Here is a 125,181-nt window from a genome sequence, read left to right on the forward strand (position 1 = left end):
TGAGAACCGCTAGGTTACGACATTATCTCCTGAGTCATATTTAAGGCAATGGCATATTTAAGACACTGCACACAATCCGAGCCATTAGCTTTGCATCATCTTCCAGTTTAGACAAGAACCAAGAGAATAGGCTATGGCACAGATACAGTCGGGAAGGTTAAGTGAAACTTGGAGTCTGGAAATTCAGTCAGAGGACAGAGCTGCACAGTGAAGGAAGGTGTGAAAGCCAATGAGCAGCTGCCACTAAAGTGGGCACTTGGGGGACAGGGGAAGAACCTGGGGACAGCAGCAGGTGGAGGAAGTGGGTTGCAAGCAGACATGGGGGAAAGGGAGCTGGTATCTTTGCAGGGCCAATGGACAGGGCACTGCGCTAAACCTGTCGATGAGCTCACTCGATTCTCACAACCACCCTCTAAAACAGGAGCTATTTTCCCACGTGGAAAACGAGGAAATTGAGACAGCCATTAAGTAACTTTCTACCAACACAGTAGGTGAGGTGGGTTTGAATCCACACTCGTGCCTCTACGCACAGATTATCCAGTGTGGTGCTAGGGATCCTACCTTCTACGGACCTCTGGGGCGCAGGAAAGTAGTTGTCGCAAGTTCTCAGTGTGAGACGTATGCCCCCAAATGTTTGAGACCCGGTGTCCTAGACACCAGCCTCTCTCAAACTGTAAGGAGTCTATGTGTTTCCTGGGGAGCAGTACAACTGCAGATTCTGATTCAGTGGGTCTAGGGTGAGGACTGAGACTCTGCACGTGCAACAAGCTTCCAGATGATGCCAGGGCTGCTGCTCCCCAGACCACTGCTTGAGTAACGAGCTCCCATGCCAGGCTGCCCAGACCCTCACCCACTCTGCGGCCAACGCCTGAGCCCCCGTCAGGCTTCTGCGAGCAGCTTGGCTAGCCTGGACACTCAAAGTCATGTCTGCTAATGGCTGCTCCGCTGGCTTCCCACCAGGCGAGCGGGCTCAGCTTGCTCATCTGTCAGAAGGAGAAGCCAAAGCCATTGGCCCACACCTGCTCTGAGCCCTCAGGAAGGCAACGCTGAATTTAGCCCCGCAGCAGCCGAGCTGTGGAGAGACAGGATTTACAGACAATTGCTTGCAACCCCAGCCCGGCACAGGCCCCAGCACCCGGCCTGTAAACAATGCTGTTTATGCCAAGTGGCCGGGCCTGGGAAACTGCAAGGAAAACAGCTCACCACCAGCAGGTGGGGGCTGGGATCTTTTTATTATTTTTTATTTTTTAATCAGTACATCATTGGGGATCTATTACCGTGACACTTAGATTTTTCCCGGTGTGTGGGCTTCATGGGAGTATTTCAGAAATACTTGGAAATTTAATTCTGTTATCTTCTCTCCTTGATCACAGAAACAAAAGCACTGACCGGTAACTTGTTACTCCATGAGGGAAAGAAATGGTGTTTCTCCCTTATCTTAAAAAGAGGCTTGGCTCAGTCTAAAAAAATTAATCACCTGCCTTTTACACATTTAAGTTCCCTGGCATTGCACGGAAATTATCTGTTCCACACTTGAATCAGGCATAAGCAAGTCCATACGCCTGGTCCTTAATCTCTCTTCGTTTTCTTCTAATTAGATGCAATCTTTTTCCAATACTCTAATTAATACTTGCACGTTAAATATTAGGCCTTGTAAGAGAAAAATCATCTGTAATATAGTCGCATCAAGCCAAACAGGATTTTCAAGCCCTTGCCCTTAATCTTTCTTTCAATTTTCTGCTATTTAGAAACAATTTTTCCCCCCCAAACACTCTAATGAATGCAAATGATATTCGTGATTAGTTAGTATTATGCTAATCTGAGCCTGGAATTTACCTAAATCTGCATGGTGTTGTCTGAGCACCAGATTGCTTTGGGTTTCTGAGGAAAATTACATTAGCCTGCCAGATGTACAAAACATGATAGAGTAGAAATCTGAGCAAATAATCAAGATTACATTAGTTTTGTTTCTTAATGAACAACTGTTGGCATCAGGGATTACAGACAAATTATGGTTTTCCTCTCTGAGCTCAAGCAGCTAGGCAGCTGTTGTGAAGGTCCCCTTTTCCTGACTACCCCTAAATAGATTGCGAGCCACTAGGGCAGGGGAAAAGCAGCTAAAATTTCACATAATTTAATTTGTTCCATTACGAAGTAATCATCACTCCGAGGCCCCACAGCTAACCTCCAAGTTCCCCCACCCCACCCACCCACCCACCCACCTCTCTCTGGAATGCGGGAGCGACTCAAGTGAGTGTCTGGAGCAGAAACTCAATGTGTTTTTCTTCTCTCCAGGCTTGGAGGGCTGTGGGTTGCATGCCTCCAAGGCGGACCTGTGTTCTGTACCCTTCGGGCCACTTGCCAAAAGGGTGCCTGCCTAATTCCTGCTACTTGGGTGACACAGATGGAATGCTGCTGATAAGGATTATGTAGGTAACACAGTACATCTGGCTGCAGTCTAACAGGCTGGGTAAACCAGAAACTTGCAGAACAGCAGCCATCTGAGCTTAGACCCTTGTCCTCTGTTATCTGATCTCCGTCTGTGAAGTTTTACTATAATGAAATCCTTGTCCTGCTGTGGATATGCGGAGTGTGGCATGGCGATGGTGGTGGTGGAGGCGTTGGTGGTGTGTAGGTTGGGATGTTCTAATAGCCCAGGGCCCTGTCCCTGGACATTTTTCCTTTACATCCACCAGCGAAATAGCAGGGCTTTAGTGTGGATTTTTCTGCTCAATGTAAGTGGCCTCACTTACAGCATGACGCCTGTTTCTATGCTCTCTCTGGCTGCTGGGTCTTTGGACAGGCTGATCTCCCTGCACAAATGAATCTTCTCTCCTCTTACTTGCATCTGGAGAAAACTAAATCACCTCCAAGATAAATTTGGTACCTTTTTTATATAGTTTCACAACAGCCAATAACTCACCAACTAAGGACTTGTCATACTGCATTCTCCACTAGATGTAATCCCCATGAGGAAGGAAATGAAGTTTGCCTTGTTCATACACAGCATTTTTTTTTTTGTAAATGCTCTATAAAAATGTGTTGACAGAATGAGTAGATATATGCATTTGCAAATGCAGTGTTAATAGGAAGGAAAAGGTTTGGGTCTATATACATTGTAAAGATGGATGATCTAAATAAGGCATTAGCAACCATGTCCTCAGCAAAGATATCTATGCTTCGTATAAAGATTAAGGGCCTGTCTACCCGTGGCCTTATGTTTTGGGGTAAGATAAGTGATAAAGGACAGTGCTCTTGTTTATGGACACACAGCTCTTGACTTGCTCTAGCTGGCTGAGCAGAGCTGTCTTGAAAATGGAACTTTTCTCCTTGCCTCCTGTACCCACCTTTACGGGCACTGAGAGGCCCATTGCTGGTAAGAATCTTAGTGATCAACACCATCCATAATTCAGTCTATGGTCTAGATTCCTCAGCTCTCCTCATGTTCTAGTACATAGTGGTGGGATCAGGGATGAACTGGTGGGATAGAAGGAACAAACTAGAATGAGAAAGGGGAAAAGGACAAAGGTGCCTGTTAGTCCACCTTCAACCCTAACCCTCAACCTCCATTATTCTGTCCTGAAGATTTTGGGCTTGATAGAGTGATGAGAAGAAATGAGAGAGAGAGAGAGAGAGAGAGAGAGAGAGAGAGAGAGAGAGAGAGAGAGAGAGAGAGAGAGAGAGATGGAGAGAAGGGGAAACCAGGTCACAGACAAAGGAAAGCTGCAGGACTACTCCGCCTCTTCCTTGCCAATGCTAGGAAAATGAAAGAGAAAGGAGACGGGGACAAGGGGTGAGTAAATGTTACCTACAGGCCCTCTTCGACCCTGGCTGCACTCTCCAGAGGCTTCAGGTCTTATTGCCAATTCTCAATTCCCCTTCCTGGACTAGAGCAGGGGAGCTAATGAAGTCCCTTGGAGCTAAAGAAGTCCTTGTCCATACCGAGAAAGTGGCTGTTGGAAGGAGGAAGGACCCTTCCCCTGGAGTGGAAAGGTACCAGGCTCCTGTCCCTGGTTGCCTGGAGCCATCATCGCACCTTTTGGAGCACAACTCATTTGTAAGTTGAGTGTGTGTTTGGGATACATCTTTAAAAAGCAGGCCTGACTTCACTTAAATATATATATATATATATATATATTATTCAATATATTACTGCAACATATTTATATAATTTATAAATTGTGAGTGCAAAGCATGAATGATGGACTAAGAAACTAGAACTTAAGGCAAGCTCAACTCATTCAGCAAGTCTTACAGGATGACCCCGAACAAGGGTATGGGGGGGAGAGGGGGAGAGGTCGAGATAGAAAATGGAAGGTGAAGATCTCATCTGTACTCAAAATTTGCCACTGACGCCCTGACCAGTTTGGCTCAGTGGATAGAGCGTCGGCCTGCGGACCGAAGGGTCCCGGGTTCGATTCCGGTCAAGGGCATGTACCTTGGTTGCGGGCATATCCCCAGTGAGGGATATGCAGGAGGCAGCTGATCGATGTTCCTCTCTCATCGATGTTTCTAACTCTCTATCCCTCTCCCTTCCTCACTGTAAAAAATCAATAAAATATATTTAAAAAATAAAATAAAGTAAAATAAAATTTGCCACTGAGTTCAGGGGGAAAATAAAATAATTGACAAGAGTAGTACAGAGAAAAAATGGACAGGAGCTCAGAATCTAGGAGATAGCACTGTGTCAGAACAAAGGATAAGTGAAGTCTCTCTAGAACTGGGTTGGTTGAGATGGCCCTAAAGTCACAGGCGTGACTGCCAAGAATCACTTCCCTAACATGTAGCTTCTGTCTTTTGGGGGGAGGGAGGGAGGAGGAGTTGTTTAACTTCTTTTTCTTCACCTTATTTGTAGACTTACTTATTGTAAAGCATTTTATGGTAAAGCATTATAATTACATTTCATTTGCAATTAATAGTTCATTAACTTGCTCTATACTGGGCAGGGTGCGTTTTATGTACATTAACTCATTTAATCCTCATAAAGCAGATCCTGCTACTATCCCCATATATAAAAGTTGAGGAAACTGAGGCACAGAGAAGTTAGGTTGTTTGTCTAAGTTATCCAGCTGGTCAATAGCATATGGATGATATGAACCCAGGGTGTCTGGCCTTCAAAGCCAAGACTGTTAACCATGATGCAATTCTGACTCTTAATATAATCTAAAGCAACCTCCAGAAGCTATTTTTATATCCTGTGCTCTCTTCTATTTTAATTTGTGCTGCCCTTTAGTTCTCTAGTTTATAAACATTATAAAATACAGATTAGTGAGAATATGTTTTCATATTCTAAAAAAATTATAAATCTTAACTTTCCTCCATTCCACATGAAGATATACAATATGTAATTAGATGTAACTTTACATACTACCTAAGATTTTCTTCTAAAAATTTCAGGGGGTGGGGGACTCTTTAGGAAAATACCTCTTCTACTCATCTTATTTGATTTGCACTAAAAAGACATTTCTTTATGTGTCCAGTGGGCAATTAAATACAAAAGGCTCTGCATATTATTTTTTCCCCTCAAATTTTTCAGTGTCCTTTCTTCACCTTAGTTACAAAATGAAGGTCTGTCTTAATAGGTGCTGCTTATCTGACGTAGACATACGCACCCCTATGTTCATAGCAGCACAATTGACCATAGCTAAGATTATGGAAACAGCCTAAGTGCCCATCAGCAGATGAGTGGATTAAAAAACTGTGGCACATCTACATAATGGAATACTGCGCTGCTATAAAAAAGAAGGAACTTTTACCATTTGCAACAGCATGGATGGACCTGGAGAGCATTATGCTAAGCAAAATAAACCAGTCGGAGAAAGATAAATATCACATGATCTCACTCATATGTGGGATGTAATGATCAACATAAACTGATGAACAAAAATAGATCCAGAGACTAAGAAACACTGATCAGACCATCAAACTTCAGAGAAAAGGCGGGTGGGGTGGGGGGTCAGTAAGAGATCAATCAAAGGACTTGTATGCATGCATATTAGCATAACCAATGGACAGGGATACTGGGGCAGTGGGGGCTGGTCCTGGGGGTGGGAATGGCGGTGTGGGGGGTCAATTGGGGGAAAAGGAGACATATGTAATACTTTAAACAATAAAAGAAAAGGAAAAAGAATTCAACATATGTTATAAAGATGGACCCAGCCTAGTAACCATTACATACTTTGCTCTCTTCCTGATCTTGGTCCAAAGGCTGATTGAATGGATTCTTTCATCCTTAGAGTAGCTCAGAGGAGAAATACCTCAATGCAAGCTATACAATGGGGCCACAGTCCCCCAAATAATCACTCTCTTCCAATGAGTATGAAATTCCTTTCAAAGGAAGGGCTCAAGACCCCCTAAACACAAGAATCTGAAGGACTTTTATGCAGATACTGAATTCAACCTCAAAGAGAACTTTCTCATTCACTGAGTATTTTTCAAACTATGTATCACAACCCACTAGTGGGTCAATATACCCACTTAGTTAGACAACACCTTCATTTAAAATGAATAGAATATAAAACTATTAAAAGTGTATTGTAGGTGTTAGAAGTAAAGAGTGTTTTATGATTATGTGATTTTTCTGCCATGTTTTTGTGTATGTGTGTGCTAGGTTATGATGAGAGGCCTCAAAAAGTTGGAAACCAAAGCATTTCCTTTGCTTCTGAGGTGGTTCAGAGTGGGCAGGATCAGAGGTTGAACAGTTTGCTTATGCTTCCAGACCAGTTTAGAGGGGTAGATTGAAGAAAAGTACCCAAGAACTTCCAGTCATAAGAAAGCAAGTTCTGGCAATCTAATGCCTGGCTTGGGGACCACAGTTAACAACACTGTGTTACATTTGCTTAGAGAGTAGACCTGAAGTGTTACACACACACGCACACGGTAACTTTGTGAGGTGATGGAGTGTTAATTCCATGTGGTAGCATGGGTTGTAATGTGCTGCTCAGAAGTTCCCTGCTGGGTTGCTTAGTCGTGGTGCAATGGGAATACAAATAGCTTGGCTCTCATCCTTAGAGTAGCTCGAGAAATACCTCAATGCAAGTTATAACACCGGCACTGCCCGGTGTTAGCTTTGTAAACGTGAACAAACTCCTGGAACCCTCGGAGCCTGTTTCTTCTGCTATAGAATGGGAGTTGGGTCTACTTTTCACTACTGTTGCAAGAATTAGATGAGATGATACATGCAAAGTCCCCAGCAGAGAACCTGGCACATAGGAGTGCTTATCAAATGGTTGTGTCTGAAAAAGTGCAGTCACTCACAGTTCACTAAATACAACTTGTTCAGTGAATGAAACCTTTCAAAATACAGCATGGGGGTGGAAACATAACCAAGGAAGTACACTTTTTGAAAAATGTTGGGAATTGTTACACTAGCAAGCCCTAAATGCAGCCTATTCGCTGAGAGATTGGGAAGCTATTTGTCTACTCCTTGCCTGGGGTGGGGAGATGGCCTTGGCCAAAAACTTTTAAATGCTCAATAATTACTTGCTTTACCCATTGACAGTCCCATGGCCAAGAGTTAAGAGGATATTCATCACTTTATCAGCAACATCTCCTTACACCCATGCCGTTGTTTGGAATACCCTAATGGAGCTTAGGAAAAGCCCGTCTACACAAGCAAATGTTTTCAAGGCGTCTGATAAGAAAAGCACTTGCTAGGGAGCTAAAGTGAAGGGAAACATCCCAAACCAACCAATGTGGCTGGGCCGCCTGGGCTGCCGGGTCTGAACTGATTGATTGGCTTGTTAATTAATCTATGATGGCACAACAATAACTACAAGCTACTGTTTGTCAGCCAAATCACTTGTGATGAAGTCAAAGGTTCACATCTGTGTGCGTGTCCCAAGGATCAATGCATCAGATGAGCTCTGCTGGCTTTTTTCCCACTAAAAGCTAACATGTGTCATCAATATTCCAGCATTTGTGTGCGTAAACTAATTGATTGAACATTCATGCTACATTAACATGTGGTTTGTATTAGATGGGGTACCATTTATAAACATCTCTGAGGCCAGAAAAATGAATAGACTCACCTAAGATAATGAATATCTTATTGGAAAAATAAAATGGCAATTTAGTGTTATTCCTTCTACTTACGGATAAAAAAGCATTGCTGTCTCCTGACATAAGTCTTGGCCATTATTGTATTGCATAGCACATACAGTGAGTCCTCACTTAACATCCTCCACAGATTCTTAGAAACTGCAATGTAAGCGAAATGAGGAATAAGGACCCCAATGTTACCACAGGCTCATTGAGATAAATAAGAGGAGTTAAGTTCCTATGGTAGATTTCATCAGCCAACTTCTGAATAAGATCCAACACAGTTCTAACATTCAACATTGAAGTGCATGTGAGCTATACATACATTTAAGAAAGATGAATAAAAACAAGTAAGGTGATTTTCCCAACCCCAGTAGGCCAGTTCACGGTCACAGGTGGCCAAAGCCAGTCCGGGCAGCTCAGGGCACCAGGCGAGAACCCGCCCCGGACAGGACGCCCCTGCATCGCAGGGCACGTTCACGCTCACACTCCCTCAGGCTGGGACAATTAGGCACGCCAGGCCCCGCGCACACACATCTCTGGGAGGAAGCCAGGGCACCCGGAGGAAGCCCATGCAGACACGGTGGGAACGTGCCAACTCCACACAGACAGGGGCCGGGCAGGAACCAATTTTTTTCCTCATCAACATTATAATGAAACAACAGTGAACAAAACGACATTATTCAAGGACCTGCTGTGTCCTACAAATCCACCCGAGAGCCGATCCGAGGAGATTTTTAGAGAAGGTGAAAGAAGTTTGTGTGAGATTGTTCAGGGCTGTCAGTGACGGCGAGCTACCTGTGAGCCGAGAAAGGCAGTGTTTGTTGTCTTCTGCAGGGGATGCTATTTTAGTCTCATATCCTCCCACCTGGATCTGCCCGATGTCCAAGTTTGAGAAACGTAACTCTGCTTCCCTTGGCATGACACCCACCAGGTGAGCTGTCCTCAGCAGCATTCAACCTTGACACTTGGTCGGAAGAGCCGGAGACACCTCCGAGGCACAGCTCCCGCACTGCCCCTTCCCCAGGGCCTCTGCCTGGCAGGGAGAATCATCCCGGTCGCAGCATAGTGGTCCGCAGCCCTTTTGTCTCGTGACTCTCTACTCTCATTTCATAGTAAAATAGCCGAAAAGAAGCATGGGCCGGGGGAGGTAAACAAAGCAGTGGCTACGGCGCTAGTTCTGCCAGATGTGAAAATACATGAGAGACGGGGTAGTTGTACCGAGCTGAGAGGGCCTAATATTTGGCAGTGGGCTTGAGAAAACGCTCCCAAATTCACTTTACGTCAGCAGCAGGCAAAGGGGACACAGGAGTAGGGCTGGGTGAGCTTCCCGGCTCTAAGACTGGGCTGCAGGGTTTATGACAGCAGAGCGCCCTTCGAGCAGGCGCTGGGCAGGGCAGCGATGCTCTTGGTTTTCATCCTGACGCCGACTTAGACTGGCTGAAATGGGGCCTCGTCCAAGCAGATGATTTTTTTTAAAACTTGCTGTCCTTCTCAAAATCATGTAGAAGCAGACACTTCCTAACAAGTCCTTTCATGCCTTCTTTCTCACTTTCCCAAAGACCCATGTTTCTCCACATTCTACCCAGTTCATTTTAGGTTTGGGGTATTTTGAGCATGTTCCCCTGAGCCCTCGCCCAAACACTGAAGGTTGGAATGCCAGTCCACAACCGAGGTCGTTTCCAACATTGCAATAAAGATAACAGACATGGGGAATAATTGAAATCTCAGAGTGGAAAATAACCTCTTAAGTGAAACTTATTTCATCCCAAATAAGAAATTAGCCCTGGCCGGGTAGCTTAGTTGTTAGAGCATCGTCCTGATATGCCAAGGTTGCAGGGTCAATCCCCGGTCAGGGCACATACAAGAATCAACCAATGAATGGAAAAATAAGTAGAATAACAAAACCATCTCTCTCTCTCTTTCCTTTCCTTCCTCTATCAATACACAAATTAAAAATAAAATAAGAAATTAAACAAAAAAAAAAAATCATTCATTTCAAAGTCACCTTGCTCTGGTCATTTATCCCCCAAAATACATTAGCCTTCTGCAAATTCTCTAACTTGCCAGACCCCTGGAAGGTCTCGGGCACTGTGATGAAGGTAGACTTAAAGTCGGAGAGGACTGTTGCTGATGAAGACGGTTTATTCGTCTGCTGCCTTACCTCTTGGTAATGACCATGAGCCTGCCTGCTTGCAGGGAAATACCAATTTGCTGCTTTTTCTGCTGGGTCTTCCCACTCTCAACCTCAGCTTTAAAATGTTGCTGTTCATTTCACCGTAACTCCCACATGCTTCTAACTCATTTAGGTTTTAGCTTGAAGAAGGGCAGTGTGGCAATTCATAACTTTGGCCCCAGAGCAGGAACCTGTCATTGATCAACTCAGGACTTGGGCACCCACTGAAATCACTACCTCATTTAGTAAAAAGGGGTAGCGACCGTCTTGATGCAATCTAACCGTTATTCATCCAGGGCCTTTTTGTGCAAAATCCTGTCTAGAATTGGTGAATAAGACCTGGTCCCTATCCTCTTGAGGCTTATAATTTTAGTTACACACCTGAGCAACTAAATAACAAAAGACAAATCTTATATCCACACATACCAACTGTCATATAATAATAGTAGGTTCATTTGTATTGGGACATTTACACAGCCTGTATTCTACATAAAAACACAACAAATATGCTAGGGTGGCTCAGTTCAAACAGTTGCTAATGATCGTGGTGCCTCTAACGATCCTGAAAATAAGAGAAAAAAATCCTACTTAGCCTAATGTGCTGTCCATCATATTCTAAATAGTCCCCATTTTAATACATGCTAAGTGTAAGTTAAAATAATAACTTCAGCAAAGAATTATTATGAGTCTTTTGAAGGACAAGTAAAAATGCAAACTTGTATCAGTAAAAAACCAAAGAGATGAACTGCAAGATGGTACAGGTAGCATTTTGGAAATTTTCTTTCTTTCATGCCTTCCCATTAAATGTACAAAGGGTGGTGGTGGGTATTGCTGTCACTGCTGTAGCATGGGCTGTTGGTGAACTAGTAGTGCGTTGTCATCTGAAGGATCAAGTCCTCCAAGTTTAGCAGTAGAATTTGCAAAGGGCATCATGTAACATTTGAGACAGCCAGCATGTTCTCTGTGCCTGGTGGAAATTTACCATTATCTCACGCTCCAAAACACTGGCAAAACTCGGGGATGCTCTCCTTCCCCCACCCATGTTTAGCACCACCAGATCCTAATATGTGTTCCTTCAATTCGTTTTGCATTTTACAGTTTCACATCATTTATTATGGACTATCTCACTGCAGCCCCACCGGGGCCCCATGAGATAAACAGATAGCATCAAACCTGAAAATGGAAATGCTCTGCTTGCCAATCGCTTTCCAAAAAATTTCCCCCAGATGGCTTATGACTATAGCGAGTCTAATTGTCTGGAGGAAAAATGAATGGGATCACATTTCCAAAGAATCCAGCCACCTCCAATCCCAGAGCTGCACTGTTCTCAGTTGCAGCTCGAGGCTGAGCAAAGCGGCCCATTGGACACCCAGGGAGAGCCGGGCCTTGGAAGGTCGTCAGGCTGGAAGCCGGAGGGGAAGGCAGGTGCAGAGCAGGCGGCGGCAAGCACTGACCCTGGTCACACGTCATTCATAGCCCAGGTCACTGGATGACGTGGTCTAGCATTGGGTTCTAGGGGAGGAGCAGATGACCTTCGGAATTTGCAGATTTCGGTATTCTTGTGTCTCCTTCCCCTCCCAGGAGGGGAGCTCACTGATCGGGTTGCTTTACCTGAGTCCAGCGTCCCCCCCCGCTGCAAAGTGGGGCTGATCATACCCATTTCACTGACATAAATTGCCTACCGAAGTACCTGGCAAACACCTGGCAAATAGGAGGGCCATTTGATCATTGATTTCTTTTACTCTTAAAATCATCACATGTAATGTTTAAAATTCAGCTAGTGGCCCTAGCTGGTTTGGCTCAGTGGATAGAGTGTCGGCCTGCGGACTGAAGGGCCCCAGGTTCGATTCCGGTCAAGGGCACATGCCTGGGTTGGTGGCTAGATCCCCATTAGGGGGCGTGCAGGAGGCAGCTGAACGATGGTTCTCTCTCATCATTGATGTTTCTATCTCTCTCTCCCTTTCCCTTCCTCTCTGAAATCAATAAAAAATATATATTAAAAAATGAAATAAAATTCAGCTAATGTGTAATTTTAGCTATGAATTTCACTAACACAAGGAAATACTTCAGCAGGCTGCTCTTTTAAAAAAAATCTGCTACAATTTGAAATGGGAAAGACTGGATTTTTAGGACTCGCTTGATGTATGCAGTTCCCACAAAAAAGTATATCAGTTAATAAAGTCAACGTGGCTATGAAAGCCCCATAGAAACTGCTACAGTTACAGTCACGTAACCCACCCTGTGTATTTTTTTGAGCACCTACTAAGCGCTCAGACCCCAGCCTGTGTAAATAGTCACCGCTTGTTTCAGCCCCTGGGGATGGGTCCTGGACGTGGTATTTACACTGCATTCACCAGGTGCCTCACTGGCTCCAGCTCATTCATTCTCACGACAGGTTCGAGAGAGAAGTAATGAGTATGATTATCTGCACCTTACAGCTGGCTCCGGCAGCCGTGAGGGGGGCACATGCATTTGCCAGGGGTCACCCAATCTACATTTCCCAGGATTCAGCCCTGTGCTCATAAACATATCCATTATGTTCTAACCTCAGAAAATGAACAGAGTGGTGAGAAGTTAAAATATAATTGCTTTATGAATAAAGTCATTTTTAAGAGAGGTGCTGGGTTAAAATATGTGTTAAGAAAGTGAGAAATAAAAATTGTTATTAAAGCTGTCCATTACATGGTATGCTAAAGCTGCTCCCATTATAAAGCATGCTAAGTCTAAGCTGAAATAATAATTATCATAACTCACATTTGTATCACTCACATTTTCAAGTCCTTTTTGGACTCCTGGCTCTTTGCTAGGCACATAAGATGCAATAACATTTAAAACGCTTAAAGTTAGTGAAAGATATAGTACAGATGCATATATTCCTTTACAGAGCCTCTTCTGAAAAGAATTTTTGCACTGAAGGCGCATTCCCCTATTTTTACACATTGAAATGTAACTAAGGAACGGGATTCTCTTTCACTAGCCTGGTATACTTTCACTGGTATATTTTCCTATACCCAAGTTCATATTCTCAACCCCTCAGAATACACATTACAAATCATAGTATGAAAAATGTCACAAAAGAATCTCAGGGAGTTTTAAAATACCTAAGGGTAGTGACTGACATCATTCAGCTCTGCTCCAGAAATGTGCTGTAGTTTCAACGGCGTGGTGAGCCTCGGATATCTCCCTTTGTTGACTAGTCTCTACCCTGGGAAATCAACACCAGCTTCCCCATAGATGGAAGAGATAAGGCGCCTTGAGAACATGACCCCTTGCATCCAAAAAAGAACTGGAAAAGAGGATAGACAGGCACTTGTGTTTCCTTGCTCTCTGATTACATTAACAACCATCTAATCACGACTAAGGCATAATTCAAAGGATAGTTCCTTTTCCAACGTGTATGTGTTGCATTTCTTATACAAGCATGTACGTGAAACTAAGTCATGGAAAGTGAAATAAAAATCATTCACAGACCAGAAAGTGTACTGTGAGAACATTAAAGTACTTAACCACATCTTCCATACAGTTTACTTTTATTTAAATATGCTAAGATGGTATTACAAATGAAAATGCGGCCCTAAAGAACATAGGTATGGAAGATGTGTAATTTTTAAAAGTGCAATCTGTCTGGGACAAAATTTGAACTGGCAGAAAAGTGTTAACATTATTTACAAATGTTGAAATCATTTTTTTTTTTCACTCAGACACATCATCATCCCTACTGTTGTTGTTATATTATCACTTCTGCTGATATTTGATAAATTTTTAGTTTTATCCACGCCATTAATTGTATAGGAGATGGCTTAAGTAATTGGCAATGTTAACATTCATCTATGAGACTAAGAGTATTGAAAAGGTGCATTAACTACTTTAGACAATGAGTAGCAAATCTACAGATATTGACTGACATTACAGAGAAACCAGAAACCACTCAGAAGCCTTTGTTAGCATGAGTATCCCTGCCTCTAACCCTGGGACCTGGGTTTGATTCCAGAATGGAGAGCGAACCTTGGTAGTCCCAGCACCTAGAACACTGCATGGCATATAGCAAGTTCTTGACAATTTGTTGAATGAAATGAATTTTATAGCTTCTAATTCTGGAAATAGATGCGATGTGTAGACATAATAGCTCAGGAGACTAGTTGATGTGGTTATTATCTGCATCAGTTTCAATTACACTTCTAAAGGAAATAAAATTTGAAATTAAATAAATACATAATTTTGATTTCCAAGTATATCTTTGCATGGCTGGCTGATTACCATAAAAGTCTAAACCTGTTCATTCATCTAGGTAAGAGTTTTCTCATATGGATCTTTAGCATAGTAATTAGACTGTTTAGGAACTCTTTTGCTTACAGTAATGTAAAATATAGTAACATATTTTAGTTCCAGCATTTGTAATAAAATATATTAATTTTAGGATTTTCAGTTAAAAATAGCTAATAGCAAACATAAGTTCCTCAACTTCTTGAAGACTTTAGAGAAATATTTGCTGTGAAAACAGTCTCTTCAATGTTGTCAAACCTATACTGGAATTTGTCAAATTATTTAATTAAAATTTGTATTAAATATTTGATTTTTTAAACCAGTAAAAAAGGGGATGAATTTGTCACCTTATTAATATTGCCTTGACTCAAATGATAAAATCATGTAAAGGTACCTGTTCAATATTTTAAAACATAACTTCTCAAAAAGTAAATTATTTTATTTACAGAAAAATAAAAAGTACATTAACATTGAGTAAATTGGTGCTCAATCAAGAATCAACTTTGTGCCTTAGATAACATGAGATCTAGTTCAATTTTTAGGCTTATATGCCCATTTGCTTTGATTGATATTTACAAGACTATGAGAATTTCAAGTCTCAGAGACTGGCAACTTGTTTTTCAAATTAATTTTATGGCTTAACATTTAAATAATTACCCGTCATGATTAAGGTAAATTTACAAATGGTCCGGCCTGGTTCTGATGGGATCAAAGGATTAGACTTATGAAATTTAGAGAAAACTGTTTGGTGCATTACCCTGGTTACCCCGATGTACCAAGTAGCTAACAAAGAAGTTGTAATGAGTCTCACAGGGAGCTTGAAAAAGCAGGACAAAATAGAATGGAGGGTCCCAAATTAATTTTATTTCCCAGTGGTTCAAAAGGAACCTATAGCATCATCAATAACCATTAATGCAATCGTGCTATTTATCGGAGACATCTTTAATACTTACAAGTGCTATTTTAAATAAGGTGAGAGAACATCAACAGAAATCTAAATATAGCCAACCAACTGTAGCTTAAACGGCTCACATGATTTTCTCCTGAAAGAAGTTACATGCAAAAGAATCTAAAGAAGCAAAACATATGCATCATTTTAAAAAACTGCATGTATGTAGATGATATTTAACATACACACGCATACACACACAAGAGTTTACTCTTCTTGTACTTGTTTATTTTTAGCTGTCTCAATAAAATGGTTTTCCTCCCTCTGTTTGACTAAAACATGCCTATCTAGGAAGGAAAACAGATGTAGAATTGGACAACTACGTCTTGTTTGGGTTTTTTCCCTGTCAAGTAGAATTTATGATCATTGTCACACAATAAGAGAATCTAAGTGAAACAGACAATAAGTCAGGAAGCAATTGAGGGATACTTTAACACTGCAGCTTCGGAATTCAGGATTTGGTTACTAAAATTTCATTTGATTAAGCCAAATAAGGATACGATATCCTTTCTTACACAAAAACCTCAGAGTAATTGTAAAAATAAAAGATGCACTGTCGCAGTGAGAGAAAAATAAACTGGTTTGTAAGAACCTTAAAACACCTTTTAAAAATATTCCTTAAATCCAACACAGGGGAATGCTGGTAGAACAGCGCCACACACTCTCCTCTCTTCCAATATATTACTAGTGATGAGCAATAATGTAGTTTGATTAATTACGTTTCCCACAAAGCATCTGCTATTCCAAGTTTTCAATGACACATTAAATATCAATCCCTCGGACATTTCCCCAAACTCACAAAGTTTATTAAAATGGAATTGGCCTTCATAAGAAGCATGTCCTTCATGTGACCTAATAAAGACTCAATGAAAAAATAACTTATGCAAAAATTTTGTACTGCACATTTTACCTCTGAACCCGTCCCTGTACAGATTCTATTACCTCTCAGGTAATAAAAGAACGTGACTTTAAAAAATAAATCATCAGTGTACGCAAATCTTTAACAACAGTATTCACACCACACTTCTCTTAGGAAGCTATGTCTCTCTGTGCACAAGGAGAATGATGAAATTTAACAGTGAAATATTCACAGTATCTCACTATACCCATAAGAATCCCAATTTTTAAGGGGGGGTGGGGAGTAAAACCTATGCCTTTTCCAGCTAGTAAAAATACTGATTTTTAAAGCTCACTTCTGTCAACAGCCTAAAATAATAGTCAAGATGAGCAGTAACAATTAAAACATCACTTCCAGGTTCTTGGTCCAGCCGCATCGAGCAAATCTCTCATGTGCACATTTTGCAAGATCTTTCTCCAAATATCGGTCAGTTATTTTAAGAGTTTACCGCACCCATATCCGCACGCAGTGCTCAAGTCCGACGGGAGAATCGACCGGCAATGCGCATCTGCCACGCGAGGGTTTCTATCACTTATAAAAAGTTCTGCAATTGGAATGAAACGATGACGAGAAAGAAAAAGAAAGGGGGGGAGGCAGGCTTCCGTCTCTCCGTGAGGAACTGGCCTTTCTCTCTGAGACAGAGGACTCAGAACAGCAACAAGTAGCAGCCGCAGCTCCCACCTCGCACAGGAGTGAGACAGCGCACCAGTACACAGTGCCTGACGCCTCTCTGCACCCCGGGCTCAGGGAGATCCCAGAAGCAACAGCAAACCTCCACCTTTTGGGAAACTCAGACACATCAGTAAGAAGCCCTCTTGCCCAGCCGGCAGTGCCAGAAGCCAGAAGCCAGGACTACTCGGAAGGCTCTCCCTTCTGTCGGGGCACCGGGGGTGGCTGACCACAGGGCTAGCCATACCCCTCCCCGCCTAGAATAAAGTGCCCATTGTCTCACACTGTACTAATTGTGAGGAAACAGCCCTTGCAATAAGCATAATAATTACCAAAGCAAGCAAGCAAGCAAAAGGAGTCAAGACACAAATGAACAGGGCACAAGGAAAGAAAGAGAAGAAAAAGAAGACAGAAAGAAAGTAAATGTGCAGATGCTTTAACCTAAGAATGAATTCAATATTCATACTGGAATGGTTGCCTGCAGATTTCCCCATTCATGTCACGACTATTGTGTACAACAGACCATTGTCCACACACCACAAATCAGTAGATTGAAATTTTTCATGTAGCACTTTTTGGATGTGAAAGGTTTTCTTTCCCCAAACTACAGCCTCGAATCCCAGCATCCTGATTAAAGGAAGTTATGACTTCTCTCCTCCCAATATTATTTTAAAAGTTGAATCACAGAATTCATCAATGTCCTGAATTTTTATGCTTTTTTTTCCGTCTCCCCCAAATTTGCAGCTGAACAAATATGGGGATAAAACAAAACAAAACAAAACAAAAAAAACCAGCAACAAACCCACACACATTTGCCCGAGCAAAGAAAAATAATGAACTGAATATGCATATCCTCATTAACTAAATTTAATTACGCTGAGTGGCATAGTAATCAGTGGTTGCTCCAGTTACAGTATTCATTGAAAGGGAGGTGGATTCCAAATTAAGGCGAAGCGTGGGGGACAGTCGCATACTGATGAGGGAACCGCACACAACATGATACAATACACTATCAAAATCATTATTCAGAGGAGCCGAAGAAAGAAGTACATTACTCTGTTTTAAGACTAATGCAAGAACAATTAGCCAAGTCGGCTCCCCTCGCCCTCTCGCTGCCCCACCTCCACACATCTCACACCAGCCAGCCTGGGGCCGTACTGTTCCATTTACATTTTTCTTTCTTTTTTAAAGTGAACAAAAACTCACACTGCCTTAAAAAAAAAGAAGAAGAAGAAGAAGAAGGCCTATGTCCCTAGCCACAATAGCAGAGAAATCCTATCTAGCACACTGGTGCACAGAGGCACCCCAGGCTCCCACAACTTGAGCTTGAACTTTCCGCAGGCAGCGAACTTTGTAACACGTGCATGGAACAATAAAGGAGGAGCTCAAAAGAAAGGAGGGGGGGGAGTTTTGGGGGTGGGTGAGAAACAATGTTATCACAGCACACTTACCATCCACCAGGTCCTGGCTGACATGTCATAGCATAGCTGCCATTTTATTGAGCTGTCCGATGTTTTCCCAGCCATTATGCTGTCAGCAATCTTCATCAGATGCGGCTCAATGGAAGATAAGACACCTAATCAAGGAGACATCGGCGGTTGCTTTCTGGACTACATGTAGGCCAATCCTTATCACACTGCATCATGGGAAAAGCTCCTTTATTAGCAGGAGGAACTGCAACCTCACAGATAGAAAGACAAGGATCAGTTCTTTTGCCTTTTTTTTTTTTTTTTTTTTTTTTTTTTTTTTTTTGGTCTAAAGGGATTGGTGAAAGTAGCTAGCGTTCTTTGTGTATCATGTGTACAAGAGTTAAGTATCTTGCAAGTGGGCGGCTAACTGCTTTGCTGGGCTATGCAGACTAAAGTTTATTTGCATTCTTCTCTGTTGTATATTGTTTGACATGGTCCATGGTCCTTGCTGAGCAGATGAAGTGAGGGGAGGGGGGCTGGAGGGAGTGAGGGCAGAGGGAGCTGTAATTGCTCAGAATTAATATCTCCCCCAACAAAGACATAACAGTTTCGTTGACACGGTCGGAACATGGTTCAGATATCACTGCACACACGGGCGTGTGGGGGGTGTGTGTGTGTGTGCGCGCGCACACACACTCATACACACTCACACACAGAGTGGAACACACAGGTAGCAGCTGCAGCTGGATTCAGCCGAGGTTGCCAAAGGCTACAAACTCCATTCTCATGCTGGACATATGGAAGCAGTTTAACTCTTTGAAATCACTGTTCAAGAAGAGCCCTGCAGTCTGCAAGGGCAAATCAGCCTGGGGACAGCTTCCCAGCCAGGAGACGGCGGCCTGGTGCCATGCCCTTCTGAGGATGGCCTAGAAATGCTATTTCCTTCTGCTAGCCAGGACTCGGTGCAAGGAGAGCGGGCGGTCCGGGCTGCCCATCATCCCCACTCCAGACTCAATTCCTCAGGGAGTCCTGCTCAGTCCTGTGGGGAGGGGGTTCCTTTTCTCCTCACACTGACCATTTCCCCTTCCTCCTGGACTTGGAACCGGCTCTTCCCACCGGCACACACAGAGGGCAGGAACTAACATTTCTAGGAAAGCAACTTGCTCTCAGTAGTCTTCCTTCTTTTCTAAAGAGTAAAAATCTTCAGCAAGAGTCACGCCACTGTCTTCGGAAAGCCGGGCAGGACACGCAGACGGGTTCCTGGCCTTTCTTCTGCTAGCATGCAAACAGGCGAGACCATCTCCAGGAGGGGTGGCCCTGACTCTCAGGGCTCTGCAGCACACCCCCAGACCAAGCCACCTCTCCTCTGGTACTCTGTCTTTTTTCCTGCAGTGCAGGACTGCCCCTGGTCTCTGAATAACTTTTAGGGCCAGAATTTACATTTGCTGCAGACAATTGAAAAGGACAAAGGCCTATTTGCTTTGGTCAAGTGAAGGGGGGGAATTGCTGTTACCGGCGCTTCCTCTTCTCTGCGTGCGGTGTGCGCCAGGCTGCAAAGGCAACTTGTTTCGCCCGTAACTCCAACTTCAGAAGCAACCGCTGTGGAGAGCTGCGTCCTTCGGGCATTTCTGTATTCGCTTGGGAGACGTCAGCCAGCCTCACACAGGCAGGGGCTTATGCAGCCTGACTCAGTGCTGGCAGCAGAGCAACTGCCCTTCTCAGGAACGCGATCCTCTCCTGACCGGGTCCTGCTTCCCCCCCTCACGTGTGTTGTGTGTATTCCCTGGCGGGTGGGCGGCGGGGAGGGACTGGGGCTGGACCGAATGCCCCACCCAGGCCTCTGCCTTTGAAGTACCCCTGAGCTCAGTGCCGCCTTTTCTCCCTCTCCCTCTCCCTCTCTTTCTCCACCCCATTCTTCAATCCTTGTTTTTTTTCTCCTTTCAGCAATGACTGCCTAATATGCCCATTAGTGGTAATCACCATCTCCTGTTTTCATTTTCCCAGATAACCGTGTGCTCCTGAAGGCCTACTATGTGCCGGGGATCCCACTGTAGACATGGGGCTACAGAGATCAAAGTGAGACAGTCTCTGCCTCATTCATCTCACAGCCGGCTTCACCCAGAGTCCTGACAGGCAGGAGGGAGTCCAGCTGCTGGGAGGGGCCAGCGCAAGGGATGGGCCAGACAGGTAATCCTCAGGCTGCTCAGGACCCCACTTCACCTGCAGGTCCAGAGCACTCTCTTGGGACAGCCCTAGGGCCCACGTGGCTTACCCGTTCCTGCCTCTTCCCTGCAGTCAGTCCCTGCCTCTCCCGGGTGCTCTATGTGGAAAGACCCCTCTCCCCCATTTAACTTTCTCTGCTGCAAAGGGCTCTTTCTGGGCAAAGCCTGACTTTGGGGCGCTGCCTTGAGAACTCCATTCCACCCACCAACCCTTTGCCGCCTGCCTCAGAATCCCGTAATAATCCTGGCGCGTTGCAGGGCTGGTACACAGGTGCGCCTGCTGACACGTCCGTCATCGTTCACTGTGGGGACACCGCCTTTGAATGGTTGACAACACAAGTGGGAAATGTTGACAGATGACAAGGGAAGCAAGGGGAAGAGGAAGCCATGGCAGAGAGGCTGCATTTATGGGCAAATATGTGAACCGGGGGGGACAAAGAAACAGGGACAGAAGTGCCAAACCTGTGCCCTTCACTGACACGGCCAAGGAATGCCGGCGACCCGATGACTGGGGACCCCTGGCAGAGCTAGAGAGGAAACACATTCAGAACTGGGGTGGTATTCACAAGGCACAGGCCCCGGGCCGGCCACTCACCGTTTGGCGCCCGGGGGTGCCTTTCAGGAGAGCGAAACTTCTGAACGTGCCAGTAGGCAGCCATGCTGCGTGCAGTTCCGGGCCACGGCGGCCTCAGCAAAGCCAGCTGCAGGCTTTTCGCTGGTGGAGGGTCTTGCATTCAATTTGGAAAACACACACACCTGTGAGGCGCAATCAACCAAGGTATGCTTGTGGCCTAGACACGGCACAGACGGGCAAACTGGGCTCACAGGTGGAAGCCAGTGACTGGATGCCTTAGCACCCACCTCACCTGACCCCGATGTTAAAAAAACAAAAACAAAACCAATTCAAAACTCTCAAAGCACTAATGACAAGTGAGGACGCTTTGTGGGGAAATTAATAAAGTATTACTAATGCCCCTGGCTTACATTTCTAAAATACCCCAAATATCAGTTTTCCCCCAATTTTTTTCCATCTGCCTCTGCCCAGTGCTCTCTCCCTGACTCCCATCCCCTCACCCCTCCAGGGTTTCAGCCAGGCACCTCCAGTGCCTCCCCAATTTCCACACCTCACTCAGGACAAATGCTTGAAAAAAGCCATATCCTTAGCCCAGAGCAACCATCACTGTTGCTTAGTTATGCCCTGGGAGTACTTGGATTTTTCTCTCACTGGCAAATAAAGCAGGGGTCCTCCCAGAGCTGAGGCAGAGGACACCAGCACTCGCAGACAGGCCACTATGGGCCCCACACCACCTGAGACGGTTCATCGGTGTCCCCTCTTGGAGAGGAAGCAGGGGTGTGTCAAAGGCTCTGACTCGGAAGCCATGTGGCCAGGATTCACGTCGCAGTGCTTTTTCCTACAGTCTGTGCCCTGAGGCAGGTCGCTTAAGCTCTGTGCCTCAGTTTTGCCTGGAAAACCGCACTGGTAGTAACGAAGCGCCTTATCATTGACAAGAGGTTGACAGCAGTTAGTCTAAGTAAAGTGCTTAATCTGGAGTCTGGTGGGTAACAGCTCTGTATGTGGTTGTTACCATCACACTCTATTTAGAGGCAAGGAAATAGAGGCCCACAATTTGATCCAAGTCATACACTAGTACTTAAGGGGGAATGAGAGCAGGGAAGGAAGAAACAACTCCCTCCCCTAAAAAGAGAGATTTAAAAAACATAAAAGAGAGAGAGATAAAGACAATCGGAGGAAAAAAGAGGAACAAAGAGACAGAGATATGGAAAGAAAAAAAAAGAGAGAGGAAAGGGCAGAAACTAATAAAGCAAAACGGAGCCCTTCAGGTATCCCTGCGGCCGCTGGCGGGGCCCCCCAGCCCACTGTGCTGGCGCTGACCCTGCCAGGCTCTTGCTGGCTTCTTGTCCATCCTCTGTCCGTGCAGCCCCTAGGCTGTGGGGTTGGCCTCCCTCCCACGGGCTCAGTGGATGGGAGTGGTCACTAGCCAGGGCTCTTGACCCATGGAAGCCTCCACATTTAGATACTATTTGGAGAATCAGTTTATTAAACTATTACGACTTAGGTTATTTTTAGCTTTTTGGCCCTGATGTTCAATTCCCATCTAATCTAATGCTGGCTGAGTGTGAGGGCCCTGTGCTCACGAGTGTACTAAGAGGTTACAGTGCAGCATGTAGACAACAGTTCCCCTTGGGGGGTCCGTCCTGGGCTCTGGTCTCCCACTTGCTCGCTGTATAATCTGGAACTAGTAACTTCAACTCTGGGAGCCTCCGTTTCTTTAGCTGTTAAAGGAGACTGGCCATGGCATCCTTCCTGCAGCCGTTAGGAGGATTAGCTAAGACCATGTAAAGCCCCATCCGTTTCTGCTCCAACTCCATTTCCCAGGTTAGGGAACAAGACTTCCCAAAAGTCCCACAGATGCTCAGAGGAGGAGCTCAACTTCACCTTTTCTCTCTCGCCTCTTCATCTAGTGCTGCTTTTCTCCTGCCATGGCAGTAAGAGTCAGTTCAGGGCTTTGTTTGCTTGTTTTTTTAATGTGCTGGAGACTCCACGGGGAATGAACTAGTTACAAAAGTTGAGAGAATAGAGTAGTAACTCAGTGAATAGACAGGAAAAACCGGTAAAGGCTAATTTCCTAAACAATATGTTTGAGGCAGGCAGGGATGACAAGGGCTGTGCTTGCTCCCCATCCCTGTCCAGAGGCTGACCCACAAACACTCAGAACCTTGTCAAAGGAAAGACTGAACCCAGACAGTGGTGCGGGGGCGAGTGATTAAGGAGCGCAGAGGAGCAGGCCTTGGGTGTGCAGGCTGATGGGGAGGGAGTCAGCCACAGCTTCTGGGTTCCAAGCATGGGGGTGCAGTAGATCCAATATGGAAAAATAATGGGAGAAAGTCAAATCCAGTGAGTGGTAGGAAGTGCTCTTTTCCAATAGTCAGACACGTCATCCGGGCATTTACCCAGACCTGGCAGAGAAAGACTGGCTCGGTTCAGGAACGTTTGGTGAGCTTTCCACTGGGACCGGGGTCAGCGCGAGGGTAGCCAAGAAGGGAATGTGTGGCATGTAAGGCGGGATAGGGCAAAGGAGTATTAAATCCTCCCGGGGAAGCAGCCCCAGCTCTCCCGCCTCTCTGAGGAGTCAGGGCGGGGCCTGTGGCATTTATGAGCAATGTCCCCTCACCCCCTGGTGTGTCACATACTGAGATCCCCTCCAGTCAGAGCCCTCCTGACGGAGCTCAGAGGAGACTGGAGGGATCCAAAGTGTGGACCTAGAGGGGTTTCAGTCCCTGGGGCCCCACTCCAGTATCCGAGCCCATCAGAACAGTCAGCTACAATCTGCAATGCAGCACCTTCGACGTCTCCTCTCCATGATGCTGTCCGAAGGGGGTCTGTGATCTTGTGGCATCTCCTTTGGGAGGAAATCCGGCCTGAGCAGATCCCGGGCACAGGTGGTGCTCGCCCACTAGGGAGCACCGTGCTCCCCACCTGCTGCAGTGGCTTCCGGTCGCCCTCCCACTGCCGCCCCTCTCCCCCCCCGCCCCCCGACCTGATTTAACTGATTTTGCCCATCCCTAATGGCTCCCAAAGGGACGCCCTGCGCCACATCCAGCATGCTGGACAAAAGGCCATTTTTGAAACAAGCAGCAGACTGCTTACCTTCCCAAACAAGGAGACTGCACAGTTAAAAGAATGGAAACGTTGGTCGTTAAGGTTGGAGACACACTAGTTCGACCCACCTGCCACTCATCCAGAAGCAGGAGTTTCTTGCAGGGAAGGAGAATTTCACTGCAACCAGTACCAGAGTCTGAGCTCCCCTTAGAACACGGCCTTTTGTTTGTTTGTTTTAGGAGAAGTCTAGATTTAAAGCATGTTCATTCTGAAATTATACTAACCTTTTTAAAGTAAATTTACAAAATTGCCACGTTTTCTGAACATTAATGTTTTAAATGTTTTCTTTTATGTAGCTGTTTACAAGAATGTGTGGCACCTACGGCCTCGGGCATGGGAAGGTTTCCTGACGTAGATCCTGGGTAAAGCAGAATTCCATTTGCTGGAGAGCGTGATCCCATCTACATATCCTATCTAATAAAAGAGAAACATGGTAATTATCCATACCTCCGCTACCTTTCCCATTGGCTAATCAGGGTGATATGCAAATTAACTGCCAGCCAAGATGGCGGCTGGCAGCCAGGCAGCTTGAAGCGAAATTGAGGCTTGCTTGCTTCAGTGACGGAGGACTCCAACATTCCTCCCCTGCTGCTGCCGGCCTCTGAGCTTGCAGTTTGAAACATTGTTACAAATATAGAAGCTAAACAAAACCCCAGAAACCTGCTTTCAGCCAGCCGGGATCTCAGAGCTGGAGTTGAAACAGTGTTTCGATTATAGAACCCAAACAAACCAGATACCTGCTTTCAGCAGCCGAGGCCTAAGAGCTGGAGCCTCAGAGCTAAAGCTGGCCCAGAATAAAAAAAAAAGAAAGAAAAGAAGGAGCGGTTGGGAGCTTCGGTCACCCGCCAGCCTGAAAACAGCCCTCAGCCCCTCACCCAGACTGGCCAGGCACCCCAGTGGGGACCCCCACCCTGAAGGGTGTGTGACCAGCTGCAAACAGCCATCATCCCCTCATCCAGGCTGGCCAGGCACCCCAGTGGAGGCCCCCACCCTGATCCAGGACACCCTTCAGGGCAAACCAGCCAGCCCCCACCCATGCACCAGGCCTCTATCCTATATAGTAAAAGGGTAATATGCCTCCCAGCACCGGGATCAGCAGAGCCGCGAGGCCTCCCAGCACCGGGATCAGCATGACAGGGGGCAGCGCCCAAACCCCCTGATTGCCCTGCGGCTCTGTGTGTGACAGGGGGCGGGGCCACAACCTCCCTATCCGCCCTGCTCTGTTCCTGTCAGGGGAAGGCGCCCCAATCCCCTGATCAGCCCTGCTCTGTGCCTGATAGGGGGGAGCTCCCCAACCCCCTGATCGGCCCTGCTCTGTGTGTGACAGGGTGTGGTGCCCCAACCCCCTGATTGCCCTGCGGCTCTGTGTGTGACAGGGTGCGGCGCCCCAACTCCCCTCCCCCATGGGCCCTGCTCTGTGTGTGACGGGGTAGAGCCATAACCTCCCCATTGGCCCTGCCCTGAGTGTGACTGGGGCGGTGCCCCAACTCCCCTATCAGCCCTGCTCTGTGCATGACAGGGGGGAGCTCCTCAACCCCCTGATTGGCCCTGCTCTGTGCGTGACAGGGTATGGAGCCCCAACCCTCCTGATGGGCCCGGCTCTGTGAGTGACGGGGGCAGCGCCCCAACCCCGATTGGCCCTGCTCTGTGCGTTACAGGGGGTGGCGCTGCAACCTCCCCATCGACCCTGCCTTGAGTGTGACAGGGGGCAGTGCCCAACCCCCCAATCGGCCCTGCTCTGAGCCCAACCAGGGGCTGCACCTAGGGATTGGGCCTGCCCTCTGCCACCAGGAGCAGGCCTAAGCCAGCAGGTCGTTATCTCCCGAAGGGTCCCAGACTTCAAGAGGGCACAGGCCGGGCTGAGGGACCCCCTCTCCCCACCGAGTGCACACATTTTTGTGTACTGGGCCTCTAGTATATATATAAAAGCCAATATATATAAAAGCCAAGCGACCGGAACTCCAGAACGACTGGAACGATCAGTACAATTGGTCATTATGACCTGCACTGAAGTAGCCAACCGGCCTGATTGGGGCCCTGATCGGCCCCCTCTAACCTCCTGAAGCCCCTCCCCTGGCCGGCCCCTGCTCTGATTGGCCCCTACCACCCCGATCGGGGGCGGGGCTGGCCGGCCAACCTCCCATGTCCCCTCCCCTCACTGGCCCAGCCCCAAAAGGCCCCCATCAGGGTGGGCTGGCCTGACCCCACCTGTTCACAAATTTGTGCACCGGGCCTCTAGTTTCTGATAAACATCTCCACCTCCATGTATTCACTCCTCCAGAGAATAAATATTAGGAAAATATTCACCTGTTAGTAAGGAGGAGCTTGCACTCTGTATGCTTTTGCACTCTTTGACATGTCACAATGCTCATGCATTACATTTATACATAAAAATAAAAAGGTGAAGGGTGCATAGGACTTCCCTGTACAATTTTTTGCAACTACTTATGAATGAACCTTCATTTCAGAATAAGAAATTGGGGGGGAAAGCAAGTAAATACATCTCCATCTAAATGTTTGAACTTCTGAAGACTAAAACCAGGGCCAGATACTCTTCAGAGGAGCCTGCTGCCATGAGCATGCCCAGTCCATGGGATCTTAACAGCTCTCTCTCTCTTCGTGCTTTCCGCATACAGAGAATAAGATAAAAAAGCCGCAGTGAAGGCAGAGTAACAATATATTGCCATGTTGCCCCTTCCTAACAAGGCAAATCTTGCCAAAAGATAGGCGGGTTTCACAACTCAGGCTCCTAAGAACACTTGGGGAGGTGGTGCAAGTTCAACATATGAGCAACACAGATAAACATGAAACCCTCAGATAAACGTGAAACCCCCTGGCCCTGATGGAAGGCAACGATAGGCAGCCCTGAGTGGCCTCCAGTGTAACAGTTCCTGGGAGGAATAAAGCCAGTTGCAGCCTCTTAATCACTGTGTCAGGGTCTCCTTTCTGGGCTCAAAGGGCAGGGTTATCTCTCCGAGGCTGCCATTAAGAGACAAATCTCTCCCTGTGCCCCAAACACCTGCCCCCTCCATTCCCCTTCTCTCTCTTTTTTTTTTTTTTTTTTTTTTTTTTTTTTTTTTTTTTTTTTTTTTTTTGCCACACACATTGTAAGACAAGTAAAAGGAGATACTAACAAACCAAGAAATGACAAAAGGGAAAAGAAGGTCCCCAAAGGCCGGCTGGGGCCTGGGGGGCAGGGAGTGGTGCACGTTTGGAACTAGAGAGCTTCTCTTGCCTTAGCCAGTCATCGTTTCTCAGGGAAATATTTATCGCTTACCTGCCATGTGCCAGGCACAGTACTAGGTGCTGGTGGGCAAAAACACACAGGCTCCTTTCCCTAGAGCTACATATAGTCTGTGGGGGTAGGGAGGGTGGGGAGGAATGACATTAACCACATATTCACACAAGTACAGACAAAATTGCATCTGTGATGGGTGCTCTGAGGGAAAAGGACCATAGTCTAAACCTGTGGGACTGGGAAGGCAAGAGTAGGGGAATTGGGCAAGATTTCACAGAAGTGGACAAAGGAGAAACCTTGTGACATTAAAGGCAAGGATAATTCTCTCATTTTACAAACTTAGAAGTCAAGACTCAGGATAAAGTAAGTCTTTTGCCCCAGAGTCAGTGTTGGAGCTTGGATCCAAAAGCAGGTCTGTCCAACTCCACACCAGCCATTGTTCCTGTGGGTCACACGGTTCTTATCTCAGAAGCTGGTGTCATGTCTCAGACTCTGCTCTTCCTTGGAACCAGCAGACAGGTGATCACGTTCTGGGACTGGGTGTGGTGGGATGAAAGCACCTTCCATTCCCCACATTCTATGGAGAGTTCTTTCTTACAGGGAGGGAGGGAGGGAAGAAGGGAGAGAGTGAGTGAGAGAGAGAGAGAGAGAGAGAGAGAGAGAGAGAGAGAGAGAGAGAGAGACCATCACAAGAGAAAGAGAGCCTTGTAATAATATCTTGAGGATGTAGGTGTTGTTCATGACCCCAAATATCAGTTTACAATATAGTTCAGTGGGTTTAAGGGGAAAATACTACCATTCCCTTTCCCAAATGGAAACTCAAGTATGCTCCTGTCCCACTTAGCAGTATTGTTAGATAGCAGTAAAATGTCTAAAAGGGTAAAATGGGAATGAAGTGTAAAAATTACTCTCCCTGATTCCAGGTATCTTCTCATTTCTGGGCAGAAGGAAGACTACACTTCCAAGACTTCCTACAGTTAGGCAAGGCCACATATCTCGTCTGGCCAATGGAACATAAGCAGAAGTTGCCTGCATCACTTCAAACTAAAAGGAATGAATGGTTCATGGGCAGCCTTTCAACACCTTCTTTCCCTGACGTGGTAACAAATACCATACCAGGTAATGGATCCCGAATGGCTAGGTGAATGCCCTCAGCCAAGCCCACCCACATTAGATATACAGTAAGAAGTAAACTTTATTTTGTTAAACCACTGTGATTTCAGAGTAAAATTGTTGCTGCAACATAAACTAGCTCCTTGCCATTCAAAGTGTCATCCCTGGACCGGCAGCATCAGAATCACCTGGAAGATATGAGAAGTGTAGACGCCGACTCTACCCCAGACCTACTGAATCAGAATGTGCATTTTAAGGAGAACACAGGTCGTTCATGCATTAGTTGCTAGGACTGCCATCACAAAATATAACAGAGTAAGTAGCTTAAATCACAGAAAGTTATTTCCCCCCAGCTCTGAAGTCTGGAAGCCCAACATCAAGATATAGGCATAAATGATTTCTCCTGAGGCCTCGCTCCTTGGCTTGTATGTGGCTGCCTTCTTGTTGTGTCCTCACGTGGCATGAATTCCTGATGTCACTTGTTTATCCTAACAGTGGTTCTCAACCTTGGCTGCACATTAGAACCACCTGGGAATCTTTTAAAATCCTGATTTCTGGGCCTCATTCCTAATCTCCTCCTCTTATAAGGGCACTAGTCAGATTAAAGTAGAGCTTGCTCTAAGGGCCTCATTTTAACTTAATTACTTCCTTAAAGGTGCTATTTCCAAATACAGACACATTCTGAGGTGTTGGGGTTTAGGGCTTCAACATATGGCTCTTGAGGTGACACAATTCAGTCCATAACAATTCATACGCAGAGTAAAGTTTAAGGAACACTGACCTAACCTAAGCCAAAATGCATAGCAAGTCCTCCTGAGACGATTGTGGTCTGCTGTGTACTTAACATTGAAATAATGAGGCTCCTCCTGACGTTGGATCTCTTATTACCATTTGGACTCACCTTCTACCATTTTTTGGAAGAAGTAATCGTCAGGTTGCCATCATATTCTGCTTGCAAGGGTTGATAACAAACCAATGACACATCTTCTGAAATGCAGGTCTCATTTGGGTAGTATGGTCTTGACATCACAACACCAAGTCAAAGGCTAAAGAATCCTTACTGGATGTTCCTAAAATAAGCCAAGAAGGCATGTTACCTTCTTTTTCAGAAATCCAAACTCTACCCTAGGGCAGGCATCGACACAAGGTAGCCTATTGCCTGGACAGCTAGAGTAGACAGACATCTTCACTCTGGTGCCAAAATCTACATACTGAAGACCACATTTAGATATGGTGATCTAAATCTAAACTTTGAAGGCGATCCTACAAAGTTTAAAAACAAACTTTGCCATTGCTAATTTAAAGACTCTTGGGGATGTAAGCATGTAGACCAGTGAAGTCCCAGTGCACAGGCTGGCTTTACAACATGCCCAGCAGTGGCTAAGTGCAAGAATAGTTTTAAAGCTATGAACCCACTGCGTTCCAAGCCAGCTTCCTCTCTCTTCCCGTAGAGCTGACTTCATCCATTGCTATCCTTGTGGTCATCACCTTGTCCCCAGTCCTTCCCCTTTGGTCATACAGAATTTAGTCCTTTCTCAGAGAATTGACTTTCAGATAGTTTAACTTTGCTATTATACTAGTAATATCTCCCAGTTTTCTGTTTTTCAGGTTAACCACATCTATGCAGCCTTGGAAGAAAAATAAAAAACAGGAAGTCAAATACTTTTTAAAAACTTAAAACTATACTTCATAAAAATGTGAACAAAACAAGCGGTCCCTCCTAAAACCACCATTCTATGACTCTGAGCATCGATTCTGCATTTCCAATTGGCAGGGAATTTGACCTTATTGTAAAATTTCACAAATTGCAAGCCCAGAGAACTCAGAGAACTGGCACAAGGGGCGGAGCTCCATGGCCTAGAGCTGCGCTGTCCCATAGGGTAGCCACTAGCCACACAGCTGACTACAGCCAGGCAGTCCTTGGCTTCAACTCAAAGTATGGCCCTTGGAAAGGCTACCTAACCGCCTCTGTAAAATAGGAATAATAATAAAATTCACCTTATATTACCCGTTCGTGTGATGAACTCCTATGATAACGTACAGTGTTGAATGCAGGGAATACATATTCCTTATCAGAAGAAGAGAGATCAAGTAATAGGTAATGTAAAACATAAGGTTAGGGGCAGACCATTCAAGACCTATGCAGTTTTGTAACTAGAGCAGCAACAAAAGCAATAATCACTGATACCTGGGGAGATAACTTGGACTTCCCAGTAGGCACCTCAGCATGGCTAGAAGCTGGCATCCAAGATATTAAAAATGTACATAAATAACAGAGTAGCAATGGTGGAAAACAGAGCACAATGAGAAGAGATGAAACAATGCAATTACAAGGGGAGTTGCAAGCCAGTGAAGATGGGCCTGGGATGAGCACAAGGCTGCCATGAGTGGGCGGCCAAGCAGGCATGAGGTGGAAGTCCAGGGGTCAGTCCATATTTTGAATATTTAAAATACAGCTGATAGGGCTCCTGCTGCCAGTGCAACAGCAAGCGAGGGTTTCTCTCACTCCCACTGAAGATAGGACTTCTACTCTCACTCCTCCAGGTGCCTCTGCTAAGGATACATTGTGTGTGAACCAACACAATCTTCTCACTATGCTAATATCATTTCCCTTTGCCCAACTGTACCTGAGCTACTCCATGTTTATAGAAGTACCATTATACCGAGCAGACCTCTGGGGCAAAGGACCCAGGCGTGGAATCAAAAGAACCTAAAGTCAAGTCCTGGCCTTGCCGCAAACCAGCTTTGTCAGGGACATATATCATTCAACCTCTCTGAACTGCAAGGCCCTCACCTGGAGAATGGTCCCAGCCCACACCTGCTAGTTGCATAGTTGCATGGAGTGTGAGGCCGCCAATAAGGAAGCTGTGGCGTGCTGCACGAGTCAAAATGTTCTGGGAGGATGGGATTTGAATGAGGTCCATTGGGCTCGCCCCTGACAGGGTTCATGGGTGTGTGCAGCTGTGGTTCAGGGGGTGGCCTTCCAACATGATTTAGGAGGCACCGGGTACCCTCTGCTTCCTTCTCCTGGCATCCCCAAGAAACTCAATCCCCATCACCTCCCATTCTTGCTGCCTCCCAGGGGACTCTGAACCTGGGAGAGGTGCAAGGATCTCTTATCAAAGAATTCCACAGATGTTTGGGCCAACAGAGGCCCATTTTGTTTTTGATTTATGCATTTTACTATAATCTGACAAATAAAGCAACACTTGGAAAAAATCTCCTTCCCTCCCTGTCTTCATTGTCCTATCCCTCCCGCCCTCCTCACCCCCTTTCCAGGGCCAATCCATTCATCCATTCATTCAGCTGACCTGGGCCCCTGACTCTGGGCATAACTGTCCCCTCCCCCCATTGATTGTGAAGGCCAGCGTTTCAGAAGGGACCCGGTTCCTCTTCCTTGTCTCATCCCAATGCAAAGACATGGCGGAGGAGAAACATGGCTCAATACTAAAGTGCTTGGGAGACAAGAGCCAATTTTGCACTGGCTTCTAATGCCCATGGCTTGAGCGAGCCATTTCTCTGGTTCCACTGCCCTTTGGCATTCCATCCTTCTTCCTCCTCCATCTAATTTCCCCATGTCACTCATCTCGGACCAAATGCACAGAGAAAGAATAGCAACCTCCTGCCCTACCAGGGAAATGTCATTCATTTCCCCAGGTACAAAGGCAATGTGGCCATTTGTTTGTTGTGACACAGAAGGGCGCAGCCTGGACAAAGCCTGAAAAATGCCAGGAGGCTGGCTTCTCAGCTCCCCGGCGTCATTGTGTGATGGGAGAAACCTGGCCAAGCGTCTGCAAACCCTGTGCTGCTCCTACATCTTCTCATCGATAAAGCTGAGGTGGCGAATAAAAGTAATGATGGTAACTATCATTTAATGAGAATTATAAAGTACCAGGGGTTGTGCTAGGCTTTTTACACATATTTCCTCACTAGTATTATTTATCACTTTTCCATTGAGAATGAAACAAAAGCTGAGTGCACATGAGCAAGCCCGCCCAAGGTCATGGAGCGAGTTTCTTTGCAGAAGTTCAATTTGCATCCAGGTCTGTCTGCTCCAACACCTGTGCTGGAACCCTCTGTGTCTACAATCATCATTTCTTCTCCGAGCAAAGACTTCTTTGGCCCTTTGCAACCAAACTGGACCAAATAATTGTAATGCATCCTTTCCTCTGGCGTTTTCATGTATCACACTGTAAAGCACTGTACAGTTTGGGGGCCTGTGTCTCCAATGACACTTCAGCGGCATCTTCCTGAGGACAGAGTCTCACTCAGCAAGAGGCATCCAGAGAAACTAGCACAGTTCCTGGTACATGACAGGTGATATAGATTTGATGAATAAGCAAATGGTTTCTGCACATCATATCTGAGAGCACTGGTTAGACTTAGCAAACTGGCGCACCATCCTTTCTTTGAGTTTAAGTACTAACATCCACTATCCCCCTATGGTGGTAACTCAGCCTCCAACCTTCACCCCCGGGGAGGGGTGGGCAGCAAGTGGAGCTCAGCAGAGCTACGAGACCATTTCTATGTGATTAAAAAGAGAATGTTTAGTTCAAACCACATTATTTTAGTATCACTGCTATCCACTTCTTCAATATATTTGGACTTAAAGGTGATAAGTTATAAAGAAAAAACATCCAGAAAAAAATGCATAAATAAGATATGGATTTCCCAATAAAATACAGAGAGTAAGACACAGACCTTAGAGAGCACATTTGAGAAAAATGTGCTTTCGTCTGACTTGACATAGCTGGAGGAATTTGTTTCCATATTACTGCATGGCATTAAAGTACCCCAGATAGATAAACCTTTGGTTAAGCCAAGAAAGCGGTTCAGTGGTAATTACAGATGAACACACACCCACAGTTAACAGTGGCAGCAGTTCAGCATCTGTGCAACCATTTATGCTGATAGTGTATGAAACTCTCCCCCCGCCCCCGCCCCTCGGCACAGCGAATGACTACCAGGGCAGGATTACCTTCCACTAAGCAGATTTCAGCGCTCCAAGCCTCAAATCATGTGTAACCATTAGGGAAAGCACGGGGCTGAACCAATTTAAAAAATAAAAACTATCCTCAAGCTCACAAAACCACAGAATTACACTGCAACACTTAGCATTTTATTTGGAAAAACCCAATACAAAGGCTCAAACACTGCCCCCAAAGGCCTGGTAAACACCGTGCCTTTATCTATGTAAGCTCACTTTTTAAAAATGTATTCTCATGATATCTACATAGGGAAAGACGGATACAGAGACAGAGATCAGTAGAAAGGACGTGACAAATACTATTGTTTTCTCCATCTGAACCCATTAATTGTTACGTTTGCATTCATTCACTTTAAAGCTTTGAATGGCATATTGTTGTTTTTCTTGTGGAAATACCCAACAGCGTTGCCACACTATTCCTTTCAGAGCGTCTACTTGTGGAAGCTTCCGGTACATAAACCACTGGTATAATCAGAGGACCAAGGTCATGGACAGACCTCTGCCCTACGACATATCATCTAGTCATCTTGGTGCTCACTATTTCCACCAGTAAAAGGGGCTGTCTGCCTGCCTCAAGATGAGTTAGAATTTTAAAATCACTCTGAAGAAGATACTTACCTTCTTAGTCAAAACCGTAATATAAACACTAACAGGCGTGCAGGGAGAGTTGACACTGAGCCTGAAAACAGTTTCCCCTCCACTATTTCGCCATCGCCCACCTCCCATATCTGTGCCGCACTCGTGCCCTCAGTAGCATTCGCTCCATCCCTGGTCTGCTCACATTACTTTCCTTACCGAGAAGACAAAAGTATGTCTGTGGCCAAGTGCTCTCAGGTTTCATCCACAAACACGGATCCAGCCGGGGAACCCGAGTCGAGATAGACAGGCGCTGGGACAGAAGCAAAGAGTAAAATGATAATGAATGTTTCATGGAGGCCAACAACCACAGGGAGGGAAGCAGGAGAGGAGAGACATGGAAAGGGAAGCCAAGAGCAGAGATGCTGAGGGTGGTTCACAGAGCAGAGGTGACAGGAGAAGAGGGAAGAGCACAGTACAGGGACCAGGGCTGTATACAGACAATGGCTTTTAAAAAATTAGTTAAAGTATCACCTATAGAAATGAGACTGCATTCAGTATCTCTTCTACATAAAACAAACCCTTTTTGTTATTTATTTTTTAAACATATATTTTTATTGATTTCAGAGAGAAAGGGAGAGGGAGAGATAGAAACATCAATGATGAGAGAGAATCATTGATTGGCAGCCTCCTGCATGCCCCACACTGGGGATCGAGCCCACAACCTGGGCATGTGCCATGACCAGGAATCCATGACCTCCTGGTTCCTAGGTTGACACTCAACCACTGAGCCACACCAGCTGGGCGTATTGTTTCTTTTTCTTTCTTTTTTTTTTTTTTTGAACAATAAAAATGAGAGTTTATTTGCTGAAGGCATGTGAGAAAGAAGCTATGCTACAGGGCGAGAAGGTGCTGGCTATGAACAAGGGTTTCAGTGGAAGCTGCAGGCAGCCATCTTTGCTCCTGAGGTGGCAGCCTGGGGTGAAGCAGACAGTACAGAGCACAGAGGGGAGGTAGGAAGAAACTGGGTATTTGGTAAAATTGTTCATCTGCTGCCAATACCCCATATTGTTTCTTTTAATCCAGGTAGGCAAATGAGACAATAAAGATAAGCAAATACAGGGTGTCCCAAAATTCACGCAAGAAATAATTTTGATAGAAAACACAGGTTTATAATTAAAAATTGTAAATTTTTGCCGAAACCGGTTTGGCTCAGTGGATAGAGCATCGGCCTGCGGACTGAAGGGTCCCGGGTTCGATTCCGGTCAAGGGCATGTACCTTGGTTGCGGGCATATCCCCAATGGGTGATGTGCAGGAGGCAGCTGATCGATGTTTCTCTCTCATCGATGTTTCTAACTCTCTATCTCTCTCCCTTCCTCTCTGTAAAAAATCAATAAAATATATTAAAAAAAAGAAAAAAATTGTAAATTTTTTATTTATTCATAAAGTATACAGTATAAGGTTATGTACAGAATAGCACATCGGGTAAATGGCCTTCAGGGCTTTGCTGGCACATACGCAAAGCCGTGGTCTTCATTGGTCTTCATTGTCCCTGCTCCTGGGCCATAATTAGTACTTGGTAATGCTTATCAAAAATGGATTGAAATCAAAGGGCAACAGATATTAGAATGTGATTCAATTAACCAAGTAAAATTAGGCTTTTATTTTGTTGTTGTTGTTGTTAATGCTCACGCAAAACTCAAATCTTGCGTGAATTTTGGGACACCCTTTAATTTAATATAAATATTTTTAAAATCACCAGAAATAACCAATAGAGTATAATGTCAGACATATTCTTAGTTTAAGTTTTTATTTTTTACACAGAAGAGATATTTTATATACTGTCTTACTTTTTCACTTAACAGCACATCAAGAATAGCTCCCATGTCAGTAAACATATATCAAGATAATTCTTAATGGTAGTCTCATTTTTCACTGCATAAATGAATGAATGAGATTTCACTTAACCAGTCTCCTGTTGGACATATAAGTAGATTAGTCTTTGGAAATTACAAATAATACCTTATCGATTAGTTTTCACTTGTAACAAAGTACCCCTAGACTTCATAGCTTAACATAAAAACCATTTATTTAAGCTCACGTTTGAGGAAACAAGATTTGGCACAGCTGAAATGACAGGGCCTCTCTCATCCTATAGGCCTGGGCCGGGCTTCTTCACACAGTGGCCTCAGGTTCTCAGACAGCAAGCCCCTAGGTTCAAGCCTCTGCTTCCAACACATTGATTAGTGTCTCCTGGGCCAATCCAAGTCACACATCCAGCCCAGATTTGAAGGGATGGAGAAACAGACCCACTGCATGTGGTGGGAGAACCTGCAATGTCACATTACAGATGGACATGTAAGGATGGAGGGATTTTGGGCCATTTTGCGATCCTACACAGACACCATACTAAATATCCTTTGAATGTTTTCTGTGCACACTTACCTGATTATTGATATGGGATACATTGCTAAGAGATGAATTAATTGTTCAGTAACAGGAAGGAACATTTTAAACTGTAGATTCACGACTGCAGTATATGCTCTTATCAACTAAACTTGTAGCAATAAGAATTCACTGCCTGGTATAATGTATATTACGCAGCTAATACTAATTAAATGACTGGCTGAATGAACAAAAAAATTGAATGACTAAATCAACCAAAGATGAATAAATCAACAGCCCAACAATACTGATAGTACCATTCTTCAAATATTAAATTCAAATATCTGATAGGTGAGGAGGTGGCCCGAGACATTGTGTGTCTTGATTTTGATAAATGGTAGATAAAGTTAGGGATTATATCCTGTGGATAAGGGCACTGCACAGTGTGGGCAATGGTGCTAATATGTGCATTTCTACCCGACTGAACAAATATACCCAAACTGTGGTTTAATACTTCAGGGTATGTGTCATAGGGCTCTATCCTTGGTTTTGTCTGACTTAATATTTTCAAGAACAATTTGAAATTGTATTACTCCAAAGTTTTGATAGACTTCAGTGCTTGACATAAATTATTTTTATTGTAATATTACTTAAACATAGGCACAAACAAGATTAAATGTTGCTCATGGCTTTTCTATAACCACGAAGCTAAAAATAAAATGCACATCCCGTGGAAGTCAAATGAACACACTGATGTGACAAGTGACGTTCTCAGGCACAAAATGACTGGATCACCTCGCAGTCCTGATGGCCACTGGCAGGTGCGTGTGAGCTCCACGCGGCAACAGCGGAGGGCCTGGCGATGTCCCTGCAGGCCTCCTCCCACAGCCTGACAGTGCCACTGGCCTTCGCTCAGCACATACCTGTCATTACCTGTTTAGTTGCTTAGTTGTCTTTCCTTATGAGCCTGGACCACTTGTCACAAGCACCATCCTAAGCACTAACGCAATTACATGCACCAAAATGTGACATTGGTCTGAAGATAATTAGAATTTTCTCCTTTTTATAGGGTCACTGAAAGGAAAACAGGAATGTTAAGATTCCTGGAGAGAACTCGTGTAAGTGATGAGACTGGAGTCCCCAGGCCCTGGGCAGCTGCTGGACGCTGCAGACACAGTGAGGAACTAGACAGCCAGCGCCTGCCAGAAGCTGGAACTGAAGAATTGCTGCTCCAAGGCAGAGGACACCAGCCTGGGAGCGAGAAGCACGTGAAAATAGGAGGTGGAGTGGAGCATAAAGGATCTTTACCTACTTTCCCACTCAGAAATTCCCCAGTCAACTGCACGAGAATTGCTAAAGAGCTGCAGGTGACACCGTCATCTAGAAGGCCTTTTAACTGAAAGCAGTCATTCTCTCAATACCTGTTAGCCCCACTTCCCAGTGGTTCACGTGAACCTTCCAGACTTTTCCATGTGATTTGGAAAACTATGGGAAAATTTCATTCTGTGAGCGCAGTCCCTAGTTAGCCTCTGGCCTCCTAGATACAATGGTGTTTTCTAAAAGGTGTCCTCCCGACGTGGGAGAACCCTCCCAGGTCATAGAGACAGGACTGGGCAAAATCTTTCAGTTCTGTAGAAGCATTGCCTTGTTCTAAAAAGTACTAAGAAGGACTAAAAAGACTACGTGCAAAACACCTGGCACATAGTAGGCACTTAATAAATAGTGATTGCTATCATCATAATTTAAAATAGTGGTTGTTCTAAGCCTTTAGTGGTTTTTCCAGGTGTAGGATACTGTGTCTTGCTTAGGATGTGAGGGTAGTTTTTTTCCTGACAATCCTGAAAAAAAAAAAGTCCTTTAATGTGGCTGCCCATGGGGATTATATCTTTTCATAATCTTTGGAACACCACTTCTCAGCCACCCTCCCATTTAATATAATATCCCCCTTGTCCTCAGAGAGGAGATGTTGGAGGGGAGGTGGAGGTATGGTCATTCGAATTGAGACAGGGTGTTAGTGTTGGGACCATATTTCTTTTCCAACTCTAAAATCTAATTTCCTCGAAACTGTGTTTAACAGTTCTACGTTTACAGCTCGAGTTCCTGGCGTCCCGTCCGCTCACATACACCACATCACTTAGGTAATGCTTGGAAAATCCTTTGAAGGAAATGGGCCCAGGAGTGCTAAGTAGAATTACATGATACAAGTTGACAGTGGGGAGCCACGTGAATAGATAAAATCTCTTATTGGCACTACATTTCATTTTCTCTGGTCGATTTTATGGAGCCTTCATGTGTCACACTGGAAATAAAACAGGAAGCAACATTTTTATGAGTAATATGTATGTTGAATATTGAAAAAATAACAAAGTAATGGAATGGGGCATATTTGCACTCAGGTGGGTATAATAAAAAATAGTCAGTTAGAAATTAAGGGTCAGTCACTTTCCATTATGCAATATTTTTAATAAATAACAAGAAAAATGAAGATAGGAAAAGGTAGCCATGGGAAGGGGAAATAGTTTTGGAAAACTTTCTCTTTGGGGGAAAGTGGTTCTGGAGAATTTGGAAGGTTCCTGATCCACAGAGAAAATCTACTTAAGAAAATCCACCCATTTATTCATCTGTTCAATAAACATTTCCTAAATGCCTTTAGAGGGCCAGGTGCTGGTGGCAAGCACGGGACATACTATACAGGAGGCAAGATAAGCAGTGTCCTTGCAGAACATGGAGAAGGGGGTCCTCTGGGAAGGTCCTGGAAAGCATCCCTGCCTGGAGGCATGGAACAGACTGACGAATCTTAGACGATAGAGTGGGGAGGGGCCAAAGAGGGGAGGGATGGGTAGAAATGGGCAAAGAGGGGAAATCTGGGGGACATCTGCAATAGTGTCAACAATTAAAATTTTAAATTAAAAAAAATTCTGACATATGCAACAGTATTGTTGACCCTTTGAGAACATTATGCTACATGAAAGAAGCAATCACACAAATACAAATACTGTGCGATTCCACTTATCTGAGGCACCTAGGGCAGTCAAATGCATGGGAGCAAAACATGGAATGGTGGTAAGCAGGAACTGGGAAGAGAGGGCTGGAGGGCTGTTATTTAATGGGTATAGAGTTTGAGTTTTGCAAGATGAAAAGAGCTCTGGAGATTGCAAACCATGTGAATATACTTCATCCTATTGAATTACTAGAGGCCTGGTGCATGAAATTCATGCACTCGGGGGTCCCTCAGCCCGGCCTGTGCTCTCTCACAGTCCGGGAGCCCTCAGGGGATATCTGACAATGGCTTAGGCCCGCTCCCCATGGACATCCTTAGTGCTGCCGCAGAGGCAGGAGAGGCTCCTGCCACCGCCACTGCACTCGCCAGTGGTGAGCCCAGCTCAGGGCTTCTGGCTGAGCAGTGCTCCCCCTGTGGGAGCATACTGACCACCAGGGGGCAGCTCCTGCATTGAGCATCTGCCCCCTGGTGGTCAGTGAATGTCATAGTGACCATTCGGTCGATTTGCATATTAGCCTTTTATTATATAGAATACACTTAGGAATGGGAAAGATGGTAGATTTTATGTTATATCCTAGAGGCCCGGTGCATGAAATTCATGCACTGGGGGGAGGGGGGGGGTGGGGGGGGGAGTGTCCCTCAGCCCGGCCTGCACCCTCTCGCAGTCCAGGAGCCCTTGGAGGATGTCCGAATAAACAGCTTAGGCTGTGGGTCAGACATCCTTAGTGCTGCCGCGGAGGCAGGAGAGGCTCCAGCCACCACCACTGCACTCGCCAGCTGTGAGCCCAGCTTCTGGCTGAGTGGCGTTCCCTCTGAGGGAGAGCACTGACCACCAGGGGGCAGCTCCTGAGTTGAGCATCTGTCCCCTGGTGGTCAGTGTGTGCCATAGTGACAGGTCATTCTGCTGTTTGGTCAATTTGCATATTTGCCTTTTATTATATAGGATATTTTACCATAATGCTTTAGAAAAAAATTAAAATACAAATAAACAGATCAATGGCCAAATGTGTACTTCAGGCCTTCGTTTGCCAACCCCTGGTGTAGAGATTCAGGAGGTAACGATCACTCAAGAGTAGAAATGAAAGGTTTGCCTGAGCACGGTGAGTGTTATGAACAGGTCCTGCTCTGGGCTCGCTGCATCCCCAGTGCTGGGTCAGAGATGCTCAACACCTATTCACTGAACTGAGCTGTAGTTTCTCTGTGGTAAACTCCTGGCTACGGAGGGCTGAGTCTGAAGTGAATCAAATGGGGAGGGAGTGGAGGAAAGGAGTCCAAACACCAGCCCTCCGGGGGAAACTGGCCTCACTAACTCCCAGGCTCTCCCCAAAGGCTGACACAGTTGCCTGCTTAGAAGGATCCTATGGCCAGGCCTCTGTAACAAGCCTCCGAAAGGCCGTCTCGCCTGAACCCTCCACAGAGCTGCTTTGTTTCCAGCGTTCTTTATAAGGAGCACCCAAGAAAAATCTTTTGATAGGATTTCCAACTGTCCTGCTGGGCTGCAAATGGAAGGTTTCCTGGTTTAAAATAAGCGGCCAAAGTTACTGGTGACCTGCAGGCCCCCATTATAACATCCTCTCGGGAGCAGGTTACCTGAGGCGGGGAGGGTGGGGCGCGGGGCTGGCTCCATTTCCCACGCACAGACACTGGCAGCCAGCAGCCTTGGGATGGCATTGACGTCCCTCCACTTATGTCCAGGCTTCCCGATTCTCTTTGAACTACTAGCTGCCCAGTAGTTTTGTCAAACCCATTTCCTTAAAAGCCACCGCCCCCTGCAGTTTGGGCAAGATTTTACTAAGAACAAGAGGATGACATAGAGGCACCCGATCATCCGGGGCATCCTGTAAAGGCATTTCTGGAGCCTTCAGAACCGATGGCCAGTTCCTAGCCTTCCTCTGGGGAAAGCCAAATCCCAGGCAGGGAGCTGGGAAACCCTCAAATCCGTTGCCAAAGTCAAAACCCGCTCATATTTTACAAGGTTAAATGTTGAAAGTGAAGGTTTGATTGTTGGCTCTGTACAAATGGGAAAGGAAGAAAAGGGACCAAAAATGTGGTTTTTCAGGGTAAAGACTTTTATCGAAAGCAGGTACATGGTACGACTCCAAGCCGGGAACAAAGCAAGCCTTGTGGAGCTCCCTCCGCAGGCCGATCTAATGCTGTTCTGGAAGTAAAAGGAGTCGGGAAGTGGCTCGGTGCACCCTGGAGAAGAAAGAGCAATTCATGAGGGCTGCAAATGGGGCTGCTCCGAGGTGCGCCTGCCGGCCTGGCCTGGCCGCGGTCATGTTTCACCCTCAGGAGAGAGGCCGGCTGGGATCTGGATGCTGGGGGAGGCTAAGGTCTCCCTGAGGCCAGCCAACCAACCACTGACAGCAGAGATGAGGCAGCCTCCCTGCAAGCACAACCAGAGCCGGCGTCCCGGAGGCCCTGCCCAGGACTAGCTGGTGCCCAGGGAGGTGCAGGTGAGGAGCCTGATCACACTGCCTCACAGCCTGTCCCCCGTGCAAGTCCACTGCAGTGCACGCTCCGCCCAGGCAGCCGCTAGCCAAGGCCAGCGACTGGGGATTGAAGGTGGCTGGTCTGAAAGAGGTGTGCTGAGATTTAGCAGATACACTGTAACTTGCAGAAAGGTGTGTACAAAAAAGGGAATATAAAATGTCTCAATTTTTAAATTAATTTTCAATTTTGTAATTGTTATGATGGGATAAAATTTTGAATATACCGAGTTAAATGAAACGTATGAATTTATCTACTTCTTTTTACTTTTAAAAATGGGAGTGCTAGAAAATTTTAGGTTACCTACGTGGCTCGCACTGTAATTCCTTTGGATTGAGCTACAGTCAGAAAGGCTCTGACATTGGATAGAGGAAAGGCTGAGGAGGAGGAGGACATCCTAGTGAAGAATGCATTTATGGTCCTAAAGCCTGTAGCCCCTGGGTTGAGGTAGCTCATTCCCATGGCACCTTCCCTGCCACTGAACCACCTGTGTTGGGCTCACACTGTGGTCCCGACACGCGGGCCCGGCATGAGGAGGGCCCTGCGTCTGGCTGAGAAGGGTCTCAACTTAGCTCCTTACGTGTGGTCCCTGCAAGTCAGCGAGGTGGCTGCTTCTGGGATTGAGTGGCTAGCGGCTGGGACAAGAGGGCAGACTGGGCCACAGGCCTCTTATCCTCCAGAAGGCCAGCTGAGCTTGTTCTCCTGGCACCGGGCAGGCTCCAAACCAGCGCGGGGGAGATGCAAGGCCCCGCGTGGCTCAGTCAGAACTGCACAGCATCTCCGCTGCCAACACCAGCACCCGCAGCCCAGAGCCCAGGGCTGAGGAGCAGACCCCCCTCTGCTGGAGGAGGCTGCAGTCACACTGCAAGGCGTGTGCATCGCGGGGGGAAGTAAGGGGCCATTTTTACAACCAATCTATCACCACGGGGCCTTGCCTACCTCCCTTCGCTCTCCTGCCCGTTTACCCCTGACTCCAGCCACACTGCAGCCCCCCCTTCCCAAACACGACACAAGATCCTTTCTGAAATCTGTTTGGACTTACTATTTTCTCCACCTAAAATGCCATTTTCGTTCCCCCACAAATTACCCCTTAGAGCAGTGGTTCTCAACCTTCCTAATGCCGCGACCCTTTACTTTAATACAGTTCCTCGTGTTGTGGTGACCCCCCGATTTCATTGTTACAAATTGAACATAATTAAAGCATAGTGATTAATCACAAAAATAATATGTAATTATATATGTGTTTTCTGATGGTCTTAGGCGACCCCTGTGAAAGGGTCGTTCAACCCCCAAAGGGTGACGACCCACAGGTTGAGAACCGCTGCCTTAGAGTGTAACTCCATGTTAAAAGAGGCGGATTGAAGGTGCATTCTCCTCCGCTTCCTCATGAAAACCCAGTGACAGATACAAAGAGGATTCTTTATAAAGATGCAAAAGCCTCCAGGAGCAAAGAGAAGGAAGAGGACAGGTGATAAAGTATTCCAACAAAACACTGGGATATGGAAAGCAGGCACAGTGACCAACTTAGCAGACCAGGAAAGGGTTGTGCCGGAAGGTGCTGGGGAGCCAAGCAACCAAGTGCATCTCATCCCAGAACCCAGAGGCCTCGGGAAGGGGGGGCTGGATGCTGGGAGGCAGGGTGGGAGGAGCTGAACACAGGATTTGTCGGATGGACAAAAAGCCACTGGTCCTTGGATTTTCTCACGCTCTCAGCCCAGCCAGGTGAATACCTCCCTCCCTCAGGAGCTGGAGGTTTAACCCTGAGGCTGAGTGAGGATCTCTGGAGTTTTGGAACGATCAGGCATTGCTCATGCTGGGGCGCCATTCTGAGAACAGGGAGCAAAGGGACGTCTAGAAGGTGAGAAACGCCCAGCCGCAGGCCCGACTCGGCTCTGAGAAAGCTGGCAACCAGACTTATACATCCAAAGCAGTAACAGTAAGGCTCCTCTGTGGAAAACTGACCAACTTAAAAGACTTAAACACATTGACCTTTGTGAGTTGCCCATAAAATGTCAAGATTCCTGCCTGATTCCCCCAGAGGGAAGCCTCCAGCCACAGGCCAACCCCTTCCACATACATTGTTCCAGGCAGCTTGAAACAAGAACCATGTGCCAAGGTGGAGAAGATCTTTGAGCAAAGCCTCCACTATGAAAGGCGGCAACAGAACCAGCATCCAGCCAAAGAGATGGCGGCAGGGTGACCCACTTCCCAGCAAATACATTAGGGCCGTAAATACATTCTTCGCTAGAGTTTTCTCCTCCTCCTTGGCAATAAGACAGGAGTCAATACACAATACTTACCTTTGAAAAACTAAGTAGCCTCAAAAGCATATTATTTAGAAATAGATGGGTGGTAGCCCTGCCAGCATGGCTGAGTGTTTGAGAATCAACCTATGAACCAGGAGGTCACGGTTCGATTTCGGGTGAGCACATGCCTGGGTTGGGGGCTCGATCCCCAGTAGGGGGCATGCAGGAGGCAGCCGATCAATGCTTCTCTCTCATCATTGATGTTTCTATCTCTCTCCCTCCCCCTTCTTCTCTGAAATCAATTAAAAAGAAAAAAAAAGACCTACTGAATCGAACTCTCCACTGGAAATTCTTCAAGGGTGGAGCAGAATGGTACTAATGCGTGGCATGCTGATTCTGGGAAAGAACGAGTCTGGGCTACAAGACATCAATGAAGGTGGCTCTTTAGAGCCTCATCTCCTTTCATGGGCCTCACCAGGGACTGGCAATGCAATTGCCACATGCCATGTCCTCCCAGGTGCAACTGTCGGGGCTCTGCAGCGTGTGAAAGACTGCAGTTAGTGAGCACAGACTGAAAGGCCAGGCTGGGCGCTCTTATTGTGCCCCCAGAAAGCCCCCATGAGTGCCTGTGGCAGACATAAGGCAATGCCAGGTCCCTGTGACATGCCCAGAATTCAGATGCTGTAAGATGTGCCGCTAGGGAGGGCTGCCGCCATGTGACCCTCTGTCTCCTTGACTGTCCTTTCAGCTTGATGGTGAGTGCTTTTTTGTTGGTAGGGTTTTTGCTTTTGTTTTTAGGGGTTGGGGAGCGGGGTGGGAAAGGGTACTCATTTCTACAAAGTGGCAAAGTTGAGGGTAACTGCCAACAGCTTCCCCTTTTTCTTCTTTTTGTTAACTCCATCTGTCTGGACCGATGCACAAGGAAAAAAGACTGACAGAACGGCCCTCCAAAGTTGCACTCTGTTTTAAAGCTGATAAAGGGTGTGTTTCCCACAGCTTAGGAGCAAAATATATTACAAAGTGCCCGAGCAATTAGACACATGGTATTTACAAACATCTGCCGTCCGGTACTGTTGCCTGTGTTCAAACAAAGCCTCACAGTGTCTTTGGCAAACCGGGGCGAGAAAAGCTGGGTGCCATTCGCCAAATGAACTCTTCCAGATTACAATTCTGTGGCCTGAGGGAATTAATTCAAAGCCACATGGGGAAATTAATTCCAAAGAGGTAGTTATTCCCTCTGAGAACCAAAGAAACTGGGACCCAGAGTAAAGTTGGCAGTAAGTCAATGAGTGTTTTATTAACCTCTACTAGGCCATATTTATTATTTATGTCTGAATCACAGAATCCTAAAATTAAAAAGACCCCCAAGGGGAAAACGGGACTTCTGCTTGAGAATGGCTTCTCACAGCCCTGGTGCTTCCCCTGCAATGTCTCCAATTGATACCCATGAACATTCACCCAAAGATGGCAACTCTAAATAGCATGACTAAGACTGAGCCAGCTGTACAATCTGGGGAAAGAAGAGCACTGTCAGTTAAAAATATAGACTTTAGGTCTGAATTTTGGCTCCACCATTTAATAACCCTCATATTCTCACCTGTAAAATAGGGGTGATGGGACAATTTCACAGACATAGAAATAAGTAACTTCATAAGATGAAGAAAGTTAGTCAATAAAAATAAATGTAAAAATGACAGAAATGATGGAAATTAATAGACACATGGCTTAAAACATCCTATCTAATAAAAGACAAAAAGGGTAATTGACCATACCTTCGCTACGCTTCCCATTGGCTAATCGAGATATGCAAATTAACCGCCAACAAAGATGGCGGCCAGCAGCCACACAGCTGAAGCGAACATGAGGCTTGCTTGCTCCAGTGATGGAGAAACCCAAGGTTCCCCGCCCGCCGCGGCCCAGTTCTGAGCTCCGGAAGCAACAATGTTTCAATTATAGAAGCTAAACAAACCCCAGATACCTGCTTTCAGCCAGCCACGGCCACAGAGCCACTGCTGGACTGTGGGCGGGGAGGTTGTTCTGTGTTGGGTTCTGGGCTATAGCTGTGTTCTGTCTTTGGGGGGCACATGGACATGCAGGCACATGGGTGATCTTTTTTTCTCTCGCAACTGCAGCACCAGCCCAGGAGGCAGAGCGGACTCTTGCTTTAACACTCACTGTCCATTCCCAGGAGCCTGATGCAGGGGCAGACCTGGAGGGGTGTCACCTCAGTGGTCCTGCCACCTCCAGCAGCCACTCCAGCTGCAGCTCTAGAGCTGGGGCTGGCCTGTGAAGCAGCACCTGACCTAACAGAGGACCCACCACCCCTGGCTGAAGAAAGCTCTCCAGAACCTGCCCTGAGGAGCAGCAGCCTGTGGAAAATGCATCAAGGCCTCAGAGCCGGCTGGAAAATATTCCTCACAACCTAAGGCCAGAGAGAGGTGTCACATCCCTGTGGTGTAGAAAATGCTGGAAAGTCGGTGCTTCTAAAGGGCACACCTACACTGGCAGGGCTCCCCCTAGGACAGTGGTCGGCAAACTCATTAGTCAACAGAGCCAAATATCGACAGTATAACGACTGAAATTTCTTTTGAGAGCCAAATTTTTTAAACTTAAACTATATAGGTAGGTACATTGTTATTAACTTAATTAGGGTACTCCTAAGGCTTAGGAAGAGCCACACTCAAGGGGCCAAAGAGCCGCATATGGCTTGCGAGCCGCAGTTTGCCAACCACGGCCCTAGGAGGTTCCCCCACAGATACGCTTGCACAATTGTTCAGGTGTATTTTCCAGACAACCCACCAGAGCATTGATGAAATAGCTGGGAATTGGAAAAACACTAATGTCCATGGAGAGGGGATAGGATCCACCAATCCTGGTCCACATGGACAAGAGAAGCTGAGCAGCTGCTAAAGTGGGTGCAGGGGTCTCTACGTGCCTGGAGATAAAGACCTCATGGGTCCTCTCACGTGAGACATGTGGACCCCGTCTGCATCCAAGATCCTACCTGTTAGACCCCCTATATGTGATGTCAACAGGCAGAATCGCATATGGAGAATGAGTCTGCCTGTGACAGAGACAAACAGAATGAGAGAGGCAGAGCCTGAGAGATACCCACTGAGTCACCTCTAGGGCGGGACCTGCAAATCTCTTCTCCTTGAGGTGATGTCTACATTCCTTATAATGCATTGATGAATTTGATAGTTCTAAAAATATTAAAGTCATACGTTCAATGTATACACTTGGAGTAACGTACATTAGTTTTTAATTTTTAAAGAACTTATGACAAGAAAAACAAAGGTTTATTATAGTACAATAATGAATTCTAAAGCAAGTCAGAATCAAGTAAAGAACAAAGTCCTTCCAGAATGGAGAACCCTGACAGGGCTGCTCACTGTCCCAATACTTTCTGTGTGTGCACACGTGTGTTGGCATATGCACTTGTGTGCACCCGCGTTTCTGTGCCCATGTGTGGGTGCCTGTGCATATTTGCATGAGTATGTGTGTGTGTGCACTTGTGGATGTTGGGCAGGAAGGCTTCCCAGGCATGTGCCCTCTCAGAACTTTATTTCCCTAGAGGTGAACACTGCCAGTCAGTCCTTTTCCTCCCGTCTCCCCACATCAGAATTTCCAAAGCCCCTGCTGTGGAACATGAGCCATTTCGGTTTTCACTCCCATCATCTTGCTAAAGCGAATATCTATGTCCATAAATCTTTATTTAGCATTTGGGACGAGTCTCTAGAAGTGGAGATTCTCAGTCTAATGTAAGCACAATTTTAAGGTGCTGGGAGTTCTCTACATCCGAGGTCACCTTGTCCACTGTGAGCCATGACCCAGGGCTGAGATCTCAGGGAGCGAGGGAGGTGGAGGAGCTGGGAGTGAAGGAGATGAAGGGGCCTGGAGTGACACATCCAGCTGGAAGGTCCCATCCATCCTGCCTGTGCCCTGCCCCATATCCGGGTCCCCCATCCCTACCCCTAACCCACATTAGCTCCACCCTGCTCCAAAACTCACCTGAGCTGAGCAGCACACCCAATGGGACATCTTGGCAGGCACCAGACACTACTAAGCTGAATTCCTCCTTGTGAGGTCAATCCCCACAAAGCAGCTTTGTATACTGTGGTAGGGTTGATCCTCATATTCAGCCAGCCCAATGGTGATTGCACCCTTGGAAGGGCCAACAGTAATCAAGACTCGATGACAACAAAAGGGCTCACAAGGGACATTCCTGGAGCATCGAGCTCAGGTGTTCAGAGACTGCACCACTGAGCCCATAGGACACCCACAGCATAAGGCCACCCCGCCAAAATGGGGAGACTCCCAAGCTCATTTTGCAACATCAGCATTATCCTAATTCCAAAACCAGATAGACACTACAAAGAAAGAAAATTATAGGCCAATATCTTTGATAAACATAAATGCTAAAAACCTCAACAAAATATTAGCAAACTGGATCCAACAATATATTTAAAAGATTGTACACCATGATCAAATGATATTTATTATGGGGCTGTAGTCAATAAATGTGATACACCACATAAAAACAATGAAGGATTAAAAAAATCCACATGATCATATCAATAGATGCAGAAAAAGTATATGATAAAATCCAGCATCCATTTATGATAAACACTCTAAGTGGGAATACAGTAATCATACTCCAACAAAATAAAAGTCCACATATGACTAACTCACACGAAAATTATACTCAACAGGCAAATACTAAAAGCATTTCCCTTAAGATCAGGAGTACGACAGGGATGTCTGCTCTCACCACTGTTATCCAATATAGAACTAGAAATCCTAGACACAGCAATGAAACAGAAGAAATAAAAGGCATCACAACTGAAAAGAAGTAAAACTGTCATTATTTTCAGATGACATCATGGTGTATATGGAGAACCGTAAAGATTCCACCAAATAACTACTAGGACGGATAAAAGGATTCAGTAAAATAGCAGAATACAAAATAAATATCCAGAAATTGGTTGTATTTTTATACACCCATAATGACCTACTGGAAGGGAAACTAAGAAAACAATCCCATTTACAACTGCATTAAAAAAGATAAAATACCTAGGAATAAATTTATCCAAGGATGTAAAAAGACAAATGCCCCAAATTTAAGACTAGAAAACCTGAATCGAGCTGTAACAACAAATTAAATAACTGAGAACCTTACAAAGAAAAGCCCAGGTCCAGTTAGTTTCACTGGCGAAGTCTATTAAATTTTAAAGAAATAATACCAATCCTTAACAAATATTTCAGGAATTGAAATCAATAAGAATTAAGGATAATTCATACCATAGACTATCTCTCAACAAAAGGAAACAAACTGATACTCACAACATGAATGAATCTCAAAACACATGCTGAGCAGAAAAGCCTGTTGGGAAAAGAGGACATACTGTATAATTCCATGTAAGTGAAGTTCTGGAAAAGGCAAACCTAATCTATAGTGAGATAAAGCTGATCAGTTGACTTTTAAGTGGAAGACTTAAAATCTAATATAATAAAAGGGTAATATGCAAATTGACCCTAACAGCAGAAAGACTGGGAATGACTGGTCACTATGACACACACTGACCACCAGGGAGCAGACGCTCAATGTAGGAGCTGCCCCCGGTGGTCAGTGCACTCCCACAGGGGGAGCTCTGCTCAGCCACAAGCCAGGCTGACAGCTGCCAGTACAGCGGTGGTGGCAGGAGCCTTTCCTGCCTCCTCAGCAGCGCTAAGGATGTCTGACTGCAGCTAGGCCTGCTCCCCGCTGCCAAGTGGACATCCCCTGAGGGCTCCCAGGCTGCCAGAGGGATGTCTGACTGCCAGCTTAGGCCCAATCCCCCGGGGAGCGGGCCTAAGCCAGCAGGTGGACATCCCCCGAGGGGTCCCAGACAGCAAGAGGGCACAGGCTGGGCTGAGGGACCCCCCCCCCCCGAGTGCACAAATTTTTGTGCATCGGGCCTCTAGTAATAATATAAAATTCTAAAACCTATGCATATAAGTGGGAATAGGGAACAGCAATATGAAACATTTATTTCAAATAAATGAAGGTTATAAAAAAATACCAGGTTACAATTAGAAAAACATAGGTAAATGCTTCTGAAATTGTTACCAATAATTATTAGAATTAAACACATATTATGCCCAGCTGGTGTTGCTCAGTGGTTAAGCGTTGACCCATGAACCAGGAGGTCATGGGTCCATTTCCGGGCAAAGCACATGCCTGGGTTGTGGCTTGATCTCCAGTAGGGGGCATGCAGGAGGCAGCCAATCAATTGATGTTTCTATCTCTCTATCCCTCTCCCTTCCTCTCTCTAAAATCAATAAAAATAATTTAAAAAATTAAATACATATTACATAACTTCAAGAACATAGTGACATTATAAATCAGATGTGAGACAAAGTAAACTATATAAAAATGTGTTGGTTGATATTTTGTGCATCTAAATGTGTTGGTGATATTTGTACATCTAAAAAATTAAAGTTAGTCTCCCAGTATACCTTTATTACAAAAATAAAATTGTACAGAAACATACAAAACCATTGAAAGTGACTAAGTTTATAAAGATAAATTTCAAATGGACTCAGCAACAAGTACAAAAGAGTAAAATGATTGAAATTTTTTTGAAAAGTAAAGAAAAATACATAATCCTGATTTAGGAAAGGCCTTTTTAAACAAGATAAAACCCAGAAGTCTTAGTTCAAGGTCATTGAATTCTTCCATAAAACATAATGGTTGTGATGAATTTTATTTTCCATAGATGTCCTCAACAACATCTCCCTTGCAACATGCTTTTCTTGTGACATTTGTCTTTGACACTCTTCTCAAGATGTGGAGTCTCCATCCTCTTTCACGGAATCTGGGCTGGCTTGTGACTAAGCAGGCTGTGGTTTCTGAGACCAGTCATGGAAGGTGATACAAGTTCTGCCCGGTTCTCTTGGACCACTCTCTCTTGGAACACAGGCACACATACGGAAAGGCTCATGAAGGTGTTCCTTATGACAGCCCCAACTGAGGTCCCAGCTGACAGCCAGCATCAGACATGTGAGTAAATGAGGCTTTGGCTGGTGAGTCTCCAGTAACACTCACCCCGCTTCACAGTCTTCATGTATTTCTAGCTGAGAAAAACTATTGTGCCCTTTCTGAATCCCTGACACATAAAATCTGTGACCATTAAAGAAAAAGGTTAGTTGTTTTATATCACTAAGTTTGGGGTTATTTGTTACACAGCAAATAACATATGATGATTACCAGAACAATCACCATAAAGAAAAATAAGAAACAGCTAAAATTTAGTAATATATCCAGAAAATATAAAGTTAGTAACATTGAACAAAGAGAAGTAAATGGCCCAAACAACATAAACAAGGAATCTGGAGGGGGAAAAATGAACAGATGCTCATCTCTATTAGACTGGCACAAATTTAAAAAATTAATAGGATCAAGTGAGACTGTGTAAATTAAAGAATTCTGGAAGCCAGTTTGGTATTTTTCATCAAAATTTAAAATGTCTGCATCCTTTGACTTATCAATTTCACTTCTAGGAATACACCTACAAAATACTAGCAATTGGCTACAAAGATTTTTGTACAAGAGTGTTTACTACAGCATTGTTATCAATAGGGAAAAATAGTATTTGATGTTTATTATAGAGGCATGATTAAATAAATTAGAGGATACTGATGATACAATCTACAGAAAAGGTAAAAATAATGGGGTAGACTATTATGTCTTGATAGGGATGATCACCACAATATATTATTTTTAAAAATGCAAATCACAGAAGTTAGTTTCCCTAGAAAACCAAACAATCATGCATGTCACATTCAGAAGAGGAATAATAGAGACCAAGTTACCGCCAGTAGCTACCTTTGTGAAGGACAGTGGGAATGGGGATTTTTCACATTTTATTGTAGATGGTAAGTGCTCTAGAGGAAAGAAAGCAGGGAGTGCTAGAAGGTTTATATAAATTTTAAACATTGATCAAACTATTTTTCATGTTTACACACATAAAAATATAAATACATGTATGTGATGATACATTCCAAACTTAGAATTGTGTTAACCCCAGGGAGGGAAAAGGAGAAAATTCTACAAGGGTATGAATATCATGATCATTCAAATTACTGAAATTATTTCCAAAACCAAAGAAATGCACATGTATTATTTTCCATATTGTGGGTACTTTTCCATGTTGAGAATACCTGAAATGCTTTCAAACACTCAAGAACGTCAAGTCATAACAAGCGTAGACTACCCCAAAAAACTCTGAAATCAGTTACTTCTAGTTGCAATTTAAATGTGAACCTGTTCAATAGAATGAGGGTTATTTGGCTTACAGCTACACAGCTTACCGTACAATTTATACAATAAATTTCATTAACTTGATGTGATCACTTATTCATCAAGGATTACTCATCCATCGTTCAATATGAAACTATAAAACCTCCACACCCTATTAGATCCTTAATCATTAAGTTTTTGTCAAAAATCATCACAAGTTAGAGCTAGGGAACACTTTTAGTTATAATAATAAATTTCAGCATTAAGGATACATAACTAGACCATGCCACAGGTGAACTACTACTGGTGACACATGTGTATATGTACAGTAGCATCTGAACATTTGGGTATGTGTACTCAGTTTCCCATTTCCTGAACTATTCTGGCCTTTTTATGTGCAAAACACATTGCTATTTGGGTGTTTGGTCTTTAAGCAGAGGTGCTCTTTTGTTTGGAGAAGAGGGCTAATTTGAAAACCATGAGCAACCAGAAGACATACAAAGAATGTGCTGTGACGGATACAAATATTTTTTAAGCAAGCTTAGATGTATTTTTTTCAAACTAACACACATCCTCTATCCTTCCTCAGTCCTGTTTGCTCAGCTGGATGTCCACAGGGTCCAATTTTCCCTCCAATTGCCCTTGCACGCTAATATAATTGCTGCTCCTATGGGTAATTGGTCAGCCTCGAGCAGCGTTTGCATGCATTTGTTCTTCTACAGGATCTGGCGGCTTCTCAAATGATTTTGCAGTATTATAATATTATCCTGTATTTTTAGTTTTTGTCTGTTTCTAACAATGCTAAATAGATATTAATCTTTAAGGATGCTATATATTTTAAGTGCTTCAAAAGCAGGAATATACAAACGATGTCTTCAGTAATCCCCTTGGTGAATCAGTAAGTATGATTAGCTTTATTAAATCTTGATTTTTGAGTATATTTTTAATATTTTGTTTGTCAACATGGGCAGTACACAAAGCGTTTCACCTGCATTCCAAAGTACGCTTGTTTATTCTTGAGGAAAAGTACCGGTGCGACTGTGATTTGTGAGCTGAAGTAGCCATTTTTTTTCATGGAACCCCATTTAGTTGAAAGAATAATTGACCAACTATGGTTTTTCACATGTGGGTGTATGGCAAATATTTTCTAAAAAATGAGTGAATGTAACACTTGAAGGAAAACCATTGACAGAATGCGGTTACCAATAATAAAATTCAAACCTTCAAGTGACAATCAGAATTGTGAAAAATGTAACGTGTCATTACAAGCTTAACAGCTTTCCAGTACCTACTTTTCTGACAAGATCAGTGGCACTATTAATTTTTTAAATTTAACTTAACCGAATTTAATTTGTTATAGGATGAAATGTGGCAACACTTGGAAGATCTGCATTACTCCAATATATCCCAAATGACCAATGAATGATGTCACAAAATCATGTATGGGTTAAGAGAACTTTCCAAAGTGAACAAAAAAAGAGACCAATAGATTTTAATATAACAGAATATGGAAAAGTTTCTTCGTAATGTTTCTGGTCCAAAATTGTAACTAAACTTTAAGAAAGCATCACATGTTGAGTTCTTGTTTTGTATCACAGAAGTGCAAAGTCACTTGAACAAACTATGAAAATATCCCTCTTTTTTCTAACTACAGATGATCCCAATTTAAAATTTTACGATGGTGTGAAAACAGTGTACATTCAGTAGAAACCAGCCAGGCTACACTATGATGTTCAGAAGTTTATGTGTCTTAGATGCACTTTCATTCACAATATTTGCAACATACGATGGGTTTATTGGAACGCAACCCCGTTGTTAGGTCAAGAAACATCTGTACAGTCTTTACATGAGACTGGATTTCTCTGGAGAGTTCAACCACAATACCAATGCAACGGACTGAATGCAGAAGCAGTAGGCAAATCCAACTTTCTTTTATAAAGGCAGATATTAGAGATCTGCAAACAGTGTAAAATCATGGGTCTCTAAATAAAAATACATTGCTAACATGCAATGGGCTTGTTATTATGATCAAATAAATTAATAAGCATTTAAAATACTTCTCAGTTTTAATTTCTAGTACAGTCAATACTGATCAAGACAACCTACGTAAGGAAAACTCTTTGGGGCCCACAATAATGTCTATGAGTGTAAAGGAGTCCTGAGACCAAAAAGATTGAGAATCATAATTTATCATTATTAAGAGAGCACAATTATTGTAAATGCTGCTTAGAATCAGAGCAAAGGAAACTGGAAAAGGAACAAGATTAAAGTTCTATAATGCTTGAAAGTTTGTCAAAAATGCAACAATTTGCTTTTATTTACCAATGCAACAAATTTTACAGTTTTATATGCAACTCTACCAAGTCATTTAATGTACTAATCCAGAATATTTATCAACTTTACTTTTCTGGCAATAAAAATTCAAGAAAATCTTTTTAAAAAGTGAAGCCTCTATCAGCCTCAGTTTTTATTCCTTTACTGTTTCTAAGATAATACTGATTTGACCTTTCAGATAATATTTTTGACAATTTATACTAATATACACTCCTCTGTGACAACTCCCATGTACAAGTAAAGCAACTTTAAATTCAGACAGAAATTTGTCAATAAAAAGCTATCCAGAAACTCTTAGAATATAACTCCATTAGACCAAAGGCAAAGTAATTCAATATTCCTAGATCTAAAATAATACCTAGACATACACTAAAACTCTATGCTTTTTATTTTATGTAAATAACTCCTCAAAGAAAAAATATTTCCATACAAAAGTGTCTGGCTCAATATATGTTCAATTGTGTGACTAAATCTATCCATCTGGGTCGTCTCTGAGACGAATATGCCTAATTTGGAATATTGCATTTGTCAATTTCAACCATAGTACGTATACCTAGTTCTTCTTGAACACACAGTGAATTTTTGGTTACAGCAGAACAATATCCTAAGGCTACTAATTTTGAAGTCATCCAAATTGTATAAAACTGAAAAAATTATCTATTATACTGACGGTGCTATCGTCTAGAATTTGGTTTGATTTTAATAAATAAAGAAGTGGGGGAAAGACAGTCCTATGTTTTTAAAAAATATTTATTTAAAAATAAGATTTCTAAAAATACATTACATAATACCTTTTAAGAGAAGTAAAAATTCCACAATTTAAATTAAAAACAATCTTCAAAGAAAAATAGAACTATTACAAGAATAAAACTAAATCACTAACATAAATTAAACAACAACATTATCCTCAAGGTAGGTACATAGTTTGCTTTTCATTTTAAGAACCAGTGTAGACTCTTCATTTAAACAAGTATATCTCAGACACATGGCTTACACTTGTCCTTTTTTCCCCTCCCTCTTCTCAATCCAGTCTCTTACTTCTCAACTATTTTCCATATTTACCATTAGCATTACCTTCAGCACTGGAAATGGTAGTGAAGACTTTAAGTAATCTTAGGGGAGCAGACAAGGTAACAAAGACGATGTGGCATTAGCACTCAGATGTAAACATATGCACCCAACGAAATAACTGCCTGAATCACTTAAAAATGAGATCTTTACACAGTTAGAGAACGACAAGTATCACAGGATCTCACTCATATGTGGAATCTAAAGAACAAAAATAAACCGATGAACAAAATAGATCCAGAGACACAGAAGCATGAAACAGACTGTGGAATCTCAGAGGGAAGCCAGGGGTGGGTGGGAAGAGATTAACCAAAGAACTTGTATGATATATGCATAACCCATGGACCCTGACAATAGAGTGGTGAAGGCCTGGGCAGGGGGTGGGGATGGGCTAAAAGGGGTCATGGGGAAAAAAGAGGGACATCTGCAATGCTGTCAACAATAAAAATACAAAAACAAAAATGGGATCTTTATATGGCACTTGGAATATACCATTATTAAAATAAATGTCCTTTATTTTAGGGATATATAATATTAGACACAATTTGAGGTTGATACACAATTCTGGAAGTCTCAAAATATCACAGATTTTGCCTAATCATTAAACTTGTTAGTTAGATTTTTTTAAAAGGCTAATTCCAGGGACATAAAGCTCCTACAAGCACAATCACCTGTGCTCAGTCCGCCCAAAGCCTACCCTGTTCTCCCGCAGACCTGCAACTCACGTCTGAGCATCTCTGCTTTAATGTACCTATGCTACAGTAGAAATGTCTTTTTAATATTCATCTCTGGAAGACAGAGGATAGTTATGGTGAACTCTCTACTACCCAATCACTTGAATAAATAACTGCATTCAGCCACATTAATTTAAATAATGCATTAACAAGCTGAATAACTCAGTACTAATATTGTGGCAACAAAATCTAAGAAATATAGTGTTGACAGAGAGACATATTGTTGCTTCTTCCCATTTTGCTTTCAAATTTTGCTTCTACCGCTAATGACATGTATATCTGTATTCTTACATATCATTCAAATGATCCTAAGTCATGTTTCATGTAAGTTTCAGACCTGATTCTTTTTCCCATTCAGAATTCACTGCAAATCCATTGTATCTACATTCAATGAGAGAATATTTGTTGAGTGAAAATGATGCAAAACATTCTCAAATGTGACTGTCTACTTTTCCAATATATACATACTGTTATCTTCTTGCCAGAATCTTTAACAATTTCAGCCACAGTTTTAAGGTCCCCAATGAATATTTTGAAAGTTTTAGGAAACATAGAAAACCAGAATAGTATACATAGCAATATTACATTTGGACAATTATATGTACTTTTCTAAGGTGTTTTTATTTCTTCCGTTTTTTTTTTATAAAATGAATTACTGAGAAGAATTAAGTTTTTAAAATACTCTTATTCTTAATTTTTTATGTAAAGTGAATAACAGCATAGAGACCTTTTTTTGTAAAGTTCAATTTTCTATTACAGTTTTGCTTAAATCAAGTATATTTGCATTTCCTCTTTGGAAGTGTTTATATAATCAGGGTGTCCCCAAAAATGTATACACACTTAACAGCTGACAGCTCAATTGATTTTTCTTTCTTTTCAGATTTAACCAATTAGAATTAATCATTATTCAAAGTGTGTATACATTTTTGGGACACCCTGGCATATGTATATTTTTAAAGTGTTCTTTAATTCTAACCTTGTTTGCAAAATAGACAAATGACAGTATCACTCTTTAATGGCATTAAGGATTACACAGAGCAAGAAGCAGAGTTCTTCATTGGTAATCAGAAAGGGCCCTTACCTTTGCACTTTATCATTTTGCTTCAGCATTCATTAAAAGGGCTCGATAAGCTAGATAGTTCACTTATAGAAATAAAGGTAGACTTCTTATTATTTCTCATTTTTTCCTGCAGAAATAAAGCAAAACTAAAACAGCTTGTGAAAAGTGCTTTATCTTTTGCAACTTCAACCTATTAAACTTTTACAGTAGTCAACCTATATTAAAACACAAAATAAAAAACCATACTAATCTGCCTAACTAAAAAAAAGTTCAAATGAGAGACCTTTAAAACCAATTAAATTGAGGCAGCAGTGTGTAAAAACTAAGATGTTAATCAAAATTGTTCTTAGTAACATTAAACTTTACTTTATAAACACAAGGATGTGAGAAGGAAACTCTCAGTCAACCAAAAAGAAAATTAACTCTTTGGTACAGGAAATAAAAACGTCACTCAATGCTAAATGAGTAGCACCAGGATGTTTGAGTTGTTGAGGTTGTAAAACACTAACTTCAGGCACCAGCAGGTGAAAATGTCACCCAATGAACACTGGCAAGAACACAGAACTTGCAACATGAAGACAACCTTTCCCTGTAGTTAACAGTCTGTGCAAGTAAACCCTGTATTTCCTCAAACAAGCAAGCAAAGCCACAAATAGAAACATACCTTTTTTGTTGCCATTTTGCCCCCATCACTGTTAATATATAAAATATCAATACTAAAAAGATCAGAGTGTTGAACCACTGTGGCAAGCACTACATTACATGTTCCAGGCATTCACAATACTAATAGGTATGGAGACCTTCAAGGTATCAAGAACGCCAAATCGCCCAAATTTTAAAGTGAAAAATCATCCCTTATTATATAAATTCTTGATTTTTACTTTAGTGACAAAATTTACTATAATACTTAGTATCCTTTCTTTGCAGTAGGAGACAGTATCCTTTCTTTGCAGTAGGAGACTTGTGAAAAAGGTCCCAGTTTTTTTCAATGGAACTTCCGGGCAATCCATTCATGTCTTCTCAGCATTAAATAGCTGCACCTCTCACATTATTCTTAACACTTTATTGTTTAAAATAACTTCTCAAAGGCATCTGACCAGCTGAAGAGAATCAGCAAGATAAACTCCTTCAATAAGATAACTCAAACTAAATGCTCACATGCATTAACTCTTACAATACAATGGTTAACAGTGAGAGAGAAGGCTAACATGACGGTAGCAGGGGGAGCTTCTGATGCCACAGAACTCCATCCAGTCTACTCTGTTGCTGGGATGCTATTTTCCATGCTCCACCTGGCTTTCTCACCATCTTAATAAGTACCCCTATTTTCTTTCTCCAATTTTGGCTACTCACTACTCATTTGTACTCTGTGTCCTCTATGGTGGACTAGAGGAAAAGGACATACTAGTAAAAAAATATGGTAGTGGGAAAACACTGGTGATACCAAATGACTTAATAATTTTAAACACCATTGTTACTTCTGTTTCAAATTAGCACATTACAACATCTAAAGAACAGATGAAAATATAGTAAATTTTGTTGTTAAAAACTGCACAATGATAATGAAATGAGATGTCTGAGGAAACAGTCACTCTCTTGAAGTTAAACCATCATCATCCTAAAAGCAGCAGAGAATGTTAAATACTACATAGAATAATAACATCGGTTCAAAAACTTTAAGAAAGTTGGTTCTATTACTTTCTCACATTCTACTGCAGAATATTCTAAAATTTAGTTGAGAATGGCTAAATTCAGAGTATAATGAAATTTGTAAATTTGAAATTTATATATAAATTCAGAGGATGATTCTTAGAATAGAGGGCAACAAATATGAACATGAAATAACACATTAATTCATTTGTTAATTATAGGTTAGTAATATTAGTAAGTAGCTCCCTCCCTCCCCTCTCTCTCCTACCCTCTTTGTCCTCTCCTCTTCCCCCTTTTTGATAAGAGAAAATGCATTACCTTTTTTAGAAATAGTTATATCTAAGCTGGGAAAATCTGGTATTAATCTAAAGGGGGAAAACACTTTAAACAGTGTAATTTCAGGCACTAGCGACAGCAGTGGGGGAAAGAGATAGCTGGTTTAGAAAACCTCTGAAATGGTAGTACATTAGCTGTCATATGCTTCATCTGTTTAGAACTGGCCTACCTAGATTCTAAGCATTCCTATTGCTAAACTCCCATTAAGAGCATGAGAAGAAAAGAACACCACACCTCTTTGTAAAGGGGGAAGAACGTGATAAACCTTATTTACACATGTAGTTCCAGGATCGTAGAAGTGATGAAATGGTACTTTTACTAACAATGGTAATCATTTCCTGCACTCCTAGTATATACGAAACATTTTACATACACTATTTAATTTATACAATCCAACAGTGAATGTTATTTTTATTTTGTTAATGAAGACATTAACATTTAGAAAGATTATATGCAACATCTTAGCAATGTGTACTATCTTTCATGCAACTCTTGAACCTGCTCAGATTGGGGTCTTAAAGAGAAGGTATTATCCTGCATGCTGACACTCCTCAGTAGAAATTTGGATATAAGAAATGGAAGGGGTACGAAAAATACAATATTCTCTTGTAGAAGGGAATAGCTAACATCTCTTTTGATGTTAAATTTGGTAACTTGTTTAATGTCATCTGAGATATTCATGTTAATAGGTCTACTGTCCATTGTTCTTTTTAAAATCTTCAAGCTGTAAAAAAGGGCTCCTATAACATGGTGTCTGCTCAGCTCAAACACACCACCAGCCTTGACCAGCCCTGTGTCAACAACTGTTGGCCATGCATGAGGCAGCCAAACAAGGCTACGAAGACCTACGCCTGGCTGGTATTGCTCTGTGGTTGAGCATCAACCTATGAACCAGGAGGTCACGTTTGGATTCCCAGTTGGGGCACATACCCATGTTGCAAGCTCCATCCCCAGTAGGGGGTGTGCAGGAGGCAGCTGATCAATGATTTTCTCTCATCACTGATGTCTCTCTTGCTCTTCCTCTCCTTTCCCCTCTGAAATAAATATATATATATGTAATATATGTACATATATATATTTTAAAAAGATCTCATAGCTCTGCTGGCAATGTTGCCTGAGACAGTTTGGAGTCACACCATTAGGTGCTACTGCTGGGTATGATCTCTGTGATGTGCTGAACACCTAATCCTCAAAGACGGTCATGTGTCTGCTTTGGCGAATGATGGGACATTACTGCTGTTTGAGGCAGCAGGAGGGGGCAATCCTGACTGCATTTCTCTCCTGCCGGGGATATGGAGGAAGCAAACATGTACCTAACAGAGAAGGACATCTTCCTTTACACCGAGCTGCCTGTGAGGGACATTATCTTGCACTGAAATATCTTATCCCAATAACATCCAAGCATGCAATCTGGAAATGTGGGCTAACACCCATTCACTCAACAGCAGATGGGCAAAAGCAGAGTGCCTAGAACTGCTCATTGGGAGTGGTTTTGTCATCAATAACCTGCTTGCTGACCACATTTCCAAGAGCTATGACAACGAGAGGAGTACTGCGCTGGATTTTGCTGTTCCTAATACTGATATCCATTGCACAGAAGTCCTGAATACAGTGCCTGCCATTCAGCATGCCCTAAACGATGAGGTGATGCTGAGGCTGCTGCTGAATGGTGGCTGTTGAGTGGAGCTGCGCTTTGAGTGCATGTGTGGGGACATATTTGGGAATCGTTTATGTGGTCAGAGATAGAAGAAGGAGTACTGCCAGGATGGACATCTTGTGTAATATAGGATAACCTGTCCGTTATTAGATGACATGAATTATATGCTTCTGTGTGCTAAGCTGCAGTCTGCACTGGAAGTACAGAGAGAATGGCCAAAAATCCAGCCAATACTAGGTAAACACATGTTTTGCCTAAAGTTTTTTAATGAAAAATGTCTATAGGGGAAATTTTTTAATGCCATCTTTGATACCTTTTCAGTGCTACTTTATTTTCAGAATTATGTTTTTGAAAATCATCCTTAATATTTCCTCTGATTTAAGATACTAATTTCTTGCTTTTCTTGATACTTTCCAACTCTTTAATTATATAAGGGGTAATATTATAACTACATTAACATCCTAATTAGAACGCCTTTTTTTAAGTTGACATCTATAATATCATAAGTATGTAAACTGTAATTTCCTTATGGGCAGGGATGTTTTGTATATTTTTATATTCTCAAGGCTTAGAATAATTTCTAGAAGTGGTAAAAACAATAAATACTGAGTAAATAAAAAAAACTAACCAGTAGAACATACTAAATGTACATGATTATTAACCTCATTTGCCAATATTTGTATTTTTTAAAGCAACAGAATTGGGTAAAAAAATCCAATCCCTGTATCTATTAGTAAATTATTTAATGATTGTTAAGTATAAACTTCACCAAATAAATTCTAGGTAGATCTATGTATATTAGAAGTCATGTAAAAAACTTATTGAATGAAGCAGCTAAAGTATAGTAAACTTGAGCTAGGTGATCTACTTCTCCATGAAGCATAAAGGAAGCCATTGGAGACTAGAGAAAAATATAGAGAGAGACTAGCAGCTTTGTTAATATTAATGCCATTGTAAACCAGGGCTGGACACATTGAGATTTTATAGCAATTCATGTGAGAACACTCAAACTGCCCCATGACCTAACACATAAAAGACTGTGTGGCCATAATCTAAATTACTTCACACTTCCTGGCTAGAAGTGTTGTCCTAACTTAAGTCTTCATAGTTAGCTTTCAGAATTAATAAGCCCTTTTGGTTGAAACATATCTTCAACTAATTGCTTGTACAGAAGTGTCTTGAAAAAGCCTGATGAAGTATAGTTATAATTAGCTACCATACTTAGAGAAAAATACCTCTAAACATTAGCAAAAATTTACTGATGTTCATTCTCACAGAAGTTTTAACTTCATCATTTTACTGAATGTTATGTAGCTTATGTTCTCTACCACTATTATTATTAAAAGTAAACTTTGTTTTCTTCTGTTAAAGAGATTAATACATAAACTAGAAATTTAAATATAGCTATCTCATGTTAACCACAAATATTTTTAATACAACTCTTAAGCAAAATAGTATTTTTTTTCATGATGGAACAAATAACTTAGTATTTTTAAACTGTAAGTCTTGGTTACAAAGTACCAAAAGCACTTTAACTGAATGCCTACTGTTTGGGGAATAAGAACTCAATCAATTTCTGCTTACAATCTTCAGCCCATAAAGATTTTTTGTTTAAGGAAAAGAACAACAACAAATATAATTGTTCAAGAGGTGTAATATATAATATCTACGTAAAATTCATCTCCAGAAGTCCAATTAAGGACTTTGCTTAGTAAAATATCCTTTCAAATACATATTGCTTCAAATGTAATGTTTATAAGGAACTATTTCATCCAATAACTCTGAGTAGGAACGTTTAAAAAGAATAAAAAAATTACTAATCTCATTATTTTAGTGTAACAGAATCATCAAAAAAAAAATCATTCCAAAACTGAGATTAAAAACACTAAATGTATTTTTTAGATACTCAGTAAAACACATTAGATACTTGCTTACCACTGTAACAATAGATTTCTGTGTTTCCTAATAAATTGGTAATTTTAAAGTAATGACTTTTCTAATTCTAAAGACTTAATTTGCCAAAATAAGGTTTAAAATAAAAATTCATGAAATGTTTACATTTGTTTATCCTAATCTGATATAAACTTGTAAATGACAGCAAATATATATATGAACATACACAAATGAAGCAAACTAGTCATCATTTTGTATGAACTATATCATCATAAACAGGAACACATTAATTTTCATAAAATATAACAGCCTTGCACATACACTCCCCTAAGCTTGTACCTCTGACAGGTTTAGAATTTGGCCATACAATTTACTTGTGGGCCAGTAAGTCTCTAGAGCCAGTATAATTACACCAATTAGCCAAAAGAGGGCGCAGAGAGAGCACTAGAGTTCAGGCACTCCCTAGGAAACTACCCGCTGGTTTTTCTCAAGTTGTCTAACAAGGACTAAACCCACAGTTAGGCGTGCTAATTTGAGAATACTGAAAATTAAACCACATGTATATATAGATATACATTAATATAGAATCTTATATAAATATATTGATACGTAGCATTTCTATCATTCAAACAAAATAAATATCTGCCTTGCCTAGTGTGTTAGTTTGTAAACCAGTACCAGGGGAATCAGGTACAGGGGGATCGGATCAGCGAGGGTATAAAGAGGAAAGAGAATGTGCCCTAGAAATGGTAATCTAAGAAAAACAAAACCCTCTTAGAGTGGGAAAGGGACTACCTCTGGTTCTCATCACTGAGGCAGCAGTTGGCTCTGAATACCTCCCAGGTACCTTTCAAGGTAACTAGTACTATATGAAGTGTAACTGTGCCTTTAAGGGATATAACGCTCTTTAAGGGATCTTCACTTGACACTTCACTGTTTTCTCAAGGTCCAGTTATAGGCAGAGCAATCAATTGATATCTATCTGTATCATCTATATATTACTTCCTTAAAACAGTTCCCCCATCAGGCCAAATTTGGTCAATATGTTAGTTTGCACAAACCCCAACCCATTTCCATTACATGAACATACTGATTTTGTGGTTCATTAAGTTCTACAAATAAATTTCTCATATTAAATTTACTATGCATTTTATCAGCACCAATACATATTTTCATCTGCCACTTCTATACTTTTAAATAATAAAGCATTATAATCAGAACATGTAAGACATGGCACTTATATTTCTGAGAACAGCTAATTCTATTATTTTGAAGATAGTTTCTGAAAGAATTAACCACAATACAGTTAACTGGCTGATATGGCAACTTTCTGTTTCATGATTTCTCAGGTATGATTCCCTACTATCAAAGCTAAGTAAAAGGAAACTACTGATATGGGTTCCAAGAACAGTAGACCCCTTCAATCTTCTCTAAGATTCAAGAGAAAGACTGTGAGTACATAAATTTTCAAAAAAGATATATGGATTTTGCAGTATTCTAATGGAAAAAATGTTAAAGCTGAATTTTTTTTCTAAGTATGCTAAAGTTCTTTTTATACAAATGTTCTATGCTTTCTAAGAGACCATCACTGTTAGCAATTTAAATTTGTGTAAGGCTAATGATAAATGTAGATCATTATATTTTCTTATTTTAAGGCTATTTCCTAACATTAGCTACAAAAAAAGGTCTCTCAATCCAAATTATAGTTGGCCCATTAAAATTTAAATTCAATTTGGCTGATTGATTGTAGGTACACAAAAGTTATTTACTTTTACTAGCAATTTCCTGTAGTTTTGTTTCAGGAATAGTTGGCCAATATTTATTATATATAAATCTTCATTGTGTAATTTTAGATCTACTAGTAGGTAAATAAAAGCAAAAAGTATATATATTTTTCAAAAGCACAATATTCCTCTTTATACTGTACATTATATATTTTCTAGTTATATTAGCATTTTAAAAACACACATTCTGGTATAACTGCACTAAAAAAGATATCTGTGGAATTATTGCAAATTCTCTATCCATTTGCTCACCAAAATCTTAGGGTACAATAGGAATACATGCCCACTTAGTCAAAGTTTTCTCCTCAAAACAAATATATTAACAACAACCAATACTTAAAACAGTACAGGGAAAAGAAACAGAAAAATTAACATGGAAAAACATTTAATCTTTCCTTTAACATAAGGTAGATAGTTGGTGCTTTATTTTAGTGGTATTTTGTTTTTGGTGAAGAGAAACCATTAGAAAGCTACTAAGAAAACACTGCCTTTTTTTTGTTGTTCAATCCTGTGCTGCATTTAAAAAAAATCTTGCAGCATATATAAAAGTATTAACATATTTTAAACTGTACTTGAAAAAGAAATTTCACATATAAGGTGTAAAACCTTTTGTAAAAGCTGAAGAATTAAATTCAGATTTGATTAGTACTGCTCAAGAGTGAAAATTTTAAATAAACATCTGAAAATTCCCATAAATTAAAATCTGTAATATTGTCAGTGCTAAAAGAAATTATGTACAATTATTTCATCCCAATCACTGCCTTTTGAGTTTAATAACAAAAGCACTTTAAGAAATCCCCGTGGAAAGCTAATTTGAAAGTAAACATGCTTTGAAACTTAAATATAGATCTTGTGTTACTCCCACAACAGGATCAAGATCACTATTAAAATGAAGCCTGGGGCACATTATGATGCCTAAGATTGGTGGGTGGATTTTAATTGACTTGAAGACTGTCATCGTTCTATTATCAGAAAACCTGTAACGCATTTCCAGCATGGAGGACCCATCTGTGCCCACCATCCATCTGTTTAGACGTGATTGGCAAAGTGGTAGGGAACTCGCAGTGGTTGCCTCTGCCTGAAAGGAATAAACCACAGGATCTTCCAACGAGTGCCAAAAACTTCTGAGAAGGTCTGCTGCCATGGCTTTCGGGGCCTCGATCTACAGAAGACAGCATTATTAGTGAAAGACAGCACTCCCATGGTGCACTTCAGTCAGCTAAAACAATACAGGTTGGCTGGGGATCCATTACAGGACTCTGATGAATTGTGTTCCAGCATCACAAATACAGCTTTTCTTTCATTATGGCATGCAGCTGAGTTTTAACTCTGGAGAGCAGATATTGTATCTGTGTCGTCAATCAACCTACGGCAACTTTTGAAGCGGAGGAGAATCTCAGGATTAACAGAATGTGTGTCAACATCACAGTAGCAGATCTCTTTTGATGTACTTTCAGGACAAATAATTTAACTTACTTTAGTGAGACAAGTAACAAGAATGATAGTACTTATTTTGTATGAAAACTAGCATAGCTATAAGACCCCAGATGTAAGACTGGGTTATGCCTGCCTAGCTCAGGCCTTAGACAAGGCTCTAAGAAAAAACCATCATTCTATTATCTTTCCACTACATGCATACATTGTTTCAAATGTGGCCAGTTGTTTCCATTTTTAATAACTCTATAGACTTCACTTTTATACTTACATTTCTTCACAACAGTTTGACATCTTTTCAATAGATGTTGTATCCTATTAAAAATTAAGAAAAATACTCAGAACAAAGTTATTAAGGCTTTATTCTATATTAATTTTTAATGTTTTAAAATCATATCCAGAGAATATTCTGAAGATTTAAACAGCTTATATATGAGTAATACGATTTCTAAATTATCTACAGACATTGCTGAAATTCCTTGGGGAAAAAAACAGAATAAAAATTACATTGTACTCCCACTCCACAAATATTACTCAATTACAAAACCTCACAAAAACTGTAGGAGTCTCGCTTCATTATGTAATATTTTAATTATACTTCCTTCCTTCACAATTCTTTTAAAAGTCCAGTATCTACTTTTAATTCAACTGCCAGTGAATATGCATTAAAAAATAAATACCAAAAATGACAAATAAAGGCCCTAATGCACAGAGAGCCAAAGAGTGCTGCTGGGCTTGGACTTCTGAGAAGACACAGACTCAACAAGGCCCCTGCACCTGCCACACCACAACCCCCAGTGCTCTGAAGGTGAAGTGAGCTCATCAGAGTCCTTTGGTGAAAAAACAATTTCCTTTTTCAACAGAAAAATCAGCCTCTTCATAATAATACAATTTCTTATTATATATTTTATATAAGGCTCTAACGAATATATAAGAAAAACGAGTCAACAAACAAAAGGTAGTTTCTATATATGCTGGTTCAACTCATGTTAACAGAAGATCTATCATTAGACTGAGAAACTGATTATCTAAATAATAATCAAAATAAAGTACATAATCTTAGTTTAGATATTTACATTTTAAATGTGCTTTAAGGTAGTATAAAAGAAAATAACTTCTTTTAAATATACCAGAAAGTTACAGAAGTTATTCTCCTCTTCTCCTCTACTAGCTTGCTCACATACGGTAGGTGGTCTGTACTGTTATTAAGCAGTACTATTCAGGCAAATAGTTATGGTTTCAACTGCAATCCCAAGAAGTTTTTTGGTTGTAAAACTTTCCTCCAATTAAACTAATAAAAAGCACCTTCAATTTAAAAGACTCTTTATAGAAGTTACAGAAATAGCTATAATATTAATTTCTTACACATGAACAGTAGAATGACTAGAGTTAGCCCAAATACAGAAAAATTAATCTTTTTTTAAGATGTCTAAGTAACCAATAACAGAATTTTATTTCCAGATTACCTAGGAATTTGGGACAAGACTGAAGATTAGCTACATACTAGTACTCTCTATTAATTGGTTTTCCTATTATGCTTTGAAATTCATGATATCCAATGACAATTCTACCTATAATGAACCTTTCATGGTTCTGTTGCATAATTTCCTCAAAATAATGTTTTACTTTGTGAAAACACAGTCTGCAAATACATGACAGCATTGATTAGGGACTTTAAGGAAAACTGAGCCTCTGGTTTCATATCTGCATAGAAAGTGACAATAATTTTAATGGTGTCTTAGAACTGAGGGTGACAGGTTGTTCTAAAACAATAAGATAGTTGTGCATAAATACAAAAAGATAAGACAGAAGTCAAGTGCTATTAGTTAAGGTATATATAAATGGACTAAAATTGCAGTTGTGGATAATACTTAAAAAATGGAAACTATTTCAAGATAAAAAAGCAATTACAATGTCAGCCTAATATTACAGGAAATTTTTACTGTGTAGAAATTTACAACCCAATTACAACCTTGAGGAATTTATTTGTGGCTATAAAAGCATCAACTTTGCCTGGCCTATGTGGCTCAGAGGTTGAGTGTCGACCTATGAACCAGGAGGTCACGGTTGGATTCCCAGTCAGGGCACATGCCCAGGATGCGAGCTCAATCCCCAATGGGGGGGCGTGGAGGAGGCAGCCAATCTGATTCTCTTTCATCACTGATGTTTCTCTCTCTCTCTTCCTCTCTCTTCCTCCAAAAATATATTAAGGGAAAAAAAAGAATCAATGTTAAAGACTTTGGATTTAGACTTCATATGGGAAAAGCTTTTCTTTTCAAGTGCTTCTGACACCTTTCTAGAATCTGGTTCAAGAAAATAGTAGACTATTGCCTATTAAGTCATCATAAACAGATGGTTATTCTATCAGAGGATGGGACATTTATCATGACTTTATGAACATAATTTGTGAGGGTAGACATAAAGGCTATTTTTTCCTCTAGAAATAGCAAATGCTTACCTCTCTGAAACTCAGCTATCCTGACTCATGTTATAAGAAAAAAGTACAATTATGCTATCATAGTCATAAGCACAACAGAAACAGCAAACTAGAAAAAGGAAGAAGTTACTATTCACTGGAACATGGAAAACCGTAAGCTATTTTCAAGTGCCAAATTAGATCTGAAATACTTTTTTCTGCTTATAATGCACAGAAATATGGAATACTATAGGGAAACACACACAAAGACTAATTAAAATAGGTTTTGGTGCACATAACTAATTCCATTCAATATAAAAGATTCAATGCCTTTGGTGGCCATCAGAAAATGACAAATAAGATAACTGCTATCTTTAAGGAGGAGTATAAATATAAATTATTAGTTATATGTAAAATTCAGCTATCCAGAAAAATTCATTCTTCAAGGAATAATATGAAATAAGTTTTTATTTTATGCTCTCTACAATCAGAATATCTTATTTCCAGAGAAATATTTATGTTTTGATTATGGTCTAATGATCAAATAGCTAAGACTTTCTTTAGCCTGCATAACTAAGAGCTATATGAGAATGCTTTCCTATTTTTAGAAACTGAAAGTTTATTTTCTAAAAAAAAAAAAAAAGAATAAACTAGAAATAGCAAGACTTACAGAAATGTAGGTCTTACTTAAATCAATCAGTACTTTATAATTTTCCAGATGGCTGACCTTACCCTAAGAAATTATCTTTCAGACTCAACCTAAGAAAATATGATTATTAAAAAAAGGTGTCCTAACTAATAAGATTATATCTAAAGTGTGTGTGTGTGGGGGGGGCGGGGGGTCCTAGCAGAAAATAAGAGGGAGGTATTCATTGCCTACTAGAAAAGTTGGAGGGAGAGGGGCAAAGAGGAAGAATTTATCACCAGAAGTTTCCTGGTTGACAGACCTGAGTATCTATCTCTTGAAATAGATACTTTGATGATACAATCCATCCAACTAACTTAACCTGCTTTGAGTTCATTCTCACCAACACTTTGCCATATATGTTGTCACAGGGAAGAAGAATGTAAAGAGTCCTTTGACACACCTGACAATCTCCTTTATATCTATAACTATCACTTTTAAGTCTGGAAGCAAGAATCACTGCTTCTCGGCCTCATTACTCTGGAAACATTTTTGATTAGTAATAATTGCATCTTGGATAAACCTCATTAGCTATGCTACTGCCACTGTGCAAAGCTTACGAACATGTTCAAAATGGAGTTTCTAGACCTGCCAAACTGAAGACTTGAAATAAGTAAGAACATTCTATCTGAAAGCCTCCCTGAAGACAATTCAATCTTACCTCAGTCATCGCCTGCACTCTTTGCTGTTATTATGCTTCTAACACTGTTATACATACCTGATTCTGTGGATTTAAATTGAACTAATGAACTATTCAAAAAAGTTTTTCAGAACTAGAGATTGTATACCTGTTTTATTTATTACTAACTTCTACTAATTCTAAGGTAAACCTATGCTTGGCTTTCTAGCACCTCTGATCCACATACGGATAGCAAAAAGCTCATTTAACTTTGCATCTTCCATAGCATCTACTAGTATGTATTGTTCCAAGTGAGTACTGAATATATGTTTGCAGCACTAAACAAACTGAACATGGACAGAAATAGCATGATTCCTTAATTTTAATTTATATCAGCAGTGCAAAGAGAAAGCATTTCCTGATACTATTAGCTCTTTCCCCTCCTCTGAAGCCAGAACTCATGCTATTCCTCATTTGAAATAAATGGCTCTTTAAGCATCCATCTCCAACAGAGGGCCAGCTATATAGTTTATTAGAAATCTGAAATTCACATAAGGATTTAATCTATCACGGAACTAAAGTGAGAGGACAGGAGATCTTACATGTATATAGTCACTGAAAATCTCTTTCCAAAATAATTTCAATACTTCTTTTCGGGCTATATAAAGCCTTAGGGAAGTTACTACAAGTCTGTATCTCAATTTTTGAATAATAATACTTACCTCATAGGTCTTTTACAGTGACTAAAGGAGTTAATATACATTAGAGCCCTTAATAACTCCTCAATAAATGGTGGTCATCATTCTTATCTCATATTGCCTACTAAACACTTTCTGAAAAGGCTTGAAAATACACTATCTCAATTATATCAGGATGCAATTTTTAAAAATTGTTTAAATAAAAGCGTGGTTTTTATCATAAAAGTTAAAATGACCAGGACTGTGGGTGACTATGCTAATAAAATCCAACGTCCACAACCTAGTTGAAAACCAAGTACTAAGTACATAAGCCAAGATTCATTTACTCATTAATCCATCTACCAAAAATTTACTAAGAAACTATTATGACACAGTCCTTAGCATCAGGAGCTTACAGGCTAGTGAAATCAGTCAAGTTTACAAGAAATAATTATACAGAAACACAGAGGATTCCAGAGAGGATGATTACACACACTAATATATTGTATAAATAAGCCTTACACTAAGCACTGGAAACAGCTGAAAAATTATGTTTGTGATCAACACATAAGGTTTACTACTCTTACATTTTTAATACAAAATTCTACTTTCAGCAGGATTTTTGGTTATCAATAGAAGATGAGCAAATGTGCTCCTTTGGCTGGGACATGGAGAGTAACTAACCTAATGACGGAATATGACAGAGAGAAGGCCTACAAGTTACTATAAATGAGTCACTGTTTTCGCCAATCCTATAATGTTTTAAAGTCAGATTAAAATCCGATGTGTGGAAAATTGCAAGTAAAAGAAAAACTCGTAAGTGTTTAGCCTCCTAACCAAATAAAAACACATCTATTTAATCACTCAAGCAATTAGTAATGCTTTAAGAAAATTAAAATGCACTATTCCCCTACACTATTACACAAATAGATTTAAATTGTTTTCCATATTTGCAATGCTGGTTTGGAGTTGAGTAAACCAAACATAATTTGTACAGAGATTGTACTGAATGCTGCTAATTCACCACACTGACTCAGTGGGATACTTGGCAAAATTTAACTATAAGGATTAATAATCTCAGAACTACATTTCTGGGTATATATTAAAAGGCAGGTAAACCCACTAACTGTCTGCTAATGAGAATGTTATATAACAGATAATCTATTTAAACTAATTTAACATGGTGAACATAAGATACTTTTCATTGCATAATATAACCAAGTTAAAATTAAGTTACCCCTGCACTGTAATTCTTTCTGTATTTATTTAGGTAACCATGAGCCAGTACTGGGGCGGGGTAGGGGAAAGACATTTTCCCCTTTTAACTGGAAAAGCTTTGCTTTAAGCTACCTTTAGCAATTCAAGCAGAGTCCAACAATAGTACCTGTGAGACAAAAGCAAAAACTCAATTTTTTCTTTGAGAATTTAAAGCCTTTTACAAAACTGCAAGTAAATACATCTTCCCCACCCTACCCCAAACCTCACCACAACTAAGAAAAACACTAAGCCCTAGAGACCCCACCAAAAGCTTAATCTATTACATAAACTCCACGGTGCCCAGAAAACAAAAATGCCTGTATACAACATTCAGAGAAACTGTCAGAGCACTGTCACACGTACAATAGCTCACTGTCAGAAGCTCGCCAGAAGCGCTGGGCCAGCTGTTACTGCACTTCTTGATTAACTCTCTCCAAGCCCAGTGACTGGAAACATGACTGACACCATCACCCAGCACCATTCGTATTGGTGGTTGTCAGATGGACACTATTCTTGGCTGTGTGTGAACTATTGCTCAATAAGAAATTCTGACATCAATTACACTAATAACTACCATCACTACCCATTTCATTCAGAAACAGAAAAAAAAAAGACTAAACAGTCTAAGGAAAAATTAGAATAATCTGTGTTCCCTAAATAAAGAACGCTTTAAAGTTGATTGCTTTGAAAACACTTTAACTTCAATATTAATTTTAGTAAAAATATACAAGCACATATATTTAAATCCTGTTTAAAATTAAATCTAAAAATAATCAAAGATAATCCTTTAAAATTGGGCTTAAGATCAGTCTAGTCCACAGAAACATCTGGTTGTGTTGACTTTTAACCTTGGAAATTGATTAGAAATCCACTATTTTTAAATTTAAGTAATTTCTAATTATTTTATCTTATTCACTAAAATTTTTTTAAAATGCCAGTAAACGAATAACAAACAAACAAGAAAACCCGTTAATTTAATTATAAGCAAATCTTGGTTAAAAGCATTTTAAAATTAATAGGGTGTTAATTTTCACGTATGAACTACAGACTGGAAATTGAGTCCATTAAATCTGAAGTCCATTAAATCGAGGTCTGCAAAATCGAGGGATTACTGTAATTGTGAATTACTTTATGATTGAATTACTACACTATAAGCACTTTATAATGAATCACCAACGTTTGTTGGTGTATTTTTTATTATAGTCAAAACCTCATTATGGTTATGACTTTCATTTCCTTTATGACTAATGATGTAGAGCATCTTTATATGTATTTATTGTCCATTTGTATATATTCTTTGAAGAAATTCCCATGTAGATCCTTATCCCATGTTTTAATTAGAATGTCTTTTTATGATTGAGTTATAAGAGTTCTTTATATACTCTATATACAAGTCTCTTATCAGATACATGATTTGCAAATATTTCCCCCATTCTGTGAGCTGTTTTCTCACACACACCCCCATTTTCTTAATAGTGTCCTTTGAATCACAAAAGTTTTGAGTAAGTCCAATTTATCAATTTTTTTCTTTGGTCATTTGCACTTTTGGTGTCATATTTAAGATAGTACTGCCTAACCCAAGACTTGCTCCTATGTTTTCTTCTATGAGTTTCATAATTTTTATAATTTCAGATCTTACATTTAGGTATATGGTCCATTTTGAGTTCATATACTAGTATGTCCATGGCGTGAGGTAAGGGTCTAATTTTACTCCTTTGCATGTGGATAGCTAGTTGTCCCAGCAGCATTTCTTTGAAAAGACTTTATCTTCCCCCATTAAACAGTCTTGGCACCCTTACTGCAAATAATTGTCCATAAGGATACGTGTATACTTTGGATCCTCGATTCCATTTCATTTATCAATATGTCTATCCTTATGCCGGTACCATACTTTCTTGAATACTATTGCTTTATAGTAAATTCTGATGTGTTTTTTTCTTACTATAAATTTCTTTCATTGAATACATTCTGATAATCACTTAAGTTTTCATATATAATACATATATTATATATAGTATAATAATGAAGATCTTTTTAAAATTACGTTTATTTACATATAATTAAATAGTCTCTACAGGATGTGTAGAGAAAGGACTGTGCATTTTAAATTTTCAGACACTGACAATTTGTCCTTCAAAAAGGATATACCAATTTATACCCCAACCAATATAGGAGAAAGTGTTTACCCTACCTCTTCTGCAATGCCATGTATTGTCAAACTTTTAAGTTCTTATCAATATTTCTCACACTTTTTGATCTTTTCTGTTGTGCTAAATCCCATTTAGCTAATATGTACATGCAAAAATAAGATTTAATTACTAATAAAATGTTTCTATCATTAACTCCATTTCCACAAAGTAGTGTTCTTTGTAATATAGAAAACAATAATTGCACACTGACCCTGATCAACAGGGGAGAGATTACTTATGGAGTCTATAGCTATATAAAAATAGTTTATGCTAAATTTTAAAGGCAGGATGAAAAATTGTATGTATACTCTGTACACTGATTATAACTACTTTAAAATTACACAGGCTTCTGAAAATGGGGATAAATGACTCTGGGTAATTTTCTCCTCTAATTTCTAAACTCTCTGTAACATTTTAGAATTAAGTTCATACTTAGGGAATATGTTCATAAATACAATATTTTACATTAAAAATATACTTACTGTGATGATGCCAATTAGTTGAGTATAAAAGAGTCCAGTTATTCCAACTAACATAGTAATGCCCATAAAGGCAGCTAGTCTCATTATGGCCAATTCATGTCTAACAATAAAGAGGTCCTATAAGAAGAAAAAGGAAGTCTTAAAAACAATTCAAAAGTTACTTATGTAGTTGCAATAATAATCAAGAATTGAGCCGTAACATTTCCCCCTTATTATCTATGTATCTATTATCCTCACTCGAGGCTGTTTTTATTGATTTCATAGAGACAGGCAGGTAGAGAGAAAAACCTTAATGTGAGAGAAATATGGATCAGTTGCCTCCCATATGCAACCTGACTGGGATCGAACCAACAACCCAGTTGTGCCCCAACAGGGAATTGAACCCACAACATTCTGGTTTATAGGATGATGCTTCAAGCAACTAAGCCACCTGGCCAGGGCTCTCCTTATTATCTTAAAAGAAATACTCCTCCCTTTGGAGATGATTTCATTTAATCAATATATATTTTTAAATTTCAAAGCAGCAAGGTTAAAAATAGGATTTTACTATTCTATTGTGCCAAAAAGCCTCAACCCAAAGGTTGCTAATCAGCCATGCTTGTTTATTATTTATAGCAAAAAACCTCCAAAATACAAAACAGATGGTATAGAATCACTGGTTCCACAAAAGTAAATTTTACTATTGCACTGCAAAAACCCTTAAGATCAAATGACCAAGTAACTGAGATTATGTAACTTAGTCAAAATGGGGGGGAAGCAAATTATAGGATCATATGGATAGTTCTCTTCAGCCTCACTTCATTCATTCAACCATCTACTCACCTAACCAGCATTGCAAACACTCTGCTATATAGAAAAAATGATAAAAATATAGTCCGTGCCCTCAAGAAATATGCAGTTTATTCAGAGAGACAGCCCAACTTTGCAGAACACAATATGATCTATAATAATAAAAGCATAATGTGCTAGTTAGACTGGACGTCCTTCCAGAGGACCTTCCGGACGAAGCCAGGGCTGTAAGGGAAGCCGGTGCCAGCAGCCGGGGGAAGGAAGCCCTACTCTTGCACGAATTTCGTACATCGGGCCTCTAGTATACTATAAGAGGGATGCATGCACAGAGGACTACAGAAACGTAGAGAAATGCCTAGACAGGAAGGGAAATGGAAATGCTGTGAAAGAAAGTTGATTTTCTGGTTCAGGGCATCAACGTAAAGGTCTTAAAAGTTACAAAAAAAACAAACAAACAACTGGTAGGAAAACGAGGAGTAGCATTTCACGTGCCCTCACTGTTACCAACCAAATATGCCAGAGGAGTGAGAGAGAATGAAAGAATAAGACTTCTCCCAGAAACCTGTTATTGCTAAACTTTGATATAAAATGGCTACAGAGGATAAAAGCAAGAAATGAATGGGAAGGATCCCCCAAACATAACCAACCACACACTGTTTAATATTGGTTCAGGTTATGGTTTAAAGGTATTCTGGTAGCAATAATGAAAGCCAGGAGGCCATTGAACATAACGCACTTGCTTGAAACCAAAGAACTGATGTTTTCCTGTGATCACCCACCACACTCCAGCAGAACTCTGATTCTACTCCCAAATTACCCAATTCATTAGCCTGGAAAAACTCAAAATACACTTAACGTGGTGTGTAGCATTATGTTAGGCAGTCATTTTAAAGGCTCAGTAAAAAGAGTCTACGCAGAATCCTTACAAGCAGGTAAAGAGAACAAGATGGGGCAACAAACGATTTCTTTAAAATTACATCTAACAAGTTCTGCTATTTGTAAACACGAATATGTTCCAACATGATTAAGCAATAATTTGAGCATAGCAAGCATTTTGTCTTTGCTTATGCATGATTTTACCTGTAGAAACCCTAGATGAGTGATGGCGAACCTATGACACGCGTGTCAGAGGTGACACGCGAACTCATTTTTTTGGTTGATTTTTCTTTGTTAAATGGCATTTAAATATTTAAAATAAATATCAAAAATATAAGTCTTTGTTTTAGTATGGTTGCAAATATCAAAAAATTTCTATATGTGACACGGCATCAGAGTTAAGTTAGGGTTTTTCAAAATGCTGACACGCCGAGCTCAAAAGGTTCATCACTGCCATCACTGCCCTAGATGAATGCAAAAAACTGCAGCCAGCTAACCCAAGCCATACAGGAACACACAAAACACACACATACCTCCAGTCACTTACCAGCTACCTCAGTTTATCATGAGCCACACTCATCTACATGTTATTACAACATACCCTCTTCCCGTCACTTCACAACAACTCACACACTGCAACCTTTCCAATGCCCACTTCTCCAAGAAAACTTCGGTGTCTTTTAAGGTAAAGTGCCATGTTCATTATAATATTTATGTATTTCATAAGTATTTAACATGTATAAAACTATGCTGCTGTTTCTATTAGGTTCCTATGCTTTTAAGTGTCACTGACGTTTTTGAGTGTTGTGCCTCCAATTTCCCATAAGCCTGTGGTTTTCACTGCATGATTTACACAGTGGAGTGGATTTTAGGAATACAAAAACTGTGTTATAATAGAGCTTACTGTAATAAAAACACAATGTATGCCCAAATAAAATGCATCCCCTCTTCTCCCAGTGAAAAGGAGTTAAAAAATTTTTGCCAATTAGAATTTGTAAGTGTAGGGATGAAGATGAGACTAAAATTTCTGCTTATACTATCATTTATTCATTTGGTTATACATTTATATTTGAAAGTACTTATAAAAGATACTTTAATTTAATTTGCAATTGCTGTTTTGTGTTCCACATTTACACACACATGGCCACAGTGTGAGTCTGTTAGCAGTTCTCCAGAGCACAGCACCTTTACTTCCATCTTACTTGTGTGTGTGTGGGGGGGGGGGGGGGGGGTTTTTTTTTTTTTGATATAGGATTCTTTTAATCCAAAAATTGGCTTGGGAAAATTTATCACAAAAACCCATTTACTATTCAAGATCTTGACTACACAATTAGTGTTGTGGCCGAATTGTCTCTCCTAACACAATTCAGAATGCCATTGTATTTGGAGACATGGCCTTTAAAGTGGCGACTAAGTTAAAACGAGGCCTTCAAGGGGAGCACTAATCCAATCTGACTGGTGTCCTTACAAGAAGAGGAAATTTAGAAACAGAGACGCCAGGAATGCTCACGCACAGAGGAAGGACTATGTGAGGACACAGCGACCAGGTGGCCACCTACAAGCCAAGGAGAAAGGCCTCCAGAGAAACCAAACCTGCTGACACCTTGATCTTGGACTTCCAGCCTCCAGAACTGTGAGAAAATGAATTTCTGTGGTTTAAGCCTCCCAGTCTCTGGTATTTTGTTCTGACAGCCCTAGCAAACTAACATAATAACTATTTGTTTTCATTTCTTCTCATTTGTTAAGAAATGTGCTTCTATTCAGATAAATGCATAAAACATAAGTTCAGGTTAGAGAAAAGTGATGCCACCGTTTCAAGAATGAGGACATGTGAAACCACATAGAGGCTTTCCTCTGCATTCCTTCCCCATCACTCTCCCTCATCCCTACCCTAAAGGGAAAGGTTACTGATTCATTCTTCATACATTTTGGATACTACAATGTTATAGCTGCATATTGCAAATATCTTTTCCTATTCTGAGTCTACCTTTTCACTGTCTTTACGGCATCTTTTAATAACCTCAAGTTTCTCACTTTAATACAGTCCAATTTATCAATCTTTTCCTCTAGTGCTTTTTATTTCCTGTTTAAGAAATCTTTCCCAACCTGCAGGTAATGAAGACATTGTCCTATGTTAACTTCTACAGCCTTTGAAAACTTTATAGTTTTACCTTCCACTTTTAGGCCAATAACCTACCTAAGGTGATGTTTACACTTTTGAGCAGTGAAACACAAGGGTCTCAATTTATCTTTACTATGTGGAAACCCAGTTGTTCAGGTCAGATTATTTAAAAAGCTGCCCTTCCCTCAGAGATCACAGGTCAAGCATCCATACATGCATGAGTCTGATGTGGGCTCTTTCTTCTGTTCTCTTGGTTGGTTTGTTTATCCCTATACAAATGACACATATCTTAGTTACTATGGCTTTGTAATAACACTCCATACCTAGCAAACCAAGTCATCCCATCTTGTTCTTTTTCAAGAATGTCTTGGTTATTCTAAATAAATTATATTTCCATAAATTTTTTAAATTAGATTTTTAAGTTCTAACACACAATCAGACATGCACACAAAAACAACAATATCTCCATGAAGCTTCACAATTTCCCCCTAGAGATCTTGTACTTTCTCTGTCAGGAATATTTCAGGAACTTCCTGTTTCTTGATTCTATTATAAATGGCCTTGCTATTAATTTCATTTTCTAAAGAAGTGCCTGTTAGCACACAGAAATAGAATTTTTTTAAAGTACTGATTTGTAGTCACACTTCTTAAACATTCTAAAAAATCCAAGAAGACCTAAGGATAAATCATTTACATAATCATATCATCTAAGAGTAATGAGAGTTTTATTTCTTTCAGAAGTTATACTTTTTTTATTTCTCTTGCCTCACTTCACTGGCTAGAATTCTTAGCACTATGTTTATTAACAATGGTGATAGGGGGCTTAGTGGGATCAATGTCTTCATTTATTATAAGGTTTCGGTGCTCCATTTGTCACTAAAAGTACAGACATATTGAAACACAGAATTGGCAATTGTTTGAACAGGGTATTCTTAAACTGTTTTCCCCCCTACAAATATAAAATAAGTATATATCTGACCTTATTCCTTCCAAGCCAAAAAAATAAATAAATAAAGGGGGGGAGGGGAGTGAAATGTTACCAAGAGACAATCTCACTAGCATTTCGGGATACATTAACAAAAAGCCAAATTAACGTCATACTAGCATTAAATATAACTTTCATTTCGTATTCACCTTAAATCCACACTATTCTTGGCTATTCTTGCCTACTCTTATCAAAAATCCAAAATGTTAAATACATATTTCAGAAATCATAGCCATTCTAAAGTAACCACGATGAATAAATGACCTTAGATACCAAAAAAGAAAAGAAAAAACCCAAAGGATATTGAGTAAAGCCTAAATATTTTTACAAATAGCAATAATAACAGAAGTATTCAGTATACATTAAGATTGATTATATAAAATATTAAAATAAACTATAAAGGGATTTATCAATATGCAAGCTATCTGCAACCAGGTCTAGCTATTTCTATTCTTTATTAGCCAAAAAACTAGGCAAATAATTCTGTGACATGGTTAGATATCTGACATCAAATCCCTAGCAACACTATTAGATATGAACTCATTGGAATAACAATAATGTATCTTCCTAGCTGAAAAGCTGGCTGGTCTGCTAAATAAACATTATTTATTTTCCTCTTTTGAATATTGGCAGCATGTCCTTTATTGAAATTCTCTCCCTTCCTTCCTCCTTCTGTCACTCTCCCCATAACATTAAATGCAGTTAGTATATTAGTTTTTGGACCTTACATAAAAGTAGGTATAAGATAATCAATTAGAAATTATCTGAATCTATTTCATCTAAAAAAAATTGAAAAGACGTAACTTTAGAACTAAAGTGGTATGCCATAAATGGTTAGCTGCATAATCTCTACATTAACAGCCACAATTAATTCTTTTTAAAAATCTCATTTTCTCATGTGGAAAGATAGTATTGCCTACAATATGTGACTGCCAGCAGGTACATATTTTGACAATATTTTTAACCTACTAAAATGCCTTTATAAGGTGTTTATCTTGTAAAGTTTACCTTTGTATTAGATAAAGTAGTAAAGATTGGTCACCTCAATAAAAAATGAAAGCAGCAAAGTATAAATGTGGCAATCAGGAGCTTTCTCTGAGGCGCAGATTTTGTGCTGCTCGGGCATTTTCTAATTGTTTTTAAAAGAGCACTGCTACAATAATATAGGTAAAGAAGTTGCCCAGGGAGGATAAATACCACATGAGCTCACTCATTTGTGGAATATAATGAACAACATAAACTGATGAACAAGGACTGACCCAGAGACGGAGAGGCATTGATTGGACTGCCGGGCCTTGGAGAGAAGGTAGGGGAGGGTGGAGGTAAGGGGGAAAGATCAACCAAAGGACTTATATGCAAGCATATAGGCCTAACCAATGGACACAGACAACAGGGGGGTGAGGGCAACAGGGGGGATGGGGGGGAGGTAGGGGGTAACGTGGGGATAAGGACACATATGTAATATCTTAATCAATAAAATATATTAAAAAAAAAAGAAGTTGCCCAGGGGGAAATGCAAAAAGTGGAATAGCAACTTGGTACAATTGAAAGAACAGTAACTTAGAGAAAAAAAGAAATGGGCCTAATAACACCTCTGCCTAGTGAAAATTCTCTGATTAAACAAATTATTGGACCTCTTTGAATCTCAATCACATACATGTACAATAGGAGCCTACTACTTATCCTCAGGAATATTTTAAGTAAGTCGGCATTTTTCACTCATCAAAGGCTTACAAATCCAGAATAATATAAGGTAAAAATTCTGAAATGTATGACTAGTGAAATAGTTACAGAACAACACATTAATTAATGAATTTTAGAAAGTATATTCTTTAAGTATAGTGATACCTTCCTTCACATTTAATTAAAAAGCTATACATTTCTGCCCTAGCCAGTGTGGCTCAGTGGTGGAGCACTGGCCCTGTGCACCGAAGGATCAAGAGTTCAATTCCCAGTAAGGGCACATACCTGGGTTATGGGTTTGTTCCCCAGCCCGATTGGGGTGCATAAAGGAGGCAACTAATTGATGTGTCTCTCTCACATCAATATTTTTCTCTCTTTCCTGCTCCCTCCCTTCCACTCTCTCTAAAAATAATAATAATAAAAATCAATGGAAAAATATCTTCAGTTGAGGATTACTAACAACAAAAATCTCATGGTTGATGAGTCTGTCATTTAAAAAGAACAAAACAAAAGAAAAACTTTAGCCTTAGCCAATTTGGCTCAGTGGATAGAGTGTCAGCCTGCGGACCAAAGGGTCACAGGTTTGATTCCAGTTAAGAGCACATACATGGGTTGCAGGCTCCTCCCTGGCCTGGGCTCTGGTTGGGGCTCATGTAAGAGGGCAACCATTGATAGTTTCTCTCACATCAATATTTCTCTGTCTTTTCCTCTCTCTTCCACTCTCTTCAAAAATCAAAGGAAAAATATCCTCGGATGAGGACTAAAAAACAAACAAAAAAACTTTAAATTTCTAAATTGGTTTTGGTAAACAATTAGCATGCAATAAAGTGGAATACACTATTATAATTTAAAAATATATCAAGAGACCAGGCACTTGCTTATAAACACTTAAGACAACTATGTGAAAAATAAACAAATATGGACCTTGATCAAGGAAAATTCATTTCTTTAATATCCATCTCTTTTATTTATTGAAAATGCCAAATCACTCTCCAAATGACAGGTTTCTGAAATCTTCAAAATGATTTTCCTACCAATAACTAAGCAAGACATTAGTTTCAGGAGAGGTTGTATAAGTGAAATTTAACATTATATTGGCATTACACATGCAAACGATAGTCAAACTAATTTAACACATTATCTGAAAAACTTTTCCAATTATCTCAAAGCGTATACTCTTTATTGATTTTAAAGTCTGGTTTCTAACAAAAATATTTAATTTATCCCATTTATTTAGAAAGACACCTATACCTGAGTTTCTGAAATTTTTGTACATATGAATGAATTTTTGTCTTATTATTGAGAATTTTGAGGTATTTTTAAGGTACTATTTATAAAGAAAATCGTAATACTAATTCTCCTTAGGTTCGTAGGCCTCTTTTAGTAGAAGACAGAATGTATATAATATTTACAGCTTAAAAATAAATCCTTATTTTGGGCATTGATTCATGATGAATAAATTCCTTATCTCAATACCTGCTACTACCTCTTTCCATCATTAAAGGATATATTAAAGTATCTCCTCAAAATTTCACATGGCAAAAACATATATATCCTTAAAAATCCATGATAGGTAGATATTTTAAAAGTACATATTAAGAAGAAATCTAGCCGCCGAAACCGGTTTGGCTCAGTGGATAGAGCGTCGGCCTGCGGACTGAGGGGTCCCAGGTTCGATTCCGGTCAAGGGCATGTACCTGGGTTGCGGGCACATCCCCAGTGGGAGATGTGCAGGAGGCAGCTGATCGATGTTTCTCTCTCATCGATGTTTCTAACTCTCTATCTCTCTCCCTTCCTCTCTGTAAAAAATCAATAAAATATATTTAAAAAAAAAAAAAAGAAAGAAATCTAACAAAGCATTATGATAGGTAGATATTTTAAAAGTACATATTAAGAAGAAATCTAACAAAGCATTATGATAGGTAGATATTTTAAACGTACATATTAAGAAGAAATCTAACAAAGCATTATGATAGGTAGATATTTTAAAAGTACATATTAAGAAGAAATCTAACAAAGCATTATGATAGGTAGATATTTTAAAAGTACATATTAAGAAGAAATCTAAAAAAGCATTAAGTTACTCTAAAAACAGTGGGGCAGTTGCAAAGCAATTAAAACAATTCAGCATAGAAAGAACTCGCCTGAAGAGAAAATGCTGAGACAGACCTAGAAGAAAATCAAGGGTCCCACACCCTCCTTTCCCAGAGCCTGTGAACAGCCTGCTTTCTTTCAACTTTCTGTTTCCCATGAGCCTAACCAGAATGTACCAGTTTTCTACTGAATACAGGTTAAGTGTCATTACAACAAAGGTTAAAGGGCAACTCATTTTTTTCTTTTGTTTAATGAATAAACATGTTCACCTTAAAACAAAAGTAAAATTCGAGTTAACACTTTCTTTTCCCATCTAGACAATAAGCACTCTGGTTTAGAATTTAGAGATGGGCTACAAAAGATACTATGCTGCCATCTACCTACCTGAAAGGGTATAAAGAAAAATGTAGACCAAAGCTTTCCCTTCCCCTGGCTGACAGAAAAATACAGGGTCAAAGTCTATGGCACGCTCTAATTGTACTATTACTGCCACAAGAAAGATGTACACTAATCATTAATACAATCTCCAAAGATAGCTAGGGACATTGGGGATCTTTATGCCATATCCCAAATAATGAAAAGAGTAACAGGAGAATGAATAAGATTTCTAACACTAAGCCAACTTTACAAACAAAGCAAAGGGCTGAATAGAGTATTTTGGTCGTTTCATAGAAAAATGACAGAGACACAGGCAATGACTCAGAAAAAAGTGTATGGGGCAGGATTGTTTGAAGACTATTCCAATATAAAAATGTATTTTATTTTTGTTTGTTAATCCTCACCCGAGGATATTTTTCCATTTATTTTTAGAGAGAGTGGAAGAGAGAGGGAAAGACAGAAAGAAACATCAATGTGAGAGAAACACATCAATTGGCTGCCTCCTGCACAAGCCCTGACCAGGGCCTAGGCAGGGGAGGAGCCTGCAACCAAGGTACATGCCCTTGACTGGAATCGAACCCAGGACTCTTTAGTCCACAGGCCGACTCTCTATCCACTGAGCCAAACTGGCTAGAGCTTAAAATTTATTTTTAAAAATGTTAATGGTGATGTTTGTACTGAAATTACTGATAATTTTTTTGCTACCTTTATATAAATACAATAAATGCCATCCTCAAAAGAATTGCTACTATAAACACAATGTTCTATTATTTAGTCTTAGAAATATATGCTACAGTATTATAGAACAGATCTGATCTTAAAACCAGTTACTCCAAGTATTGTCTCAAGCCTCTTATTGTCCCCTTATCCGGCAACAACTTCCTTCATGTCTCCATTTGGCTAATCTCTGCCTATACTATAAAGTCCATCACAAGCCTCATTCCCTACAGAACAACAGTTCTCAACCCTGATGGCCAGAGAATACTGCTCCGCACCACTCCCCAGGGTACTATTTACAGACTCTGACTGAGTGCTGCCTCCCGGAGTTGTAAAGTTAGGCAGCACTGCTTAGAATCTCTTGGGAAGAAACGTTTAAACAAAACGTTAGTGCCAATGACACCTATGAGGGAAGAGATTGTATGAGACTAACCCTCCCAATAAGAACAGTACTAAAAGCCAGATAAAATCTATTGAAAAATAAACTGCTTGACTGAAGACACTGGAAAATAGCCAAACTAACTAGGCCTTAAAGGGCCAAGATCCCTGAGAGAGTAAAAATGCATTAAGGTGATTCATACATTCTGCACTGCTTTATTACCTTAACGTACCTGGCAATTCATAAGCGGTACTTATGAAAGATTGAGTAAAAATGGAGGCTCAGAGCTCTCTCCACTATCACAGAGCTGGGAAAATAAGAAGGCACAACCTACATTAACCACCTATGTTTTTTAGCTGACAGTCCTGAAGGACTACGTTATAGGAGAAAAGGCAAAGTGAAACGAGTCTTTCACGAAAACAAAACCCAGTAAGCATAATTCCTTACAAAATCTCAATAAATGCAATAAATGGCATCATCAAAAGAACTGCGGTATTAAGACCAATGTTGTTATTTAGCTTTAGAAGTGTTTGTTATATATACACTGTTGACTGAATCAAGATGAACTTTCTCCTACTGCTTGTCCAAAAAAAAGTTGTAAACTAGAAAAAGAAGAATCAAGCCAAAAATTAGAAAGAAATGACTAAGAGCAGAAGTAAATAAAATAGACTTAAAAAATGAGAAATAAAGGAAACTAAAAGCTGGGTTTTTTAAAAGATAAACAAAATAGACAAACATTTAGCTACCCTCACTCAAAAAGAAAGAGAGAACTCAAATAAATGAAATAAAAAATGAAAAGGAGACATTACAAATGATACCATACAAATACAAAGGATTATAAAAGACTACCATGAAAATTACATACAAATAAGTTGGACAGAAGAAATGAATAAATTCCTAGAAACATGAAAGCCATCAAGACCAAATCATAAAGAAACAGCAAATTTAAACAGACCAATTACTAAGGAGACTGAATCAATTACCAAAAACCTCCCAAAAAAGAAAAGTATAGGACCAGATGGCTTTATTGGTCAATTCTACCAAACATTTAAAGAAGAATTAACACCAATCCTCATTAAACTTTTCAAAAAAATTAAAGAGGAAATACTTCCATAATCATGTTATAAGGCCAGTATTTACCTAATACCAAACCTACATAAGAGAAGAAAATAGAGGCAACATTCCTGATGAACAGAGAGGCAAAAATCTAAAATATATCAGCAAGTCACATTCAACAACACATTAAAAGAATCATATACCATGATCAAGTGGGATTTAATTCCAAAGACGCAAAGATGCTTTAACACCTGCAAACCAAGCAATGTGATTTACTACAGTCACAAAATGGAAGACAAAAATCATATAATCACCTCAACAGATGCAAAAATAGCACTTAATGAAATTCAACATCCATTTATGACAAAACTCTCAAAAAACTGGGTATACCAGGAACATACTTCAACGTAATAAAGGTTAGATATGACAAGCTCACAGAAGCCTCATACTTAATGGTGGAAAGGCCAAAAGCTTTTTTTTCTAAAATCAGGAAAAGACAAGGGTAAGGGTGCCCACTTTCACCACTTTTATTCAACATAGTATTGGAAGTCAAAGCAATTAGGCAAGAAAAAAATATAAAAGGCCTCCATATTAGAAAGGAAAAAATAAAATTATTTCTATTTATAGATGACATATTGTATAGAAAAAAAAGATTCTACCAAAAAATTTTTAGCACTAGTAAAAAAATTCAGTAAAGTTACAGAAGACAGAATAAATACACAAATATCAGTTGCATTTCTATGCACTAGTAACTATGAGAAAGAAATATTAAGACAACAATCCTGTTTTCAAATAAATCAAAAGGAATAAAATACTTATGAATAACTTTACCCAGAAGGTGATAGATCAGTACAGTGAAACCTATAAGATATTGATGGAAAAAAAATGAAGATACTAATAAATGAAAAGCTATTCCATGGATTATATTAAATACTAGGGGTCCAATGCATGAATTCGTGCTCCTTGAAAGGAACTGTGGACCGCGAGGCTGCAGTAGGCACAGGGGCTGCAGGGAACAGGGAGAGGTTGTTAAAAGGGTAGTACAGTAAGGTCTGAGGATCTAATGTAAAACATGGTGACCATAGTTCATAACACTGTATTGTAAAATTAAAATTTGCTAAGAGAGTAGAACTCAAATGGTCTCACCAAATTAATTAATTGGATGTCTTAACTGGATGAAGGAATCCTTTCACAGTGTATATGTATATCAAATCACCATTATGTACAATTTAAATGTTTATATTTGTAGGTCAATTGTACCTCAATAAAGTTGAAATAAAATAAATAATTAACTAAATCATAAAAGCAGTCAAAGAAAAGATACATTACTTCAATGAAGTAACAATAAGACTAACAACAAATTTTACAATAGAAATAACGGAAACTATGAAACAATGGGATAACACCTTTAATAACAAAAAGTAACTCCACGCGCTATAATTCTACTTCAAGCAAATAAGCCCTTCAGAAATAAAATAGAAATAAAAACATTTTCAGGTGAACCAAACTAGGAAAATGTGGTCCAGCAGGTTTGCACCAATAGGCAGAAAACATACTTCCAGAAAGAAGTTAGATATTTATGAAGAACTAGGAGAAGCATTGATATTTGGATAACTCTAATGAAAATTGACTTCATATAACATATGCATTATAGCACATAATATGTAAACAACAATAATATCTTGTGTCTTTTAGTTCTACATTTATATTATACCCCAAATTAATAACAGAAAAAATACTTTACTACAGATAAAGAGGCATAATTTATAATGATACCAGAGTCAATCCATCCAATCCAGATATTCTAATATAGCTTTAAATTATCAACATCTAAATCAATAAAATGACTAGAATTTATTTCAAAGAATATTAAGTGCCTTTTGAACATTTGGTTTGCTTCAGATCGTTGGGAATTTGGGGATATATAAATTATAAAATATGGTCTCCAGGCTTAATTATATAATAACTAGAGGCCCGGTGCACAAAAATTTGTGCACTCGGGGGGGGGGGGGGGGAAGGGGGAGTCCCTCAGCCCGGCCTGTGCCCTCTCGCAGTCTGGGACCCCTCGGGAGATAACGGCCTGCTGGCTTAGGACTGCTCCCGGGTGGCAGAGGGCAGGCCCAATCCCTAGGTGCAGCCCCTGGTCGGGCTCAGAGCAGGGCTGATTGGGGAGTTGGGGCGCCGACCCTGTCATGCACAGAGCAGGGCGGATCGGGAGGTTGCGATGCCACCCTCAGTCACGATCAGGGTAGGGCTGATTGGGGGGTTGGGGCACCACCCCCTGTCACACTCAAGGCAGGGTCGATGGGCAGGTTGCGGCGCGACCCCGTCACGCACAGAGCAGGGCCATTCAGGGGGTTGGGGAGCTCTCCCCTTTCACACACAGAGCAGGGCCCATCAGGGGGTTGGGAAGCTCCCCCCTGTCACGCACAGAGCAGGGCCGATCAGGGGGTTGGGGAGCTCCCCCGTCACTCACAGAGTAGGGCCGATAAGGGAGTTGGGGCACTGCCCCGTCACACACAGAGCAGGGCGGATCAGGGGGTTGGGGCGCCACACCCTGTCACACTCAGGGCAGGGCCGATGAGGAGGTTATGGCTCTACCCCGTCACACAAAGAGCAGGGCCCATGGGGGGGGGGGGGGGGGGAGATGGGACGCTGCCCTCTATCACCCACAGAGCAGGGCCGATCAGGGGGTTGGGGCGCCGCCACTCTCACACTCAGGGCAGGGCCAATGGGGAGGTTATGGCTCTACCCTGTCACACACAGAGCAGGGCGGATCAGGGGGTTGGGGCGCCGCACCCTGTCACACACACAGCAGGGCGGATCAGGGGGTTGGGGCACCGCAGCCTGTCACACACAGAGCCACAGGGCAATCAGGGGGTTTGGGTGCTGCCCCCTGTCACGCTGATCCCGGTGCCGGGAGGCCTCGCGGCTCCACTGATCCCGGTGCTGGGAGGCATATTACCCTTTTACTATATAGGATAGAAGCCTGGTGCATGGGTGGGGCTGGCTGGTTTGCCCTGAAGGGTGTCCTGGATCAGGGTGGGGGTCCCCACTGGGGTGCCTGGCCAGCCTGGGTGAGGGGATGATGGCTGTTTGCAGCTGGTCACACACCCTTCAGGGTGGGGGTCCCCACTGGAGTGCCTGGCCAGTCTGGGTGAGGGGCTGAGGGCTGTTTTCAGGCTGGGGGGTGACTGAAGCTCCCAACCGCTCCTTTTTTTTTTTTTTTTATTCTGGGCCAGCTTTAGCTCTGAGGCTCCAGCTCTTAGGCCTCTGCTGCTGAAAGCAGGTTTCTGGCCTTTGTTTACCTTCTGTATTTGAAACAATGTTGCAATCCTGCTGGCTGAAGCCCGGCGACTAAAGCAGGTTTCTGGGGTTTTGTTTAGCTTCTATATTTGTAACATAGTTGCTTAGAGTTGCAGCTCAGAGGCCAGCAGCGGCAGGCGGGGAACGTTGGAGTCCTCCGTCACTGAAGCAAGCAAGCCTCATGTTAGTTTCAAGCTGCCTGGCTGCCGGCCGCCATCTTGGCTGGCAGTTAATTTGCATACTGCCCTGATTAGACAAAGGGAAGGGTAGCGGTCGTACGCTAATTACCATGTTTCTCTTTTATTAGATAGGATTCTGGTCCTAGAATTTAGCTTTGCTCTAGTAAAGTAGTTTAGAAACAACAACAATAAACACTCTTTTTATGAATTTAACTTAGTCCAACAAAATTATCTTTTCTTATATTGGGCAACATATGGTAAACTTCTCCATATATCTAATTTGATAATATATGAATCACTTCATGATTCAGAGAATATATCATAAACAAGGTTAAAACATACTAAATTCTTCAATATGACTTTGGAAATGTCGTAACATAACCTCTTTGGGTTTCAATTTCATTATGTCTAACATGAAGGTAATTATGAAAGCACCCTACTTAATACAATAAGGATACTTGGTCTAGAGAACAATTCCTGCTCAACACTACTAGAATATCTCTGTCAATTTTTAATTAGAACTATTTATAATTTATTGCTTATTATTTAAGATGCTTATTAACAACCAACATGAGATAGCTAATTATTTGATTTCTATTTGATAAACCTATTGGTTAACGTTCTTACAATTTCTTAAAATTAAAAATCACCTGTATTGCTTCTATAATTGATTGCTTTAAGGAAAATATGATTTGAATTTTCAAAACCCAACTTATACTCATTTTATCGTTTCCTCCTAGATTTTTAATCTCTTAATAAACTTTTACTATGCTGCTAGTCTTCTATCAACATCCATTAAAAATGTAAATTGGAAACAGGAGAAACCAAGATGGCGGCATAGGTTAACGCTGGAGATTGCTGCCTCGAACAACCACTTCAAAAATACACCTAAAAGACAGAATGGACATCATCCAGAACCACAGGAAGGCTGGCTGAGTGGAAGTTCTACAACTAGGAGGAAAGACAATAGCATACCGAGACTCAGAGGAGGCGCAGTGCTGAAGTAAAATACTAAGGTGTGGAGGTGCATGCGGAGTGGGCTGTTGGCGGAGGGCGCGGTTGTCTGTTTCAATCAGGAGGGAGTCTCAAACTCTGAGCTCCAGATCCGGGTGAGTCTCTAGGGACCCAGACTCAAACGGGACTGTCTGGCTTCAGTCGGAACTCGAAGACAGCTTTCTCTCCGAGCTTTGCAGCGGTTGCTGGGACTCTGAGAGGCAGAGCCCTTGGGGACGGGACTGAGAGCAGCCATAACTGCTCACTCCCCACCCCAACCCCCCCGACCTGTAGATCCCCCGGGACCTGCCCCGCCCAAGCCCTGCACAGAGGCATTTGTGGGATAGCCTTAGGCAAAAGCTAGATTAGCACCGCCCTAGAGATCCAGCACAGAAGTTATCCCACTGCAGACACAGCTGATTCTCATAGCCAGTCGGCCTGGAGGTCAAATCACCCCCAGTATTACCGACAACAATCAAGGCTTAACTACAACAAGACTGCGCACAAAGACCACAAGGGGGTGCACCAAGAAAGCATAAAAAATGCGGAGACAAAGAAACATGACACAAATGGAGGATATAGAGCTCAAAACCGCACTTTTAAGGTCTTTCAATAATTTTCTAGAAACTGCCGATAAACTTAATGAGATCTACAAGAAATCTAATGAGAGCCTGGATGTTGTGATAAAGAACCAACTAGAAATTAAGCATACACTGACTGAAATAAAGAATATTATACAGACACCCAACAGCAGACCAGAGGAGCACAAGAATCAAGTCAAAGATTTGAAAAGCGAAGAAGCAAAAAACACCCAACTGGAAAAGCAAAATGAAAATGAATCCGAAAATACGAAGATAGTGTAAGGAGCCTCTGGGACAGCTTCAAGCGTACCAACATCAGAATTATAGGGGTGCCAGAAGATGAGAGAGAGCAAGATATTGAAAACCTATTTGAAGAAATAATGACAGAAAACTTCCCCTACCTAGTGAAAGAAATAGACTTACAGGTCCAGGAAGTGCAGAGAACCCCAAACAAAAGGAATCCAAAGAGGACCACACCAAGACACATCATAATTAAAATGCCAAGAGCAAAAGACAAAGAGAGAATCTTAAAAGCAGCAAGAGAAAGAAAGTCAGTTACCTACAAGGGAGTACCCATACGACTGTCAGCGGATTTCTCAACAGAAACTTTGCAGGCCAGAAGGGAGTGGCAAGAAATATTCAAAGTGATGAATGCCAAGAACCTACAACCAAGATTACTTTATCCAGCAAAGCTATCATTCAGAATTGAAGGTCAGATAAAGAGCTTCACAGATAAGGAAAAGCTAAAGGAGTTCATCACCACCAAACCAGGATTCTATGAAATGCTGAAAGGTATCCTTTAAGAAGAGGAAGAAGAAGAAAAAGGTAAAGATACAAATTATGAACAACAAATATGCATCTATCAACAAGTGAATCTAATAATCAAGTGAATAAATGATCTGATGGACAGAATGAACTGGTGATTATAATAGAATCAGGGACATAGAAAGGGAATGGACTGACTATTCTTGGGGGGGAAAGGGGTGTGGGAGATGCGGGAAGAGACAGGACAAAAATCGTGCACCTATGGATGAGGACAGTGGGTGGGGATTGAGGGCGGAGGGTGGGGTGGGAACTGGGAGGAGGGGATTTATGGGGGGGGAAAAGAGGAACAAATGTAATAATCTGAACAATAAAGATTTAATTTTTTCAAAAAATGTAAATTGGTAGTAATAATTTTTCCAGAGTTTCTACCTTTCATTTGGAGAGAAAATTGTATTTTGTAATTTCAAATGTCTAATCCTTCAATTGAGTATTACCACTCTATTATTATTTGGTATTGGAATTTCTTTAGTCTTTGGTAAATTTTCCAGTAATGTTTTTAAACAGCCTAAAAATAAGCCAAAGATAAATTGTCCCTTCCTTCTGAGAGCTTTCACCAAAATCAAATGCAACATAAATTAAATGTATATTATATACAAGGTACTTTTACATGTGTTATCTTATTTAATCTCATAATAATTTACATTTTTCAGAAAAAAAACATTGCAAGTTCAGGAAGATTAAACGATGTGTCAAAGGTTATACATATAATAAGAAATGCCAGGCACTGATCCTAGGTATATCTGTTTACGAAGCCAAGATCATTCCACTACGAGGGGTTGGCAAACTCAGTTTAAAGATCCAAATAACTGCCCTGGCCAGTGTGGGCTCAGTTGGTTGGAGCATTGTGCAGTATATCAAAAGGTCATGGGTTGATTCCAGATCAGGGCACATACCAGGTTGTGGGTTTAATCCTGGTCATGGTGCATACAGGAAGCAACTGATCAATGTTTTTCACTCTCTCCATCCCTACCTACCGTCCTCTGTCTTTCTCTCCCTTCTCCCTCCCTTTCTCTCTAAAATCAATAAAATGGAACATTTTTTTAAAAAAATAGGTAGAGGGTCTAATTTAACCCAAGGCCCATAGTTTGACAATTCTCCAAGATAATACAATGCATTCCCTCCTAGAGAATTTCTATTAGCTTTTCATTAACAGCAATAAATTTTCTCTCTCACTATTAAAAAAATTATGACCTTAATCTTACTGGGCAATTTTATTTTAATGCTTTCCTTATTAGGCTCAATTATTTGAAACAGGTTACTCTTGGGAAACTATGTACAACCTTTTACAAAGTCTAAATACAGTACCAATCATATCAGAAATTATTCTACAAATAAGATGAAATATTCCTAAAACTATATATAGTACTGGTATACACAAAATACTTAGTGTGAAAATATCAATATTTAAAGTTCCCATACTGAACTTTTTTCAGTTACTTGTATATAATTGCAGTGGTTCAATTATCTATATTTAATAAGCATAATCACAGCCCAGAAACAGTAACAAATGTCCTTTTAATTACATAAAATAATATGTACAAGAAATATAAATATATAGAACTTAAAGACCTTCTCTCCCTTATTCCAAAATTTAATTATGTGTACCATCACTGAACTTGTTATTTTTAATATAAAAGATTTAAATAATATAAATGAGAAAAATTTCCTATCAAGATTTTTCTATCTTCCTCTCTCCTCCCCTTTCTTCCTCACATGCACATTTGCACACCTGTGCATTCTCTCTCTCTCTCTCTCTCTCACACACACACACAATTATTTTAAAAACACAATCAAAGTCTAAGTGACATACAATATGAGACTCAAAAACCAGCTCTATAAGAAAGCACACAAGGTAAGATTCAGAAAACACAAAATCAGGTTCAAATCCCAGCTCTCCAACTAAAACCAGTTGAATAATCACTTCTTAGCTTTGTGCCTTTAACAACTACTAATTAAAAGTCTGTTAGTCTACTTCCTCATCTATGAAAGTGGGCAAAAACTGAACTCACCTCAAGTAGTGGTTATGAGTATTAGAGTAAGAACTAAAATGACAAGCCATAACATAGTGTTGATATATATAGTCAAGGGCTTAAAACTCCTAGTTGCAGCTATTACCAATACCAACACCCCTGACACTATTTTGGGCAAGGATTATTAACATCTGTTGTATTTCCTCTACAAAGCAAGATAAGTGCTGTCTTTCCTCAAATGATATATATAACAACTTTTTGAAGCATCCTACAAATTCTTATAATTATTACATTATATATTGTTCAAAGTTAGGGGGAAAAGTTTTTTTCTCAATCATTTAAAGTTCCTTTGAAAAACTTTAAAATATTAAAGTCTAGTTTTAATTCCTGAAAAGAAACAAGTGTTTCTCATTATTGTAGATATTTTAAACCAAAACATATACTGTATATCAAAAGATCTATTACATTGCTTTTTAAAGAAAGTCATTCAACACTAATAATCATAAATGGATCTGGTTAAAAGGTAATGTCCGATTAGGGTCTACTTTCTCAATCCCAATATATCTTAAAATCCATTAATTTTGGGTTTATTTTTATTGCTTTTGTTTTCAATCTTCTGAACATAAAGGAAACCTGTTAATAACTGTATGCTATAGCTGCTCTAATATTAGTGAATATAAACATTTCTTACCAAGTTACGCTTTTTTAATGGAAGAAAGTAATAATAGTGGCAGAAAGAAAACATCAGTGCATAGCAAGTAAGAAGTTCAGTGTAGAAACACAATTGCAGAAAAAGCCAATGATTATCTTCACCAACACAATTGTTAATCCTGAAGAGAGAAAAATAAAAAGAAATTAAACTTTAATAAGATGTTAATTTCAGAATTGGTAAAAATAAACACAAAAGAACTTCCTATATGGGTAACTTCACGGAGACAAACTAACATCACTCAAACCTAAAAGCAAACAGTACATCGGAAAAGACATAATATCTGTAAAGCACTTTGTACTTTACAAAGGAAGTCCATATATATGATCCTTCTTTAACTCAGAACCACCCCGTGAGGCAGGAAGAGCAGATGCAAGAACAGGAACAAAGGAGTTCAACTTGCCAGAGCTGTACAGTTAGAGCTTAAGACACTTGCCAAAGCAAGTGCAGTTAGCGATGAAGAAAACAAGAACCTTCTCCTATACAGTGCTCTTCTATGAAGCATTCTAGCTTCGAGAGCAATTTGAATGATGTGAAGTAAAATAACTTAATCCTGCCACTCTGACATAACTGCGAAGCATTCACTATTCTTCTTACTTTTAAAAGCTACCCTTGGCTGCTAAAAATAGACATATATCCAAAACTACTTACAGATTCTTAGAGCTACTGAACATAAACACAATAGTGAACCATAACTAGGAAAGACAATTAATGTCATAATCCCATAAATTTCAAAGCTAATGCAAGCTAAATGTTTTATTGTTTCAAAATTTATTGTACCCAAATTTTCAAAATATTTTACAATGCCAGGAGAAAACCCTAGTTCAGAACTATAAGTTACCCTGTACAAATGTTTTTATTTCAATATATTATACTGGCACTGTTTTGTGGTGTGCTTTTTTAGAAGAATGTTTTTTAGTTTTTGTTGTTGTTGTTTTGGTATATATTTTTATTGATTTTGGAGAGAGGAAGGGAGAAGGAGAGAAAGACAGAATAATCAATGATGAGAATCATTGATCGGCTGCCTCCTGCACACCCACTACTGGGATTGAGCCTGCAACCCAGGCATGTGCCCTTGATAGGAATCGAACCCGGGACCCTTCAGTCCTCAGGCCAAAGCTCTATCCACTGAGTCAAACCAGCCAGGGCACTGGCACTGTCTTTAAAAAACTATAGAATAGGTTCAATTCCTAACTAAAATTGTTGTTTTAAAAGTGTGTTGTTAAAGTATTTTTAAAATCAGATATAGAACTGAACAGAAAACCTTGCAGAGGCATTCCTTAGACTTAAGAGCTCATTCTTTGTTAATAAGAAAATGTCTTGTGTTTTGTTACAAGCAGGGCTATCAAAAAGTGTTTATATATGCATTCTTCAACAGAGACTGCTTGAAAGATGACGTTTCCTTGTCCTATCCTTCCTGTGCCCCTAAATTTGAGAACAACTGCTATGATACTGGCATTTTTCTTAACCAGAGAGCTTTAAGAAGCACTAAGGTTCTTAGTTTATAGGTATAAGAGTTCTCTTGGTAACAATTATACTACATAGAAAAAGTGATCAGATCCAGATCAGAGAAAATCTTATGGTGACTTGAGAATGACCTCCAAATCTAAAGCTTTAGGCAGTTAGAACAATGCCGCTTCTGAAAATAACAAAAATTCTCTATTCTTCCAATTTACACTGTATAGTTTCCCTCACTCTGAGTATCTCAACAACATTCTATTAGGAAATTAAATCATGAAAATCCTTAAATCTATTCAGGCCCCTGGTCTACCCTCCTTTCCTATCTTCCAACTCTTTCTTCTTCCACTCTTCTTCCCAATATTCTGAGAAGTTGCCTAAATTGGGAGCAAGAGGCCTAGAAACAGAGAACTCACCACAATCTTTTGAGTTTAGGCTAAACAGCACTTTATTTTGTCACTGAGTGAATCTTTATTCTTTAAAAATAAATAAAAAATATCACTAATCTCTATAGTACCAAAATATTTCCTTATTCACTGTTTATGTTTTTAAGTTTAAACTATATTGCATTCTTTTAAAAGGAAGTATCGATATCCAACTGTGTATGAACATTTATTATATTTTTAGTTAATCAGAAACGTTGCTCTAAAAAGTGTATAAAATTGAGTTTTTCAGTGTGATTAACACTTACCAGTTTACCTAGCTTTTATTAATCTATTATTATAATTATAAAGAGATCACTGAATTATAGAAAACACTTGAGGATTAACCTGTATAAATTCTAGGCACATTTTTAAAGACCAACTATGTGTTACAAACTATATTATCTTATTGATGAAATATATATAGTAACAAAGTGCTTTTATCTAAAAGTGCTTTTTATCTACTTAAATAATCAGTTTATAGTAAAACCCAAATTTCCACTAAAACCTTGCTAATAACTTGTGCTATCAAAATAAGTTATCAACAAATAAGGGAAACTCTAAATTGATTAGCATTACTAGACAAAGCTAAACACTTCCCTCGAGTCAACTTTAGATATAAGCAGTTATAAATTTAACAAGCCTGCTATACAGTTAACTTTGTACATATGCATGCATGTATGTACAAACATAAACATAGATGTAGAGATATGTTTATAGAGTGCTACAATACACCAGTTTAAATATTTATACTGCTATCCCACGCTAGAAAAACATTTAAATACAATACCTTGTTCACAGATTTTTGTGACAGCTTTGAAATGAGATACAATGCAGAATTCTCTCAGCATTTGTTTTAAAAATTCTATTTTTCAAGTAAATATTTTCTTTAAATATTACAAGAGAGCCCCCTATTGACCAAAAATGTTGGCAGTTTAGCAGAATTAGCTGATTTCCACTTACACACATCCAGCGTGTATGTAATGTTAATACCTAAAACGCATAATACTGAAAAAGGCTTAAAGGGAGAGGAATGAGGTCAGGGTACCTGAAATGTATTATTCTTTAAACAAATGGAAAGGGAAATATAAACAATGGGATGTATACGGTTTATTACAGTTAAAAACAATAAGAGCTACTATTTAAGTACTTTCTAAGTTTCAGACACTGTACCAAATGTTTTACATACATGCCTCATTTAATATAACCACATTATTCCTTTGTATATTTGGCTGCATGTTAATTCTTAGCTTTCTACTAGAATATTTTCTTGTTAGAAAAGATAGGATCTCTGTGGGGAAAAATGATTTTGGGAGTTCACAGAACCATATCAAAAATGAATGCTTATTAAAAGATGTTTTTAAACTACATCACCTTCATGTAACTTTTGTTTAAACCTGCTAAGTACTACAATTTAGTTTTACTAGTTTTTTCTAAAAGTGAATTATTTATTTCTTACCATGGACAGTGATGATCCATTCTCCTAACACAGTGGCCGCAGCGGCTGCAGTGGTGGGAACGCTTTGGTCTCATCAAATTACACTTGTTACATAATTCCCAGAACTCCCTTTCTAGAGAAAAAAATTAAAATCCATTTAATGAAGGTAAATGAGTAATGTTGAAATTTAGCAACAATTGTTTAGAGATTTTATAGAAAGTATTCAATATATAGGTCTAAGAAATTTTTCCTCTAGTCTCCAGTATTTCACATAAATGTTGTTACTCTGTTTTATGATGTCTGATTTTGTATGTTTCTAATTTTAAATACTATAAAAAAATAAGACACTATTATTAGTCAAACTAAGGAATAGAAAACAACGTATTTGGGTTTGGGACATATTGCTACAAGTAAAATTCAATGATAAAACTCTAAAATACAACCAAATTATTAAAACAGAATTTTATTTAAACAAATTTCTAGAAATTTTGTTATCTAAAGGCTCTAATAAAGGAATAATGGTGAGTTCTGGTTTCATGGATTAATAAATCAAAATCAATCCTACAATATCATTAGAGAAACAGAGATTGCATTCCCAACCCTCAAACCATTTTATTTTCTCATATTAACGAGTACACTGGGGAAAGTTTATGGGGGGGATTTGGAAAAGATTTTCAGATGGGTTTAGGAGGTTATTAGAATAGTTTCAACCTACATATCTGTAACTCATGTCTTAGTCTGCTCCCTTTCCTTCTTCAGGTGTATGCATGTGCAAATGGGACCTGATGGCCAATATATTCTGATGTCTGATAACTACCTACAATACTTTGGACCAGTCATCTCCAAATGTAAAATCAAAGCCGATGGGAGAGAAAATCCAACTGCTACTTTATGGTAACTATAAACAAATTAAAAACTCACAAATATATCTTTAAGAAGAAAAATCAAAACCTAAAACTAATCAGAGAGAAAAAGACAAACTCCACAAATGACTGAGATTTTTAATATAAGTAAACAGCATCACTTTTTTTTTTATTTGTAAGAGAATATTTATTTGGTAAATCATAGAGGTAGAAAGCTAATTCCTAGGAGAAATGGACTTAGGATACAAGTTACCTGGAAGGGCCCTTGGAGCTTGGAAGTGAGGAAGCTAATGGTAATGGGCCTGGGACAGGGAGGGGGAAGAGGGAAGAGAAAGGGAAAGGCAAGGGCGTGCTCCCGAGGGAGAGCACACTGTGAAGATTTTAGGGGAGGTCCCATGGGAAGATCTCAATAGAATATTCAGCAGTTTTCCAGGTGAGCATAGCACTGTTTAACATGGATCCTTATTAATGCTGTAAATACATGAATGAATATAAAACAAGGTTTTATTTTGTTTTGTTTATCCCTCGGAAAGGAAGGAAGCACCTTCTGTTCTAGTCTTAAAAGACTCGAATTGTTAAGGGGCCCTCTCTCAATTACTGCATTTCAAATCTCAACGTAATGTTTTGGGGAAAAATATAATTTAAAACTACTAAAATCAATACAAGGTTTAGGTCTTAATAGTGGTTTCCTGACAGAAATGGTTGCCAATGTAGGAAATAAATGTTAGTAAGTCTCCTACAGATCACCTTTAAAAAGCAATATAAGCCCTGGCCAGGTGGCTCAGTTGGTTGGAGCATTGTCCAATACAACAAAAGGTTGCGGGTTCTATTCCCAGTCAGGGCACATGCCTTGGTTTCGGGTTCCATCCGCAGTTGGGAAACCTATGGGAGGCAACTGACTGGTGTTTCTCTCTCATATCGATAGTTCTCACTCTTTCTCCCTTCTGCTCTTTCTAAAAAGTAATAAAAAAAGCATATCCTGATGTGAGGATTAAAAATAAAAATTTAAAATAGAAAAAGCAATATAAGCCTTGGCTGGTGTGTCCAGAGGTTAGAGCACCAGCCACACACCAAAGGGTCATGGGTTCGATTTCTGGTCAAGGGCACATACCTGGATTGCAGGTTTGATCCCTGGCCCCAGTTGGGTGCATGAAGGAGGCAACCAACCAACGTATTTCTCTCACATCAATGTTTCTCTCTCTCTCTCTTCCCCGCCCCTTCTACTCTATCTAAATATTAATAGAAAAAAATATCCTCAAGTGAGGATTAACAAAAATAACAATAATAAAATAAAACAACATAAGAGGGAGGAAAAAGGCAAAACTATGAGTGAATACATGACCCTCAGCATTAACAGCATGGGTTAAATTTCAAGGGACAATATTAGACAAATTTAAAACATGATATATTTTTTAAAACTTAGAAGGAAGATTTTGTTCTCTAACCATATGTCAAAAAGTAGCTGTAGTGATGACAAAAAACAGTAAAGTCAAAATTACTAGTTAAGAAACAGCTTGATGATGAAATGTTCTAAGACTGATTGTGGTGACAGTTGCATAACTGTGAATATACTAAAAGCCACTAAAGTGTATAATTTAAATGGATAAATTATATTGCATATGAATTATACTCAATAAAGCTATTTTAAAAAGTTAAGAGATTGAATAAAATCATTTCATGAAATTTGAAAGTGACAAAAGTAATATTTCTGTATTTCAGACATGTGTGAATAATTTGAATAATATAAATAGCATTTAATTATTTCACTTGACTATTTTATCTGCATGCTGAAAAGCTTGTAAAATCAAATTCTGGGGCCCAGACAGCCTGGCTCAGTGGTTGAGCATGACCTTTGAACCAGGAGGTCACGATTTTTTTTCATCCACATTTAAAGCCATAGTAAAAGCTAGTGAAACAAGGATCTGTGCCTCAAATCTTTCTGTAATATTCTGCCATGTGACCTATAAAGCATAATCTATGCTTCTGGTCACGCAGGCTACCTACCTCATACAATTACCCTGAGGATTATATGACATGAGATAGATATCAAGAGGCTTTGAAAACATTAAAATATGATAAATGAACATATCTTTTTTATTGGACAGAAATCTTCTGAACTTAGTGAAGAAAAATAGGCCAAATGTCAATGGGACCAGATATAATGCAGATATCCAAATAGTCAGCAAGATGGTATCCTCCGTTGCTACAGTCTATACGCTAAAGGTAACAATGTGGTTTCATGATTCAATTAGGCCCATAGATATTAATCTGCTTGGTATTCATTTTAAAACAATTTTTTAAAATTTTTTTTAAATGTATTTCTTTATTGATTTCAGAGAGGAAGGGAGAAGGAGTGAGAGAAACATCAATGATGAGAGAGAATCATTGATCGGCTGCCTCCTGCATACCCCCTACTGGGATCTAGCCCGCAACCCAGGCATGTGCCCTTGGCCGGAATCGAACCTAGGACCCATTGGTCCGCAGGCTGACGCTCTATCCACTGAGTCAAGCCGGCTAGGGCGATTTTTAAAAATTTTTAACTAGTTGCCAATTTTGCTTAATCATGAAATTTTTCATAAAAATTTTATTATTAAGTAAAAATACTAATTTCTCAAATAATTATATACCACTCAAAAAATATTTACCCAGTATTTACTAAGTGACAGAGACTGTTCCAGGCACTGAGGATACAGCACTGAACAAATGAAGAAAACGAAACAACAAATCTTCACCCTCAGCGAGGTCATACAGATCGAGGGTGGGAGGAGAGAGAAACCAATACACAAACTGAAAGAGAGAGCCAAGGAGAGGGCTATGAGGAGTCAACTGGGATTTGCAATTTTAAATAGAGAACTCTAGAAAGGAAACATCTGAGAAAAAACTTGAAAGCTGTAATAGATGTCATGTATAACTAATGCATACTAAAGGCAATAAATACATTGATAAAAAGAGTAATTCTGGAAAAGTAAAACTGATAAATCTGAAGAGTGCCATACCTCCATGTGGGATCTTAGGGTTTTCAGGGAGTCTTCCTGGATCAGTTATTGAGGCCCTTACTAAGGCAACCAGACAAAATATGGCAATGCCATAGAATACTAGAAGATAAGGGAAAAGAAAAGGAAAGGGGTAGGAGAAGAGCAAAGGGAAAGGGAAGGGAAAGAAAAAAAATTAGTCACTTACTCTTAGACACATTTTTAACAACAAGCATATTTAAAGTATAACTGCATATTTTAATTAATAGCATCCAGATAAATAATTTTCAAAAGATGGAAAAATTGAACAATTAATTCACTTGATTCATCAAATAATACTGCCAAGAGGACTATCTTAAGTATACCACTTTTAAATGTTACTTTGCATAATAACTAATAAACTGGTTGTAAATCATATTCTTTATTAATAGAAATTCCCAATAAGCAATGGCATAAATGAATGGATTCCCTATTAAGTACATGTACTATATATGGAAAAAATTAAAGCAGCATTTTCAAGCCTATCCTACAATTAAACTTTTTCATTAATTCTTAACTGGCTATCTTCAAAATTACTTTGAATTAGTGATGTTCAAATGTTGCAGAGCAGCATGGAACAGACTGTCAAACTACAGCATCGAACAGACTGTCAAACTGCAGCGGGAAGGCTGGGGAGCGTTGGGGGGCGGGGGGAGGGGTAAGAGATCAACCAAAGTACTTGTATGCATGCATATAAGCATAACCAATGGACATACGACACTGGGGGGTAGGGGAGGCCGGGGGAATGTCAAGGGAGGGAGGGGAGGAGACACATGTAATACTCTTTGTAATACTTTAAGCAATAAAACAAAATTTTTTTAAAAAATTGTTCCTTTCAATAGATTTAAGATATTTCATTTGAAATTAAAGAATCTAGAAACTTTTTTAAAATAAAAAACTAGATAAAGTAACAGTAAGAGAAAAAAGATTCATTCATCATAATTCAACCTTTTAAATGAATAAAAGAATAGGCATTTTTTGAGGGTGGGGAGGATGAGAGGGCACTGCACCTGTAATAGGAAATTTAGTTCAAGTGTTAACTCCAGGGCTGATGGCATGGCACTGGTCAATTTTATCATTTATATATCAGAAACCATATTTCTCACAGCTCTTGTGAGGTCAAAATGACATATTGTATATGGAAACTGTAAATGCCATGTACATGTAAAATATGTCATTTCAAATTTAATCATAAGCAAGCCATCACCAATGAACTATAGCAGAAAGTAATTATGTAGAAGTTCAAAGTGTCATAATGAACATTTGCATCACAAAAATCTTACTTCTCATTAATGTATACCATCTTCATACTTAAACTCTTTATACATTTGCAGTAAGTACATAACAGAAATATTAAAAATACACAAATTGACACAATTGTATCTTTTTTAAAAATAAAATCTTTATAGATTTTGTAGAGTTAGATATCTAACCCATTTATCTAACCCTGCAAAACAGTATATAAAGGACATTATTTTTTAAAATTTCCATAATTCAGTAAATAACTTAGTATTAATAGCACTAATATTAAAAGGAAGATTAATATAGTAGCACTATATTCCAAAAACATCCACAATGAAGAAAATCTTTAATTATGTAAAGAAATAAAGACCTAGAAACTTACTTATTATTAATATGCCTGGAATATGTCCTTCTTCATAGTGAGGAAAGAGGACAATTTTGGGAATTATAACAATATTGTATAACCAGACAAAGACAATCAAACCCATGCAGCACCAACCATGTGGGTCAACAACAAAGTGAATCCGGAGACCCATTTTGCAGTCCTACAACTGCCTGCCAACCCACAGGAAAGACAATCCTACGGAGAGAGAAAGAAGAAAAAAGTTACTTACTAGTATATAGAAAAAAGTGTTTGACTAAAACAAAATTACCTTACTGGCAACTATAACATAATACTTGTTGACTTTTCTTTGTATATTTTTGACAAAATAAAATACTTTAGAAAAGAAAAAAGTTTCAGGATATTCAAATTTCACCATGAGCTTCAAATAATTTGATTTTTTTTTATGAATTGCTATCATAGAATATAAATTGGCACTACCTTCTGAAGTTAAACACAAGTCTGTCCTTAACCCAGAAAATCCATGTGTAAACCCGGCAAAAATGAGTAAACATATCCACCAAAAGATAGATAGATAGATAGATATAATATATAATTTTTTAGTAGTTTTAATCATAAGACTAACTGATGGTCATCCAAGTCAAAATAGCAGTAATTTTGTGGTGGCAAGTGTGTTTAACTGGAGAGGAACATAAGGGAACCTTAGAGGGGTTAGAAATGTTCTGTCTCTTGACCTGGGTAGGTTTCATGGGTATATACATATGTAAAAATTCACAGAGCTGTACACTTAAGATTTGTGCAATTTAGTTTCATTTTAAACCATAGTATAATGCTTATAAATCATTTTGAAAAATTATAATAAAAACTGAAAAGCAATTAAAAATTACCAAAATAATTAAATTTGTTGAATGAAGACCAATTAATCTTATTACTATCAAGGCTTTTTTCAGTTGAGTGTTAATAAAATAAAGAGCCTCTTAAAGTTAAGATACTTCTATACCTATGTTAAAAAAAAGAAAATGGCCCTAACTGGTTTGGCTCAGTGGATAGAGTATTGATCGGCCTGCAGACTGAAAGGTCCCAGGTTCAATTCTGGTCAAGGGCACGTACCTTGGTTGCGGACACATCCCCAGTAGGAGGTGTGCAGGAGGCAACTAATCGATATTTCTCTCTCATCGAATTTTCTAACTCTCTCTCTCCCTTTCTCTCTGTAAAAAATCAATAAAATATATATTTTTTAAAAAGAAAATGACTTTTAAAATCCATTCTTTAGATGTAACTTATAAGCTTAAACAATACATTATAATATAAAATACAATGACATAATACATTAATACACTATGATGTTTCGCAAACCAGAATCAACTGAGATTTTTAAAAATACTATTCCCAGACCCCAATCCAGATCTATTGAATCATAATTCTTTACAAAGTAAAGCTCAAAAATCAACAAAATGTTAAAAATGTTCCCTAATTGTATATGACACAGCTGAGTGGTATCTATGAACCACTAATTCAGGAGCTTCACTAAGACTTTACTGTTAGAGCAACGAGTTAAACTCAGTTCAAAAAATATTCATTGAGCCTCCACTATACAGCAGTTACCTGTGTAGACACAGTAATGAATAAGACATGGCCTTTGCTTAAAGCAATTAACAGTCTAATGGGGAAGAGAGTCATAAAATGGTTTTAATATAATATGGTAAGTTCCAGAGATGTCGACAAATTGTTACTAGAGGCACAAAAGACGAGGACTAATTAAATCAGGGCAAGACTTCCTATAGGGGGTGAAACCTGAGTTCAGTACTAAAGATGAGTAAGTTATTCAAGTAAAGAAAAGTGACAATACTGTAAACAGAAGGAAGAGCAAGAGGTATACAAGGGTAAAAGTTGGAGGAGTCATTACAAATTGCCATCGTAAATCACAAATCTTTCAGTGGAGAGAGAGTCAGTGGTGAGAAGGGGCTATATCAAGAAGGACACAAAGATGCCATGTTAAAATATTAAGACTTCATTCCTGGAAGGTGTGGCTCAGTTGGTTGAGCAGTGTCTCGTGCACCAAAAGGTCATCGGTTTGATTCCTGATCAGGGCACAAGGCCGGGTTTCGGGGATCCCCAGTAGAGGATGTGCAGGAAGCAGCTGATCTCTGTTTCTCTCTCGTATAGATATCTCTGTCTGTCTGTCTGTCTCTCTCTCCCACCCTCCCCTTCCTCTCTCTCTAAAGTCAATAAAAACACATTTACAAAAAAAAAAAAAAAAAGAATATTAAAACATCATTCTTAGCCATTGGAAAGCTATTGAAGCAGGGATTTAACCTAATGAGATTTATACTTTAAAATAAATTATTGACACTCTGGTGAGGAAGATGAAAGATCAGTTGGAGAATAAATCAATTGAAGAAATAGTTAGAATTAAACCAGTAATTTTACTAATTGACTGGATATTAGGGATCACAGGGGAAAAAGTCAAGGATGACTCCCAGATTTCAGTTTATATCCCAGACTACTTAATTCCTAGAATAATTATCATCAGCTGCAACTTTTAGAGGCCTTGACAATGTTCTTTAAAGCTACCAGAACAAAGAAAAAAAAGATTAAGGATTACTTAATTTTAAAAGAACACCCCTATGCTATCATTCCTATGGGAACTCAAATGCACCACCACTCAACTGATGAAATCAGATACGGTCTAAATTAGTCCTTATATATAAAATCTAAAACATGAATAGCGCCTAGGTCTTTAAAAAAGTAAAAGTTGAACTTCAATACCTTTTAATTAGAAAATTAAAATACCTATCAGTATCATTTAAGCGAGAAAAGTCAGAGAGGATAAAACATGCTATTTAACTTACTAGGTATCATTTTAAAAACTAAAGATGCTCAAATAAAAATGATAAGCTATCTACCAAAGCTAAAAAGAGAAACACTAAAAAAATGTTTACATTTAGAGTCTTGCCAACCATCGTGTGCTAAAAGAAACGACAGAAGGCTCTGTCTCTCAACATATTCAACATTATTAACTTCATGTAACTTCTCTAAATGTTTCAGTTCCATTCAGGATTAAACGACAAATTATGAATTACAATAATTATACAGAACAGAGTAATTTAATAACTTATTTCCAGATTTATTAATATTAGAAACAGAAGAGCAAACAAGCCAGCAAAACGAGTGGCAAAATTATATGATACTCATTCACTTTTTAACTTTATTTTTATTCTCCTCTACCAGAGAACAAATGTTTTCAGTAGAAAAGAGAGATTCCTCACAACAGAAAATATTAGACAGTGAAAAGTATAGCTACAACATATCTATTTTTCTGGATGTAAACGTATAGGTAACAAACTCTAAAAGAACAAGCATGCTCAAGGAAAAGTGAGCAAAAGATAAAAAATAAAACAGTAAACAAATAATATGTCGAATATTTTTTAAATACCTGATTCGTGAAAATTAGTGCCACATAACCCTTACAACTGGACTGTAGAGAAGAAAACAGTAGTCTCCCAAGAGCTCCAAATCAGATGACAACCGGAAACACTTAACTGGTAGAGTTGCAGGATCGCTCGACTCAGTTAATGACAACTAGGCGTGGCTTATGACTGAACAGAAACTATTACACATCCTGAGCAACAACCAAACTGAACGCAATGCTGCTACTCCGGTGCCATTTGTAAAATACTTTCATTAGCCAAAGATCCCAACATATTAATTTGTATATTAAATGATGAGCTTATAACTAAACTTTGATGTAACTAGTGGACATACTGGTACTTCAACATTTTTAAAGATTGCTATCTGGTAACTAAATATACTTGAGTGCTGTGTCTACATAATTAATGATGTAAATTACTACAGCACAAACTTTTTTTAGAGAAACTATAATTCAACTCTAATAAACTGGACTGCATAAATATTTACAATGTTCAAACTATTCTGGTAGGAAACCACCTTTCCTTTATTACCTTTTCAGATTTTAGAAAATGATGAAAATTTGCCAGCATAATTTACAGGAGATATAGTCAAACATATCTGTCTAAACTTACAGGTTTAGCCAACTCTCCACCTCAGCCAGTGGTCTTATTACTGTTCCATGAATATGGAGAATGTATTCCATCTCCCATTTCTCCTATCTGAAATGTTCTTACCATTTTGCTTACTCTAAATTCACCTCATACTTCAAGGTCAATTTGAAACTCACTCTCCATATAAAAATTTTCCTGGTACCTCAGTTCACAGTGACTTCTCTTTCTCTTCTATTCCAAACAAAAAGCAAAGCTAGTGGAAGAAAATAGCGAGTGGTTTTACAATCTTGGAATGAGGAAGGCCCTCACACACGAGACCCATAAGCCAAGTCTGACCACATAAAGGAAAAAGTTCTGAAGCCAAAGACACACCAAAAACGAAGTTAAAAGACAGAACATCCCTGGAAAATAATAACATGACTAATAAGCATGAAAAATAAATACTTAGCGAGGCAATTCACAGAAGAAAAAATGCAATGGCTAATCACCAGTGATTAGGAAAATGTGAAATAACTAGGCACATTTTTCATCTTTGGTATTGACAAATTTTAGAAAGACAGATGGCATCCAATGTTGACAGGACAGAGAGAAAAGGACACACTGGTAGCATGTAAACTGATATAATCATTTGGAGGGCAGTCTGGCAGTAAAGGTCAAACTCTTTAACCCAGCAGTTTTATTTCCAGTAATACCTAAAAAATACTCATTACAGTGTACCGGTCTGTTCTATACAGCACTTTTTTAATCACAATAGTACGGCACAACCTAAATGTCCATGTAGAGGGAGAGGAATGAGTAAATAAATTATAACATCCATAGTGTAAACTATTTCCAAGTCACTACAAATTTAAAAGGGGAAAAATGAGGTAGCTCTAGACCTCCATATGGCTGCTCACATATAATGCTGAGTTACACAGGCAAAGTCTATGGGGGTGGGGGTGTCTTAGTGGTTTCCTACAGAGAGAGGAGAAAAAAGATAGACTAGGAAAAGGCAAAAGGGAACTTCTGTGGCGCTGATACAGATCTCTATTTTGATAAAACTTTGCGATACACAGGTCATGACCTGTCAAAACGCAGCAAATACACACTTAGGAGTGTTGCATTTCATGGTACGTACGTTTACCTTTTAAAAACCCTGTAAAACAGCACTGAACTCTACTTAATAATATGTATGCTGAAGTATTGGGGAGAGGGAAGAAAGGGAGGAAGTGTACTGATAGTTGCAATTTACTTTGAACAGGATCCAAAAAAATGAAAGTAGATTGCTAGATGGACAGAGGGATGGGTGAGAATGTGATGAAATTCAGTAAAATATTAGTTGTGAATGTAGGTGACGGGTATTCAGATGTTACACTATAATTCTTTCAACTCTCCCGTTAAAGTTTTTTATAACTAAATGTTGAAGGAGAAAGCAAGTTATAGAAAATTGTGTACATGATTCTGTTAGAAGCAAAGTACGAGTAAATTCTGTATATGGATCAGAAAAAAGTGTGAAAGAGAGCACACCTCCAAACTGTTAACAGTGGTTATCACTGGGCTGAGGAAGGACTGAGCAATGAGAAGGAAGGCTTTCACATTTTATGTATGTATTTTTGTGTTCTCCTAAGTTTATTAGTAAACATATGTACTTCTGAATTCTTTTCCACCAACTGAAAAATAAAGATAGCCTACGGGCTTGCAGACACTACAGCCTTACAAACAAAATGTTTAAATTAAGCCTCTCTTTATCACTATGTATTGCCCTTATCTTAAATGCTTTTAAAATTAATATTTAAAAAAATGCAATGAAGAAGCATCATCTGTAAAGCCATATAAGATTTATAATCCTGAAAGTTGCTTCTGAAACTTGTATTACTTACAGATTATTTTTCTCTATGGAAAAGCCTAGACATTTTCTTACCCTCTAAGAAAATGTTTAGTTAAAATTTAATGTGAATAATTTTAAATAAATATAAGGAAACTACTATTTTTTTGCAAATGAGCAATTATTAAAATGTATCTAAATATAAGAATTAAGGATACAATGCCACATAATTCAGAAACATATTCCCATGTAAAATTAAATGCAGACTTACCACTTGCAAATTCACTGTGATGTGTTGTAATTTTTCTGGTACTTGCATTTAGAGGTTTTATCTTGATTCATTCTTTCTTTATTACATGCCAACAAATGGATCTCTCTTCAATAATAGTTCTCCATAATAATCTATTAATGATTTAACAAATAATTATCTCTCACAAAGATAAAAATTGTAAGCAGCTAAATAACCTGAGAAAATGTCAATTACAAAATTTTAAATTAAGAAATAAGATGATTCAAGTCCACCTGATCCTGTGCTTTCAGATCCCACACCATCCCCCCAAAATGTACCTTTGATTACCATTGTACATGAAAGTTCTTTCTTTTGAAACCACTTAGTTCCCATAAAATCAAATCAGCATTATGTGTACAGCATTTGGACTTCATCAAGCTTCCTGACCACAAATCACAAAATGATAATCGATTCTGAGATCACTGATGAGACAAAATGCAATGTAATGTCTACATTAATGTGAGGCTAGAACTATCTAATCACAATTGATAAGCATAAAATTAAGAGTTTAAAATAGAAGCAAAGTTTTAGTTTAAAATGTTGTAAGGAAAAACGTTTTCCTGTAATAAAACCATTAAGAGAAGCACTCATAAAAGTTAGTTTCTACAATTCAAGCTTAAATAATAATATTGTAAAGAGTTCTAGATAACATATACTGATTCAAGATTTCATTAATTTAATCTACATCTACTGACTATATCCTGTGCTTTGGCACTGGATATAAATATGAGAGGCCCTATCCTCAGTGGAGAAAGACAGTGAACAGACAAGACCAATACCAGGTAAGATAAGGTAAGACAGAGGGGCAGGGGGAAGAGCATCTCATATAGGAAGGATGTTGTTTCATGGCACTTTCTTCACTTAAGTGAACATTTATACGTGTACCAGGTTGTAATACAAAATGTACTTCTCATGGTAAATTGCCATCAGGAAAAGGTTTCTGGAGAGAGTGAAATCTGTGAATTAGCTAAATGAAGAATGGAGGCTCGTCTGAACTAGGGAACAAGTAAGCAAAGGTATAAAGGCAGGCAGAGAAAATCCAATTAAGCTGAAATGACAAGAGTCATTGCATATGGAAGAATGGGATAAAACATATCTATCCTTTTGACCACAATCAACTCCAAAAAATATATTTCATAATGTTACTAGTACTCACAAATATATGAGATATGTAAGTATATATTTGAAATACATATGAAATATATATCTGAAAAAGTTTAATGACATGATTACCCTTACTCTATGTGATGCACTATGATTATTTCATGACTTACAAGCAGAGAATGATCCAAAAGCGAAAAACACTGCTAAACAATGCCAATGAATTTGGATTGCACCCTGAACACACTGGAAAGCACTGAAGGATTTTTAGAAGAATGCCATGATGAACTTTCATTTTGGAAAGAAGAGCAACACTTTGAAGTATGGACTTAAGTGGGTGGATAAGGCTCCAAGACTGACTAAATGAAATAAGATAGGCTTACCGGTTACCCACATAAGAAATGAGGGCACCAGGTAAACACCCCAAAAGTCGTAACTTATAAGAGAAGTGGGGAGGGGAGGGAAGAGGAAGAAAAAGTTAACACAGCAGGCATGTTGGAAAAGGGCAATGAAGAACTTAATGAGGAAAACTTAAAGGAGTTAGTGAACAATTGGAAGCAAAGAGCACATGCCAGGATGGTTGCCCAGTATTTGGCTGAGGGATTAAGTGAATGGTGGTACCATCCTCTGAGACAGGAAATTAAGCACAAGTTGTGAATTTGTGAAGCATACTGCTTATCATAGCAATGAGAAACTATTACGTACTGAGAATATAAAAGATACATCAAAATCATTATCATTACATTTCTATTCCCCGTAGATACTTTTTAAAAAAGAACTATTTTCTCCCAGGGCCAATTTTTCTATGGTCCATGATTGCTAGATTGTCAAAGGTAATGTATTTCTACTCTAACTTTCTTGGCTGTCCCTTTGTTTCTTAGAGACAAAATATGGAAGGAGAACGTAAAGGAGCTGCTGCTCTAATGGAAAATGGATGAGTTCATCTTCTAGAAACAAATCTCAAGCAGAATTAAATGTGGTACATCAAGATGTCCTGAAACATGGCCAAGGTCAACAATGCTGCGAAGACTATGACTCCATGGTGGCCTCCCCATGTTTCAGCACAGCAGTTTCTGTCAGTAACATTAGGAAATAGCACAGGTCAACCATCCATGAGTCAAACCCCAGTCATTCACTGGCTTAAAGTCAAGAAAAAATCCTACCTTATACTTGTAGTTGTTAGAGCTACCCTGCAGCTAATGTATCCAAAATGAGATGAACATTTCATCTAGTTCAACAACACCACCACCACTGTGGGATCAAATCTCCTCTACGTGGTATAAAAGCAATGTTAGTCTTAAAAATTCAAGAAATTTGGGGATAACAAAGAATATTCCAAACTCTCATAACTATACAATGTAATTAAATTTGTAACATTGCTAGGTCTAAAAGAATACAATCAACAAGTTATAGGGCATACCAGAAAGAAAAAAAATTTACCCACAGGGACAAAAGAAAAAAAATAGATATATATAATATAAACCTATAATTGCAGCTTAAAATAAAATTTAAAAACAAAGGTACAACTATATAACTTTAAGCATAAATTTATACAGCTATTTAACTTCTGATTTTATCTACTCTGAAAATTGGTCAAGTTAAATAATTCTACTTAAAGGATCAAGTATAGCTATCCTTAATAATTAGCCAATGAGGTATTCATTTTTTAAAAAAACCACAGTGGTATTCAATTTATTTCAATGGAACAGGAAATTAATTTTGTATAAATATTAAAGAGAGCCACATTCCAATTATGACGCAGCCTTTTATTAGCTCTCCAAGCTTCAGTTCCTTTTCAGAATTCAGTTAACCATCTGTAAAATGGTGATAAAAATATTAACTCATGGGGTAATTGTCGTGATTCAATGAGAAACTGCAAATGATAAGCACCTCCAAAAATGAGGAAGGAAAACTTAAAGATGAGTTCTACTTCTAGTCTTACAAACTCCAGAATGAAAAATGATTCTGGTTCCCCTTCATTAAAGTGGTGGTACCACTTAACCATATGGCAGCTACCTACTTTCTCTAACACTGAAGTCTGAGAACTACTGGTCAGGATGAAAAACCTCAGATGGTACAGCCTTTCAGCTGGTATCATACCATAAGCATGTAGGGAGGTTGCATTCCAACATGTTGGCATGAGGTCTCTTCAAGCAGAAAACCAAAAACAGAGATGCCATCTAAAACAGAGAGACTGAACTGAAGCCTGTAAACTAAATCTCTCTCAGTAAAAGCAGAAGGACAGGTGAGTTACAGAATGAAGCCTAGCAGAAAATCAGGACCCCATTTTCGAAGATAATGAAGAATGCATAATTAACGAATTCTAACTCAATTGCTGAGTTCTCCAGGAAGACTTTGTGAAAATGTGAGCAGTGCTACTTCATGTCTACGAAGATGGGCTTTTAAAACTAGGGCTAACTCAATTTACCAATGATTCTTAACCAAAAAAATTACTACTGTGACGATAAGAAAGACTGGTGTTTTTCCACTCTTGTGTTTCACCTATATTTTTTTACTGATTCAAAAGCAGTTCAAACATTTTCAACTTAAGAGTTATTAATGTACTGATTACTCTACTAAATGATAAAATGCCATTTATATTTAGTGCATTTGAAAAGTTGAATCTGAGGCCTAATAGTTTACTAAATAAAAAGTCTTCATTCTTTAGTATAAAAGTAAAACTGAGCTTAGGGAACAACTTTCTGGTAATAAAAATAGCTTTTCCTCTGCCTTGCCCGTTATGCCTGATTAATACTGACACCATCACCATGTGGCCTTCTAAGCTGAAAGAGACGTTATTGACTCACATTCAATTACAATGCCGGAATAAAAGCTCCATGGAGACATTACTGGACTTTTCAATTCACTTCTTCACTAATACATGGCATTATTTTATCTATACTCTTTTGAAAGTTCTGAATCAGTCCCCATCGATTAAAGAAATCAGGAAGTGGGCAAATAAGTAACACTTTTATGATTCACTGATTACTGCTTGTTTTAGAACCTACCCGTTAGGCTAATGGTTCTGTGCATGCATTTTAAAATGCTCAAATTTCTTTCATTAAATTAAACAATCCTGAGGTAGGCAATGTAACACAGTTATCACCATTTTATTCAAAATATGCTCTATTTCATTTACTCCAACTACAGCTTCTAAAGTATATTAAGCTTAACAGAAATCAACAACCGTTTGAAGGGTTGCATATAATCCTGTTGCTTTATATCCAAAATTAGGAATTCTGAAAGAGCACTACACCAAACACTATTCCAAAAGTATGGAATTACACATTTTTACTTATATTTGGTATAATTTTATTAATATTTCTTCAATGAAATGTTTTAATGTACCTTTAACATGTCAAAGGGTCTCAAATTACTTACAAACATACATATGCCAAGTAAGGATGAAGAAGCGAATAAGCCTTACAGAATTTAGCCTGACTTCTTGGTTGTAGAGATGAGAAAACAACATGGGTCAGTGACCTACCCATGACAGTTTTGGGACTAAAATCTAGTTTCCCTTCCACAAAGCAAATCTCTCTTTGGTTCTCTCTTTCTGATTGATTCCTCACATCATCTCATCTTCAAACATCTTTTTGCCCTTAAGACATAACTAAGGCAAAATAAAGCAACTCTCTGGGTTTTATCTTTAAAATAAATAAAATCTGTAAAGTTGGAAGAATTTAACAAGATATTACATCAAACGCATTTTATCCCTGGGATGACACATACTACATGATGATGATGATGATTATTATTATTAATACTATTATTACCATCACAAGGAAGATAGTGTATTTTTTTTAAGCACACAGATTAGCATACGAAGCTGAGGACCCATTTGACACGTTTTTCATTTACCCTTAATGAGCCTGAGTCCTCTTTACTTCAGACTAACTTTGCACTATGATTTACGACCCGCCCACAATGACCTTAATTCCCCCCCCTCCACCCCCTTCCTGGACTTTTATGGGCGACTATATTGCAATATTTTCAAGTAATAACCGGTCAGGTTCTCTCAGCCCTAGAGATACAGACATCCGCCCCTGACTCACAGGGGGTCATAAACCGTGACCCAAATATAGCTTGAGAAAGACCACAACTTTAAATGGACTCTCCGGTTGAAACCCAGACCTATTAAAGTGAATGGTAACAAGTGCAAGCTGCCGCCATCCATAAGCCATTTCCTCCCAACCTCTCCAGGATCCCGGGGAGGGAGGCGGGTCAATGAAGGAGTGAACTCCTCCTGCTCCCGCCGATCCCTGCAGCCCGGCACCCGCGACCTGGAAATGAATGGGAGGCTATGGCAGCCCACACCTGAGACCGGCGATCCCGGGGACACAGGGCAAACAAGTAGTTCATCTGCGAGAAACTCGGGGCAGAGACTCGATAAATCAAATTATAACAATAATAATAATAATAATAAATACCTACCCAACCCCCCTGGACTAGAGCAGGAACCCTCACCAGCTACTGGCAGGGGCAGCGGGCGGGCGGGCGCAGCTCGGGCTGAAGATGCTCCGAGGAGGCCGGGCCGGGCGAGCTGCGCGCCAGGACCCCCGGCACGGGGCGCGGGCGCAGGTGCGGGGAGCCGGGCGCGGCGGGAGCGCGCAGGTGAGGGCGGCGGCGCCGGGAGCAGGCGCGGGGGTCGGGGAAGGCGGGGCGCGTCGGCCTCGCGCCCGCACACACTCACCGGCGCTGGCTGCTCTCCTCTCGCCGCCGGTGCGCGCGGGCGCCGCCGCTCCTCCAGCTCCTCCTCCTCCTCCTTCGGCGCCGCCGCCGCCCAGGCCGGGCCGCGCTCCTTTTCCGCTTCCGGGAGCTGGAGCGCCGGACCGGCGGGGTAAGCCTCCGCCCGCCGCCCGCCACGCCGCCGGTGGAGCGGCTGCGGCCGGCGCCGTCCCCCTTCGCCCCAGGGGCCGCGATGGGAGCCGCCGAGGCCCGAAAGACCGCCAATCGCGCGCGCGCGGACCCAGGCCGCGAGCCGGCCGGACCTCCCATCACCTGGACACACCTGGGCGCTCTGCCCTCCCCCGGTGCCACCTTCCCAGCTCTGCCCAGGCCGCCTTCCGCTTGGTCCCCACACCCAGAGGGACGGGAGAGAGCCTTCCGTTAAGGATGGCATGTACCCTTTTTCTTTAGGGGAGATGCTCAACCGGCCCCTCTCCCTTGAAGGCGCTCGGGACGTCCTGCAACCTCGTGCTTCAGGGTGCATGCAGTCCGCAGCATCAGCATCCTGCGGGAACTTCTTAGCTCTGCAGCCTCAGGCCTGCTGAATCGGCGTCTGCATTTTAACACCATCTCCTGGCCATTACTCCGCGTGCACCTTGAAGACAGAAAACCACTGGACTCCAGTTAAAGGTCTTGCCCACCGCGGACCCTCGGTGGCACCAGAGCCAATGTTGCCCCAGCCATCCAAGATTTTTCCTATTGCTGTCAGCGGCCTAAATTGAGACCCAAACAAATTTTACTTCAGATTTCAAGATACATCCAAAAGTTGCCGGCTTTTCCATCCTGCAACCTAGGAAAAATAAATGGACTCAACAGCACATAACCCACCTTCCAATCTAAATTGGTATCTTATCAAACACCAGGGATACACTGAAACCTCCCCTCTCCTCCCTCAGCTCAACTGAACAGTACTTTGGGAAGGTTAAATATTTGCAGTAATCTGAAGCTAAATATTTTTTGTCGGCATGCCAGCGGAGATAATGTATGAATGCGAGAAATATTAGCTGCTGCATAAAACCTGAACTCCTTACAAGGGTGGGATGTCCTCAAAAGCCCTTCACTAATGGGTCCCTACCTACCTCTCCAGTTCTAGCTCTTACTACTGACTTGGTTCATTTACCCATCGAGAATGCTCTCCATCTTACATTCTGATTATCTTAATTCTATCCAAACTTGTGAGTTAGCTCAAATCCTGCCAGCCCAGAGTTCTCTCTCGCCACTACACTTATATCATACACACTGTAGCTTATTTTGGGCCCTTCTGTTACCTTGTATTGCTTTGCGTTTTTAAATGTGTTATGGTCTAGTTTCCGAATGGATTACAAACACCTTGGGACCTAAAAGACCTAGTCAGTGGTAATCAAAGTGTGGTCCCCACATCAGCAACGTAAACATCACCTGCGAACTTGTGAGAAGTTTCATATTCTCCAGCTCCATCCCACATCTACTGCATTAGAAACTTAGGGGTAAGCCCAGCTATCGGAGTTTTAATAAGGCTTCCAAGTGATTCTAATGTTCACTCAAGTTTTAGAATTACTGACCTTCAGTGGTCGGCAAACTCACTAGTCAACAGAGCCAAATATCAACAGTACAACGATTGAAATTTCTTTTGAGAGCCAAATTTTTTTAATTTAAACCATATAGGTAGGTATATTGTTATTAACTTAATTAGGGTACTCCTAAGGCTTAGGAAGAGCCACACTCAAGGGGCCAAAGAGCCACATGTGGTTCGCGAGCTGCAGTTTGCCAACCATGGACCTAGAATATTGTTTCTACCCCCAAAGGAACTCAGTGGCAGGGTTTGATTTTGCTACAGGCAAGTTTTATTGCCTTTCAGATTAAGACCTAACCTGCTCAGTTCATGCATAATTAGTTGGAAAGCTGTGGCAATTGCTTTTGGAAGAATTATCTCTATTTTCATAACGCTATTTACGTAGTAGGATGTTTGTTTGAAAATAAATACTACAGATAACTAGTCACTTTAGGGGAAAAGGAAATATATGGAGTTTTATCTCCTATAGTCAGGTAACTGAGTAGCACAATGTTGCTCCCTTAGCCAACCCTTGTGACAGACAGTAATTTGTGGCCAATGATCTCAACAGGTGCCAAAATGAGAATTAGTGGGCAGGCATGTTAATGCACAGGACAGTTGGAAGTATACATATTTTTCATGTCTTTTTTTCATGAGTTAATTTGTCTCTTTTCAGCCAAATCAATACGAGAGAGAATTGTCTTCAAAAGGCATGGAAAGAGAGAAGTAGCAAGAAAAACATCCTGAAAATCATGAGCTTTATTAGCATGGGGAGTTAAGAAGTATAATCAAGGCTCTGTCCCTATCAATTCCTTATACTGAAGGTCAAGTCCTCTAGTTCTATCATTTATGATAAACATGACTATATTGTATTGCCACTCATAGATGTAGACGCCTGGTCATAATGAGAGAAGAAGGGAGATATAGCATCATGTAATCTTTTGAGGAGCTCTTCTATTTACTGTGAGATGGAGAAAAGACATATGTCATGCACTATTTTTTTCCCTCCAGAATTCTAGTCTACTTTATGGCACCTGTGACTGATGGAAACATGATTATTAATCAAAGTAATATTTATCTGGGAATTGAAACAATAGACAAGGACAAGTAGCATTGCTGCCACTGCCAACTTAGCTTCTCGACAAAGGGCATTTATGTGGATAAACTCACCCAATGACTGTGCTCTGTGCCGTGGCTGAGGAGGACTGGATTTCACCACAATTTCCAAACGTGAGTGTAAGTACAGTCCAGAGTTTAATCAGTGCTGGCCAACAGCCCTTGGCAGCTTTGAGCGGATGGCGTTCTCCACCTGCCCATCTGGGTCCCATGCCCTACGCACCCACATTTGATGCACATTCATGATTTCTTGGTTGCTTACAGTCATCCCCTCCATCTGTTTGAGTGGCAGGGTGCCCATCCCTCCACAGTCTCATATTATGATAGTGGTCCTTAGCCCCTTTTGGGTTACACATCTCTTTTAGCATCTGATGAAGGCTGTGGAACCTTTTCTTAACAAAACAAACACATGCACACACACACAGTTATAGAAATTTGTACATATATGTGAAGCTCCACAAAATGTTCCATCTTCCCACATATGCAGAGACCACAAAGAAGTCATGAACATTAGGTTAAGAACTTGCCCTAGGATGTGGAGAGCAGGTAAAATAAACTTCTTTTTTTTCCCCTAAATGTCAAGAATAACTCTAAAAACCCACTGTGCACTTAGGAGACAGGACAAAAGCAGTGCTACACAGAGTGACAAGCAAAATGCTATGGGGTGCTAAAGAAGCAGCTAGTGGGATTAGCAGGTGATTCAAGAGTGGCTTCATGGAGGAAAGTTCTTGCATCAGGCAAGTGACAATAGCATTTTAAAAGGACAAAGGATCCCTCTACATTGAGGGATAGTGTAAGCAAAAGCATGGAGGTGTGAAAGTTCAATGGTCCATAGAGTGTGCCTCAAATGCAGATTACATGGAAAGATAGAGAAGGGCATGGAAAGGTAGAACAGAATCCAATCAGGTGAGCTTCAAATACAATGCTATTTTCAATGAGGAGCCATTACACTTTTGGAGCAGGGTAATCTAATGTAGAAAGACAGTGAGGGCAGTAGCAACCCTAAAAAGCTGAGACCAAGTCACGTGGCTTCACCAACAGGTTCCAATTCAGGGCATTAATAACCTTTCCAAACGCCTTCCACTCTGTCTGATGATGCTACTGCCCTCGCTGTATCCAGGTGAATGACCAGGTGAGTTTAGAGTCCAGGACCCTAAAGAGTTAAAATCTGTTTGGAACAGAAAGAATGGCAATGGCTTGAACTGAAAAGAGAAGGAAAAAAAAAGCCTTGCCACTGATCTTGGGCTGGGAGAATACACACAGATAAAGCCAGCTGCAAAGTTAATAGAAAACACCCTTTCGCCAAGGTAATGCAGCAGTTCTATGTTACCACAATGACTCTCTCTTCCGGTGATTACTGACCAATGATGCCACAGGCTGCTTGCTATTTTCATTCATTACTAGGGATTCCCAATTTCTCAGCCACCTTCACCTCATGACAGCACCCAGTTCCTAGTTAATTCCTTCTGTTTTGAATCCCAACTCAGAAAAACTAATCCAAAACTGATCTCTCCTTCACGTAGATTACCTTCAAAATCCTTCAGTGGGAGCCCGAATCACAAAAGATGACTCACTCCTCATGCCTTGCTAATGGCACTCCTCCGGAAGTGCCCTCCCGCCTTGAAGGCAATAAGTTTTATTTTATCAGGCGACAGGCTTGCTCCTGGTAGTCTTTGGCTGATTAAGTTTTGACTACCCATTTGATAATGAGAGCCCCCCAGAGTCAGGATTCAAAGTCAAGGTTCTTCAGGAAAGAGGTCTCTCTTTCTGTGTCAATGCACAATAAAGTGGCTGCCATGCTCAGCAATGAGACCCAGCTGTTTTCACTCTTCCAAAATGGGAGGACGTGATGCTAGGGGCAGGTCACCCTGATTCCTCATCCTTTGGAGAAATGTGTATGATGTTCTAAGGCAGAAGGGAAAAGTGCTCTTAAAAGCTATTTTTGTAGCAACTTTACAGCATAAATATCTTTCAGACAAAAAAAACTATATAACCAAAGACAGGTAACTTGAAAAACCAAACTTGACCCTTTGAGGGAAAATAACACTATAATTTCTTTATGTTCTGTTCAAAACTCAGTGGCCTATTAAAGCTCAAAAATAATACACGTACATATTTATCACAATGATTTCTCACCAGTTAAATGCCATGACAGCCAAATGGTAGGACTAAATGCAAAGTAACACTTTTCTATGAAACAGAAATTTCCAGGTATGATGTCAAAATAACTTGTAAAAGCCATCCCCTGGCAGATCAATCCAAGTATCAGAACTCAAATGTGTATTTCTGAATGGCTAATAATGCATTTGTGAAAGGTACATACGATTTTTAACAATAAAAACATTTCTTATTTTTAAAATAAATACTTATCTGGCCTTTAAAAACTATTTTTGTGAGTAGTCTTTTTAGAACACCATGAATTTAAGTGGAATTAACAGAGATTCAAATAAGTAAAATGGGTCCAGAAGAATAAGGAAAAGTCCTGCGCTGGTTCAATGTAAAGAACACCTGAAAAATAGGGCAATTTTGCTGATGAGTAAGATTTTCTTTGAGAGATTTCATTATAATGAAGATAGCAAAAGAAATGTGGGAAACCTGGGTTTGTTGCCAAGACAAGAGAAAATAGAGAAAAGGTAGACACGCTGAAATTAGGAACTTAAAGTAGCGGGCAAAGAACTAGCAGACTAAGAGTCCAAACAGGAAGGTTATCTTTGGTAGAAAAAGAAACAGTTCATTCTCAAAGTCAGAAGCACAATAAGAACCAGAGGGTGACCAAGGGGGAGATTTTGAGTGGAGAGGAGGGAAGCTGAGATTTAAAATTCAATGGTTTCCATCCCCATGTCGACAAAAGAACAGGAGGTACCCAGCTTTCAACAAGAGAAAGGAAAGAGGGGAGTGAGTGCTCAGCACCAGGAAGGAGATAAAGAGGCTGAGGGCTCACAGGGCTCATGTGAGGAATAAAATAATCGGAGTCCTTCAAGGAAAACCCAGGTTTCAACGGTAATAAAAACAATATTTCCTGCTACAACATATGCCTCTAAAACACTTTGGAGAATTAACTTTCATTGCTTTCCGAATATACTAACTCAAGGAACCTCCTTTGGGTTCATGGTATCTCCATCAAACATGAAAAATTTAGGCCACCTGATATTTCAACTTTTGACACCCTGCAGTGCCACAGCAGGAAGCCTTAGCCTTAGCTGGTAAAAATGTGGTGGACACGGAATAAAGAGAGATATCTGAGAACATTTCACAGCTGGTGCAGGCTGAGTGTCATGATGGAGAACAGCACGGGGCAAACAAGCACATAACTGAGGACTTCAGGGGAAGCGATGGGGAAAGATTGGCCAACTACATAAAATGCACTGACCGCATCTAGGGTTTAATAAATACCTGTGCTGCTTTGGATAGCAGCCAAATCATAGATATGCATTACATACATACATACACACATACACACACACACACACACACACACACACACACTCCCCATTTCTGCTGATATCTTTGTCCTTTGCTCTCTCAGTCAAGGAGTAACTTTCACTGGAACTGCATTACAAACACAGAAAGAAACTCACTCCCAATTTCGTATCTGTTCTGGCAAGCAATCTTCTTATTCACTCCCTTTTCCTAGTCAACTTTTGCTGTGTGGGAAGGACGTGGAGATATGACCTTACAGAACTATGCAGGCGATGAAATGGGGATTACTTTAAGTTCAGAAACCCCACACCAAGGAATCATCCCCAGGCCTAGGTTTGTGAAACCTGCATTCTCAGAGACTCTTTTCTGAAGCAATCTGACCACGGTTGCACTGCCATGCACCAAGTGCCACAGGAACCACCCAATGTTGTCATGAAGTCTTTTACGAGCACACTGTAAATATTAAAAGAGCATGTTAAAATGGCACATGTGCGGCAGCAGCTGATGCTGTTTTATGGAGACAATATTAGAGAACACACCGAAGTGTCGCACTACAACTCCCACCACCCCCATTTCCTACAGCTCCCCTGAAGCAGGGCTCTGAGCCACACTGATTAACTCTTTAATCACAGCCCAGAATCATTCAACTGATCATTTCCACTGAAGCACATCGTATCCCTTAAACCAAGTATGTGGTTAACTCTGCAGAAAGTTGACTCAGCAGTCAACTTCCTACTGTAAAAATGAGGACAGGAGGATTTTCTTTGAAGTTTCTCAGGGCAGGAAAGAATGTCTTACCCTCCCTATAGTTAAAACCAGTGTGTGGGAGTGCATCCTAGGAGCTGCCTGACCTGCCTGGCTTCTCTTAGACTCTGTGTCAAGTGGAATGGACATTTAGTAAGAGTTGTCTGCCCTGGTTTGTCTACCCAGAGTTCATTCAAGACTTATTTGGGTTGGCCCATGAGTTCTGCTTGCTCCCCAATGATCTCCGTCATTAGTCCACCATCATGTCTGAAACTTCCACCCTCAAACTTGAAAGAGAGAACTAGATTCAGAAGGTGTCTGTGAAAATGCAAATGGCTAGATGATATTTTGGAAATAGTGTTAATTTTCTTAACGGTAATAATGATATCATTATCCTAATTATGTAGGAGAATATCTTCATTCTTAGCAGATGCATGCTGGAGTATCAAGAGAGAAGTGCCATGATATCTGTATTTACTTTCAAATGGTTCAACATTCTAAAAACACACAGCAAATACATATACACACATTCATAAAAACTGAGAAATAAAAAATATGGCAAAATGTCAACAATTGTTGAATTAAGGTCGCAGCTAAAGAGATATTCTTGATACAATTTTTTTCAACATTTTTGTATGTTTTAAAATCTTCATAATGAAAAAAAAATAGAAAAATGCAGATCCCTGAGCACACCAATAAATCAGTGGCCTTGGGTGTGGAACCAAGAAAGCATTGCTATAAGAACCCTAAGTAAGTTTAGGCCCACTAGTATTTGAGAGTTAGTGAATTACAGTTCTAAATACTAATGGAGGAATAAGTGCAATAGGTACGTGATTTTTATTTTAAAAAAGAGCAACTTATTTGGGGGAGAAAAATAAACTCAATTAAACACCTCTATTTCCTCTGGGGACGGGGGGGGGGGGGCTGCAATTTCATTAACTGGGCAAGAGTAGTATTACTTACAAATCACACAGAAATAAAATTTGAAGAACAGAAGAGAGTTTTGGAACAACAGGAAGATCAAGAAGGGTTGGGAGAACAGCACGATGTTTTCATTACAAAGAAAATCTGAGCAAATGTTCAGAATACTTCCACGATGCCCACCTCCTCATTATCTGGCCCCGGTGGCAAAATCGCCCGCGAAGCTTTAAAAATATATTGACTGTTGCCTACTACCCCCTAGCCCTTCCTCTACCCATTGAAACAGAATTTCTATATTTTAAAGGCTCATAGGTTATTCTATGTTAAGAAGCAATCGCCTGTAGAATGACACTCTCCAACCAGGTAAATTATGTCTCCTCAAGGGCAGGAACCTGTCATAGCCAACTTGGTAGCCCAATGGGTCAGCACTTTGCCTGACATTCAATAAGTTCTAAATATATGTTAATTGGGTACATTTAACATATCGATGGGCCAGATAGGTAAGTGGGCAGGAATTAGAAGCTCTGGGCAATTGTAGGTCATTGAATATCCTGAAATGACAGTGAGAGAGGGGAAGGGAGCTCCAGGGACAGATCATAGGCAGAAAGAGGAAAAGTAGACGCCAAAGGAAATTCCACCTTCCTTGCTATTATGGAGCTCTGCCTGGACTCACAATCTCCTTTACATGCAAGCGGGAGGGTGGGGGCATAGCCTCTTTCTAGGATAGCTGCACCTTTGGGAGCGCCTTTAATGACAGGTTCACACCGATTTCTCACGGTCCAGAAAAGATATTTTTCTGATGTTCAAAGACACTGCAAAATCCCATGAAAGGAACATGTTTTTAGTGTCTTTTGTGAGCTGATGTCAGATGTGAAATCTGTCTATCCATTCATGTTTTCACCTATTTCTTGCCCGAGGTTTAGGCAGGGACGCAGGTTTCCTTCTAGTAATAGAATTATGACTGACAAAGTGCTGACTGGAAATTCTTGTTCTTTGGATATTGGACAGAAATAGGTGTGTTTCCCCTAGCTGGTAGACAAGAGGAAGTTGTGATAATTTCTTTGAGAAATATTAACCCAAGTCCCCACCCACAGGTAGGTCAATGGTGTTTTTTTTTGTTTTGTTTCGTTTTTTGTTTTGTTTTTTTGAAAAGGGGAGGAACAAAACACAATAAGAGGGAAGCCCGCAATGAAATGAAAATGTGAGCTCCCTGCAGGAAATGTGGGTGGATAAGTAGGACCTGGCTTTGGAAAAACTAGTATTACAGGAAAGCCCATTCCTTCGCACAGGATGTTATTACTCACCCATTCACCACTGCGGGCTCCTGGATGTGAGCATTGGATGAAAGAAGGTGAAGCGGACCCTCTGGTGAGTATTTAAAATCCATCCTTTGTTCCTAAAATAGAAACCTGACTTTCCTGAGTTCCAGTCAGAAGCGGGGTGTGCATAGAATTTCCTAGTTTTTTTCCAGCTCCTCTGGCATCCCTGCTTTCTTTCCATTCTGATTTATCAGACCACTGCTAGGGGTTTTGGCTCATGGAGATATTGGAGAAGCTCATGGAATTCTGGACCTTCTCCCCTGAAGTATGCCCATGTACACAACGTTTGTGCACATCCCAGGGGTTCATGAGCCCCTCTGAAGCAACTGTTATGAACTGATACCATCCTAATCTTCTCAAACATTCTTCAGATACTCCCCATTGCCTACCAAATACATTTTAAAACCTGTTGGCTGCCATTCAAAACTCCCCACACTATGTACACTACCTTTATTTCCAAGAGCCGCTCCCAAAATTCACTGATTTAGCTTACATGTGTTGCGTATGTATCCCTTACAAAATACAAAATTATACATTTTATGCATGTATAAATGCAAATACATAAATATTAAAATATAAATGCATATTTATATTCTAATGTATATAAAAATATGCATATATGCAAATACATAAATATTATAATATATTTAGTGTATTTAATAACATCAAAATATTAAACAGAAAACATTACATTAGAAGCAAAAGGATAATTAAAACGTTTAATATACAGGATGCCGTTAAGGAGTATACAACCTAGAAAGAAAAAATAAAATAGGTAAATAAATAATGATAACAGAAGTTGAAATGTGGTAAAGGCTGTGGCAGAAAAAGGCTTTCCTATTTAATAGCGGTGTCCTCTTTATTCC

The 125,181-nt window shown here is 40.0% G+C and overlaps 1 protein-coding gene, 1 long non-coding RNA gene and 1 pseudogene across 7 annotated transcripts; 1 reads left to right on the forward strand and 2 right to left on the reverse strand.

The window, feature by feature from the left end:
- Positions 1-50,830: 50,830 nt before the first annotated feature.
- On the reverse strand, positions 50,831-56,317 carry LOC118667552. Its single transcript, XR_004971318.1, has 2 exons — positions 52,213-56,317; positions 50,831-51,507 (listed from the first exon to the last, which is right to left on the reverse strand). It is a non-coding gene; the product is annotated as an uncharacterized LOC118667552 (long non-coding RNA).
- Positions 56,318-59,030: 2,713 nt separating this feature from the next.
- On the forward strand, positions 59,031-61,749 carry LOC118666835 (annotated as a pseudogene).
- Positions 61,750-62,879: 1,130 nt separating this feature from the next.
- ZDHHC21 (zinc finger DHHC-type palmitoyltransferase 21) lies at positions 62,880-115,357 on the reverse strand. Of its 6 annotated transcripts, none has more exons than XM_036331184.1 (9): positions 115,230-115,357; positions 109,418-109,548; positions 103,360-103,557; positions 101,721-101,819; positions 97,883-97,994; positions 94,526-94,664; positions 74,902-75,018; positions 66,848-66,891; positions 62,880-66,304 (listed from the first exon to the last, which is right to left on the reverse strand). In XM_036331184.1, exons 3-9 carry the CDS (start codon positions 103,511-103,513, stop codon positions 66,172-66,174), a joined length of 798 nt encoding a protein of 265 aa, XP_036187077.1. In that variant the 5' UTR covers positions 103,514-103,557; positions 109,418-109,548; positions 115,230-115,357; the 3' UTR covers positions 62,880-66,171. The 6 variants fall into 6 exon arrangements, with proteins under 6 accessions (XP_036187077.1, XP_036187075.1, XP_036187078.1 ...); XM_036331182.1 differs by lacking the exon at positions 115,230-115,357 and adding an exon at positions 114,971-115,214; XM_036331185.1 differs by lacking the exon at positions 115,230-115,357 and adding an exon at positions 109,724-109,858.
- Positions 115,358-125,181: the final 9,824 nt, after the last annotated feature.

Source organism: Myotis myotis, unplaced genomic scaffold (genome assembly GCF_014108235.1).
Source record: "Myotis myotis isolate mMyoMyo1 unplaced genomic scaffold, mMyoMyo1.p scaffold_m19_p_12, whole genome shotgun sequence".
Classification (NCBI taxonomy): domain Eukaryota; kingdom Metazoa; phylum Chordata; class Mammalia; order Chiroptera; family Vespertilionidae; genus Myotis; species Myotis myotis.

Excerpts from the sequence above, each read along its gene's own strand:
- ZDHHC21 (XM_036331184.1), bottom strand. The coding sequence starts at position 103,513 with ATGGGTCTCCGGATTCACTTTGTTGTTGACCCACATGGTTGGTGCTGC. Across the intron at positions 94,665-97,882 it reads ATGGATCATCACTGTCCATG|GATTAACAATTGTGTTGGTG; the intron begins GTAAGAAATAAA and ends TTCTCTCTTCAG. Across the intron at positions 66,305-66,847 it reads TCAAACTGTTGTGAAGAAAT|ATCGAGGCCCCGAAAGCCAT; the intron begins GTAAGTATAAAA and ends TGTCTTCTGTAG.